Source organism: Rhinoderma darwinii, chromosome 2, assembly GCF_050947455.1.
Source record: "Rhinoderma darwinii isolate aRhiDar2 chromosome 2, aRhiDar2.hap1, whole genome shotgun sequence".
Lineage (NCBI taxonomy): Eukaryota > Metazoa > Chordata > Amphibia > Anura > Rhinodermatidae > Rhinoderma > Rhinoderma darwinii.
The window spans coordinates 186,117,242-186,261,420 of NC_134688.1; the positions used below are offsets into that span (position 1 = coordinate 186,117,242).

Genomic DNA, 144,179 nt, shown 5'->3' on the forward strand with positions numbered 1-144,179 from the left:
TTAACTTCACCATTCACATAAAAGTTTGCCTCATCACTGAACAAAATGTTCTGTGTAAACTGAGGGTCCTGTTCCAATTTTTGTTTTGCCCATTCTGCAAATTCAGTGCGCCGATCTGGGTCATCCTTGTTGAGATGCTGCAGCAGCTGGAATTTGTAAGGGTGCCATTTGTGAGTAGCTAATATCCGCCGAAGGGATGTTCGACTGATGCCACTCTCCAGTGACATGCGGCGAGTGCTACGCTGTGGGCTCTTGCTGAATGCAGCTAGGACAGCCACTGATGTTTCTTCATTAGTGACCGTTTTCATGCGTCCACATTTGGGCAAATCCAACACTGAACCAGTTTCACGAAACTTGGCAAGCAGTTTGCAAACTGTAGCATGGGAGATGGGTGGTCTCGTAGTGTGTCTTCCATTGAAATCTGCTGCAATGACCCGGGTACTGCGTTCACCAGACATCAACACAATTTCTATCCGCTCCTCACGTGTTAACCTCTGCGACATGTCAATGGCTGTAAACAAAGAGAAGCTTGTAAATAACTCATGAAAGAATAAAGTAACGTTAAAACCAAGCACACCATTGTTTTTCTTGTGAAATTCTCGATATGTTTGATGTGTCACATGACCCTCTTCCCATTGAAAAAACTAAAGTTGGATACAAAATGGCCGACTTCAAAATGGCCACCATGGTCAACACCCAGCTTGAAAAGTTTCCCCCCTCCCATATACTAATGTGCCACAAACAGGAAGTTAATATCACCAACCATTCCTATTTTATTTAGGTGTATCCATATAAATGGCCCACCCTGTATATAAATTTGGTATCACCACAATCGGAATGACCCACTGAATAAAGTTATTATGTTATTTATACCATACAGTAAATGGCATAAATCTAAGACGCAAAAAAGAGTGGCAAAATGAATTCCCATTACCCTCCAAAAAAGTTAATAAAAGTTAATCAATAAATTATATGTAACCCAAAACAGTGCTATTAAAAAATACTACTTATCACGCGAAAAAAACAAGATCTTATACAGCTATGTCGACGCAAAAATAAAAAAGTTAGAGCTCTTGGAATGCGATGATGGAAAAACGCAAAAAATAGCATGGTCATTAAGGTTTAAAATAGGCTAGTCATTAAGGGGTTAAATAGACAAAACTACAATCATAATGAAACCTGCAATTTCACTCTATGCTGTATTGCAATTCAGTTTTCCATAGACGTTCACTTGCGATGCACTACTATTAGTATTACGTAATACAACATTTTCATATATTATACTCTTGGAGAACCCATTTAAAAGGTGCTCGATTATGGCATGTACAGTATGTTAGGGTTAGTGCATGGGCAGAACTGCCAGCAGCTGCTATGAGGCTCAGGAGCGGAGTTGGGCCTAACTCCACTGTTAAAGGAGTGAGGGGTGAGGGATAGCTAGTGATATGTGTGCATGATGGAGACGTTGAAATATTTGAGTGCAGAGGTGAATATGAGTAGAGCACGGAGAGGAAAGAAGAAAAGGACACGGGATAGTGAAGACCATAATGTAACAACTGGCAGGGTGTGGACCCACTGGGCCACTCTGCTGTAACGAAGCAGCTGCTGATCAACAGAGTCAGTAATGATTTAGTACCTGGTAGGTCAGAAGTGGGTTTATGCCAGACATTTCATGGGAAAGCAGGCCTGTGCAGGATAATGACGTTTGACTAGGACACCGGACTGGAGTAGTGCAGTCGTCGCAGGCACTGGACTTGGCTAGGGTACCAAACACAGATGATGAAGTCATCTCGAACACTCGACTTAGGCACCAGAACTAGACACAGATACTGAATATAGGAAACGGGATTCAGGAATAGGATACAACTAAGGAACCATTTGCAAGACAAACATAGGAAAGACACAACATTGCTCAGGCACAGGAGTAGGGGGCAGGCCAGATTAAATACCCCAGGGTATACAGGGATAGAAGAAAAAATATATGAAGGAACTCCTCCAGCTCACCTTGTCACAGAAGGATATAAGAATCAGCAACACGGATCCTCGTGTCGGCACACGCAGAAGGTATGGCAGAAACAGGGAAGTTGGATCCAGCGTGTGCCGACACGAGGATCCGTGTTGCTGATTCTTATATCCTTCTGTGACAAGGTGAGCTGGAGGAGTTCCTTCATATATTTTTTCTTGTATTCTACTATCGGCTGAAGGTTTTCCTCTCGTGCATTTATCGTATTTAAATATTGGTAGGAGCCCTATATTCATACATTTGGGCATTTTTTTGATTACAAAGTAAACTCTATTCTCAGTACAGAGGTGAACCAAGAGTAATAATACCCACGATATTTTGGAACAAAGACATTCATTACGTATTATATACTAAAGGCTTTTTTCCATATTTTAACATTTTTTATACTGGTGTTCTTCTGAAATAATATCAATTTTTGGGCTTCTATGTTATATAGTTGAATGATGACAAATGAAACACAATATACCCGTGCTGCTTTGGCAGCCAAAGTTTTCGGTACAATGGATAATACCAAAGAAAACTGCTATGAAATGGAAGATCTTTTCCACACTTTGGAGAAATCTATGATTCATGAAACAAAGGTTTGGTGGGACCTCACAACCTTAAAAAACTATTGTGCAAAAAATATGATTCCAAGAGGATTACGTATGAAAAAAACACCTACTTTCAAATACTCGGAAACTTTCAGTACCGAATGGAACCAGATTCTTTCTGATTGTTCCATCAAATTAATGAAATTGATCATTTCACAAGAGGAACTCAAATTAATTGAACTCAAAAATGAAATTTCAACAACTAAAGATAAATTGAATAGTTTTGCCAGCTCACCCAACTATGTCACTTTGGAAACACGGACCTCCAACAGTATCGACAAAGTCGACAAGTCCATGGCGACAATCAAAAAAACCAAGTTTCAGAGAGATCTACGAGACTACGCTAACCAAGAAGTGTATAATTGGAGCAATAGAGGAAGAAATTACACTAAATTCAGACCGATTCTTAAACAACGAAAAAATTCAGGAAGATACAGTCAATACCAACATAGAGGCTACCGCCCTTGCATTCCTTCTCTCTGTACTCTGGACTGACCTACCTGTCACTTTATTTTTTCGTAGCCCCTGTGCTTCGATTTTTAACCGAGAACAATTAAACTTGGAAACTAGTTTTCCGTTTTACCTCTACCACACTCCTAGCGCTGGATCCAACTTCCCTGTTTCTGCTATACAGGGATAGGCTAGGGAAGCGGGGACCAGGAAGCAACACACGCCCGGGGAGGAGGCGGGAGATACTGGCGGCCGCCAAGGGAGGTAGGATGGCGGTGGTCGGCGGCCGTCATCATTGTTACACATAATAATCATGACCTATTTTCTAAACATATTTGTTTCTGATGGTGCTCTTGTTCTAATGGTGTGCTGGGGGCACCCATTCCTTGCCCATGGTTTATTGATATTATAAAATTAACACCTCACCATTGACATCCTCCATGACACAATGAAAAGCTTTCAGAGACATATCTGAAGGCCTTGTGCGATAAATAGGACATAAGGGCTGAATCCTCGGACGATGATAGCATCCTGGATTTAGTGATGTGATATCTCAGCATTGGCTTGTGTTATGCTCTGAATATCCAGTGTGATGACTTTAATGACAGTCGTTCCTTATGTATTATAAGAAGATAGTAATATGATGTGAATCTTAAATAACAGTCATAAATCAAATGAATTCTTTGCATGACACGAACATAAATGAGCCGCTGTGCAGAGCTTATCCTATAAATAAGGCTTTGTGCATGTATATTATACGGCTGGAAAACAAACAGAATAATTTATCTGCGAACCCTGCCATGCATAGTGTATATGTGAGGTTATTAAAATATTAAGTCATGTGACTCTTCCATAGGAAATACATTTCCCTGCTGTTTGGTCATTAACAATTCACTCTGCATGCATCTATAGCAATGACATTCTCACTTTCAGAACACAGAGACAACGGATTCTGGTGAGGTCACCTAATATAGCGTTGAGGAAAACTGCAGAAATAAGGTCCTGATATCTCTGTGTTTTGGTGTGTACTGTGTAGACATTGACGTGTGCATGTGGCAGCAGTATCATGGGTACTGACAGGTACGTACCCTAGGCAGATAACTCACATTGCAGTCTCCTCTACTGATGAGAGTATTGCTAGACAGCGGACAGCTACACGAAAAACTGCGAGATAATCACTTTCATTTATTTTCCTATTAAAATTGCATGTCTTCTTTCATGTCTGTTCAGAAATGGCTACCTAGGAAGCCGCCTACCTTGACTACCTGGCCCTGGTCAGTGTCGCAAAACAGATGACCTAGATCCACTGCTGCCGATACTACGAACCCAATAATGTGAACCCACCTTGAGTGAGTCAAGTGGCAAGTACTTAAATTACCAGGAAATTTCTATAGTGCCTTCATCTATGTTCAGTTGGGAACAGAAAAGCAGAGAATCCTGAGGCCATAGGAGCCTAGTCTACCGCAAAGTTCCCAACCAGTTGCTTAGGAGCTGCATGTGGTACTTGGGTCCCTGGTATGTGGCTCACATACTGGTAGCAACTATGCCCAGAGGTACCTGGTTGTACTACTGCAGATTGGCACCAGGGTAAGAACCCTATCTCTGGCAGTTCGCACCAGTCTAACAACTATATGGCTGGGTTCACACGACCTATTTTCAGACGTAAACGAGGCGTATTATGCCTCGTTTTATGTCTGAAAATAGGGCTACAATACGTCGGCAAACATCTGCCCATTCATTTGAATGGGTTTGCCGACGTACTGTGCAGACGACCGGTCATTTACGCGTCGTCGTTTGACAGCTGTCAAACGACGACGCGTGAAAATACAGCCTCGTCAAAAGAAGTGCAGGATACTTCTTTCAAATGTCATTTGAGCCGTTCTTCATTGAACTCAATGAAGCACAGCTCAAAATTTACGGCTGTCAGAGAAGCCTCGCAAAATGCGAGGAGGAGGAATTACGGCTGAAACGAGGCAGCTGTTTTCTCCTGAAAACAGTCTGTCATTTCAGCCGTAAAAGCCTCTCATCGTGTGCACATACCCTATCACTGCCATCTTTTCTTTTCTTCCTTTGTTCTTATTAATAACTAACTAATTCTTCCCCTGCAGTTCTGTTACATAGTGAAGTATTACCTCTAGACTCCAGTTACTAATCTCTAGTTCATACCTCCCAACAATCTGTCCCGGGCGGCCGGTGGCATGTCCAGGTTTAAGCTAGATTTGCATTCTTAGGAGGAAGATACAGTTGAATCCAATGGTGGAGTAGGAAGAGTGTCAGCCTTAGGCCTCCTGCACGCACACTTTTTGTTTTCTAGTAAAATGGTACATGAGTTTATGAAGTTTTTTGCTAATTGTGCGTCTTACAATTTTCCTTTTTTTAGATAGCATTTTCACAATGCAAATCAAGTGATTCAAGTATCATGAGATGCAAAGATTACTTTTTCAACACATGCTTGTTTTTATGAAAAAAAACACCAGAATAAGCATTAAAAAAAAAACAGAACACACATTGACACTTGCATTTATATCAAGAGTAAAAAATAACCTAGGGAGGTCTGTAGGACAAAAACGCCACTAAATGAAGCAAAAAAAACGACAAAGACTGGCTTGCTGCGAATTGCCAACAATTTTTACAAATAAACTGGAAAACCACAATAAATAATATAGACAATATGTGATACATGTCTATAGTTTAGAAAACTGATGTGAACACAGCAGCACTATGACCTATAAAATTATAATAAATACCATTACTATAAGGCTTCATGTACATCTGCATCGGAGATTTCTGTTAGGCTGGATTCACACGAGCATGTTCGGTCCATAGAGGACGGAACGTATTTCGGCCGCAAGTCCTGGACCGAACACACTGCAGGGAGCCGAGCTCCTAGCATCATAATTATGTATGACGCTAGAAGTCCCTGCCTCGCTGTCCCGTACTGTAATCATGTTTTCAGTACGGGACAGTAGTTCCACGGAGAGGCAGGGACTCCTAGCGTCGTACATAACTATGATGCTAGGAGCCCGGCTCCCTGCAGTGTGTTCGGCCCGGGACTCGAGGCCGAAATACGTTCCGTCCTTTACAGACCAAACATGCTCGTGTGAATCCAGCCTCAGGGGAACCCATGAACGGAAACCATAGGTTTCCGTTTGCATCACCATTGATTTCAATGGTGACAGATCCGTTGCAAATGGTTTCCGTTTGTCACCGTTGTGTAAGGCCCCATGCACACGACCGTAAAAATCCTCAGTTTTTGCGGACCGCAATTGCGGTCCGCAAAAACGGAGCCATTCACTTTCATTGAACACTGACACCTTTCCGTAGCACTACGGAAGGGTGTCAGTGCCGTGGAAATGTTCCGGGAATTATGGAACATGTCCGTTCTTTCGCATTTTGCGGGCCGTGCTCCCATACTTTGTATGGGACCATGGCCCGAAAATGCGGCTGTCAGTGAGCGGCCGGCCGTGCCCGCAATCGCGGGCCGTGATTGCGGGCACGGTCGTGTGCATGGGGCCTAAGGGTTCCGTTGTTGTGACGGATTAAATACCATAGTCGACTGTGCTATTCATTCTATCAAAACAACGGAACCCTTACACAACGGTGACAAACGGAAACGATTTGCAACAGATCTGTCACCATTGAAATCAATGGTGATGCAAACAGAAACCTATGGTTTCCGTTTGGTTTCTGTTCATGGGTTCCCCTGACGGAAAGCTCAGATGGAACCCATGAACGGAGCCTAACCTGAACGAGCTCATCCTGCTTGAATCACAGACGTATCAATATTTATTTATTTTTTATGGACACTGGAAAATGTCTCCTATTTTTACTGACTGTTTAGGAATTTATGATTGGTTTGCTACCCTGGCAAACCAACACAATAAAACAAAACTAAAAACAATAGGGATATGTTCCTACAGGCAGGATATGCTGCAGATTTTGTGCAACGGAAAATCTGCAGCATAACCTAAAAAAAAAAACGCAGGTTAATCAGTCACAGATATTCGCAGAAAATAATATTTTTTTTCTGCGCATATTGCAGCAAAAATGCATATTACTGTACAAACCACAACAAAGCTGAACTTTCGGATTTTAGTGCGGAATTTATGCTCCCCATTCAAATCTATTGCCCAAACGCGCAACATCTCTGCTCAGAATATGCAGCATTGCAGAAAGTTTTTGGCATGACTTTTATGCATTTGGTTTTCCTGCAGTGTGTGGCTAAGATTTACAGAATCTCAATCACTTTGCTGCTACTGTAAATGCTATGGAATTTTCACACAGAATTCCATTGGGGATAATCTGCAGCGTTTACTGTCTGAGGGAACATACCCTAAGAGCATATGCACAACAGCAGTAAAGTCAACAAAAAGGTTTCAATAAATAAGAGGGACGGAAGTGTGGGGAAAACCTCTGTAGGTAGCTGGGAAGAGGAAGTTGCACGGGTACAGGATACTTATTAGGCTATGTTCCCACACACAGGATACTCTGCAGAATTTCCGCAACGGAATATATTCAACGGAATCTTAAAAATACGCAGATAAACCTTGTCACCTAAATTCAAAGCAAATAGCGCATTTTTGCTGCGCATATTGCTGCGGAAATGCTGCCGTTTTCCTCAGCGGTTTTACCTGTGTTGGCATTGATTAGAGCAAACTATATGTGCACCTGCAGAGTTCCAACAGTTTTTACTGCTTTTACAATGAGTAAACGCTGTAAAACCAGCAGCAAACAAATCTGTTGCAGAATTTATGCTCCCCATTCAAGTCAAACATAGGCCAAACACGCAGCATCTCCGCACAGAACACGCAGCATAAATTAACATGCTGTGGAATTGAAAGTCGAACTGCAGAATACTGTCCGTATGACTTTTCTGTGTTGGTTTTTTTTCGCAGCGTGTGCCTGAGATTTTCTAAATCTCATTTACTTTGCTGCTACTGTAAATGCGCAAATTGCGTGTGAGGAGGAGGAGATTTTTTGCCGGAGCCCCTGTCTAGGAGTAGAATCCGCCCAGAGCATAGCCGACACTCTGGCCAGGGATTTCGCTCCAGGAGAAGCCCCTGATTTCACTATTCATATATGGACAGTGAAATCAGGGGCTCCTCTTGCAGCGGAATCCCCGGCCAGAACGTTGCTGATGCTATAGTCGGGGATTCCGCTACTGGAGGAGCCTCAGGCATCACTATCCATATATGGACAGTGACGTCAGGGGCTCCTCCTTGAGCAAAATCCCAGTCTAGAGCGTTACCGACGTTCTGGCCAGGGATTCTGCTTCTGGAGTATCCCCTGGCCTCACTATCTACTGTACACTACCGTTCAAAAGTTTAGGGTCACTTAGAAATCTCCTTATTTTTGAAAGAAAAGCACAGTTTTTTTCAATGAAGATAGCTTTAAATTAATCAGAAATACACTTTATACATTGTTAATGTGCTAAATGACTATTCTAGATGCAAACGTCTGGTTTTTAATGCAATATCTACATAGGTGTATAGAGGCCCATTTCCAGCAACCATCACTCCAGTGTTCTAATGGTACATTGTGTTTGCTAACTGTGTTAGAAGGCTAATGGATCATTAGAAAACACTTGAAAACCCTTGTGCAATTATGTTAGCACCGCTGTAAACAGTTTTGCTGTTTAGAGGAGCTATAAAACTGACCTTCCTTTGAGCTAGTTGAGAATCTGGAGCATTACATTTGTGGGTTCGATTAAACTCTCAAAATGGCTAGAAAAAGAGAGCTTTCATTTGAAACTCGAAAGTCTATTCTTGTTCGAAATTAATGCTATTCCATGCGAGAAATTGCCAAGAAACTGAAGATTTCCTACAACGGTGTGTACTACTCCCTTCAGAGGACAGCACAAACCGGCTCTAACCAGAGTAGAAAGAGAAGTGGGAGGCCCCGCTGCACAACTGAGCAACAAGACAAGTACATTAGAATCTCTAGTTTGAGAAATAGACGCCTCACAGGTCCTCAACTGGCAGCTTCATTAAATAGTACCCGCAAAACGCCAGTGTCAACGTCTACAGTGAAGAGGCGACTCCGGGATGCTGGCCTTCAGTGCAGAGTGGCAAAGAAAAAGCCATATCTGAGACTGGCTAATAAAAGCAAAAGATTAATATGGGCAAAAGCACACAGACATTGGAAAGAGGAAGATTGGAAAAAAGTGTTATGGACAGACGAATCGAAGTTTGAGGTGTTTGGATCACACAGAAGAACATTTGTGAGATGCAGAACAACTGAAAAGATGCTGGAAGAGTGCCTGACGCCATCTGTCAAGCATGGTGGAGGTAATGTGATGGTCTGGGGTTGATTTGGTGCTGGTAAAGTGGGAGATTTGTACAAGGTAAAAGGGATTTTGAATAAGGGAGGCTATCACTCCATTTTGCAACGCCATGCCATACCCTGTGGACAGCGCTTGATTGGAGCCAATTTCATCCTACAACAGGACAATGACTCAAAGCACACCTCCAAATTATGCAAGAACTATTTAGGGAAGAAGCAGGCAGTTGGTATTCTATCTGTAATGGAGTGGCCAGCGCAGTCACCAGATCTCAACCCCATAGAGCTGTTGTGGGAGCAGCTTGACCGTATGGTACGCAAGAAGTGCCTATCAAGCCAATCCAACTTGTGGGAGGGGCTTCTGGAAGCATGGGGTGAAATTTCTCCCGATTACCTCAGCAAATTAACAGCTAGAATGCCAAAGGTCTGCAATGCTGTAATTGCTGCAAATGGAGCATTCTTTGACGAAAGCAAAGTTTGAAGGAGAAAATTATTATTTCAAATAAAAATCATTATTTCTAACCTGGTCAATGTCTTGACTATATTTTCTAGTCATTTTGCAACTCATTTGATAAATATAAGTGTGAGTTTTCATGGAAAACACAAAATTGTCTGGGTGACCCAACGCTCTGGCTGGGGATTCCACTCCTAGAGAGAGCCCCAATGGCACTAGGTACAGGGAAGGGCGTGTAGCGCTATGTACAGAGAGGCAGTGTAGGGCTGTCTACAAGGGGGTGGTTTGTAGCACTACCTACAAGGGTGCCGTGTGGCACTATTTAAAGGGGGGCCGTGTGGCACTACCTACAGGGGGGGCCATGTGGCACTACCTACAGGGGGCCGTGTGGCACTACCTACAAGGGGGCCGTGTGGCACTACCTACAAGGGGGCCGTGTGGCACTACCTACAAGGGGGCCGTGTGGCACTACCTACAAGGGGGCCGTGTGGCACTACCTACAAGGAGGCCATGTGACACTACCTACAAGGGAGCCGTGTGCCACTACCTACAGGGAGCCGTGTGCCACTACCTACAATGTTATATCAAGTCCAGAGTCAACGCAGCCATATACCAGGAAATTTTAGAGCACTTCATGCTTCCCTCTGCTGACAAGCTTTATGGAGATGCAGATTTAATTTTCCAGCAGGACTTGGCACCTGCCCACACTGCCAAAAGTACCAATACCTGGTTTAATAACCACAGTATCAATGTGCTTGATTGGCCAGCAAACTCGCCTGACCTAAACCCCATAGAGAATCTATGGGGTATTGTCAAGAGGAAGATGAGACACCAGACCCAACAATGCAGACGAGCTGAAGGCCGCTATCAAAGCAACCTGGGCTTCCATAACACCTCAGCAGTGCCACAGGCTGATCGCCTCCATGCCACGCCGCATTGATGCAGTAATTCATGCAAAATGAGCCCCGACCATGTATTGAGTGCATATACTGTACATACTTTTCAGTAGGCCAACACTTCAGTATTAAAATTCATTTTTGGAATTGGGCTTATATAATATTAAAATTTTCTGAGATACAAAATTTTGGGTTTTCATTTATGATTAGCCATAATAATCAACATTAAAATAAAAAAATGCTGGAAATATATCACTCTGTGTGTAATGAATCTATATAATATATGAGTTTCACTTTTTGATTTGAATTACTGAAATACATTTTTGATGATATTCTAATTGCTTGAGAAGGACTAGTACATGAATACAGCTCTAATCTTTATTCAAAGATTGTGGTGGTGTGGCGTTTTTTAATGGGTTTCCGTTATGGTGTCTGTGATTTTCTGAGACAAAATAGTTCTGCATATTCCGTCCAGCAAACATGGCAGAATCTGCGATAGATCTCCTATCGGAGCCTCCAACGCAGATGTGAACTGAGCCTTAGGCCTAAGTCTACATTCACACAGCAGGGAAAAACAGCCATGTCACAGACGTTTTTCTTAATGGCCGTCACACAGACGTTTTCAGAACAATGTATATACACAGACTTTTTTTTAACCCGTGAATATTGGCCATCAAAAAATAGGACTTGACCTATTTTTGGCCATTTTTACGGCCAGACGGCTAGCATAGAATTCAATGGATCAGTTTTTAAACAGACATTTTTTAGGAATCAATCCTTGTGATGGCCGTTGAAAACTGATCCTGTTCAAGAGGACTTCCAGGGCACAGCGCTACTTTAAGTGCGGCCCCGGGGGAAGCCCTTGACGTCACTATCAAAATCCCCAGCCAGAGCATCGACAACACTCAGACCAGGGATTCTGTTCCTAGAGAGAGACCCTCACGCCACTGTACCTATATAGACAGTGATGTCAGGGGATCCTCCTGGTGCGGAATACCCGGGCAGAGCGTTGCTCCTGGAGGAGCCCCTGGCGTCGTAATCCATATATGGATAGTGACGTCAGGGGCTCCTCCTGGAGTGAAATCCCCGGCCAGAGCATTGCTGACACTCTGCTCAGGGACTCTGCTCCTGGAGGAGACCCTGGCATCACTATCCATATATGGACAGCGATGTCAGGGTATACTCCTAGAGCGGAATCTCCGGCCAGAGCATCGGCAACGCTCTGGCTGGGGATTCTGTTCCTAGAGGAAGTTTCCCCAATGGCACTATCTACAGGGGAGAGGGGGTGTAGCGCTATTTACAGGGTGGGATGTGTGTGTGACGCTACCTAAAAAGGGGAAAATGTGGCACATTCTACAGGGGACAGTGACGTCAGGGGCTCCTCCTGAAGCGAAATCCCCGGCCAGAGCATTGCCAATGCACTGGCTGGGTTTTTGGCTCCAGGAAAAACCCCTGACATCGCTATCCATGGGGGGGGGGGGTGTAACTATATGGGCATTATCTAAAAGGAACACTGTGGCGCTATCTACATGGCACTGTGGCACTATGTGGGCACTGGCACTTTATATATGGGCAATGTGGCACTATGTGGGCACTATCTACAGGGGCATTGTGCACTATCTACATGGGCACTGTAGTGTTTTAAGGGGGTTTGGACAAAAAAATCCTGACAAATGAAATCCAACTGTTTTTTTAACGGCCTTGAAAAACGGACAGCAAGCGGCCATTAAAAATGGACAGACTGACTGGAAACGGATGAAAATTTGGAGACACACTGATGCAAAATGGCATGAAAAACTCACAGTTGATCAGTTTTCAATGGCCTTTTTTTTCCACTGTTGTGTGAATGTAGGTTGTATTCATATTGCAAGAAAAAAAGTACATGTAAATACAGGCTAATGTTTGTCTACCCGCTTCCTTGATGTTATGCACCTGCTTGCAAAGGGTGTGGCTGAAATGGCTTTTGGCCATGTAATGTGATATGTAGCATATGAGGTAACTTATGGCAGCTATTTCTTTTATGCCACACACTGACCGAAACCTCCCAAAGGCAATTGTACCTGCTGTGATGTTCACACTATGGGATCACAGTAGGTTGCAGTGCAGTCAGTGGCGTAACTACCGCCGTAGCAGCCGTAGCGGCTGCTACGGGGCCCGCGGCATGAGGGGGCCCGTGTCATCCGCCGGCACGGGCCCCCACCATGGCCGGAGGCTCCGCTAGTTGCCGCTATGGCTGCTACAGCGCGACACCACTGAACACTACGGGCAGGGGCGTAGCTAAAGGCTCATGGGCCCCGATGCAAAAATTCTTACTGGGCCCCCCCCCCCCCGCAAGCTTCTCATGGCCGACGGTCCGCAGCTTTCAGCTGCATCGCTGGGTCTCCTAAGTGACCCAACAATGCAGCACTAGCAGCCGGGGCGTCACTAAGGCTGGGTTCACACACACTATTTACGGACGTAATTCGGGCGTTTTAGCATTGAATTACGTCCGAAAATGCGTCTCAAAAGCGTTGGCAAAAATCTGCCCATTCATTTGAATAGGTCTTACGATGTTCTGTGCGGACGGTCATTTTTTTTTACGCGCCGCTGTCAAAAGGCGGCGCGGCAAAGAAGTGCCTGTCACTTCTTCAGACGTAAATGGAGCCGTTTTCCATGGACTCCATAGAAAAACAGCTCCAATTACGTCCGTAATGGACACAGCGAAAGACGCCTGCACATGCCATTACGGTGCTGTTTTCTCCCGTAATTTCAGCCGTAATAGACGCTGCCGTGTGAACATACCCTCAGGGCTTAAAATGTCAGGGAAATAGCCCCAATACATATGTGTCCGCCCAAATAAAAGTGTGTATATGAGACAGCATAGCATATCTATAGCACTACGACCCTATAAACTATGGATAGGATTAGATACAGTGGCTCAGCAGACAGTATCACACATAATAGGATTAGATACAGTGGCTCAGAAGGCAGTATCACACAAGATACGATTAGATACAGGGCCCAGCAGACAGTATCACACATGATAGGATTAGATACACAGCTCAGCAGACAGTATCACACATGATGGGATTAGATACACGGCTCATCAGACAGTATCACACATGATGGGATTAGATACACAGCTCAGCAGACAGTATCACACATGATGGGATTAGATACACAGCTCAGCAGACCGTATCACACATGATGGGATTAGATACACAGCTCAGCAGACAGTATCACACATGATAGGATTAGATACACCAGCTCAGCACACAGTATCACACATGATAGGATCAGATACAGCAGCTCAGCAGACAGTTAATGAGGGTTGTGTTTTTTTATTTCAATAAATATTTTTTCTATGTGCTTGTATCTTTTTAAACTTTATTATCACCGCCTTAGTAATGGCCGCTGGCTGATTGAGAACCTCCATTACTAAGGCGGGGCTTAATGTTAGCCGGTGCAGAGGCTACACTAACCCCCATTATTACCCCGGTACCCACCGCCACCAGGGGTACTGGGAAGAGCCGGGTACGAACCAGTACCCGACCATCTGTAGTGACGGGCAGGCACCGGGGTGGCCGCAGGCTGGTAGTATTAGGCTGGGGAAGGCCAAAAACAGTGGCCCTCCCCACCCTTGTAATGCTGCCTGCTGCTGCTGTGTTGTATCTGGCTGGTTATGAAAATTGGGGGGGGGGGGGCCAGACATCGTTCTTTCCAATTATTTATTTTTTATTTATTTTTTTAAATGACGTGGGGCCCCCCCCCCATTTTTCATAACCAGCTAGATACAATAAAGCAGCAGCAGCCTAGCATCACCAGGGTAGGAAGGGCCACTGTTTTTGGCCTTTCCCCTCCTGATAATACCAGCCTGCGGCCACCCCAGTGGCCGACCATCACTACAGATGGTCAGGTACTGGATCGTACCCGGCTCTTCCCAGCACTCCTGGTGGCGGTGGGTACCGGGGTAATAAAGGGGGTTAGTGTTAGCCTCTGCATCGGCTAACACTAAGCCCCGCCTTAGCAATGGATGCTGTCAATCAGCCGGCGGCCATTACTAAGGCGGTAGTAATAAAGTAAAAAAAAAAACAAAGACATAGAAAAAATATTTTATTGAAATAAAAAAAAACCCCACACAGCCCTCATTAACCATTTTATTGATAATAAAAAAAAAAGCTGTCATCGAAGTAGTCCTGGCATCCGACGTAGTCCAACGACCGAACCTGTAAGAAAACACAAAAAATGATTAGTAACACATGTGTTAGGCTTAGATACAGGGCCCATGTGTGATACTGTCTGTGGGACCCTGTATCTAAGCCTACCACAACGTAGGCTTAGATACAGGGTCCAGCAGACAGTAATCTTATACAGTATAAGATTACTGTGTGCTGGGGCCCTGTATCTAAACCTACAGTCTGGTAGGCTTATATACAGGGCCCAGCAGACAGGATCACGCATGGGCCATGTATCTAAGCCTACCATGTGATTGGCTTAGATACAGGGCCCAGCAGACAGGATCACGCATTGGGCCATGTATCTAAGCCTACCATGTGATTGGCTTAGATACAGGGCCCAGCAGACAGTATCACACAATCCGGGGTCTGTGTCGGCAGCTGCATAGAAATGAATGGAGCGCCGGTCGCGCTTGTGCGCATGCGTGACCAGTGCTCCTTTCATTTTTATTGAGCTGCGCAGACGCCGGAAGTCAGAGGTTAGTCATGGAGAACTTCGGGGGACTTTCGGTCCCCCGTTCTCCATATCGCTGCCAGCGATCACACATGTATCCCCTGTCCTGTGGAGAGGGGATACATGTCTTTTGTAGGACACACTGTAGGTCGAATTTTTTGGATGGGGGGACGCTGTATGGAGTTCCCTACAAGGGGGGGGGGCTGTATGGCATTCTCTACAGGGGGGCACTATGGCGTTCTCTACAGGGGGGGCTGTATGGCGTTAGCGCCATACAGCCCCCTCTGTAGAGAACTCCATACAGCCCCCCTGTAGACAACGCCATACAGCCCCCACTGTAGATAACGCCATACAGCCCCCCCCTATAGATAACGCCATACACCCCCTGTAGATAACGCCATACACCCCCCTGTAGATAACGCCATACAGCCCCCCTGAAGATAACGCCATACAGCCCCCACTGTAGAGAACGCCATACAGCCCCCACTGTAGAGAACGCCATACAGACCCCTTTGTAGATAACGCCATACAGCCCCCTCTGTAGATATCTACAAAGGGGGCTGTATGACTTTATGTACAGGGGGATGTATGGCGTTATCTACAGGGGGGGCTGTATGGCGTTATCTACAGGGGGGGCTGTATGGCGTTATCTACAGGGGGGGCTGTATGGCGTTATCTACAGGGGGGCTGTATGGCGTTATCTACAGGGGGGCTGTATGGCGTTATCTACAGGGGGGCTGTAAAAAAGCCACTATCTACAAGGGGGGGGTTGTGTGACACCCAGGGGAGGGGGGCCCCAGTCAAAAGTTTGCTATGGGGCCCAGTCTTTCCTAGTTACGCCCCTGAGTGCAGTATTTTGCACAAGTAGTAACCTATAGCTGGTGCATGAAATCACGTGTACACGATGTTTAATGCAACCGTCATTTCATAATAACAAGAGGTTTGACTTTGCTGGATTTTGATGATCGTGAATATGGCTCAACAGATAAAAAATTGCAGCAATAATAATGGTGCAAAATATCTGTGTCGTACCCTGGCCTTAAAATTGTCAAACTAGTCAGAACAACTTGATACAAATTGCTTTTAGGTTTATGGTGCAAACATGAGCACAATTTTAATTTAAAGAGGCTCTGTCACCAGATTCTCAAACCCCTATCTCCTATTGCATGTGATCGGCGCTGCAATGTAGATAACAGTAACGTGTTTTTTTTTTAAAAAAACGTTCATTTTTGGCCAAGTTATGAGCTATTTTATATATATATGCAAATGAGCTTTGAAATGGACAACTGGGCGTTTTTTTTCGTTATGTCCAACTGGGCGTGTATTGTGTTTTTAACTGGGCGTGTTTACGTGTATGACACTGACCAATCAGTGACCAGTCAGCGTCATACACTCCTCTCCATTCATTTACACAGCAGCGATGTGCAGCCACATACACAGAGATTAACGTTAATCAAGTGTCCTGATAATGAATACACATGACCATCCAGCCTGGACGTCATGTGTATTCAGAATCCTGACACTTCTGACTCTTTTCTTTGAGATTTCCAGCAAGGGAAACTAAATCTCGTTTACCTCCGTAATCTCACGAGATTATGCGTGGCTTGCTGGAATCTCACAGAAAAGATTCAGAAGTGTCAGGATTCTGAATACACATGACGTCCCGGCTGGATGGTCATGTGTATTCATTATCAGGACACTTGATTAACGTTAATCTCTGTGTATGTGGCTGCACATCGCTGCTGTGTAAATGAATGAAGAGGAGTGTATGACGCTGACTGGTCACTGATTGGTCAGCGTCATACACGTAAACACGCCCCGTTAAAAACACAATACACGCCCAGTTGGACATAACGAAAAAAAAAACACCCAGTTGTCCATTTCAAACCTCATTTGCATATATATATATATATATATATAAAATAGCTAATTACTTGGCCAAAAATGAATGTTTTTAAAAAAAAACAACGTTACTGTTATCTACATTGCAGCGCCGATCACATGCAATAGGAGATAGGGATTTGAGAATCTGGTGACAGAGCCTCTTTAAGAACATCTCTCATCATTGACACTTGATTCAGATGTGCCAGATTTTGTTACAGAAATTTCTGAAAATCAGTTCTATTCATCTGAATGGAACTTGCAGGAATCCATGACCTGCTGCAGAAACAATCACATACAGATGAATGGAATTGATTTTTAGTCACAGCAATTTTCACAACAAAATCTGCAGCGTGTGAACCAACCTGCCATTTACACATTGCAGTTGAGTTGCGGTTATATCGCCTCCGAAAACTGCACGTAATTTGTAAGTAAGTTTTTTGATGCTGTTGCGTTTAACATTACCGCAACCATATCGAAAAATGCATCAAATAGTGGTAAAACCTTATGCGATTTTGAGATGTCTTTTTTTGATGCGATTATAACTGCACTTTAACCTCAACATGTGAATGGACCATTAGACCAGGATCACACATCTGCAGTTTTTTCTGCAATTTTTGCCATAGTTTATCTTTAGCCAAACATAGTAGTGGACACAAAAGAAAGGAAATGCATTAGTCTTGTCGTTGTACTCTTCCTTCCCCTTGGATCCACTTCTGGTTTTGGCTGAAAAAAAAACTGAGTAAAAAAAAAATGCATCAAAACTGCGTGTGTGAGCCTGGCCTTAGGGTATATTTACATGTGCAGGTTTTGATACATTTTTATCTTGATTTCATCTTGATGCAGTTATCAATGTGATTTTGTTGCATTTTTGGTAAAAAAAAAAAACTGAACTATTTTTCCTTTAATTTTTTTTAAATAAATATGTTATAAATTACAATATAATTGCATCACACCCTACAGAAACTTAAAATAACAAAAAATATATAAAACATCTACAATACCCTGTAATAGTCATTCTGCAGCCGTACCATGGTGGAGCAAGTTCATTTCTGCAGTTCCAAGATTTTTGGTGTGTCTAAAAATAAATGTAAAATCTGCTTTGGGGAAGTGATCTGCCCACAGCACCATCTCTTGGCAGGAAGCCACGCCACCTTTGTCCATTGTACTAATGAGGTTATTGCAGCAAAGTGGAAACCGAGGAACGTTCAGGAACTTGCAGTCATTAGCTTACTGATATGTGACAATTGTCTGTAAATGTGAAACGCATTTCTATTTCGTGTCATGTGACCTACACGTTCTTTCATTGTCAATCATTGTGAGGATTGTAGATAAACATTAATGAGAAATGAAGGAAGAGATCATACGTCTATATCCAGACACTACATAATCCTGCCACCTCCACACATCATACACCGGGCTCCTTTCCTGCCTTATATATCCGATTGTGGACACAGAGGTCAGTATAAGATGATAGACCTGTTCATATAAAAGCATGGAATCATGCATCTACTGTTGTAATCTCTACTGTGTTCTGCAACTATTAATTCAAATGTGTCTAGAAGTCTAAGGCCAGGTTCACACTGCTCTTTTGATGCAGCTTTGTTTGGTTTATTACTAAATGGATGAAACACATGCTTTTTTTTATGTTAAAAGTTTTAAAGTTAAAAAACACAGCATTTGTAATAAGTGTGAGGGAAAAGGACAAAACATTTTTTTTGTAGTCTTACTTTATTATGTAAATGGTAAAAAAAAAAAAAAAAACGGTAGCTTGCATGCAGTTCTTCCATACAGGTTAGGGTCTCATGCATACAGCTGTAATACGATTATGTACAGCCACCAAGTTGTATAGAGCTATAATATGGCGCCCATACAAGTGTTTGGGCCCTTACTGAACCTCTGTATGCCTCAAATTTTATATGAAGGCCCTCAAAACCTTTTTTCTGTCAGGTTTCCATATGAAAATAACGAGGGATGCTTCATCAAACTCTGTATGTATGAAGCTATAGATGCTAATCTCCCCTTTGAAGCTGTGGTGGGACTAAGGCCTTATTCAGGCAGATATATTGTACCAATGCTTAACAACTCATATTCCTGATGTAACAACCAGACCTCCACTATAGTGCTATAAACTTCGTTCAGAAGATCCGTGGGAGTCCAAGTGTATCATCCGAAACATCAACAATTGATCACATGTACAATACAGGAGTCTCAATGAGGTTTAGGCCTTAGTCTTATTCAGACGAGCATATTTCACGTCCATGGGCTCGCTGTTGAAATAACTGACAGCACACTGACCCATGCAATTCAATGGGACTATTCACACATGTGTGTTTTTTCACAGAGCATGTCTCCGTTGCGTGAAACTTACTGTATGTCCTATTCTGGTCTGTTTTTGCAGACCATGTTGCCCATTGAAGTCAATGGGTGCGTGAAAAACAGAGAACGCACAGGTTTTCCCATAATCAATATTTATCACCTATCCACGATTTGATAGAACCCAGCCTTAAAAGGTCTCTTTCACATGGCAGTATTCTGGTCAGTATTTTGCATCAATATTTGGAAGGCAAAACCAGGAACAGAAAGTATAATGGAAAGATTTGTACCCCTTCTGTATTTTGAACCCACTGCTGGTTTTGGCTTCTAAATACTGAAGCAAAATACTGCCATGTGGAAGAGACCTTAGGCACCCTTTTATGCAGTTTTTAAAACCACAACCAGGAGTGGATTCTGAAGGGAAGGAAAGTATATAGGAAAGCATCAACTTCACCTCTTTATTTTATTATTTGAATCGACTCCTGGATATGGCTTCAAAAACTGCAATAAAAAACTGCACCAAAACTGTACCATATAAATATACTGTGAGGGCATGGCCACACGTGGCGGATTTCCTCCGCAACTGTCCGCATCAATGCCGCACAGAATCTGCGTTGCAGATTCTGCGGCGGATCTGCCCAAAATGTGCAGTAAATTGATGCGGACTAGCTGCTGCGGACTGCGGGAAAAGTGCTTCCCTTCTCTTTATCAGTGCAGGATAGAGAGAAGGGACAGCACTTTCCCTAGTGAAAGTAAACAAATTTCATACTTACCGGTTGTTGTCTTGGTGACGCGTCCCTCTTTCGGCATCCAGCCCGACCTCCCTGGATGACGCGGCAGTCCATGTAACTGCTGCAGCCTGTGATTGGCTGCAGCCGGGAGTTCTCGGTAAGTATGAACTTCTATTTTTTTTACAGGTTGCTGTATATTGGGATCGGTAGTCACTGTCCAGGGTGCAGAAACAGTTACTGCCGATCGCTTAACTCTTTCAGCACCCTGGACAGTGACTATTTACTGATGTCTCCTAGCAGTTTTAATTACGGGAGCCCCATTGACTTCCTCAGTCTGGCTGTAGACCTAGAAATACATAGGTCCAGCCAGAATGAAGAAATGTCATGTCAAAAAAGCAAGACGCATCCGCAGCACACATAACATGTGCATGACAGCTGCGGACTTCATTGCGGAACTTAGAATCTCCATTGAAGTCAATGGAGAAATTCCGCCATGAGTCCGCAACCAGTCCGCCACAACTCCGCAACATCCCTTGCATGCTGCGAACACCAAATTCCTCACCGCAGCCTATGCTCCGCAGCGGAATTTTACGCATCGTCTAAACGAACACTTCTAAATAGAAGTGGAAGTCAATGGAGAAACGGCTCCGCTGCGGATTAACGCTGCGGAGTGTCCGCAGCGGAATTCAAGTGAAATTCCGCCACGTGTGAACCCAGCCTAAAGGTCCATTCACACGTTGCAGTTGCGGTGCGGATAGAACCGCATTGAAAAATTGCGGTAAAACTGCATGCAGTTTTCGGATGGGGTTTTAGCCGGACCGCAATACCGAAATAGACCCTTAGGCCGGGTTTCTACATTGTGTAAACGCTGCGGAATTTCCACAATGAAATTCTGTGCGGAAATTCCGCAGCATTTACAGTAGCAGCAAAGTGAATGGCCACGCTGCAACCAAAAAAAATGCAGCGTAAGCATTAATATATTGACCTGCGGTGCAGATTTTAAATCCGTAGCATATCAATTTATTCTGCATTTTCGTTGCCTTTCTGTTGCGGGTTTTCCACATTGATTTAGATGGTAATGCAAAAGCCACAACAGAAAGCCATGTGTTGTGACTTTTCGCAACTCAGGGAAAAAATAAAAATTCATATTTACCCAGAACTCTCTCCTTCCTGCAGTCCAGCCCCCTGGCATGATGTTGCATTCCATGTGACCGCTGCAGCGTCACACGGCCTGCAACGTCATCTTAGGAGGCCAGACTACGTGCAGAGAAGAGTGAGGGGGTAAGCATGTGTTCTTTTTTTCCCCAGCGGAAATCCCATTTGTTTTGCGTATCCGACCTGTGGGAACTCGACCTTAGACTTTTGGGAGATGAACCACGATCCCCGCACAGCTGATTGGATTCTGAGCTCCAGCACAGCACTTTTTACCTGGCATTTGTAGGGTTCATTTAGATGAGACTTTTTTCACTGTGCAGTGAAAAAAAAAAAAAACACATTAAAAAAATTGAGGAAAAAAAAAGCCTGTAGTTTTACCACAAATGGCCGCGGATTTTACCTGTGCGGTTTATAGAGGCAAAACACATTTATTTTACAAGTATCACCTGTAAAAAACACATAGGCAAAAACCACATCGTGTGCCGTTTTGCCACGATTTTTGATGCGTTTTTTAACGCATGCCCAATAAGTCTCATCTCCAGTAAATGCACACGTACAAACAGGCAAATGCTGAGCTTCAGGTAAACCATATACTGCTGTCTATTGGAAGTAATAGGCTGAGTTCCCATGCCGTGGTCAAAATGCGCTTCTTTGGTTGTGTGGTAAAAACGCATGAAAAATCGTAGCAAAAACGCACACGGTTTTACCACAAAATGCTGTGGTTTGTGATGCTGTTTTCACCAGTACTGTTTTTACAGATTAAATACACAAGTATTTTACAAGTTTCATCTGTTAAAACCGCACAGGCAAAAACCGCATGATAAATATATACAGTATGTATATAAATATATATTTTTTTTTTTGTGCCCTAACGTACCTGGTACTAATAGTTTCAGTATTTTTGCTGCAACAAGGGTGCAGTCAGTTCTGAACACCATCTTTGGCTAAAACTATTTCTACGGACTCATACAGTATGTACGAAAAACACAGGCATTGTTTTTTACACGCAATTTTTATATATAATGGCTTTCACCCACTAAAGACAGGGGAGTAAAAAAAAATTGGGCTCTGTAATGGATTTTATCAATACAGAACAATTACCACTAGGAGGTGCTCTAGGTTCAGTTATTGCACATAGAGGTTTGACTTGTAAACAGGAAAACTACGTTTGGCATATTCTCACATTACATGACGGGACATATAGACGGGTGAGTTACAAACTGTTGGATGAAAATATACAGAGGTATATGTGAATAAATATGTGAGCACAAGATGACTCCCCTATGTAGCATAGGAATCCTATGTTCTAGTCACAAAATTCCATAGTCAGATCTTCTATCTAAACACTGATAGTAAACAAGCTCATTGTATCTTGTGTAAAGGGGGTTTTACACTGGCCGTTCATATAACGCTCATTGCCGATAATTGCCCTGAGATGCGCTGCCGACGTGATGATAATGTATAGGGACGAGTGATCGGAGTAACGACCCCTCGTCCCTATCCATAACTCCGTGTGACAGGAGCAAGCGAGCGCCGATCCACGATGTCTGATCGGCTTTTGATGCATCGGCCGATTAACGGTGTAAAAGGCCCTTAAGGCTGGGACTAGGCATAGACTTCTGTTTTGTAGTGAGCGATAAATTCACTGTCCATAGAAATACATCAGACTAGAGATATTTATCTTACTACAAAAAAATCACTGTAATATCGCTGTCCATAGGAATACATCAGACTAGAGATATTTATCTCACTACAGAAAATCACTGTAATATCGTTGTCCAGGGGCGTAACTACCGCAGTAGCAGCTGCTACGGGAGCCCGCAGTGTCAGAGGGGCCTGGGCCGCCTGGCACATTATGTCCTGACGTCAGCATCCTGACGTATTTTAGCAGAGGCGTGGAGTTGGAAGGGAGCTGGAAGCCACTGACTTACAGGTAAATACAAGTGAATAGAGGATGTGCAGCATTCCTTAGTTTGTATGCAGCGCATCCTCCGTAGTCCTTGAACGATCTCCTCCCCTCTCTGCGCTGTGTACAACAACAGCCGAAGCTTCCTCCAGCGGTCGGGTCGGAGAAGGAGGAGGAGGCAGGCTCACGAGTCACAGCAGTCTTCGGGCCTGTTCACACGGAGTATTTTGACAAGCTTTTTGGAGCGGAAACCGCTCCGCAAAATTCGGCAAAAACCGGCCGAAAATGCCTCCCATTGATTTCAATGGGAGGCGGGGCGTTTTCTACTGCGAGCGGTAAAACCGCCTCACGGGAGAAAGAAGGAACATGCCCTATCTTCGCACGTTTACGACTCTGACCTCCCATTGACATCAATGGGAGGCAGAGAGAGCGTATTTCGCAGAGTTTTTTGCCTGTAGCACTCAATGGCCGCAGGCGTAAAATGCGGCGAAAATCGCGGGAAAACGACGTACAGGAAAGACAAAATCTGCCTCAAAATCCCAAATGGAATTTTGAGGCAGAATTTTCCTCCTGCAAAAAACTCTGTGTGAACACAGCCTTAAGAGATAAACAGCACGTCAGGACAAGAGGAAACTTTGTCTTTTCTGTGCTGTCCCTGTCCTTCCGTGATTTCTGCAGCTGGTTATCAGCTGCTTTTTTTATCTATGCTCCTCACCCTTTTCACGGGTGTCCTGAGGTGGGGGAAGTGTAAAAGGATCCCATCTGCGTACCTGGACTGCCTACACACACTACCGTTCAAAAGTTTGGGGTCACCCAGACAATTTTGTGTTTTCCATGAAAACTCACACTTATATTTATCAAATGAGTTGCAAAATGACTAGAAAATATAGTCAAGACATTGACAAGGTTAGAAATAATGATTTTTATTTGACATAATAATTTTCTCCTTCAAACTTTGCTTTCGTCAAATTACAGCATTGCAGACCTTTGGCATTCTAGCTGTTAATTTGCTGAGGCAATCAGGAGAAATTTCACCCCATGCTTCCAGAAGCCCCTCCCACAACTTGGATTGGCTTGATGGGCACTTCTTGCGTACCATACGGTCAAGCTGCTCCCACAACAGCTCTATGGGGTTGAGATCTGGTGACTGCGCTGGTCACTCCATTACAGATAGAATACCAGCTGCCTGCTTCTTCCCTAAATAGTTCTTGCATAATTTGGAGGTGTGCTTTGGGTCATTGTCCTGTTGTAGGATGAAATTGGCTCCAATCAAGCGCTGTCCACAGGGTATGGCATGGCGTTGCAAAATGGAGTGATAGCCTTCCTTATTCAAAATCCCTTTTACCTTGTACAAATCTCCCACTTTACCAGCACCAAATCAACCCCAGACCATCACATTACCTCCACCATGCTTGACAGATGGCGTCAGGCACTCTTCCAGCATCTTTTCAGTTGTTCTGCGTCTCACAAATGTTCTTCTGTGTGATCCAAACACCTCAAACTTCGATTCGTCTGTCCATAACACTTTTTTCCAATCTTCCTCTGTCCAATGTCTGTGTGCTTTTGCCCATATTAATCTTTTCCTTTTATTAGCCAGTCTCACATATGGCTTTTTCTTTGCCACTCTGCCCTGTAGGCCAGAATCCCGGAGTCGCCTCTTCACTGTAGACGTTGACACTGGCGTTTTGCGGGTACTATTTAATGAAGCTGTCAGTTGAGGACCTGTGAGGCGTCTATTTCTCAAACTAGAGACTCTAATGTACTTGTCTTGTTGCTCAGTTGTGCAGCGGGGCCTCCCACTTCTCTTTCTACTCTGGTTAGAGCCTGTTTATGCTGTCCTCTGAAGGGAGTAGTACACACCGTTGTAGGAAATCTTCAGTTTCTTGGCAATTTCTCGCATGGTTTAGCATTCATTTCTAAGAACAAGAATAGACTGTCGAGTTTCACATGAAAGCTCTCTTTTTCTAGCCATTTTGAGAATTTAATCAAACCCACAAATGTAATGCTCCAGATTCTCAACTAGCTCAAAGGAAGGTCAGTTTTATAGCTCCTCTAAACAGCAAAACTGTTTACAGCGGTGCTAACATAATTGCACAAGGGTTTTCAAGTGTTTTCTAATGATCCATTAGCCTTCTAACACAGTTAGCAAACACAATGTACCATTAGAACACTGGAGTGATGGTTGCTGGAAATGGGCCTCTATACACCTATGTAGATATTTAATTAAAAACCAGACGTTTGCAGCTAGAATAGTCATTTAGCACATTAACAATGTATAGAGTGTATTTCTGATTAATTTAATGTTATCTTCATTGAAAAAAACTGTGCTTTTCTTTCAAAAATAAGGAAATTTCTAAGTGACCCTAAACTTTTGAACGGTAGTATATATATTTGTGTGTGTGTGTGTATATATACATATATATGTGTGTGTGTGTGTGTGTGTGTGTGTGTGTGTGTGTGTGTGTGTGTGTGTGTGTGTGTATATATATGAATATATGTGTGTGTATATTTGTTATTTATAGATGTATAATACTGCAATTGTAACGAGAAATGTATATATATATTAATGCATTTTATTTTTTATGTTATTGTATTGTATATGCCCCAGCCCAGAAAAGATTAACGGGTACTTCCAATGTTACTATGTTCCTGGCATTCTTTAAATTTTATTTTTTTGGGCAGTTCCGGGAGTATTGCTGCAACCATTTGATGGTCAATATTGTAGATAAGCTTTAGGGCATGGCCAGACGTGGCGTATTTCTGTAGACACTGTCCGCATCAATGGCGCACATAATCTGCGTTGCAGATTCAGTTGCGACTTTGCCTAATTTGCAGTAATTAGCCGTTGCGTATTCAGGTGAAGAGTACATCCTGCTGTCTTTTAAAACATTTCATATCAGTCTGGCTATAGACCTCGAAACACATAGGTCCAGCCAGAATGAAGAAATATCCTGTTCGTAAAACCAATCCGCAACGTAACACACATAACATCTGTGGCTTTCATTGTGGAATTTTACATCTCCATTGAAGACAATCGAGAAATTCTGCAACAAGTCTGCAACAGCCAGTGTATGCTGCGGACACCAAATTCTGCACCGCAGCCTATGGTCCGCAGTGGAGTTTTCCGCCACGTCAGCACGAACCTAACTAAAAAGGTGTTGAAACCAATGGAGAAAATGTCCGCTGCGGATTTCCGCAGCGGAATTCCAGAGCAATTCCGCCACGTCTGGCCGTGCCCTTAGTGCGTCATACGGTTGCCTTGTTAACAGTGCTGCCCGATCTGCCAGCTGAATCTTCCATTGTCAGGTATAAACTTCTAGTGGGGGATGAGAACACCAGCAACATTGGAGGTACCCAGTCGCTTAACTACTGCGGTAGCAGCCATAGCGGCTGCTATGGGGCTCGCAACATGAGGGGGCCCGTGCCACCTGGCCCGACACATAACATTATGTGCTGGGCTGCGTGGCATGGGCCCCTCATTCCTGGTGGCGTCGCTAGCACCGGGCAGCCGGGGGCCCCTGGTGACTGCCACGTTAAATTGTATCCGCGTCCTTAGGACGAGGATACAATTGAACACTACTCCCTGCTCTGCCGTTTACTAGGCTACAGGCCATGTTAGGTCCACAGCCTATAAGGCACAGGGACAGGATCCCTGCGCAGGCCAGAGTGGTGACGTCATAATTAAGCCGGCCTATGCAAGGGTCCCGTCTCAGGCTGCTGAGAAGCTGAAAATTCGTCGCGGGAACAGGTCTGAGCATACGTTTTTTTTATTTGTTTGGGGTGGCACTATCTACAAGTGGGGGCTCCTTAGGCTATGCGGCACTATCTACAAGGGGGGCTGTGTGGCACTATCTACAGGGGTGTGTCGGGTGCTTTAAGTTTCGGGTCAGGTTTTTTCGGCTATTATGACTACAAAAGAACAGAATTACGTGAGAACAGATGTTATACAGTGATATATGACAGTGATTTTCTGTAATGAGATAAATATCTCTAGTCTGATGTATTCCTATGGACAGCCACAGGGGTGTAACTAGGAAAGACTGGGCTCCATAGCAAACTTTTGACTGGGTCCCCCTCCCCGCAACAAACACCCCCCCCCCCCCACCACACATCTTCCACCCCCGACAATGAACATTTATCAGTTTTTTGTGCAATGTAAAAATACAGCTAGGCCACTAGTGTACTCATACCTCCCTACCGTCCCGGATCCGGCGGGACAGTCCCGGTATCTCACCGCTGTCCCGCCGTCCCGGGCGGTCGGCAAAATGTCTCGCCGGGCGCTGCAGCTGTATCAAGACAGCTTATCACTGCTGACAGGCGCCCTGCATGCCAGACAACTGCAGCAGCGATCCAAAGAAGGCAGGAGTCTTGCGGTGTTGTTCTCACTAGGATTGATGCCGGCACAGGAGTGGACCTGTCCAGTCACCTAACCTGTCATCTGACCTCACCGGTCAGGTGACAGGTCAGGTGACTGGACTGGTCCACTCTCGGGCCGGCATCGACACCAGTGAGGCCGCCGCCGCCGCAAGACTCATGCCTTCTTCTGACGGTGAGTGAAAGCAGAGCGGAGAGTGGCAGCATTAGGGCTGACTACCTCTTATAAGGGGGTTGTGTTGCGCTACCTATAGGGAGCTATCTACAGGGGGGCTGTGTCTGGCACTATCTACAGGGGGGCTGTATCTGGATCTATCTACAGGGGGCAATGTGTGTAGCTATCTACAGGGGGGCTGTGTGGCGCTATGTACACGGGGGCTGTGTGGAGCATTCTACACGGGGGCTGTGTGCGGAGCTATCTACAGGGGGGATATGTGGGGAGCTATCTACAGGGGGGCTGTATCTGGAGCTATGTACAGGACAGCTGTGTGGAGCAATCTACAGGGGCTGTGTCTGGCGCTATGTACATGGGAGCTGTGTGTAGCGCTATCTACAGGGGGGCTGTGTGTAAAGCTATCTACAGGGGGCTGTGTATGGAGCTATGTACAGGGGGGCTGTGTCTGGTGATACATACAGGGGGCTATGTGGAGCTATCTGCAGGGGGGCCGTATCTGGAGCTATCTACAGGGGGGCTGTGTGTGGCGCTATGTACAGGGGGGCTGTGTGTGGCGCTATGTACAGAGGGGCTGTGTCTGGAGCTATGTAAAGGGGGGCTGTGTGTGGAGCTATGTACAGGGGGGATGTGTCTGGTGCTATGTACAGGGGGGCAGGGGGGTGGAGCAATCTACAGGGGGGCTGTGTGGAGCTATCTACAGGGGGCTGTATCTGGTGCTATCTACAGGGGGGCTGTGTGGCGCTATCTACAGGGGGGCTGTGTAGAGAAATCTACAGGGGGGCTGTGTAGAGAAATCTACAGGGGGGCTGTGTCTTGCGCTATCTACAGGGAGGCTGTGTCTTGCGCTATCTACAGGGGGGCTGTGTCTTGCGCTATCTACAGGGGGGCTGTGTCTTGCGCTATCTACAGGGGGGCTGTGTCTTACGCTATCTACAGGGGGGGCTGTGTCTTGTGCTATCTACAGGGGGGCTCTGGTGGATGATTTTTCCATTGACCGGTAGCAGAGTTACACAACTGGAAAAAAAAAATCCCCATCATGTAACTCTGCTAGTCATCAACCACAGGGTCTCCCTCTTGAATTTCATTGTTCTCAGCCTTTTGGTTTGTCCTGCAGCTGCTGCCACCGTGATGAGCAAATGTTATACCCAAGATAGAAAAAGCAACATAAAGACGATATAACTGGATCCATAATATCTGTGATATCCTGACAGTCTAGAGATCCGCAGTGAGAATGTGCACTTGTTATTTGCAGAAGGATCTGGCTGTGATTTGATGTGTTGATGCAGGATATTGGACGTGGCTTAAAATGTCCCTCTTTTCCAAATTCAAAAGTTGGGAGGTATGGTGTACTCTTATTAACCTTTAGTTACAGGGTTACAAAAATTGTAACAAACAGTTTAGCACTGATATTCCATAGGAATACATCAGACTAGAGATATTTATATCAAGACAGAAAATCACTGATATCGCTGTCCATAGGAACACATCAGACTAGAGATATTTATCTCACTACAGAAAATCACTGTGATAAATCACTGTCCATAGGAACACATCAGACAAGAGATATTTATCTCACTACAGAAAATCACTGATAAATAAATCACTGTCCATAGGAATACATCAGACTAGAGATATTTATCTCACTACAGAAAATCACTGTGATAAATCACTGTCCATAGGAACACATCAGACTAGAGATATTTATCTCACTACAGAAAATCACTGTGATAAATCACTGTCCATAGGAACACATCAGACAAGAGATATTTATCTCACTACAGAAAATCACTGATAAATAAATCACTGTCCATAGGAATACATCAGACTAGAGATATTTATCTCACTACAGAAAATCACTGTGATAAATCACTGTCCATAGGAACACATCAGACTAGAGATATTTATCTCACTACAGAAAATCACTGTGATAAATCACTGTCCATAGGAATACATCAGACAAGAGATATTTATCTCACTACAGAAAATCACTGTGATAAATCACTGTCCATAGGAACACATCAGACTAGAGATATTTATCTCACTACAGAAAATCACTGTGATAAATCGCTGTCCATAGGAATACATCAGACTAGAGATATTTATATCAAGACAGAAAATCACTGATATCGCTGTCCATAGGAACACATCAGACTAGAGATATTTATCTCACTACAGAAAATCACTGATATCGCTGTCCATAGGAATACATCAGACTAGAGATATTTATCTCATTACAGAAAATCACTGTCATATATCACTGTCCATAGGAATACATCAGACTAGAGATATTTATCTCACTACAGAAAATCACTGATATCGCTGTCCATAGGAACACATCAGACTAGAGATATTTATCTCCCTACAGAAAATCCCTGTGATAAATCACTGTCCATAGGAACACATCAGACTAGAGATATTTATATCAAGACAGAAAATCACTGATATCGCTGTCCATAGGAATACATCAGACTAGAGATATTTATCTCCCTACAGAAAATCACTGTGATAAATCACTGTCCATAGGAACACATCAGACTAGAGATATTTATATCAAGACAGAAAATCACTGATATCGCTGTCCATAGGAATACATCAGACTAGAGATATTTATCTCATTACAGAAAATCACTGTCATATATCACTGTCCATAGGAATACATCAGACTAGAGATATTTATCTCACTACAGAAAATCACTGATATCGCTGTCCATAGGAACACATCAGACTAGAGATATTTATCTCCCTACAGAAAATCCCTGTGATAAATCACTGTCCATAGGAACACATCAGACTAGAGATATTTATATCAAGACAGAAAATCACTGATATCGCTGTCCATAGGAATACATCAGACTAGAGATATTTATCTCACTACAGAAAATCACTGTGATAAATCACTGTCCATAGGAATACATCAGACTAGAGATATTTATCTCACTACAGTAAATCACTGTGATAAATCACTGTCCATAGGAATACATCAGACTAGAGATATTTATCTCACTACAGAAAATCACTGATAAATCACTGTCCATAGGAACACATCAGACTAGAGATATTTATCTCACTACAGAAAATCACTGATATCGCTGTCCATAGGAATACATCAGACTAGAGATATTTATCTCACTACAGAAAATCACTGTGATAAATCACTGTCCATAGGAATACATCAGACTAGAAATATTTATCTCACTACAGAAAATCACTGTGATAAATCGCTGTCCATAGGAACACATCAGACTAGAGATATTTATCTCACTACAGAAAATCACTGTGATAAATCACTGTCCATAGGAATACATCAGACTACAGATATTTATTTCACTACAGAAAATCACTGTGATAAATCGCTGTCCATAGGAATACATCAGACTAGAGATATTTATCTCACTACAGAAAATCACTGTGATAAATCACTGTCCATAGGAACACATCAGACTACAGATATTTATCTCACTACAGAAAATCACTGTGATAAATCGCTGTCCATAGGAATACATCAGACTAGAGATATTTATCTCACTACAGAAAATCACTGTGATAAATCACTGTCCATAGGAATACATCAGACTAGAGATATTTATCTCATTACAGAAAATCACTGTGATAAATCACTGTCCATAGGAATACATCAGACTAGAGATATTTATCTCACTACAGAAAATCACTGTGATAAATCGCTGTCCATAGGAATACATCAGACTAGAGATATTTATCTCACTACAGAAAATCACTGATAAATCACTGTCCATAGGAATACATCAGACTAGAGATATTTATCTCATTACAGAAAATCACTGTGATAAATCACTATCCATAGGAATACATCAGACTAGAGATATTTATCTCACTACAGAAAATCACTGTGATAAATCACTGTCCATAGGAATACATCAGACTAGAGATATTTATCTCACTACAAAAAAAAATCGCTGTGATAAATCGCTGTGATAAATTGATGTCCATAGGAATACATCAGACTAGAGATATTTATCTCACTACAAAAAAAAATCGCTGTGATAAATCGCTGTGATAAATTGATGTCCATAGGAAAACATTAAGCTTGGGCTATTTATCTCACTACAACAAAAATCAACTGTGATGTCATTTTGATAAATTGTTGTAGTTGTGGATAATTCAATGTCAAACAGTTGCTCCAGATTCATTCATATTCATTTTCTTAAGAAAAGTGTTCACAGAGAAGTGACGTATGGATGTCACTTTGCATGTGATGGCAAATGCTCTCTTCCATACAGGGATGTACCTAAAGGCTTATGGGCGCGGGTGCAAGAATTCAGCTTGGACCCCCTTACCTCTCCCTAACACCACTAAACCACCATGCGCACCTATGCCCAGCCGCCTTACCCAAAGCGCCTATGGATGCCCACACAGTATAATGTCCCCATAGCTGCCCCATACAGTATAATGCCCCCATAACTGCCCTCCACACAGTATAATGCCCCTATATCTGCCCCCACACTGTATAATTCTCCCCCACACAATATAATGCCCTCCATAGCTACCCCCACAGTATAATGCCTGCCATCGCTGCCCCCACACAGTATTATGCCCCCATAGTGCCTCCCCACAGAGTATAATGTCCTCCATAGCTGCCCCATACAGTATAATGACCCCCATAGCTGCCACCATATCAGCCCCCTGTGATAAACAGTATAATGCCCCATATCCACATCACAGAAAAACAATAAAATAATTACTCACCTATCCCTGTTCCCACGATGAGTGAAGGAGATCCTTCTCCTCCTTTGGCCTGTGCTTATGAGTGACTCAGCGCAGACAGGCGTGATGATATCACTACATCGCGCCTGTCCACGACGAGCTACTCACGGCTCACCGCATAGTGAATGATGGAGCAAGAAGACCTCAGCTCCTTGCTCCATCATTGATTTCAACTGTATCTGCATCCTTGGGGCGCATATACAGTTGGAACCGGAACATTGGTGAGTGGCTTGCGACCCCCCAGGAGGTAAAGACCCACAGTTTGTAATTTATTGTATTTGCGGTGGAGAGGGGGGCCTATCATTTAAAGCCCCCCCCCCCCCCTCTCCTCTTCACCGCAAACACAGACAGCACGATACAACACACATTGCGTTCCATTCCTGACTGGCCTCATGTCATGGTCACATGGTACTGAGTGTACCATGTGACCGTGACGTCTAAGGAGCCCTCATCCCTGCCCATCCATAAATAATACACTGAGTGTACCATGTGACCGTGACGTCTATGGAGCCCTTAGCCCTGCCCATCCATAACGAATATAAAATATATTTACTACATGGTTAGCGCTGTGTGGCAACAGGGGCCCTGTGCCCCCCCCCCCCAGGCTTAAGGGCCCCTTTAGCTACGCAACTGTTTCCATACAATATGAGGGAGTTTATATACAGTTTTTAGACTGAACTTGTACTACATCAGCTATAATATTTTCTCTTGAGTTTGCCCAAAACAAAATAGATTACATTCGCAATTTTTCTTGGTATTGCAATATTTTCTAACAATTCATTATTATCTAGGATAAATTTTAAGATTAGTTGTCATCTCTCCTCAAAGAGAACCTTTCACCTGCCCAAACATTTTCAGCTGAGTGCACCATGTAATCGGCAGGGCTGCCCAAATCCTGAGGCACTTTACACAATTTTCTTATCCTCCTCCGTTATTAAGATATTGGTGCCGTTATATTTGGTGATGTGATACTGTCCAATCAGCTACGGACAGTTTCAACAGCTGGAGAGAGGAGAGTGTGTGCACACGCACTCTCTCACTCTTCTCTCGGCAGGCAAGTACAAGGTTTTTACCCCTCCGATAAGTAATGATTGGTACCTTGGAGATAACATCTCGTAAGTCCGGATCAGCAGAGAAAATTGGCCAGTATCTATGTAATATATCCACTACCTGGGAGGAACATGCATCATATGTGCCAATACATCTGATGCTAGTTGAAGATTCCTTAGTTTTATTACTTTGACTACATAAAAGCTCCCTTCTATTAGTCGCTTTTTTTCCTGGCATAGGCCCTATGTTTGCTTTTTTTAAGGTATTCACGAGCCAGAAATGTGATAAAGACTATTACACGCTCGTTGAAAGGTATATTCATCTGAGCAATTTATTTTCGCTCTCAAATATTGCTAACTCCATTCTTGACCCCTTACAATCTGGTTTCCGCACTCTACACTCCACAGAAACTGCCCTTACTAAAGTCTCAAATGATCTCTTGGTGGCTAAATCGGACGGTAAATCCTCTCCTTATTCTTTTGGATCTCTCTGCAGCCTTTGACACTGTAGACCACAAACTCCTACTTAACATGCTCCACTCCATTGGCCTCAAGGACGCGGCTCTCTTTTGGTTTTCCTCCTATCTCTCTGACCGCTCGTTCAGTGTGTCATTTGCTGGTTCCACTTCTTCTCCTCTTCCCCTTGCTATCGGGGTTCCTCCGGGATCAGTCCTAGGTCCGCTGCTCTTTTCTCTCTACACAGCTCCTATTGGACAAACCATCAGCAGATTTGGCTTCCAGTACCATCTCTACGCTGATGACACCCAATTATATATCTCTTCCCGTGACATCACCCCTGCTCTAATACAGAACACCAGTGATTGTCTGTCCGCTGTCTCTAACATCATGTCCTCTCTCTATCTGAAACTGAATCTTTCTAAAACTGAGCTCCTTGTGTTCCCACCATCTACTGACCTCCCTAAACCTGATGTCTCCATCTCGGTGTGTGGCACTACCATCACTCCTAAGCAGCATGCCCGCTGTCTCTGGGTTATTTTTGACTCAGATCTTTCCTTTACTCCTCACATACAATCACTTTCACGCTCCTGTCATTTTCACCTCAAAAACATCTCCAGAATCCCCTCTTTTCTTACGGAGGAAACCGCCAAAACTCTCATTGTTGCTCTGATTCACTCTCGTCTTGACTACTGTAACTCATTACTAGTCGGTCTTCCCCTCACTAAACTCTCCCCTCTCCAATCTATCCTCAATGCAGCAGCCAGGCTCATCTTTATGACCAACCGCTACACCAACGCCTCTAATCTGTGCCAGTCACTGCACTGGTTGCCCATCCCCTTCCGAATAAAATTCAAACTTATTACTCTCACCCACAAAGCTCTCCACAGTGCTGCACCTCCTTACATCTCCTCCCTCATCTCTGTCTACCACCCTACTCGGGCTCTACGTTCTGCCAACGACCTTAGATTAAAATCCTCCACAATCCGAACTTCCCACTCCCGTCTCCAAGATTTCTCTCGTGCTGCACCCGTCCTCTGGAATGCGCTACCCCAGACAATCAGATTAATTCCCAATATCCAAAGTTTTAAACGTGCCCTGAAAACACATCTATTTAGACAGGCCTATAACATTCATTAATCTGACTTCTTTCCATGGCCCTCCTTTTAGATTAGTCATCAGAATAAGTTTCCCTCACACTCCTTCTCTTCATGTCCGTCATACACGGATACTGGCTGGTGACCGGCTCATGCAGCTTTATGTTACCACCCCATGTGTATAAAAATGGCCGGACCATTGTACAGAACAAACACTGTTACACTTTGTGTCTCCCTTATGTCCTCATAGATTGTAAGCTCTTGCGAGCAGGGTCCTCACTCTCCAGGTTTGAATTGTAAATGAACTTTGTCACTATGTAATGTCTGATATTGTTTGTTTCATGTCCCCTCTAAATTGTAAAGTGCTGCGTAATATGTTGGCGCTATATAAATAAAGATTATTATTATTATTATTAATTCCCCTCCTTAAAGCAGGCGGATGATGACTCTTCCAATGCAGAAAGCTATTTGTAGCAGTAGCCTTCCTAAAAATATCTGTATGGACACTGCCACCAGAATCCAAGGAGATCTTTAAGTCCCAAAAAAATGTATTTCATTATCGTGTATTTCATAAGTAAACCTCATACCTATAGTGTTATTATTAAGTATGGACATGAAGTCAAGAAAGAAACTCTTTTCTCCATCCCATAAAATCAAAGTATCGATGTACCGACCCCAAAATAAAATGTGACAAGTAAAGCAAAGTAGATCCTCGGTGAAGACAAGTGTATCTTCCCACCACACTAAAAATAAATTAGCATATGTGGGGGTACACACTGTCCCCATCGCCGTGCCTTTTAATTGATGGTAACACTTACCACCAAATGTGAAATAATTGTGTGTTACCAAAAACTCCAAAAGTGATTAAAAAAAACATATTAAGTGGATAATAAGCGTTCAAAAAATACTGAATTGCCTGAAGTCCTAAGTGGTGTTGAATATTAGTGTACAATGATTCCACATCGATACTAGCCACCATAGTGGTAGGAGTGACATTGATCTCATGAATTCGGGTGGCAGTGTCTTTAGTATCCCTCAGGAAGGAGGGCAATGTTGTCACAAAAGTGAAAGAATTTCATCTACATATGTGCTGATTCTTTGTGTCAGGTTATCATTCCGGAGACTATAGGTCTGCCAGGGACTGGGCGAGAGGTTTTATTAATTTTTTGGAGTGCATAACAGGTTACCAAGGTAGGATTAGGGTTATAAATCTGTTTGAAGCAAGGATGAACAACTTGATCACACAGGATAAATTCAGTCAACAAAACATGTAACTGAAGAAGAAAGTGATCAGTGGGATTTTTGTCCAAGATGGAATAAGTGGAGGTATCATTCAATAGTCTATTGACCATATCCGCATAACCGATGCGGTTCATAGCGACAATATTTCCCCCTTTATTCGAAGGTTTTAGGACCAATTTATCATTCTTACTTAACTCCTCTAGAGCTATCTGCTCCATTGGATTCAGGTTGCCAAAAACTCTGGATTTACTCGATTTCAATTGGCGTAGATCTGCGCTTACCATCTTGACAAAAATGACGATATTGCTATAATGAGAAAGGAGGAATATTTTTAGATTTGGGTCTCAACGTTGAAAAAGGGCTACTACAATTAGAGCCCTAAATTCATTCTCATCTAATAAATCCTCTAGACTCCTGAGGGCATTTAATTCTTCACGATTGATTTCATCAGGTCCTTGTATTCTCGCTTTATGATGTTTATGTAGGGCTAACTTTCTTGCGAAAAGATTAATATCCTTCGTCCAATTAAATTCATCGAAAGAAGGAATAGGTGTATAAGAGAGGTCTTTACGCAAAAGGTCCTCTTGGTGACTACTAAATTGGATAGAAGAAAGATTGACGATTTGCATTTATTTTTCTTCCACTAGAGAATTCTACGGGGGGTCCTATTTGTTGAGACCCCCACCGTATGCTGAGTGGCCCTAAAAAAGGGAAAGTAGTGGAAGTGACTGGAGTAATCAAAGGGGTAGATACCCCTCCAGATTGATTCCCATTAATCCCTACTAGATTCGGTTTAGCTGGTATGGATGCATTCAGTGAAGAGGGTATATTCAAAGATGATCAGGATGCTGAGGAGGAGATGGAAGAACAACTGCCATGATAGCGATTTGTATGACATGTTATGCAAGTTGTCACTTTAGAAGCTGCAGAAATTCTCTTTGGGGGATTATACCTACAGTTTCTGAATTTCCGTTTAGTCCCAGATCTAGTAGGGTCACAGAATGGTCTTTGTTCTTCAGTACCAGAGTAATCCGATTATGAAAAATAGGTGAATCTAGTTTCACGACTCAAAGTTTCACGATTAAAGATTGTACAACTTATATATGTGTACGCTTGACCTGTGTCAAAATCCCTTAGATCCCTTATATATTTGCGATGCTTTCTGTCTTTAACCCCTTCCCGCTGTGGCCACTTTTGACCTTCCTGACAGAGCCTCATTTTTCAAATCTGACATGTTTCACTTTATGTGCTAATAACTTCGGAATCCTTATACCTATCCAAGCGATTCTGAGTTTGATGTCTCGTGACACATTGGACTTTATGTTACTGGCAAAATTTGCCCGATACATTCAGTATTTAATTGTGAAAAACACCAAAATTAAGTGAAAAATTGCAAAAATTAGCATTTTTCTCAATTTAAATGTATCTGCTTGTAAGACAGGCAGTTATACCACACAAAAATGTTGCTAATTAACATCCCCCATATGTCTAATTTAGTTTGGCACCGTTTTTTGAACATCCTTTTATTTTCTAGGACGTTACAAGGCTTAGAACTTTAGCAGCAATTTCTCACATTTTCAAGAAAATTTCAAAAGGCTATTTTTACAGGGGCCAGTTCAGTTGTGAAGTGGCTTTGAGGTCCTTAGATATTAGAAACCCCCAATAAGTCACCCCATTTTAAAAACTGCACCCCTTAAAGTATTCTAAACAGCATTTAGAATATTTCTTAACCCTTTAGACATTTCGCAGGAATTAAGGCAAACTAGAGGTAAAATTTACAAAGTTCATTATTTTTTTCCAGAAATTCATTTTGAATCCATTTTTTTTTTTGTACCACAGAAGGTTTTACCAGAGAAATGCAACTCTGTATTTATTGTCCAGGTTTTGCAGTTTTAGGAAATATCCCACATGTGGCTCTAGTGTGCTACTGGACTCCGAAGCAAAGTAGCACCTAGTGGATTTTGGGCCTCCTTTTTATTAGAATATATTTTAGGTACCATGTCAGCTTTGAAGAGGTCTTGTGGAATTAATTCAGTGGAAACCCCCCAAAAGTGACCCCATTTTGGAAACTACACCCCTCGAGGAATTTATTTAGGGGTGTAGCAAGCATTTAGACCCACCAGTTTCTTTGCAAAAATTTTTGGAACTAGGCCATGAAAATGACAATCTACATTTTTTGCAAATAAAATGTAGGTTTAGCTAATTTTTTTTCATTTAAAAAAGAATTAAAGTAGAAAAAGCACCACAACATTTGTAGAGCAATTTCTCCCGAGTAAAACAATACCCCACATGTGGTAATAAACGGCTGTTTGGACACACGGCAGGGCTGAGAAGGGAAAGCGCGCCATTTGGCTCTTGGAGCTCAAATTTAGCAGGAATGGTTTGTGGTGGCCATGTCGCGTTTGCAAAGCCCCTGAGGGGACAAAACAGTGGAAACCCACAACAAGTGACCCCATTTTGGAAACTACACCCCTTGAGGAAATTATCTAGGGGTACAGTGAGCAGTTTGACCCCACAGGTGTTTTACAGAACTTATTGGAAGTAGGCCGTAAAAATGAAAATCTAAATTTTTTCAAAGAAAATGTAGGTTTAGCTTATTTTTTCTCATTTCCACAAGGACTGAAGGAGAAAAAGCACTGCAACATTTGTAAAGCAATTTCTCCCGAGTAAAACAATACCATGTCATAAATGTCTGTTTGGACACACGGTAAGGCTCAGAATGGAAGGAGCACCATTTGGATTTTGGAATGGTTTCTGGGCGCCATCTCACATTTGCTGAGCCCCTGTAGTACTAGTACAGTGGAAACACCCAAAAAGTGACTCCATTTGGGAAACTGCACCCCCTGAGGAATCATCTAGGGGTATAGAGAAAATTTTGATCCCAAAGGTTTTTTGCTGAATGAATTAGAATTAAGCCATGAAAATGAAAAATATTTTTTTTTTCAACAAGATGTAGTTTTAGATCAACATTTTTCATTTTTACAAGGAATAGAGAAGAAAAAGCACCCCAACATATAATTTCTCCCGAGTACGGTAACACCCAATATGTGGTTATAATCAGCGGTTTACATATATGGGAGCATTCAGAAGAAAAGGAGCGGTATTTATCTTTTGGAGCGTAGATTTAGCTGGAATGGTTTGCGGACAGCATGTTGCATTTGCAAAACCACTGATGTACCAAACAAAAGTGACCCCGTTTTAGAAACTACAGGAATTTATCAAGGGGTGTAGTGAGAATTTAGACTCCACAGGTGTTTTTCAGAAATTAATACGCAGTGGATGGTGCAAATTGAAAATTGCCCCTAGAGAATCTTACCCCATAAATTGTTAAGCGGGTTCTACTGGGTATGCTAATGCCTTGTGGACATAAATTGCTGTTTGGGCACACTGTAGGGCTAAGAAGGGAAAGACCGCCATTTTGAGCATGGATTTCGCTTGGTAGTAGTGCTGTTTGGGGTTTTGCTGGTATTTCAGTTTATAATGTGGTGGCATATGTAATCTGTGCGGAGTATATCAGGGTATATGTAATCTGTGCGGAGTACATCAGGGTATATGTAATCTGTGCGGAGTACATCAGGGTATATGTAATCTGTGCGGAGTATATCAGGGTATATGTAATCTGTGCGGAGTACATCAGGGCATAATAAGAGGGTATAATAATGGGGTAAATAATACAATTATCCATAGATGTGTGTTACGATGTGAAGCGATCCGTTATGCACAGGCCGGTGTCACACTGATAAACGGTTTTATTTCTTATCCCCCTTTTGTAGCGCTCTGCACCTTTTGGGGACTTGTTCGCCTTTGTAGTTTGGGAAATTTTGCTGGGAAAGTTTTGCGCTGGTATAATACGGGCACCCTCGCTTCCAGCGGATGTGCTATGTCCCTTCCCTTTCCTAGTTCCTAAACACTAGGGCCCTTAAACTGAAGGAATGTTCCCCTCCGGCCTGCGCATTGAGATGTTTTTTGATCACCGCATTACTAGTGCCATAACTTTTTTATTTTTCAGTTGATTGAGCAATGTTCGGGCTTGTTTTTTGCGAGACCGGCTGTAGATTTTATTGGTACCATTTTGGAACACATACGACTTTTTGATCACTTTTTATTTCATTTTTTGGTAAAGGAAATTACCAAAAACAAGCAATTCTGGAATAGTTTTTTATTCGTTTTTTTTTGGCATCCACAGTGCGCCCTAAATTACATGTTAACTTTATTCTGCGGGTCGATACGATTACGGCGATACCAAATTTATATAGTTTTTTTTATGTATTGCAGCTTTTGCACAATAAAATCACTTTTTTTTATAAAATCATTTGTTTTCTGTGTCGCCATATTCTAAGACCCATAACTTTTTTATTTTTGCATGGACAAAGCTGTGTCAGGGATTATTTTTTGTGGGATGGATTGTCGTTTTTCATGGTATTATTTTGGAGTAAATTTGACTTTTTGATCACTTTTTATATAATTTTTTGGAAGGAGATGTGACCTAAAAACAAAGATTCTGGTGTTGTTTTTTATGGGTTTTTTTTACGGCGTTCACCGTGCGGGATAAATTACATAACAGTTTTGTAGTGTGGGTCGTTACGGACGCAGCGATAGCAATTATGTATAGTTTTTTTAATTTTTACGTTTTTTTCCCATAATAAAAGACTTACTATGGGAAAAAAAAGCAGTTTCGCTTTTTTTTATTTATTTGAAACGTGTGTGTTTTTATTGCTTTACAACATTTTTATTAACTTTTTTTTACTTTCTTGACTTGTCCCACTAGGGCACTTGAGGGCCTGATGCCGCGATCGCTACTCTAATACACTGCACTACATACGTAGTGCAGCGTAATAGCGCTGTCAGTTATTCACTGACAGCAAGCCTATGAGGACTAAGCAGACTCGGACGCCATTATTTGGCCTACGATTGCCACAGCAACCCAGCGATTGCGGTGGGTTCCCGGTCGGGTTAAAACTCTATTGAGCGCAGCATCTGAGGGGTTAATCAGCCGGGGCGGAGAATAGCTCCGGTCCTGGCAGTTATAGGAGGGTGCAGGCTGTATAATACAGCTGTCACCCCGCGGTGATGGTGCCGGCTCTGCTTCTGAGCCCGCACCATCCTTGCGACGTAACTGTACTGCGGTTTGCGGGAACACCTTCGCGGCAGCGCCGTATATATATGGCAGATGTCGGGAAGGGGTTAATCTTGCTTTGGAGATTTTCTATATTGTTTTGCAATTCAGTTTCACAATTGTTGAAATTAGGCAGATTATTAAAGACCTGAATATATCCAATCTCTTTTTCTAATTGTTGGCTAACTTCAACAAAATCGCGTTTCTCAAACTCTAGTAGATCGCGAAGCATGCGTAAAGAGTTTTCAGTAAGCAGAGCTTCCCAACCATTGATGAAATCGCTATTGCTGCGATGAGAGTTGGGTGTGATATTGATATTTAACCCCTTGTATACAATTTTTTGTTGGATATAGGTCTCCAAACTATATATATATATATATATATATATATATATATATATATATATATATATATATATATATATATATATATATTATTTATATGTTTTTTGCAAATCTCTGAATGCTGTCTGGATATCAACTTGATGAAGGGGAATATTGTCAGTGGAAAAGACAAACGCTGCCTCCGCAGATAGATTATCAGTATTTCATTTCCGAGACCAAAAAAACTGCCATTATTATAAAGTGTCATTTAGACACAATGAATTCCAACAGTGGAATGTGGGGTCTACAGAAATTGGGTGATTAACCCACTATATATAACTGAAAAATTGTATTAGAGACCCTAATAGTTTGGGCACAAAACTAGAATAATGCAAAGAGAATCGCCAAAGGCAATAGCAGCCCGTTTTTTCCCCAACTACTTTTGACTGATAGAACTAGTTTAAATATATAAGATAACTTTATTGCTTAACAAAGGACCTACAACATAAATCTTAAAATTACAATGCGTGCTGGCAAGTAAGGTAAGTGCACTGACAATCCTATGTATAATTGAGATTATTTAAAAACCTGATTCAAGTGGTTTCTGCTAGGTGTCAGCTACTAAGTTATGAAATGTTCATTTGTATTTGCCAGCTAAGATAGCATTGAGCTAAAAGAATTGTTACAGCCCCCCACCCGACATGTTTCGCTACAGACGTAGCATCTTCAGCGGTTTAGGGGCTAATAATGGTGTGCTCCGAAAAATTACGCCTCTTTATAAGCTACCAATAGGGTGGAGGAATGTGTGTCAGTGTCCCTGGCCAATCTGAGCCATGAATAAGGAACGAGCCCTAGTCCCTACTTGATGGACATGCAAAGTGTCCAATAAGGGGCCGGCGCGATGTGGCCAATCAAAGGCGGACGCCTGCGCTTGCGCACTTGTGCATAAGGTCAGGGCCGGCCTTAAGTTGGATGGCGCCCTGTGCGGGGCTCTCTACTGCCGCCTTTTACAAACCAAAAATTAACCACATATATGGACACGTACATATATGCTGGTACAAATATGCTGCACATACATAAAGACATATTTAGACATGCAGGCAAATATATACACACACACACACACACACACACACACACATACATATACGTAAATATATAGACATACACATGCTATATATATATATATATATATATATATATATATATATATATATACAGTGAAGGAAATAAGTATTTGATCTAATAAAGTATTTGAAATAAGCATTTTCTTACTATTGCACCAACAGTTGTCTCCTTCTCACCCAGCGTCTTACTTATGGTTTTGTAGCCCATTCCAGCCTTGTGCAGGTCTATGATCTTGTCCCTGACATCCTTAGAAAGCTCTTTGGTCTTGCCCATGTTGTAGAGGTTAGAGTCAGACTGATTAATTGAGTCTGTGGACAGGAGTCTTTTATACAGGTGACCATTTAAGACAGCTCTCTTTAATGCAGGCACCAAGTTGATTTGGAGCGTGTAACTGGTCTGGAGGAGGCTGAACTCTTAGGGTATGTTCACACGGCCTATTTACGGACGTAATTCGGGCGTTTTTGCCCCGAATTACGTCTGAAAATAGCGCCTCAATAGCGCTGACAAACATCTGTCCATTGAAAGCAATGGGCAGACGTTTGTCTGTTCACACGAGGCGTATATTTACGCGCCGCTGTCAAATGACGGCGCGTAAATAGACGCCCGCGTAGAAGAAGTGACCTGTCACTTCTTTGGCCGTAATTGGAGCCGCTATTCATTGACTCCAATAAATAGCAGCGCTAATTACGGCCGTAATTGACGCGGCGTTCAAGCGCCTGCACATGCCGGTACGGCTGAAATTACGGGGATGTTTTCAGGCTGAAACATCCCCGTAATTTCAGCCGTTACGGACCCCCGCCGTGTGAACATACCCTTAGGCTGGGTTCACACGACCACATTAACGTCCGTAATGGACGGACGTATTTCGCCGGAAGTCCCGGACCGAACTCAGTGCAGGGAGCCGGGCTCCTAGCATCATAGTTATGTACGATGCTAGGAGTCCCTGCCTCTCCGTGGAACTACTGTCCCGTACTGAAAACATGATTACAGTACGGGACAGTTGTCCTGCAGAGAGGCAGGGACTCCTAGCATCGTACATAACTATGATGCTAGGAGCCCGACTCCCTGCACTGAGTTCGGTCCGGGACTTCCGGCCGAAATACGTCCGTCCATTACGGACGTTAATGTGGTCGTGTGAACCCAGCCTTAATGGTTGGTAGGGGATCAAATACTTATTTCTCTGTGCACAATGCAAATAAATATATATAATTTTGACTATGTGATTTTCTTTTTTTTTAATATATATAATCTATCTCTCACTGGTAAAATTAACCTAGCCTAAAAATTCTAGACTGTTCATGTCTTTGACAGTAGGCAAACTTACAAAATCAGCAAGGGATCAAATAGTTATTTCCTTCACTGTACATATATATATATATATATATATATATATATATATATATATAGACACAAGCACGTAAATACACAGACAGGAACATATACAAATACAGAAAAGGCACATATATACAAGCACAAAGACACATTCACATATAGACCATATATACCTACACAGGCACACATATACACAGTACAGATAATGTAGTAGATCTCACGTGCAGTTCTATGTAACACCATAGATAACTCAGTGATCACTCTCTGAGTACAGATAATGTAATAAATGTTACCTGCAGTCCTATGTAACATCACAGATAACACACAGTGATAATGTTCTGAGTACAGATAATGTAGTAGTGTTACCTGCAGTCCTATGTAACAGCATGGATAACACACAGTTATAACGTTCTGAATACAGATAATGTAGTAGATGTTACCTGCAGTCCTATGTAACACCACAGATAACACACAGTGATAACGTTCTGAGTACAGATAATGTAGTAGTGTTACCTGCAGTCATATGTAACAGCATAGATAACACTCAGTGATCACTCTCTGAGTACAGATAATGTAATAAATGTTACCTGCAGTCCTATGTAACATCACAGATAACACACAGTGATAATGTTCTGAGTACAGATAATGTAGTAGTGTTACCTGCAGTCCTATGTAACAGCATAGATAACACACAGTTATAACGTTCTGAATACAGATAATGTAGTAGATGTTACCTGCAGTCCTATGTAACACCACAGATAACACACAGTGATAACGTTCTGAGTACAGATAATGTAGTAGTGTTACCTGCAGTCATATGTAACAGCATAGATCACACACAGTGATAACGTTCTGAATACAGATAATGTAGTAGATGTTACCTGCAGTCCTATGTAACATCACAGATAACACACAGTGATAATGTTCTGAGTGCAGATAATGTAGCAGATTTCACCTGCAGTAGTGGCATAACTACCGCTGTAGCAGCCATAGCGGTTGCTACGGGGCCTGCGGCATGAGGGGGCCCATGCCTGGAGGCTCTGCTAGCAGCCGCTATGGCTGCTACAGCGGTAGCGACACCACATTCAATAGTATCTGCGTCCTTTGGATGCAGATACTATTGAACACTATGGCAGAGAAGGGAGGTATCTCCCTGCTCTGCCATAGGTTACTGTATACAGTGGCGTAGCTCTAGGGGACGCACCGGTCGCAATTGCGAACAGGATTCTAAACCTGGGGAGCCCGCAGGGCCCCCGTAGCCACACAGCACTCACAGCGTTTGTCCAGCTTCCTGAATGCTGGAGCAAGGAGATGACAGCTCCGTGCTCCAGCATTCTCTCTGCCGTGAGCGGCTTGGCGCAGGCAGGCGCGATGTAGTGACGTCATCGCCGGTCTGTGCCAAGTCACTCACAGCACAGACTGGAGGAGAAGGATCCTCCACCCGTCGTGGGAACGGGGATAGGTAAGTAATTATGTTATTATTTTTCTATTAGGCACTATGGGGCATTATACTGGGTAGGGAGGGGGGGCTGATATGGTGGCTGCTATAGGAACATTTTACTATATGGGGCGGCATTATACTCTATGGGGACATTATACTGTGGGGGCAGCTATGGGGGCATTATACTGTGGGGACAGCTATGGGGTGCATTATACTGTGGGGACCGTAATGGGGCATTATACAGTATGGAGCATTATACTGTGGGGACAGCTATGAATGGCATTATACTGTGGGGACAGCTATGGGGGCATTATACTGTATGGGGGCATTATACTGTGGGGACAGCTATGGATGTCATTATACTGTGGGGACAGCTATGGGGCATTATACTGTGGGGACAGCTATGGGGGGCATTATACTGTGGGGACAGCTATAGGGGGCATTATACTGTATGGGGCATTATACTGTGGCGGCAGCTATGGGGCAACAATGGGGGGCATTATAATGTGTAGGACAGCTATGGGGGCATTATACTGTATGGGGGGCATTATACCGTATAGGGGCATTATACTGTGGGGACAGCTATGGGGGTATTATACTGTGGAGGCAGCTATGGGAGGCATTATACTGTGTGGGGGCAGCTATGGGAGGCATTATACTGTGTGGGGGCAGCTATGGAAGGCATTATACTGTGTGGGGGCAGCTATGGGAGGCATTATACTGTGTGGGGGCAGCTATGGGAGGCATTATACTGTGTGGGGGCAGCTATGGAGAGCATTATACTGTGTGGGGGCAGTATGGTGGGAATAATACTGTGTGGGAGAAGCTATGGGGTATTATGCTGCATGGGAGCAGCTATGGGGCATTATGCTGTATGGGGTAATTTGTTTGGGCATTTTACTTCATGGGGCATCTGTGTCGGCATTATACTGTATGGGGGCATGATACTGTATGGTGGCAGCTATGGGGGGATTATACTGTGGGGGCTGAACCGGACGTGTATGAGTGAGGATTGGGTGGTATTAGAGGCGTGGCTTAAAAGAAAATAAACTTGCCGCTGCACGTCACATCGATTGTCCCTCTGATACTTGAAAGTATATCATAGGGGGAAGGCTGTATAGCACTGTATGGGGAGGCTTTGTACCACGGTCTACAGGGGGGGCTGTATAGCACTGTCTAAAGGGGGCTGTATAGCACTGTCTACAGGGGGGCTGTATAGCACTGTCTACAGGGGGGCTGTATAGCACTGTCTACAGGGGGGCTGTATAGCACTGTCTACAGGGGGGCTGTATAGCACTGTCTACAGGGGGGCTGTATAGCACTGTCTACAGGGGGGCTGTTTAGCACTGTCTACAGGGGGGCTGTATAGCACTGACTACAGGGGGGCTGTATAGCACTGTCTACAGGGGGGCACTATCTACAAGTCCAGGCTGTGTGTGGCACCCAGGGGAGGGGGCCCAGCCAAAAGCTCGCTATGCGGCCCTGTGTTCCCTAGTTACGCCCCTGACCTGCAGTCCTATGTAACACCACAGATAACATACAGTGACAACGCTCTGAGTACAGATAATGTAGTAGATGTTACCTGCAGTCTTATGTAACACCACAGATAACACACAGTGATAACTATAAAAAGTGTATTTCCAAGAATTCATTGCCATGAATTGGTTAAAGTTTTATAGATTACATATATGAAAATGTGGTGTTTCCCTTAAGGGGCAGCAGAGTATATAAGGAGCAGTCAAGTATATAAGGGACAGCAGAGAATATAAGGGGCAGCAGAGTATATAGGGGCAGCAGAGTATATAAGGGACAGCAGAATATATAGGGTACAGCAGGGTATATAGGAGACAGCAGGGTTTCTAAGGGCAGTAGGGTATATAAAGGACAGCAGTGTATATAGGGGACAGCAGAGTATAGAAGGGGCAGTAGTGTAAATAAGGGGCAGCAGAGTATATAAGGGGCAGCAGAGTATATAAGGGGCAGCAGAGTATATAAGGGGACAGCAGAATATATAAGGGGACAGCAGAGTATATAAGAGGACATCAGAATAGATAGGAAACAGCAGAGAATATACGGGCAGCAGATTATATGAGGGGCAGCAGGGTATATAGTGGGCAGCATAGATATCCTCATTTTATCTGATCTACTTTAATATTGAACACACATACTTACAAAGAGACATAAGGGTATGTTCACACGGCCTGTTTTCAGACGTAATTCGGGCGTTTTACGCCTCGAATTACGCCTGAAAAGACGGCTCCATTACGCCTGCAAACATCTGCCCATTGCTTGCAATGGGTTTTACGATGTTCTGTTCAGACGAGGTGTCATTTTACGCGTCGCTGTCAAAAGACGGCGCATAAAAAGACGCCCGCGTCAAAGAAGTGCATGTCACATCCTTGGACGTTTTTGGAGCCGTTTTTCATTTACTCCATTGAAAAACCGCTCCAATTACGTCCGTAATGGACGCCGAGAAAAACGCGAGTACTTGCAAAAACGTCTGAAATTCAGGAGCTGTTTTCGCCTGAAAACAGCTCCGTAATTTCAGTCGTAATTTGTTAAGACATGTGAACATACCCTAAACACACACACACACACACACACACACACACACAAACAGGAATATATACACATGCAAACACATAGACACTTACCGTCTCTCCTTGCTGACAAGATCACAGGCTTCTTGCAGAACGGGCTGTGGGCGGAGCTTCCTCTTCTCTTACTCCTCGGCTCCTGTTTGCTCCATGTGTGTAACAAGGAGCGGAGGACAGAGCAGAGCCCAGTGGCGCCCCCTACATGCTGGGAGTGTGCAGCACCCTGTGCACCCGCACAGGTCACACACCCCTAAGGTCGGCCCTGCATAAGGTACGTTCCGAGACGAAGTATTCGTTTATTCTCAGTGCGCATGTCACAGGACTTAGAAAAATTATTTAAAAAAATTACGGGTGGCCACACTGCGCATGCCCGAACAATTATAAATTAGGTACAGGCCGAGATTAAGTAGACATTCACTCTCAATGCGTATGTCACAGGACTTTTAAAAAGTTATGGGTGGCCACACAGTCGCTGGCACCTAGTAGAAACCACTTGAATCAGGTTTTTACCTAATCTCAATTATAGATAGGATAGTCAGTGCACTTACCTTACTTGCCAGCACGCATTGTAATTTTAAAATTTAAGTTGTAGGTCCTTTGTTAAGCAATAAAATTATCTTATATATTTAAACTAATTCTATCAGTCAAAAGTAGTTGGGAAAAAAACGGGCTCCTATTGCCTTTGGCAATCTACAGGGGTGACGGCGCTATCTGCAGGGGGAGTGGCGCTATCTACAGGGCGGTGGTGCTATCTACAGGGGGAATGGTGCTATCTGCAAGGAGGTGTGGTACTGTCTACAGGGGGGTGCTATATACAGGGGGTGTGGCACTATCTACATGGGCGCTGTGGCATTATATGGGCACTATGTACTGGGGACACTGGCGCTATCTACATGGGCACTGTGTGTGGCACTATGTGGGTAATATCTACAATGGGAACTGTGGCACTATGTGGGCACTGTGGCACTATTTGTGGGCACTGTGGCAGTATCTATAATCGGCACAATCTATGTGGGCACTGGCACTATCTACAGTGGGCAATGTGGCACTATCTACATGGGCACTGTGGTGTTTTCAGGTGGCTGGGACAAAAAAAACCCTAACGAATAAAATTCATCCATTTTTTTTAACGTCCATGAAAAACGGATGGCAAATGGCAGTGAAAATGGATTAAATTTTTGAGAGACATTGATGCAAAACAGCTATGAAAAACTGACAGTTGATTCGTTGTTAGCGGCCCTTTTTTTCACGTCGTGTGAATATAGCCTTATAGCCCTCTTTACTCTCCCCTCACAGCGATCCAGGGTGATGGAAGGAGAAGACGACTGTAGGTGCGTGCGTGTGTGTGTGTGTGTGTGTGTGTGTGTGTGTGTGTGTGTGTATATATATATATATATATGTGTATGTGTGTATATATATATATATATATCCAAATAATATTGTTCAATATATAAAAAATTGCAAAAAAGTATTTTTTTTCAAATTTTTTGTGACTTGCCTGCTCATAATGAAAATTAAAAACATGGAATTAAGCTAATCTAGAAAATAAAAGCCTCATAAATCTTGTAAAAAAACAAAGTAAAAATAGTTGTGATATTCAAAGCGGTTCCAAAGAACTAAAGAACTACAGATCTGAAATTGAAAATTTGACCTGGACACAGGTGTTAACTCTAATTTAATTTTTGGGGGAAGGGAAAGAAAAAACAATTCTGTCGTTGTTTTATCTTATGCCGTTCACCATGTTGTTTAAATGACGTGTTAACTTTATTGCTCGGGTCGCTCCAATCGTGGCAAGAGCATATATGTGTTTGTTTTCATAATTTTTTACACTTTACACTGACAAAATAAAAATACTTTTTATAGAAAAAATGTAACTCCGATTACAGCTGTTAGGCCGGGTTCCCACAGGTTGGATATGCACGACGTTGTGGTGCAGTTTTTTGTACGGAATTTCTGCTGCGGAAAAAAAACAACGTCGATACTTACCCCCTTCCTCTTTTCTGTGCGTAGTCCGGCCTCCTAAAATGATGTTGCAGACTACATAACGCTGCAGCCTGTCACATGTGATGAAACGCAATCCCAGGAGGCCGGAGTGCAGGAAGAAGGGGAGAGTTCTTGGTAAGTATGATTGTTAAAAAAATTTTTAGCTGAGTTGCGATTTTTTTTTTTGTCGGAATCCCTGTGATTCCACCGCAAAAGACGCAACACACTGCTTTCTGTTGCGAGTTTTGCATCCCCATTTAATTCAATGGGGAAAACCCGCAACAGAGAATCAACGAAAACGCGGCATAAATTGACATGCTTTGGATTTAAATTCTGCACCGCTTGTCCATTTATTAACTTTACGCTGCTTTTTTTTCCCCGCAGCGCAGGTATGAGACTTTCTAAATCTCATCCATTTTGCGGCTACTGTAAATGCTGCGGAATTTCTGCACACAATTCCGTTGCGGAATTTAGCAGGGCTTACGCTACATGGAAACCCGGCCTTAGAGCAGGAGCCCGGGTGTCATCAGACAGCCGAGCACCCGCTCTTCCCGGGAGTAGGACACCCGTACCGGGCTGATTGCAATACGCCATAAAAAGGCTTATGCATCGAAATAAGGCCACTTAGTGACCGCCGTGAAAAGCCACTCTTGTCCTTTGGCTGTGTGTGGTATCACAGCTCAGCGTCATTCAAATTACCCCTATACGCAGTTAGGCTTTATTCAGACGAACGGGAATTATGTCCGTGCAACGGACCTATATTAGTCTATGGGGCCGTGCGGACATGTGCGTGATTTTTACTCAGCGTGAGTGCGCTGAAAAAAAGTCACGCCATGTCCGTTCTTTTGTCGTTTTGCGCGAATCACGCACCCATTGAAGTCAATCGGTGCGTGAAAACCACTCATGCCGCACGGAAGCACTTCCGTGCGAACTGCGTGATTCGCGCAACAGCTGTCAAAAGGATGAATGTAAACAGAAAAGCACTACGTGCTTTTCTGTTTACAAACATCCAAATGGAGTGTCATAATGATGGCAGCTGTGCGAAAAGCTGTGCAAAAACGCCACGCTCGTGTGAATCCAGCCTTAGAAAAAGTATCCGCTGTGTCCAGAACCCTTTACTCCAGTTTTAGGGCATGCTCCCACGTGGTGTATTTGTTGCAGATTTTTTGGTCTGATTTCTGCTCTGAAAATTTGCAACAAACTACAGGACCATGAATAAGAATGGGGATTACAAAACCCCATTCACCCCCACACACAGCAGAAAAAAAAAATCTTTTGCATTTCTGCCACTGCTTACACTCAGGGTATGTGCACATGACCTCTTTTCAGACGCAATGGAGGTGTTTTACGCATCGGATTACGCCTGAAATTACGGATCCAATATGTCGGCAAACATCTGCCCATTTCTTGCAATGGGTCTTACGATGTTCTGTGCAGACGAGCTGTCATTTTACGCTTCGCTGTCAAAAGACGGCGTGTAAAATTACGGTCGCGTCAAAGAAGTGCAGGACACTTCTTGGGACGTAATTGGAGCCGTTTTTCATTGACTCCAATGAAAACCAGCTCCAATTACGTCCGTAAAAGATGCAGCGAAAAACGAGTGCACTTGTAAAAACGTCTGAAATTCAGGAGCTGTTTTCTCCTGAAAACAGCTCTGTAATTTCAGACGTATTTGGCGTTGCCGTGTGAACATACCATAAGGGCTCACAATCCAAATTCCCTATCTGTATGTTTTTGGAGTGAGGAAACCCATGCAAACACAGGGAGGACATATAAAATCCATGCAGATGTTGTCCACGGTCAATAGACATGCGCAATAGAGCCCTTAGGGTATGTTCACACGGCAACGCCAAATACATCTGAAATTACGGAGCTGTTTTCGCCTGAATTTCAGACGTTTTGACAAGTGTATGCGTTTTTCATGCACTTCTTTGAGGCGGGCGTCTTTTCACGCGCCGTCTTTTTACGCGCCGTCTTTTGACAGCGGCGCGTAAAATGACAGCTCATCTGCACAGAACATCGTAAAACCCGTTGCAAGCAATGGGCAGATGTTTGCCGACGTATTGGAGCCGTCTTTTCAGGCGTAATTCGAGGCGTAAAATGCCTCCATTACTCCTGAAAATTGGTCGTGTGCACATACCCTAATGAGGACAGTCAGTAATAACCTCTCTACAGCTCTGTGGAATATTTTTGCACTATATAAGTATGAAACCTGTGTGAACAAATCACAGTACAAGTTTCATTTTTCAAGAGCAGAATATGAAATGAAAGCTGCGCTGTGATTGGTTGCTATGGGCAACATAGAAAGTTTCTCTTTTACACAGGCTTCTGAATCCCCACTATACACAGTGAAAGAACTCCTTGCTCATCCTGTATTGTGATACTGTAAACTACTGAAAACGTGTAAGTGGTCGCGTAAATGGATAGTGAAAGGTAGATCGCTTTTCGATTTATAACTCCTAAGTGGCTTTGAGAAATGCAGGGCATAGTCTGCGGGAAATTGCTATCCTGGAGAAGGGTTCTCAAGGTGGCGTGCAATTTTTTCCACAAACAAGTGTACATAATCGACCACGACCTGGACAGCCCCGAGTGACCACAAAAGGAGGAAAAATTTATTAGAGTTTGTTTCAAATGGGACAGATTCAAAAGAGCTCGAGGAAACGAGGAAGGAAAGACAATGGCTTAAGGGGATGTGTTGCAGTCCGAAAACCATTGCTTTGGTCCATTAATACAAAGAAAAGGCTATTGTGGGCTAAAAAGCACAGGAGCTGGACCACTAGATAAATAGAAGTTTGAATGCGGAGTGTTTGGATCCAAGAGACGAAACTTCGTTCATCAACTTCTTTTAGTAAAGAAATTACTCTAAGGGTATGTTCACACGGCCTATTTTGGGCCGTTTTTCGATCCGTAAACGCCCTGAAAAATTGCTAAAAATACGTAGGCTGAACGCCTCCAAACATCTGCCCATTGATTTAAATGGGAAAAAATGTGTTTCCACAGTGCTTTTTTTCTGCGTCATTTGTAAAAACGGCGCGTTAAAAAACGTCCCGTGAAAAAAAAGAAGTGGATGTCTTTTCTTGAGCCATTTTTGGAGCAGTTTTTCATTGACTCAATAGAAAAACAACTCCAAAAATTGTCGTAAAAAAAATGCTAGTTGCTTAAAAAATGGCTGAAAATCAGGGGCTGTTTACCCTTGAAAACATCTCCGTATTTTCAGCCATTTTTTGTTAAGCATGTGAACATAGCCTAACACCTGCAAGTGATAAAAGTGTTCAAACCAGTAGAAAGACTAATTTCTGTGCAAAACAAATGTTTAACCTTCATCCTTAACCCTTTCAGGAAGCAGCCATTTTTAGGATTTTCATTTTCATTTTTTCCAGCATAAATTGACATGCTGCGGAATTAAATTCATGTCAGGTCAATTTATTAACGTTTACGCTGCGTTTTTTTCCCCGCAGCGTGGGCATGAGATTTTTTTAACGCCTTCTCACTCCTTGAGGTACTATTAGGTCATAGTAAGTGCATAGTCCGCGCTCCATGACCTAGTAGTATGTCAGCGGAGGATCAGCCATTTCAGCCGTCCTCCCGACATATACAGGAGCTTTGACAACTGCTGTCTCGTAGAGCAGTTGCCGTGGCTCCTTCAGCGGGGATCGATCACGGTGTCACCACTGATTAACCCCTTAGAAGCCGCGTTCAATAGCTATCGCTGCTTCTTAGAGGTTAAGCCACCATCGACGCTCCGCTACATAAAAGCGGGCGGCGATGAATGCTACGGCAACCGGAGGCCTAACAATGTCCTCAGGCTATGCCACCTACGAAAGCCTAGTGGGTCCTGACAAAGTCAGGACCCACTATGCTTTCTGTCAGCGACTACTGTAATACACTGCACTACGCATGTGGTGCAGTGTATTAGAATAGCGATCAGGGCCTTCTGCCCTCAGGTCACCTAGTGGGACAAAATAATAAAGTTAGAAAAAATGTTCTGTAAAAATAAAAGTTTTAGAGTAATAAAAAGTAAAAATCCCCCTTTTTCCCTTATCAGTCCTTTATTATTAAAAAATAAATAAAAATAAACTATACATAATTGGTATCGCCGCGTCTGTAACGGCCTGAACTACAAAAGTATTTAGTTATTTATCCCGATTTATTATTAATAATAACAAACCATAACAGAATCAAAATTTTTTGGTCACTTCACCACGCAAAAAAATGGAATAAAAAGTGATGTACCCAAAAATGGTACTGATCAAAACTATAGTTCGTTACGCAAAAAACAAGTCCTCACACGGCTTTCTTGATGGAAAAATAAAGTTATGGCTCTTCGAATATGGCAACTTCAAAAGTAAATGATTTTTATAAAAAGTATTATATTGTGCAAACGATAGCGCCATAAGACATAAAAAAAAGATAAACATATGGTATTACCACTAATCGTATATGTGAATATGTCATTTATAGCGCACGGTAAACGCTGTAAAAAAAAAAAAAAGGAATAAAAACAATAGTAGAATTGCTGTTTTTTAGTCACCACGCCTCGTAAAAAACAACCAAACGGAGTGTCATAATGATGGCGGCTGCGCGAAAAGCACGCAGCCGCGCATCATATGCTGATGCCACACGGAGCTGTTAAGTGCCTTTTGCACACGCAAAACGCCGCATTTTTTGCGTGCGCAAAACGCACACGCTCGTGTGAATCTGGCCTAAAGGGATTTCCACTGTACTGGTACCTCAGAAGCTCTGCAAATGCAACACAGCGCCCAGAAACCAATCCAGCATAATCTACATGCCAAATAGCGCTCCTGCCTTTCTGAGCTCTGCCGTTTGTCCAAACAGCAGTTTATGTCCACATATGGGGTATTGTCATAATCGGGAGAAATTTCTTTACATGTTTTGTGGTGCTTTTTCTCCTTTATTCCTTGTAAAAAATTTGTACCTTTTATCGGAAAAATTTGATTTTCAATTGCACAGCCAAATTCCACAAAATGCAGCAAAAAAACAGTGGGTTCTAAATGCCCACTTTACCCCTCGATAAGTTCCTTGAGGGGTGTAGTTTGCCAAATAGGGTCACTTTTGGGGGGTTTCCACTGTTTTGCCACCACAAGACCTCTTCAACCGGACATGGTGCCTATTAAAAAGGAGGCCTCAAAATCCACTAGTTGCTCCTTTGCTTTTGAAGCCTGTGTTTCAGTCCATTACCGCATTAGGGCCACATGTGGGATATTTCTAAAAACTGCAGAATCTGGGCAATAAGTATTGAGTTGTGATTCTCTGGTAAAACCTCTGTTTTACAGGAAAACAATGAATAAAAAGGATTTTCTGACAAAAAAAAGAAATTTGTAAATTTCAACTCTACTTTGCGTTAAATTCCTGTGAAACGCCCAAAGGGTTAAAAAACTTTCTAAATGCTGTTTTGAATACTTTGAGGGGTCTAGTTTCTAAAATGAGGTGTTTGATGGGGGTTTCTAATATATAGGCTCCTCAAAGCAACTTCAGAACTGAACTGGAACCTAAATAAAAAAAAAGTATTTTTACATTTTCTTCAAAATATGAGAAATTGCTGCTTATGTTCTAAGTCTTGTAACATTTTAGAAAAATAAAAGAATGTTCAAAAAATGATGCCAACATAAAGTAGACATATGGGAAATGTGAACTAGTTACAATTTTGTGTGGTATTACTATCTGTCTTACAAGCAGATACATTCAAATTCAGAAAAATGCAATTTTTTCAAACTTTTCTCTAAATTTTGCTATTTTTCACAAATAAACACTAAATATATCAACCAAATTTTACCACTAACATAAAGCCCAATGTGTCACGAGAAAACAATCTCAGAATCGATGGATAGGTATAAGCATTCCACAGTTATTACCACATAAAATGGCACATGTCAGATTTGAAAAATGGGTCTGAACCTAGGGCAAAAACTAGGCTGCGTCCTTAAGGGCTTAATCTCATCCACTTTGATGCTACTGTAAATGCTGCAGAATTTCCGCACAAAATTCAGTTGCGGAAATTTCGCAGCGTTTACGCTACGTGGGACCCGGCCTTAAGGTGACTGTGGGTAGGCTTACCTACTGGGCCCCTGTGCACCTGCACAGGTTGTACCAATGGTGTGTCCGCCCCTGCTGTGGTGTATATTTTTGTTTATATTTAGAGACTTAAAATCTCTCCTAACTTTGTGTTCACAGCTGAGGGTTTGTTTTACTCAATCAGTGCAGATAGTACAGATTTCTCACCCTGGTGTCAGGATAGGAGAGATTTTATGCTGCTGGGTTTAGTTTACAGAGGATTTCCTAGGCTGGATACATAGTGGCAGAGTTCCGCCATTAAATGTTTCTACTCACTGATGGCAAGAAGATATTACAAAGTTGCATAACTTTTCATTAGACAATCATTACACTTTATTTACCTAAACCGAACAACTGGTTTATATATTTGTAGATATTTTTATTATCACTTATCCAAAGCCAAAAACCTACTGTGTATTTCAAGGGATAAAAAAGCACATGATCTTCCTGACAAATAATGATACATGTAACAACAATTCTCGTCGAGCAAAGTTCCACCCTTGTTGACTTTAGCTGCGGGCAAAGTTTACAGAATGATTCATTTATTCTGTGAGATTGTATAAATGTAACATTCAGCTGTAATGCTTTGTGTGACGTAAAATAATCTGATATTGTCCTTGTTACAGGAATATGACCAAGAAACTGCTTCTAGTAGATGTGGACTGTGGTGTGGATGATGCTCAGGCTTTGATGATGGCCCTTGCAGCACCAGAAGTTGAGGTCCTAGGAATAACATGCTGTTTTGGGAACACAACCATTGATCATGTCTGTAGGAACGTCTTGCGGGTTCTTCAAGTGTGTAACAGAATGGAGGTAATAATGCATTCTGCTGGAATAAAACTTTTATTTTCCATTGAGAAATCACCAGACCGGATAGCGACCATTCAAAATATTCCATACATTTTTTTACTTGTGCTATAAAAATTTAAATATGAATTGTGATTGGTTGCCCTTCTGATGACTCTGGGCACCCAGCATAGAAACCCATCTCACAGGAGGTCTGTAACTGCAACCATTCATAATCCAGTAAAGCAAAGGCTTTACTATTGTCTAGTAGTTTTCCTTAGGGCATGACCACACATGGCGGAATTCCTCCGCAACTGTCCGCATCGATGCCGCACAGAATCTGCGTTGCAGATTCTGCAGCGGATCTGCACAAAATGTGCAGTACATTGATGCGGACTAGCTGCTGCAGACTGCGGGAAAAGTGCTTCCCTTCTCCCTATCAGTGCAGGATAGAGAGAAGGGACAGCACTTTCCCTAGTGAAAGGAAACGATTTTCATACTTACCGGCCGTTGTCTTGGTGACGCGTCCCTCTTTCGGCATCCAGCCCGACCTCCCTGGATGACGCGCCAGTCCATGTGACCGCTGCAGCCTGTGCTTTGCCTGTGATTGGCTGCAGCCGTCACTTACACTGAAACGTCATCCTGGGAGGCCGGACTGGAGACAGACGCAGGGAGTTCTCGGTAAGTATGAACTTATATGTTTTTTTACAGATACATGTAGATTGAGATCGGTAGTCACTGTCCCGGGTGCAGAAACAGTTACTGCCGATCGCGTAACTCTTTCAGCACCCTGGACAGTGACTATTTACAGACGTCTCCTAGCAACGCTCCCGTCATTACGGGAGCCCCATTGACTTCCTCAGTCTGGCTGTAGACCTAGAAATACATAGGTCCAGCCAGAATGAAGAAATGTCAAGTTAAAAAAGCAAGACGCATCCGCAGCACACATGACATGTGCATGACAGCTGCGGACTTCATTGCGGAACTTTGAATCTCCATTGAAGTCAATGGAGAAATTCCGCCATGAGTCCGCCACTGCTCCGCAACAGACAGAGCATGCTGCGGACACCAAATTCCGCTCCGCAGCCTATGCTCCGCAGCGGAATTGTACGCATCGTGTAAACGAACACTGCTAAATTAAAGTGAAAGTCAATGGAGAAACGGCTCCGCTGCGGATTAACGCTGCGGAGTGTCCGCAGCGGAATTTAAGTGAAATTCCGCTATGTGTGAACCCGCCCTTAGGCTGTGTTCACGTGGAGTTTTTTTACAGGAGAAAAATTCTGCCTCAAAATTCCGTTTGGGATTTTGAGGCAGATTTTGCCCTTCCTGCACGTCATTTGACGCAATTTTCATCGTGTTTTTCACTGTGTTTTTTGCCCGTGGCCATTGAGTGCTACGGGCAAAAAACTCTGAAAAATACGCTCTCTCTGCCTCCCATTGATGTCAATGGGAGTTCAGAGGCGTAAACGCGCGAATATAGGGCATGCCCCTTCTTTCTCCCGCAAGGCGGTTTTACTGCTCACGGGAGAAAACCGCCCCCGCCTCCCATTGAAATCAATGGGAGGCATTTTCGGCCGGTTTTTTAGAAGTTTTGCGGAGCGGTTTCCGCTCCAAAAAGCTTGTCAAAATACTCCGTGTGTGCTTACTGGCTTGAGATAATGGAAATACTGTTAAAATGTTAAAAATTCTCAAAATGTGCAACTTTTGTCTTCTCACTTTAAAAAAGAATACAGGCAAGAAAAGCTGTAAATACATTTTATCCTCATTTATTAAGGCTGTATTTAGACGAGCATTTCAAAACTCATCTGTATTTCATCAGGGAAAAACGGACGATTTTACATGCGACTCAGTATTGTGTCCGAGTGTGTTCCATGTGTCAGTTTTTAATGTCCGTGTAGCATCAATGACCATCAGTTTTTCACACCTGTCAAAAAAGCAGGTCTCTTTTTTTTCTACGTCGACTACCAGCCCATCAGTGGAAAAAAAGGACCGCTTTCAAATAGCATCAGTGTGCTGTCCGAGTTTTTCACAGACCCATTGACTTGAATGGGGACGTCTAAAGAGATAATCAAACCAAAATAGTGAATGCTGTGATTTTCTCGTCACAGAGCGATGTTCAATGCGGAAAATCAGACGTGTAAATAAGCCCATTGACTTAAACGTGTCAGTGTTCAGGCCGTATGCAATCCGTTTAACACTCGGACAGCACACAGATGTGAACATCACTGATCTAAATAGGGCCTTAAAGGGATTGTCCAGTTTCTATCTTTTTTTTTTATTATTTATTTGTAGAATATGAAATCATACAGTTTTCTAATATATACGTATTAGAAATTCTGCTCACATGCCTTTTTTTTTTATAGTACATGAGGCCTGTCACAGTGGAATGGTATAGCCCACAGATTATTCCTCTGTAATGCACCCACAGGCTTACTGAATATGACTAAACATGGCGTCAGTCATGTGACCACACACACACACACACACACACACACACATCTTGTGACCTCAAGCATTCAGCTAGCAACAGTGTTACATGACCTACATGTGTTGTGGCAATATAGCGTGGGCTAAGTGAAAAGGACTAATGGTGGAATAATGATGAACAACTACTTTACTATGCATGCATACCTCCCATCTTTTGAATTCGCAAAAGAGGGACATTTTTAAGCCATGCCCCTAACCACGACCAATATCCCGCATCAACACAACAAATCACGGCCAGATCCTTCTTAAAATAACAAGATCATATTCTCACTGCAGAGCTCTAGACTTACAAAAAATATGGATATCACCAATATTATGGATCAGGTTATATTGTCTTTATGGTACTTTTCCTAACTTGGGTATAACATTTGCTCATCACGGCAGCAGCTGCAGGACAAAGCAAAAGGCTGAGAACAATGAAAGTCAAGAGGGAGACCCTGTGGTTGATGACTTTTCAATTGACAGGTAGCAGAGTTACATGATGGGGATTTTTTTTTCCAGTTGTGTAACTCTGCTACAGGTCAATGGAAAAATCATCCACCAGAGCCCCCTTGTAGATCGCTCCACACACAGCCCCCTGTACATAGCGCCACATACAGCCCCCTGTAGATAACTCCACCAACAACCCCCCCCTGTAAATAATACCACACACAGCCCCCTGTACATAGCGCCACACACAGCCCCCCTGTAGATGGCTCCATACACAGCCCCCCCTGTAGATAGCGCCACACACAGCCCCCTGTAGATAGTGCCACACACATCCCCCTGTAGATAGCTCCACACACAGCCCCCTGTAGATAGCTCCACACACAGCCCCCCTGTAGATAGCGCCACACACAGCCACCCTGTAGATAGCGCCACACACAGCCTTACTGTAGATAGCGCCACACGCAGCCCCCCCTGTAGATAGCGCCACACGCAGCCCCCCCTGTAGATAGCGGCAAACACAGCCCCCCTGTAGATAGCGACACACACAGCCCCCCTGTAGATAGCGGCACACACAGCCCCCCTGTAGATAGCGGTACACACAGCCCCCCTGTAGATAGCTCCACACACAGCCCCCCTGTAGATAGCTCCACACACAGCCCCCCTGTAGATAGCTCCACACAGTCCCCCTGTAGATAGCGCCACACACAGTCCCCCTGTAGATAGCGCCACACACAGTCCCCCTGTAGATAGCGCCACACACAGTCCCCCTGTAGATAGCGCCACACACAGTCCCCCTGTAGATAGCACCACACACAGCCCCCTGTAGATAGCGCCACACACAGCCCCCCTGTAGATAGCTCCACACACAGCCCCCTGTAGATAGTGCCACGCACAGCCCCCCAGTAGATAGCTCCACACACAGCCCCCTGTAGATAGCACCACACACAGCCCCCCTGTAGATAGCGCAACACACAGCCCCCTTTTGTACATAGCGCCACACAACCCCCCTTCCCCCTTGTACATAGTGCCACACAACCCCCTTATACTTTGTGCCACAATGCCGCCAGAGTGGAGAACGATAGAGGTAACCTACTGCTGCCACTCTCCGCTCTGCTTTGACGTCACTCACCGTCAGAAGAAGGCAGGAGTCTTTCAGCGGCGTTCTCACGGGTGTTGATGCCGGCCCGGGAGTGGACCAGTCCAGTCATCTGACCTGTCACCTGGCCGGTGAGGTCAGATGACAGGTCAGGTGACTGGACTGGTCCACTCCCGGGCCGGCATCGATCCCAGTCAGAACACTGCATCAAGACTTCTGCCTTCTTCTGATGCTGATCGCTGCTGCAGTCATCTGGCATGCAGGGCGCCTGCCAGCAGCGATCATCTGTTTTGATACAGCTGCCGTGCCCAGCGGGACATTTTGCAGACTGCCTGGGACGGTGGGACATCGGTGAGAAACCGGGACTGTCCCGCCGGATCCGGGACGGTTGGGACCTATGTGAATGTATTTACTTTCTCCAGATGATGTATAAAATGGATGCCTGTCGCTAGGGGATGTTGTTCATAAAGTTAAATATTTAAAAAAAAACACACAGGAGACAGTGAGAAGAATGCAAGAGCTGCTCATACACAGACACTGACAGACATGATGAGATGCTGCGGGAGGTCAGGGGCTGCCTGGCAAATTTTAGCATGGGGGTCAAGTACATAGCACTGGCCCATGAGTAGCGGCCCATCCTTAACCTGTTTACCTCCACCTGCCGTATAAAGGTGGCAGAGTTAACTGGTCTTTAATCCGTTAGTGACCGCCAATACACCTTTTCACAGCGGCCACTAATGGGCTTTATTCTGATGCATACACCTATTCACGGCGCCGCATCAGAATAAATATACAGAGCAGGGAGCCGTTAAACCAGAGGTAGCTGAGGTCTGGGGGCATCCCTGCTCGAACGGGTAAGATCGATATCTGTATCGATCTCACCCGTTTAACCCCTCAGATGCAGCGCTCAATAGTGAGCGCCACATCTGAATTGTTTTGGAGAGAGGGAGGGAGTTCCCCCTCCCACCGACACCCGGTGATTAGATCGCCGAGTGTCTGTGTCTCCGATGGTAGCCGGGGCCTAATAAATGCCCCCAGGTCTGCCAGAGGCATGGCCTGCTACTACGTATACCAGAGGCATGGCCTAGCAGATGCCTGTCCGTTTTAAATGGACAGGTAGTAATACATAGCAATACAAAAGTATTGCAGTGTATTATAAAAGCGATCGGGTGATCGCATATTAAAGTCCCCGAGTGGGATTAGTAAAAAAAAAAGTTTAATAAAGTTAACAAAAAAAAATTTAGAAAAAAAAATGAAAACCTACATTTTCCCCTTACAAAATGCTTTATTATTTTAAAAAAAAACACAATAAAATAAAAAGGTTACACATATTTGGTATCGCTGCATCCGTATCCCCAACTATAGAGCTATTACATTATTTAACCCGCAAGGTGAACGCCGTAAAAAATAAAAAACAATGCAAAAATTGCTGTTTTCTTTGAATCCTGGCATAAAACAAATGTGATAAAAGTGATCAAAAAGTCGCATCTAATCCAATAAAAACTACAAGTCGTCCCGCAAAAAAACAGCCCTCATACAACTGCATCGGCGGAAAAATAAAAAGTTATGGCTCTTCTATGGAGACAGAAAAACAGAAAAACAAATAATTTTGAAAAAAAAAGGGTTTTTACTGTATAAAAGTAGTAAAACATACAAAATCTATACAAATTTGGTATCGTTGCAATCGTAACAACCCGCTGAATAACGCTATTATGTAATTTATACCACACGGTAAACGGCGTAGATTTAGGATGCAAAAAAGCGTGGCGAAATTTCAGATTTTTTCTATCCCCCCCCCCCCAAAAAGTTAATAAATTGTAATCAATAAATTATATGTACCCCAAAATGGTGCTATTAAAAAACTCAACTTGTCCCGCGAAAAACAAGACCTTATAGAGCTATGTCGACGCAAAAATAAAAAAGTTATAGCTGTTGGAATGCGATGATGGAAAAACGTAAAAAATAGCTTGGTCATTAAGGTTTAAAATAGGCTGGTCATTAAAGGGTTAACCCCTTCCCGACATTTGTCGTATGGATACGTCATGGAAAGCTAGTGCTTCCCGCATTTTGCCGTATCTATACGACAAATGGATGGCACCGGTGCCATCATCACCGGCTATCAGCGGTGTATTACAGATGACATCTGGCTGTAATGGTGGGAACTGAAATTAGCGTTGATCCCCACCATTAACCCCTTAAATGCAGCGGTCAAAAGCGATCACTGCATTTAAGGAGTTTGCAGCTCATCGGTACCCAGCAATGAAATTGCCAGGGTTCTGGTGGCTGCAATGGCAACCGGAGGCCTAATACTGGCCTCCCGGTCTGCCTAGCCCAGAAGCTGTTCAGGCCCCGCTCGGAGGCGAGGCCTGAAAGGCTTCCGTAGCCGATGGCAAGATGGCACCGGCTCATAAGTTGAGCCGGCATCATTAGCTGTGGATGTCAGCTGTATGTTACAGCTGACATCCACCTGTAATGGCAGGAACCGGAGCTAGCTCTGATCCCTGTCATTAACCCCTTAGATGCAGCGATCGAAAACGATTGCTGCATCTCAGAGGTTGCTAGCAGATCGGCAGCCCTGCCATGCAATCAGGGCTGCCGACTGCTGCTATGGCAACAGGAGGCCTAACAATGGCCTCCTGCTCTGCCATTACGGAAGCCGATCAGGCCCCGCCGGGAGGCGAAGCCCAATTGGCTTGCTGTCAGTGAATGACTGGCAGATCTAATACATTGCACTACATAGGTAGTGCAATGTATTATGGAAAAAAACAGACAGTTGGACCTTCAAGTCCGCTAGTAGGAAAAAAAGTGAAAAAAAGTATTAAAACATATAATAAAAGTTTCAAGTAATAAAATACAATTGCCCTTTTCCCTTATCAAGTCCTTTATTATTGAAAAAAATAAACCACACATATTTGGTATAGCCGCGACCACAACGGCCTGAACTATAAAAATATTATGTTATTTATTCCACGCGGTGAACGGCATAAAAATAAACTATACCAGAATTTCTGTTTTTTAGTCACTTTTCCCTACAAATATTGGAATAAAAAGTGATCAAAAAGTCGCACGTATCCAAAAATGGTACCTATAAAAACTATAACTCGTCTCGCAAAAAACAAGCCCTCATACAGCTCTGGCGACTATAAAATTAAAAAGTTATGGTTCTCAAAAATTGGCGACAAAAAAAAATGCATTCTTTTTACAAAAGTAATTTTATTGTGCAAAAAGTTGTAAAACATAAAAAAGTGCTATAAATTTGGTATCGCTGGAATCGTACTGACCCGCAGAATAAAGTTAACATGTAATTTATGACGCATGGTGAACGCTGTATATAAAAAAAAAACACGTGCTTTTCTGTTTACAAACATCCAACGGAGTGTCATAATGATGGCGGCTGCGCGAAAATCACGCAGCCGCACATCATACGCTGATGACGCACGGAGCTGTTAAGTGCCTTTTGCGCACGCAAAACGCAGCGTTTTTTTACGTGCGCAAAACGCACACGCTCGTGTAAACCCGGCCTTACACACATCTATGGATTATTTTATTGGTTTTTTACCCCATTATTATACCACCTGACTATGCCCCTGATGTATTTTGCCCACCTTACATGTACCCCAGCATTAGAAACTGAAATACCAGTAATTCTCCAAACAAAGCGACTACCAAGCAAAATCCACTCTCCAAAAGCCAAATGGCACTCCCTCCCCTCTAAACCCTACAGCGTGTCCAAACAGCAGTTTACTTCCACATATATGGCATCGCCATACCCGGGAAAAGCCTTTTAACAATTTTTGGGTTATGTGTCTCCGGTGGCATAAGCTGGGCACGACATATTTGCCACTGAAATGGCATATCTAGGGAAAAATTTACATTTTTACTTTGCACCATCCACAGCGCAATCATGGAAAAGACCTGTGGGGTGAAAATGCTCTCTAGACCCCTTAATAAATGCCTTGGGGGGGGGGTGCAATTTCCAAAATGGGGCCACTCAGGGGTTTCTTTTATTATTTTACATCCGAGCCTCGTGAACCAATACCTTGTAAATCGCCAAATTAGTCCTCAATTTTACACGGTACTCTTTCACTCCTGAGCCCAAATGTCCAGGCAAAAGATTAGGGCCACATGTAAGGTGTTTCTAAATCCGGGAAACACAGCATAATAAATAGAGAGCTGTCTTGTTATGGTGGCACAAGCTGGACACCACATATTGGCATATCTATGGAAAAAAAATCCCATTTTCACTCTGCAACATTGAGTGCACACTAATTTCTGCAAAACACCTGCGGGGTTAACATGCTAACTACACCGCTAGGTGAATACCTTGAGGGGTGTCGTTTCCAAAATTGGGTCAGTTCTGGGAGGTTTCCACTGTTTTGGTCCCACAGGGGCTTTGCAAATGCGACATAGCGACCAAAAACCAATCCAGCAAAATCTGCACTCGAAAAGGCAAATGGCGCACCTTCACTTCTGAGCCCTACTGTGTGCCCAAACAGCAGTTTATGACCAGATTTGGGGTATTGCCATACTCGGAAGAAATTGCTTTACAAATATTGGGGTTCTTTTTTTCCTTTATTTGTTGAGAAAATGTAACATTTTAAGCTAAAGCTATGTCTTATGATGAAAAGGGATTGTTTTTATTTTCACTGCCCAATTCTAATAAATTCTATGAAACACCTGTGAGGTCAAAATGCTCCCTACACCACTAGATGAATTCCTCAAGTGGTGTAGTTTCCAAAATGGCGTCACTTGTGGGGGTTTCCATTGTTTTGTCCCCTTAGGGGCTTTGCTAATTGGAAATGGCCTCAACAAATCATTCCTGCTAAATTTGAGCACCAAAAGCCAAATGGCGCTTTTTCCCTTCTAAGCCCTGTCGTGTGTCCAAACAGTCGTTTATGACCACATATGGGGTACGGTTTTACTCGGAAGAAATTGCTTTACAAATGTTGAGGTGCTTTTTCCCCTTTAGTCCTCGTGGAAATGAGAAAAAAATTAGTTAAACCTACATTTTCTTTGAAGAAATTAGATTTTAACCCCTTCCCGCTTTGGCCACTTTTGACCTTACTGACAGAACCTCATTTTTCGAATCTGACATGTTTCACTTTATGTGGTAATAACATTGGAATGCTTTTACATATTCAAGCGATTCTGAGATTGTTTTCTCGTGACACATTGGACTTTATGTTACTGGCAAAATTTGCTTGATACATTCAGTATTTAATGGTGAAAACCATCTAAATTTAGCTAAAATTGCAAAAATTAGAATTTTTCTAAATTCAAATGTATCTGCTTGTAAGACAGGCCGTTATACCATACAAAATTGTTGCTAAATAACATGCCCCATATATCTACTTTAGATTGGCATTGTTTTTATGAACATCCTTTTATTTTTTTACGACGTTACAAGACTTAGAACTTTAGCAGCAATTTCTCACATTTTCAAGAAAATTTCAAAAGGCTATTTTTACAGGGGCCATTTCAGTTGTGAAGTAGCTTTAAGGGCCTTATATATTAGAAACCCCCAATAAGTTACACCATTTTAAAAATGTCACCCCTCAAAGTATTCAAAACAGCATTTAGAAAGTTTCTTAACCCTTTCGACGTTTCACAGGAATTAAAGCAATGTAGAGGTGAAATTTACAAATTTCATTTTTTTTTGCAATGTTAAAAACTTTTGTGTCAAAAAAGACAAAAGTATAGTATGTATGCTACCTTTATTGGCTAACCATACATTTTTAATCAATGTTTTTTGTAACACAGAAAGTTTTACCAGAGAAATGCAACTCAATATTTATTGCCCAGGTTCTGCAGTTTTAGGAAATATCCCACATGTGGCCCTAACATGCTTATAGACTGAAGCACCGGCCTCAGAAGCAAAGGAGCACCTAGTGGATTTTGGGGCCTTCTTTTTATTAGAATATATTTTAGGCACCATGTCAGGTTTGAAGGGCTCTTGTGGCGCCAAAACAGTGGAAACCCCCCAAAAGTGACCCCATTTGGGAAACTACACCCCTCAAGGAAATTATCTAGGGGTATAGTGAGCATTTTGACCCCACAGGTTAATTGCAGAAATTATTGGAAGTAGGCCGTGAAAGTTAACCCGTTAGTCACCGCCAATACACCTTTTCACGGCGACCACTAATGGGCTTTATTCTGATGCATGTGCCTTTTCATGGCGCTGCATCAGAATAAATAAACAGAGCAGTGAGCCGTTAAATTTCAGTATCGATCTCACCCGTTTAAACCCCGAGATGCGGCGCCCAATAGCGAGCGCCTCATCTGAGTTGTTTTGGAGAGAGGGAGGGAGCTCCCTCTCTCATTGCACCGACACCCGGCAATAAGTTCGCCAGGTGTCGTATCTTCGATGGCAGCCGTGGGCCTAATAAAGGCCCCCAGGTCTGCCTGTAGTGAATGCCTGCTAGGTCATGCAAGAGGCATGGCCTAGCAGATGCCTGTCCGTTTTCAACAGACAGACAGTAATACACTGCAATACAAAAGTATAGCAATGTAGTTTAAAAAAAGTTAAATAAAGTAAATTTTTAAAAAGAAGCGGAAAAAAAATGAAAAACACACTTTTTCCCCTTACAAAATGCTTTATTATTAAAAAAAAACCTAAATAAAGTAAAAAAGTTACACATATTTGGTATCACCGCGTACGTAACGACCCCAACTATAAAGCTAATACATTATTTAACCCGCACGGTGAACGCCGTAAAAAATAAAATAAAAAAACAATGCAAAAATTGCTGTTTTCTGTGAATCCTGCCATAAAAATAATTTGATAAAAAATTATCAAAAAGTCGCATCAACTCCAAAATGGTACCAATAAAAATTACAAGTCGTTCCCCCAAATAAAAAGCCCTGATACAGCTGCATCGGCATAAAAAAGCTATGGCTCTTCAAATATGGAGACACAAAATCAAATAATTTGAAAAAAAAAAGTGTTTTTACTGTGTAAAAATAGTAAAACATTAAAAAATCGATACAAATTTGGTATTGTTGCAATCGTAACAACCCGCTAAATAAACTTATTGTGTTATTTATACCACACGGTAAACGGCGTAGATTTAGGACACAAAAAAGAGTGGCATAATTTGGTTTTTTTCTATTCCCCTCCAAAAAAAGTTTAATAAAAGTTAATCAATAACTTATATGTACCCCAAAATGGTGCTATTAAAAAAAATACAACTTGTCCCGCAAGAAAACAAAACCTTATACAGCTATGTCGACGCAAAAATAAAAAAGTTATAGCTCTTGGAATGCGACGATGGCAAAACGTAAAATATAGCTTGGTCATTAAGGTATAAAATAGGCTGGTCATTAAAGGGTTAAACAATACAACCGTAAAAATCCCAAATTATATTGACACAATAGAGACACATATGGTCACTACATAATACAAGCAGACAAACGCACATTCACTAAACTCAGCCATGCACACGTGCTCACATCCACTACCTAAATGTACTTTCGTATTATACACACACTCACTGTGTACATACGGGCACGCACACTACATACATACATCACATAGATACATTTTGGTGACAGATTCTCACCTCTTTCTTCCTAATGAAATTGGTGCACAGTAAATTGAAGTGCACTTTGCAGCCAATTGGAAATCCTGTTGTAGCAGCAGAAGGGAAGAGGTGAGGGGCAGGTCACTGAGGGTAATGTGGACGGGATCTATTCTGTAATTGAAGAGGTTTTCTATATTTATTTTTTTAAAGCTTGTTTTAACAGAAAATGAAACCAACAGAAACGTCAGAGACATCCACTAACGTTATTGATTCTTGGCTGTTCCACCACTGATGGTTCTCTGGGTCTCTGATGCATCTTTTTTCATAAGGCCCCATGTAAATATACGGCTAGGTGTCCGTCGGCCATATAAATTAATGGGTCCTTAATTACGGACCATATTTACAGTCCGTAATTATGGACGGCATCTACGGTCGTGTGCATGGGGCCTAACTTGGTGTCGTAGTGTATCGTCCATAAAATTGTCTGTCACATTACCACAGCGTGATGTGACATTGTTATGGACGACAGACATGACCCCAGATTATAAATTAAGAAGCATAAGGGATCCCAGGAAACCATCAGTAGTGGAACAGCCAAAAATGAGTAATGTAAGTCTATGGTATGTATTTCATACACAGGAATTATCAAAAAAGAAACCCAGAAAACCCTTTAATTATTGCTTTCTTCAGAGAATACGAATATCAAACCTGTTCTAACAAATGGAGTGTCGGGGACAGGGCTGCCATTACAAAATGTTGAGCCCATACTGGTCAATCATCAGGGCACTCATAAAATAGATTCTCATAAAATAGGGGGGCCCTGGGAGGTAGATCATCAACCCCCATCTCCCCTATACAGAATGCCCCACATTACCTGTTTATAGTGTCATAGCCCCTTGTATGGTGCCACACACATATCCCCCTGTAGATGGTGCCCCACATATCACCATGTAGATGGTGCCACACGCAGCCCCCTGTAGATGGTGCCACACGCAGCCTCCCTTGTAGATGGTGCCACACGCAGCCTCCCTTGTAAATGGTGCCACACACAGCCTCCCTTGTAGATGGTGCCACACACATCCTCCGTTGTAGACGGTACCCCACCTTTTTATTGTTATTCTAGCACTGTGTCAGAGATTGCAGATGCATTTGCGATCCCAACATGAAAACATCACTCTTGACGGCTGGATTTAACCCCTTCCAGCTTTGACCACTTTTGACCTTCCTGACAGAGCCTCATTTTTCAAATCTGACATGTTTCACTTTATGTGGTAATAACTTCGGAATGCTTTTACATATCCAAGATGGTTTGCAGAGGGGACAAAACAGTGGAAACCCCCCAGAAGTTACCCCATTTTGGAAACTTCTAGTAAATGTAGGTTTAACAATTTTTTTTTCATTTTTACAAGAAGTAAAGGAGAAAAAGCACCACAACATTTGTAAAGCAATTTCTTCCAAGTAAAACAATACCCCATATGCGGTCATAAACTGCTGTTTGGAGACCCGGTAGGGCTCAAAGGGAAGGAGTGCCATTTGGATTTTGGAATGGTTTCTGGTCGCCATGTCACATTTGCGGAGCCCCTGTAGTACTAGTTTAGTGGAAACACGCCAAAAGGTACTCCATTTGGGAAACGACACCCCTTGTGGAATCATCTAGGGGTATTTTGAACCCAAAGGCTTTTTGCTGAATTAATTAGAATTAAGCCGTGAAAATGAAAAATATTTTTTTTTCCAATAAGTTGTAGATTTAGATCAACATTTTTCATTTTCACAAGGAATAGAAAAGAAAAAGCACCCCAACATTTGTAAATCAATTCCCCAGAGTATGGTAACACCCCATATCTGGTCATAAACTGCTGTTTACATATATGGGGGGGGTTCAGACAAAAAAGGTGTGGTATTTGACTTTTGGAGCGTAGATTTTGCTGGAATGGTTTGCAGACGCCGTGTCGCATTCGCAAAACCCCGGATGTACCCAAAAAAAAGTGACCCCATTTTAGAAACTACACCCCTAAAGGAATTTATGAACGGGTGTAGTGAGAATTTAGACGACACTGGTGTTTTTCAGAAATTAATACGCAGTGGATGATGCAAAGTGAAAATGTTAATTTTTTTCACCGATCTGCCGTTTCACTGCACAATATGTTGTGGCCAGCTTGTGCCAATGGAGAATCTTACCCTATAAATTGTTGAGCGGGTTCTCCCGGGTATGGTAATGCCTTACTTGTGGACATAAACTGCTTTTTGGGCACACTGAAGGGCTAAGAAGGGAAGGAGCGCCATTTGGAGCATGGATTTTGCTTGGTAGTTGTTCTGTTTGGAGTATTACTGGTATTTCAATATATAATGTGGGGGCATATGTAATATGTGCGGAGTACAGCAGGGCATAATAAGAGGGTATAATAATGGGATAAATAATACAATTATCCATAGATATGTGGTACTCTGTGAAGCAATCCGTTACCCACAGGCCAGTGTCGCACTGATAAATGGTGTCCTTTCTTTTGCCCCTTTTCTAATACTCTGCACATTTTTGTGACTATTTTTCCTTTGTAGTTTGGAAAATTTTGCTGGGAAAGTGTTGGTATAATACGGGCACCCTCTCTTCTAGCAGATGTGCTATGTCCCTTCCCTTCCTAGTTCCTAAATACTATGGCCCTGAAAATGAAGGAATGTTCCCCTCCGGCCTGCACATCAGGATTTTTTTCATCACTGCATTGCTAATGCCGTAACTGATTTATTTTTCGGTTGATAGAGCTGTGTGCAGACTCGTTTTTTAGATTTTCGTTCTGTAGATTTTGGGACACATACGACTTTTTGATCACTTTTTATTTAATTTTTTGGAAGAGGAAATGACCAAAAACATGCAAATCTGGAATAGTTTTTTATTGGGATTTTTTTCAGCATTCATCGTGCGCCATAAATTACTTGTTAACTTTATTCTGGGGGTCGATAGGATTACGGCGATACCAAATTGACATAGTTTTTCATGTATTGCAGCTTTTACACAATAAAATCTCTTTTTTTTTTTAATAATTTGTTTTCTGTGTCGTCATATTCTTTGCGTGGGCAAAGCTGTGTGTCAGGGATTTTTTTTTGCTGGACGGGTTGTCATTTTTATTAGTACTATTTTGGAGTAAATGTGACTTTTTTATCACTTTTCATTCCATTTTTTGGGAGGCGATGTGACCTAACAGGGATTCTGGCGTTGTTTTTCTTTTTTTTACGGCGTTTGCCGTGCGAGATAAATTACATAAGTTTTATAGTTTGGGTCGTTACGTACACGGCGATACCAATTATGTATAGTTTTCTTTATTTTTTACGTTTTTTCCAATAATAAAAACCTTATTATAGAAAAAAAAAGGCAGTTTGTCTTTTTTTTTTTTTTGCTTGAAACTTGTTTTTTTTTACAATATTTTTATTAACTTTTTTTATTTGTCCCACCAGGGGACTTAAAGGCCTAAAGCCCTGATTGCTATTCTAATGCACTGCACTACATATGTAGTGCAGTGTATTAGAACTGTCCGTTATTCACTGACAGCAAGCTGATGTCGGCGTTTTGCGTGCGCAAAAGGCACTTTAACAGCTCCGTGTGTCATCCCCGTATGATGCGCGGCTGCGTGATTTTCGCGCAGCCGCCATCATTATGACACTCCGTTTGGATGTTTGTAAACAGAAAAACACGTGGTGCTTTTCTGTTTTCATTCATAGTTTGACAGCTGTTGCGCGAATCACGCGCGTCCCATGGAAGTGCTTCCGTGAGGCATGCGTGATTTTCACGCACCCATTGACTTCAATGGGTGCGTTATGAGCGAACAACGCACAAATATAGGACATGTCATGAGTTTTTTGCAAAGGACTCACGCTGCGCAAAAATCACAGACTGTCTGCACTGCCCCATAGACTAACATAGGATCGTACGCCACGCGTGAAAATCACGCGCGTTGCACGGACGTAAATCACGCTCGTGTAAATGAGCCCTAAATGTGAGGCACATGGAGGTTCAAAATTCATAATACCTCGTGCCTCACATTAACAAATGAAAGAACGCTGTTTTTATTTTATTTTGTAACAGCGTAAACATTATAAATGACGCTATGAATTTATTACGGTCGCAACGTACCGAATATGTGTATATTTTATGTATTGAGACTTATTTTAATGTTTATTGTAAAAAAAAAGTGTTGTTTTTTTTAAATTTAACATGACTTTTTTTTTTTTTTACTTTTTTTTTTTTTTACTTTAAGGTACTGGCATATCTATATGCCAGTACATTAGCCTGTGTACTGACAGTACACAGGCAGCTGCTGGAACATACCAACGTATGCCCTAACAACAGGAAATATGGTAAGACAGCCCGGGCGTCCTTCAATGGGATTCCCTGTGACACAATCCAAAGGGCATCCCCCTTCTCACTTACCCCTTGAATGCGGCGGTCAGCTTTTATTGCAGCATTCAGGGGAATAACGACTGAGATGAGAGATTTCTCTGATCTCCGCCACAGGGCTGCGGTTGTGTAATACAGCCATTGCCCCGCTCCTGACAAGTGTGTACACGCGGTCAGCATGAGGTAATGCGGCCGGCGCTTCACTAATGCAGACACTAAAGACAGAACATGGGAGTGTTTTGTGTGTCCGTCATGTTCAGTCTTCAGTGCCGGCAATCATCAGTGCAGCGCCGGCCACATCACATCATGCTGACCGCGCGCACACTTGTCAGGACTCAGGAGCGGGTCAATGGCTGTATTACACATGTATCACACAGCCGCAGCCCCGCTCTGACTAAATTCATGTGTTACAATGCTAAGCTGTGCGGCTGCACAGCTTAGTTTCGAATTACATGAAATAATGGTATTGAATTGTTTGAGGGTGCACGGTATCGAAACAGTATCGAAGTTTCGATGAATCATGCATCCCTAATACAGATGTGTCCACGTTTACTTTTTCTTGAATTGCGTTAAGTTATACAACTTGTCATGATGCCAATTTAACCCAATCTCACGCTATCCAGTAAAAAACATATACATTAGACGTATACTTTTTTTTTAACATGAGTCTATGGGTGAAGGATGGTTGATGGATGCCATTCGTTGCGCATAGACTCCCTTGTAAAAAAAAAAAAAAAAAAAAAAGTTATGTTTAACATATGCGTTTTTTATTCCACTGGATGGCTGTGACGTATACTTTTTTTTCCAACATGGAAGACTATAGGTAATGGAAAGCTGGCGGATGGCATCCATCGGAGGTATAAGATTTTTTTTTTTTTCATATTTTACATATCGCGTCCTATATCATGGGCGCGATATCATGTCTAATTTAGAGAGAAAGTAAGGGAGGACACATCTGTGAACTGTGAAATGGTGTTCGGAGGAGAATTGCAGAAAAAGTATAACAGGCATTTGGAAATGGGTTACAGAAATATTGGGTAGGAAAGGTTATACAGAATTGGAGAATAAATTGTAGAATTGTTATAGATTTAGAAAGACATTGAGAGTTTTCTGAATAAAATGGGTATGGACATCACGGGTTTGGAAGAACATTAACGTATATTATATTTAATGAATTATCAGATCCCAGTGTTTCGTGGTGCCTCTAATTCACTTTTGGGAGAAATCAATCAGGAGTATTCCCACTTTGGAGGTGATGGTTTGGGAGATGCAGAAGATCCCAACAGCCCGGGACTAGAATACTTACAGAAAGAAGATGCTGTGCATGCTCTCATAAGGATAATTAATCAGTACGAGGATCAAGTAAGATAATAATCCGTTTTTACATGTTACATGTATGCAAATCACCAAAGTACTGAAGAACATGAAAAGGGTTGTCCCATCTTTTTTTAATGGAAGACTGGCTAGTGATCAGCTGCAGTGGAAAGTGGTATTACATGGCTCCCTTTCAAATACGATCTAATAGATGGTGCGATGAGTCCTCCAGAGCAGGAGCAGCTCTTTAAAGTGGCTCTCGGCTCTAGCTTTTAGGGGGGTGCTGTGCAGGAGAGCCGATTAATCACATCCATATGCCTTAATAGGGCAAATGGACATTTGTAACCCTGATGTGACAACCCCTTAAAGGGAAGTAAGATACACCTAGGACGAGATTTAGGGGGGTGGCAAACTAAGCAACTGACCAGGGCCCTCATTTCCTATGGGGCCCTTAGGACAGAAACCCCTAAGAGCAAAATGAGTAGAGCAGAAAAACATTTTACTCCTGTCAGTTCAAGGTGTGTGGCAGAACATTAGTTTACCGAGTGCTCTCTACGGAAAACTATGCTTCTGGGTCTTCTGCTCTGCATCTGTATAATGGCGAGGCCTTATTTAGCTTGTTGACCAGGGTTCCATTCGCTACATAACCAGCTGTTTTCTTGAAAAATGGTGGGAGTGCTAAGTATAATCTTCTCACAATGTTTTGTGTTCTGCCAGCATTACTCCAAGGTAGTGCAAAGTTTTGTCCATTTAGATGGCGTAAAATGTGTAATAAATGAACCAATGTATCACATCTGTGATGAAATGGTTTAAAACATGTTGGGAAGGCCATCAAATATTCAGGTTTCACTGTCTTCAACACAAAAATGTTTAACTCATTGGACTGAACATTAGATCAATGTAGGTTAATCAGCTCAGTCAATAGTAGCCAATCTTTATCTACTCTCAGAATAAATTGTACTGTGTGCGACCAATGGTAATCCCAGGCATCACTATGTTCTGGCTGGTGAGGCCACAGTAGAGAAAGATTGAGAAGCCCGGCTTTAGTGTAATGGTCAGTTCACTCTGCATTTACAGTGTATTTTGAAGGTATAAATCAGTATTTCCTTCCTGATTGATGCCTCTGACGGATGCCCTATGTTAAATAAAATGTACCTCACGCTGTATATGTTTTTTTTGTGGGATACCATGGTGTGGGAGCTTTCCCATCGCATACTCTAAGTTGACATTGCACACACAGTGTAATTCAGCCTTATCAGGGCACTTATCGCTACATCATGGTATATCATTTTGCCTGCGTTAAGGGTAGCATGAACGTTCTGACAGGTTCCCTATAAAATCCTCAAAGCTCTGTGGTTGACATCATATGAATGTAATGCATTTTTTTTTTTCCCTTGTAACATATAAGATAAACTTGGTAGCATTGGGACCCTTGACTAATCTAGCCCTGGCAGTCAAAATGGATCCAAGTCTTCCAAAGAAGCTGAATAAACTGTACATAATGGGAGGAAATATAGAAGGTAATGGACTTCACTAACTAAACCAACTATGTAATACTCATCTTTAGTCATTGTTATAATGTGCTGAAAATTTAGGATAAATGTTGTTTATACTGGAAGTAATATTGCTGAAATTGCATTGAACATAATGTATCTGATATTTTCCTAAGTGAGGCTTCGTTCACATCTGCGTTGGGGTCCCGTTCTGACGTTCCATCGAAGCTTTAAATCAGAACGGGTCCCTGAACAGACACAAACGGAAACCAGGAGGTTTCCGTTTCCATCACCATTGATTTCAATGGTGACTGATCCGGTGCCCATGGTTTCCGTTTGTGTCTGTTGTGCACCGGACCCGTAGTTTTGCCGGAAGCAATAGCATAGTTAACTACGCTATTGCTTCCGGAAAAACGACAGGTCCGGTGCACAACAGACACAAACGGAAACCATGGGCACCGGATACGTCACCATTGAAATCAATGGTGATGGAAACGGAGACATCTGGTTTCAGTTCGTGCCAGTTTGTCTGTTCAGGGTCCCGTTCTGACGGAAAGCTCCGACGGAATGTCAGATAGGGACCCCAACACAGATGTGAACGAAGCCTGACAGATAAGGAAAATAATAATTAGCTGTGTCGTGTTTATAATATTATTTCCAAATATTTTTTTACCTCATCATAACCTCTCATATATGGATAAAATAACTAAAACACTACTCAAACATTAAGATTCTAAGGGCTTGTTCACATCACCATAGCCCTTCCGTTGAGCAGTTCCGTCGGAGGTCTCCGTCGGGTTAACCCCTCAATGGAAAGGCAAACTATTGACTGCGCTATTGATTCCGTCAAAACGACGGAACCCTGTCACACCGGTGACAGATGGAAACCATTAGCTAGGTTTCAGTTACCATTGAGTTCAATGGTGAGGGAAACGGAAGCTGAGGTTTCCGTTTGCCTTTCCTCTGAGGGGATAACTCGACGGAAACCTCAGACGGAACCCCTCAGCGGACACAGACGGTGATGTGAACACAGCCTAAGACCTTGTTCACATCAGCGTTGGGTTCCGTTAGACCTTTCCGTCGGAGGAATCCATGAACGCAAAGGCAAACAGAAACCATAGCTTCCGTTTCCATTACCATTGACTTCAATGGTAATGCTTCTGTTGCAAATGGTTACCGTCTGTTTCCATTCCATAAGGATTCAGTTTTTTTAGCGAAAATAGTGCAGCTGACTAAGCTATTGTTTCTGTGAAAAAAAACGGAAACCTTACAGAACAGAAACCAATTGCAATGGAAGCATTACCATTTAAATCAATGGTAATGCAAACGGAAGCTATGGTTTCCGTTTGCCTTTTTCCGTTGATGGGTTCCTCCGACGGAAATGTCTAACGGAACCTATGAATGGAACCCGACGCTGATGTGAACGAGGCCTAATTTTGGTATTTTATATTGTTTATAAACATTTAAAAAAAATAAAAGGCATCTGCATTAAAACTTGCTCTTCTACTGAAACACAGTATTAGACCTCATGCACATGGCTTTATTACAAATTCCTGTAGTTCTGATACTCAATAGAATGCCGATAGGCTGCTATGGACCCATACTCTACCTCGGTGTGCCTTCAATTTTTATATTTGTTTTTTGTTTTTAAATGTGGCATTGTCCATTACACTATGCTCCTAGAGGCACCGTACATGGCATGCAGTGTGCTTACGAGTCTGTTGTACAGTGTCAGTTTACATAGCACCCACAGTTGTATAGTGTAGTCGTAACAATTTTTATTTTAACATTTAAAAAAACAATTAAAGTGCTCCATTTCTTGTTTCAGGCAGAGGGAACAGAACAGCCTGTGCAGAATTTAACTTCTACCTGGATCCAGAAGCTGCTTATATTGTTACAAATGAATTTAGCTGTCCTATGTTTATTGCTGCTCTGGAGTTCATCCGTGAAAACTGCCTAACAACGGTATATATCATTTTGTTTAGCGGATTTTGCTCTAATGTTAATGCTGCCAGATAGCAGTGATTGTACGCGGTCATGATTTAACATGTCTTAGTAAAGCTGACAGTCATCACACACTCCGCATTGGTGAAAAGATGATGTCCTGCTGTCATAATTGGTAGAAGATTAAAGGGTCAGACGCTATCTATTCACCAACTATCTATATTTTCCAGCTAACAGTCACCTGTGACGAGCAGCTCAATTGGTATTCCATCTGGGTTTCTGAAGTTAGCGCTACAGTGTTTTTTTGTTATTTTTTATAATCTGTATTCATTAAACTCTCCAGTAAAAAAAAAAAAAAACATACAAAACTAAATACAGGAATTGTACAAACCAATAAATGGAGGCAATAAAGTGGGAGTGTGATGTCAGTCATTCAACCGTATAGTCCAAACCATTTTACTTATTTTTACACGGTCACAGTACAGTAGTAAGAAAACCAGTGATGGTGACCTAGGTGTCATATCTACAGTGATACCTCTCAAAAAAAACACCCCTTTGAGAAGACCAACCCTTCAGCCCCACCAGCCTTTCTGTGACAGATTTTCAGTTCCACCATTAGGGTTACTGGCCGTTTTCTTTGAGAGGACCACCCCCTCCTAGAATTTTGGGTGGTTGTCTCAAAGAGGTTTCACTGTATATATATTTTTAGACTATACTTCATATGATTAATGTATTAGAGGGGTGTAGGCGTGAGGGGATTGTGACATGGTTACTGAAAGGGGGTAGATACTGTAACTATTGAGAGGGGATGGGCTGGGGGGGACTTATGGCTGTGGCTACTCAGAGGGGGTGGGTGGGAGTTTTGCTTGGACTACTGACAGAGGGATGGGCAGGGGGGAGTGTAGCTGTGGCAACTAAAGACGTTAGAGAGGCTTTTTGTAATTACTAGGAAAGTGTGATGGGGGTTTGATGGACAATATTTAGGTTACTTCACACGGGGTGGTATTTGTGTGACAACTGCAACATGGCAAAATTGAAGCAGAAACAAATTTATTTACATGTGGTTTTGCCATGCTGCAGTAATGGTGCGACTGCTGCACCATTACTGCTTGTGCCCCTACTTATAGAGAGAGACCGGTCCCACAGAAAATATTTACTTTTAGATATGGGGGGGGGGGGGGGTGGTGGCACTGCTGTAACTAACAATGGCAGCTCTATTGTGACTAAACCTCAAGTGATGTGTAAGTCCAGGCTCGGTTACAGTCTGGATCATTCCATAAAAAGACTGGTCACGATCTTAAAGATAAAAAGCTTGTGATGTTACCATTGAAGAGCTTTATTTCTTGTACTTGTTTACTTCACTGAATAAAAAATACTGTATCAAGTAACTTATGTCCTGTCTTTTTAAATTAATGTCTTTCAGGAATATTTCAAAAACTGGTTAAACCAGGACACAGAGAAAGCCAGATTTATGAAGAAGATCAGCGCAAAATGGCCTCAGAAACACTATTTTGTCCCTTATGACTCTTACGCTATGGCTGCAGCAATCGAGGAGAATATTATCACTGAATATGTGAAATGTGCTGTGAGTGTGGAGCTTCATGGAAGATATGCCAGGGGGATGCTGGTCCTGGACACAGACGATAAGTGGAAGAAGGAGCATAAAGTTTTCCTGATGAAGAAATGTAATCTAGATAACTTTAAAAACCGACTATGGAATGCTCTTCTTTAGAAAGCAACAAGGGAACTATGAGAAAAGTAATAAAGCTTTCATTCAATTTACTTTCTTTTTTTTAAATATATATATATATATATATATATATATATATATATATATATATATATATATATATATATATATATATATATATATATACACACATACACACACACACACACACACACACACAACTCCTGCACACTCCAGGTGATATAAAAAGGTGGGGTCTATACACAGTATACAATGGAAAGATTTATTACTACTGTTTTAAACTTAGACACCTTAAGCCAGGCAGAGGATGCTCCAAAGCTATGATACAGCATGCAGCACTTTGATATATTTATATTTGACACATCTTGCTATACATATTTGACACTTTTCTCTTTCTTCTATCACCTCTTGATTAGCTTACTTTACACCAATATTTTGCATTTTTGGTGCACTTAGTCGCATTTGAGCCAGGCAAGGCATGTACGCCAGTTTTTGGGCATAAATTCAGCTAGAATTTTGATGCATTTAGTTTGGTAAATCCATCCCAAAGAATATTCATAAAACAGTTGAGTACCATTGTAAATACATTGCATTACTTATGTTGTATGGGTCCTGGCTTACAGCTTATAAGCAAGCTGCTGTAACCCACAGTGATTATCTATTATTACCAGAGGAATCTGCCAGTGTATTAGGCCCTATTCACATGACAGGGATTCGTGGCCGTGTGACAGCCGTTCAAAAAACCGCCGTCACACGGCCGCAGTAGGAACAATAGACCCCAAATGGGGCTATTCACACGACCGTCTTTTTTGAAGGCCCGGTAAACCGGGCCATCAAAAAATGGGACATGCCCTATTTTCGGCCGTTCTCCTCGCAGCCCGGCACCCATAGAAGTCTATGGGGCCGGGTAATACACGGCCATCACTCTAATGTGTTCCGTGTGATGGCTGTGTCTTCCGTCGTTCGCTCTCTCTCCTCCTCCTCCTAAAAAAGCGAAGTGCATGTGAGGAGGAGGAGTGTTTTGTTTTTTTTGCTCCCTGTAGGAGCGGAATCCCCAATCCCCGACCACAGCATTGCCAAAGCTGTATATGGACACAGTGACATCAGGGATTTCTGAATCGGAGTCCCCGGCGCTGTGGCCAGTGTTTCCGCTCCAGGAGAAGTCCCTGACTTCACTGTCCATATATGGACACAGTGACATCAGGGACTTCTGAAGCAGAATCCTCGGCGCTGTGGCTGGTGTTTCCGCTCCAGAAGTACCTGACTTCACTGTCCATATATGGACATTGAAGTCAGGGACTTCTCCTGGAACGGTGGCGCTATCTACAGAAAAGTAGGGGGGGGTGCCATCTATGGGGGGGGGGTGCTGTGCAGAACTACCAACAGGGGGCTGTGTAGCATTGCCTACGGGGGGGCTGTGTGGCATTACCTATGGGGGACTGTGTGGCACTACCTACAGGGGGCTGTGTGGCACTACCTACAGGGAGGCTGTGTGGCACTACCTACAGGGAGGCTGTGTGGCACTACCTACAGGGGGGCTGTGTGGCACTACCTACAGGGGGGCTGTGGCAGTATCTACAGAGGGCAGTGTGTGGCATTATTTACAGAGGGAAGTGTGTGGCAAAAAATGTACAAATGAAATTCATCTGTTTTTAAAATGGACAGGGAAAAAAACCGGATGCAAAACGGGTCAAAAGCGGCCTTTAAAAACGGAAACACAGCCCGGAACGGAAACAGAACGGATGCAAAACAGCCAAAAGAAAACGGACCAAAACGCCCGACGGACCCCGTCGTGTGAATAGAGCCTTATTCACACGACCGTGAAAAACTGCAGTTTTCAGAACGATGTTCTATGGGTGTATTCACACGGCCGGTTTTTTAACAGCCCGTAAATAATGGCCGTCAAAAAATCGGACATGTCCTGACAGCCCCCATAGAAGTCAATGGATCCATTTTGAAAGGTTGTCAATACATGTAACAACAGTAAAAAACTGATCTGTGACATGGGGATTGGCAAGGGAACTACTAGTTCCCTTGCTGGCTATCGGCGGCTCTGACACACTCACTGATGCAGCGCCGACCTCTTCAGGTGTGGTCTCTCGTCTTCACGTGTTCTGCGAAGGCAACGCGATGACGTCATTGCGCCGCCTTCGCAGATCCCATGAAGACGAGAGACCACACGTGAAGACGAGCTGCATCGTTGAGTATGTGTCATTGCGTCGCCTTCGCAAATCCCGTGAAGACGAGATACCTTACCTGAAGAAGAAAACGCTGCATCGGGGCTGTGTGGCATCATATGCAGTGGGGCTGTGTGGTATCATATGCAGGAGGGCTGTGTGGCATCATATACAGGGGGGCTGTGTGGCATCATATAGAGGGGTGCTGTGTGGCATCATATACAGGAGGGCTGTGTGGCATCATATACAGGGAGTTGTGTGGCATCATATACAGGGAGTTGTGTGGCATCATACACAGGGGGGCTGTGTAGCATCATATACAGGGGGGCTGTGTGGCATCATATACAGGGAGGTGTGTGGCATCATATACAGGGAGGCTGTGTGGTATCATATACAGGGAGGCTGTGTGGCATCTACAGGGAGGCTGTGTGGCATCATATACAGGGAGGTGTGTGGCATCATATACAGAGAGTTGTGTGGCATCATATACAGGGAGGTTTGTGGCACAGGGAGGCTGTAAATAGTGTCTAGGTGAACATGAGACCTTCCTTTGGGTGTTTTCAGGGGTTGGGACAAAAAAAAGCCTGACCAATGAAATTCATCAGTTTTTTTAACGCCCATGAATAACTGATGCAAAACGGATGTCAAACGGCCATTAAAAACGGACAGACGGCTAGAAATGGATGAACATTTAGAGACACACTAATGCAAAATGGGCATGAAAAACTGACAGTTGATCAGTTTTTAATGGACATTGTTTTTCATTGTCGTGTGAATATCGCACCATATCCATTCAGGCCACGAATAAGAACACAGCAGAGTCATTGACCGATGAAGCAACCTGTAAAATGATTCAAAGAAATTAAATTAACCTATCCATATTCTGGAGAATAGTCCTTCTATAAGCTCAATATAGGGGGATGAGAAAGAGGTTAGGCTCTGTTCACATCTGCGTTGGGGTTCTGTTCTGATGTTCCGTCTGAGGTTTCAGTCAGAACGGGACCCTGAGCAGACACAAACTGACACAGACGGAAACCAGAGCTTTCCGTTTGCATCACCATTGATTTCAATGGTGACTGAGCCGGCGCCCGTGGTTTCATTTTGTCTCTTTTGTGTAACCGGATCCGTCGTTTTGCCGGAAGCAATAGCGTAGTCGACTAGTGGTGGAAACGGAAACCTCTGGTTTCCGTCGGTGTCAGTTTGTGTCTGCTCAGGGTCCTATTCTGACGGAAACCGCCGACGAAACGTCAGAACGGGACCTCAACGCAGATGTGAACAGAGCCTTACACAGGCTAATATTTACTATACAATTCACAAATAATCATACTGTATCAAAAAACTGTCAATATTATAAACTCTGTCCAGTAAACATTGCCCCTGGAGGCTGCACCTAGCACTTCCCCCATCTCAAGAAAAATCTGCACCTACACAACCTCCACACAATGTGGTTTTTCAGTGTGGATTCCACACAGAAAATCCGCAGGAATTGACAATACAAAACATGCGGCTGGGGTTTCAAAAAATTCAATGCATATGGTGAAATCCACTCCAAAATCCTCATCAAAATCTGCATGCGTTACATACGGATTTTGGTGCGGATTTGTGAGGATAATAATCTGTGGCATGTGGTCTCTCTCTTAGTGATCACAAAGAGAAATGTTCAATTACAGCTACACAGTCCTATCAACTCCCTGCTTTAATCTCTATGATCAATGCAGGGAAGGCAAAAGAAGCTAAATTAACAATAATTCAGGCTACAAAACTGGAGCCTAAAAAAGTGAATAACCAACTGGACAACAGATATAAATAACATTTTCACTGCCCTAGACCACCAGGTATGTGGACATTAACCCTTTAAAAAAACAAAAAACTGTGTTAAGTTGTACAATTTGTCATGATACTAATTCAATACAATCTTTTTTTTAACATGGGAATCTGTGTGACGGATGTCATTAGTCAGAGATGGAATTTATTTAATTTTTTTACTTGTCTGTTTAACATCTCGCAGTAAGGGAGGATACACTTAGTGCGACACAGCCCCCCTTATAGATCGTGCCACACCCCCTTGTAGATAAAGCCACACAGCCCCCCCTTTGTAGATAGTGCCACACAGCCCCCAAACAAATAAAAAAACCTCGTACTCACCTTGCCCCGTTCCTGCTATGAACGGAGCAGCTCCAGAGCCTCCTCAGTAGCCTATGAGGCGGGATGCTTGCGTAGGCCGGCGTGCTCCATTGACGTCATTGTGCCGGTCTGAGCAGGTATCCTGTCCCAGCGCCTTCGTGAATGGCAGAGCAGGGAGCTAGCTCCTCGCTCTGCCATAGTATTCAATTGTGTCTGCGTCCTAAGGACGCAGATACAATGAAATGTGGCAGTCACCCGAGACCCCGAATTCCCGGTGCAAGCAACGACACCGGAATAAGAGGGCCCATGCTGCCCAAAACAGAACATTGGCTGGGTAGCACAAGCCCTCATGCTGCTGGTACGTAGTCAGTAGTTGCACTGCGGCAACCCTCCCTTTCTTCCCTCCTAGTTGCACCCGGGGCACATGCCCCGCCTACCTCCCCCAGCTATGCCGCTGGTGTAGGCCCCTCTCGTGTCACCAAAACAGCTCTGACCCATCGAGGCATGGACTCCACAAGACCTCTGAAGGTGTCCTGTAGTATCTGACACTAAGATGTTAGCAGCAGATCATTTAAGTCCTGTAAATTGCAAGGTGGGACCTCCATGGATTGCCCATTTTTCTGCTTCTAACACGTCAACTTCAAGAACGGATAGTTCACTTGTTGCCTAATATATATATATTTTTAGCAGATTGTACTGTAAGGTTAATGCTGCCAGATACCAGTGTTTGCAATAGAACAAACAGAAAAAAAGGAAGGAGCGCAAAGATACCAGCCACAATAATATTATCCTTTTTTATAAAGTAGTATGTTTTCCTAGCTTACTCTGAGTGGCAACTAAATTACCACCCACAAATAATTCAACGCAGACAGAAGTAAACTTCTTTTTCAGCCACTGCAATCCTGAAAGAATAAAAGAAAGGAGAACGAAAAATAAATGGATTATTGTACAGCATTGGTAACCAAGTTTTCTAGAAACAGAGATGAAAAAAATCCTTAGAAGGCATTGGCAAATACTCGAGTGATACTTTTTTGAAGGGGGAGACCCTTCAAATCCCGCAGATTATTTTTAAAAGATCTAGAACAATAAAAGATGTGGTGGCACCATCATATCCTAAATTAGGAGAACACTATAGCAATGTAAGGGGAAAAGGAATGGGGGTAATGAAAGGGTCATATAGATGTGGGCATAATAGACATAAGTGTTGCTCTGAAATAACGCATGAGACAAGAAATAGTGGGTCATGTGACTAAGGAACGATTAGAAATAAAGCAGTTTTTGAACTGCGACAGTGACTTTGTGATATACATGCTCGAATGTCCATGTGGCCTCCAGTATGTGGGTAGGATGACACTCACCCTAAGGGAAAGAATAAAAAAACACCGGTTTAATATAAACCATAGATATATGAAACACAGTGTTTCCAGGCATTTTGCTTGGGAGCACGGAGGGGATGCCTCTTTAATGAAGGTTACCCCTATAGAACAAATTGGTAAGTCACTGTCGTAGGTCAAAAAATGTGTGAGAAGGGAGATGTACTGGATTTTCAGATTGGAGTGCCTCTGCCCAAATGGGTTAGATGAAATGTTACAGAGGGTGACTTGAGAGAAGGACGACGGCATAGAAAATAGGTATGTCATTTCAGATATTATTATTTTGGAGTATAAGAAATTAGGGGAGGGTTTGATAGTTTATATAATTTTTAGGTAGTCCAAAGAGGGGTACTGATGCCCACCTTCAATTTCTAAATAATTGGGAATGAGTGAGGTCTCAGAGTATGGATGTTCTAAATGAAGATGGCGCAGTAGATACGAATGAGTAAGTATATGTGTGGTTATAGATGGTGCTCTCGGATATTGCAGTAAAGATAGAGCTGTTTCAGGTTACATTTCACTTCCTGCAGGTGGTGTGGTTGTGGAAAGGGCTTTTTTTTTTTTAGATTAGGTATCACTTCCGGTGTGAGAAGGGATATGTAGAAGTGGAGATAGTGGTGTTTGAGGTCATGTGTCACTTCCTGTAGGAGGTGTGGCTGTGGATAGGGTTCAAATTATGAGTCACTTCCGATGTGAGAAAGGACACATGGGAGCATAGATAGAGTGGTTTCAGGTTGTGTGTCACTTCCTGTGGGAGGAGCTAGATGTCAGAGGCTGAAATTGTGTTATAGAGAGGTTGTAACTTTACATCACTTCCGTGGTAGGGGAGGCGGGAATAAGGGGAAAGTGGGCATTTAAACATGCTAGTATATGACAGCTAATGATTCCCGATGAAAGGGGATGCCCCGATACACGTGGAACGGTTGACCATTTTATATTTGGTTTTATATTCAATGTTATTAAAATCACCTTTTTACTTCGGTTGATGATTCTGCCTGCTGCATTACTGAAAGAGTGACCAGGGCAGTGATATTTAAAGTGAACGAGGATCGGAGGGGAGCTAGGTGCCTGGCTCACCTCACACATGACTACGATTCCATTTGCATGCTTATTTGACTGCATTGCATTGAACTTCAATACAGTCGCTCTCCAAAGATTTTTTCTATATTTTTGCAAAGATACCAGTCTTTGTACGCTATCATTTAACATGTCTTAGTAATGTTGACGGTCATCACACAGTCCTTATTGGTGAAAAGATTATGTTTTGTGATCAAAATTGGTAAAAGATTAAAGGGCCAGATGCGGTCTTTTAACCAATTATCTATATTTTCTTGCTAGCATGACCCTTGGTAGGATCTACTGTAACGAGATAATCAATGTTAATTCAGTGTGTGGACTCCTGACCATCACACCTTTCCTTATCATCCGCGGCAGCACAATACAAATGGGTTAGTCATGCCTCCTGGCTACTAGGACAGTTGAAAAAAACACGAGTGGTTAATCAATTGATCATAGCTATGGTATATAGGAAGGGCTGAGCCACTAACCACTTGTGTTTCTTTCTTCTATCCTACAGGACACTGTGTTTTATTAGTTACAGGAATTATACCTTCTGCTTCCCGGCTTTTAAGCGTGCGCTTTATTTAGCCGAGGTTTATCACCTATCGATACTCTGAGGTTGGTTCTCTTATTTATCCTAGCGTGTTTAAGGCGTCTGCCCGCCCCGTAGGCCGATTTCTTGTGGCTCCGTCCTCCATGCTGCAACACGCGGTGTTCCTGCCTTAGCTCCTACGCCTGGCATTCGGCTCCATTTGGTGGTGGGAGTCTAGACTCCCTACGCTTCTATTGGCTATACGGGTTTGACGAGCAGCTAGCTCTATCCAATAACGTGAAGGCCGTTCTGAGCATGCACGAGATTCGTGAAGTCTCGCGTTACCTTCCTGGATAAAAGGGCACCAGTGTGAGATGCCACTGCAGCACATTGCCGGGCAGCCGCTCTTTAAAGCAGTTAAGGTAAGCGTTTTCTACCCTAGACCTCTGACTGATGCACTCTTTATATATAGAGCTTTTGTAAACCAGGATAGAATCCCTAAATGTTTACTATCTGTTTCTTTTAGTTGTCCAGCCTCTCTAGTGGTAAAAGAAAACGTAAAAGCAGACACAGGCGGGGGCGTGGCTTAGCTATGGAGCCGTGAGCACGCGTTCTGGGGGAGCTCCGCACCAGCAGCTGAATATCAGCAATTTATCCCGGGTAAACCCGGCAGGCGATGCCAGGAAAACGTAGGGGAACTTGCCCGGGAACCTCCCGGTCCGTACCTCGTTCCTTTGGCCGCTGCAAAAGCATGGATCGCTTCCTCTCCTCCTCACAAACGGCCGCGGACCCACGAGCAGCAATGGCTGACGCATTGCCGCCACATCCGGCCACAGACATGTCGGCTTCCCTTCCTCCTGCTCCCCTACTGAAGTCGGCACATGCTGGCACGACTGCCGATACTGTGCCTCCCTGCTGCAGCTCCCAGCATGCGGTAAGCTCTGTTTCTCCCCTCAACATGTCCTCAGCGGGTGAATCGCCCGCCATTTTACCACACACATGTGCCCCTGAAGTACAGGCTGGGCCATCTGGCTTACACGCTGACCTACAATTACTGAGGGAGATTATATAAGCCCTCCCCACCCGGCAGGACCTTGACACTCTGGTGACCAGGGTTGAGCAGGCACATCAGCAAGATATAACTGACTTGCGTCAGGAAGTGGACAGAATAGACTCTAGGGCTCTTACAACTGAACATACTGTGTCTGCTATTGACTCCAGAGTAACTGCTTTGGAAAGAGCTGCCACTGGCACCAGAACACATTTACAATCCTTAGCGCTTCAGTTGGATGATCAGGAGAACAGAGGACGCAGAAACAATGTGCGCCTGAAGGGCCTTCCAGACCTCGGCCAACGAGACGAGCTGGCGACTAGAGTTTCTACCATATTCAACAAGCTCACTAACTGACCGCCAGAAGCGACTTTCCTTTTGGACCGTATTCACAGAGTTACGCGCCCAGGTCCGCTCGATTTGTCTTCTCCTCGTGACGTACTATGTCGCCTACACTACTATACCGACAAAGATGCAATTATTCGGGGTGCTTGGTCACATGGTCCGGTATCAGTTGAAGGGAGTACGGTTACTATATACCCTGATGTCTCACCACGGACACTCTATATGAGACGGCTTCTACACCCTCTGCTTGAAAAGATCAAGTCTGCAGGCGCCACTTATAGATGGGGACACCCGTTCCATGTTGTCGTCAAGAACAACTCTGGCTTCTACCTTCTGCGCCACTCCTTGGGTCTTGAAGGCCTATTTCGTTTTCTTCAGATCGATCCTTTCCCAGTTCCGGACTGGTTAGCACTGGAAAGAATTGAACAACCTCAACGCCGTCGCCCCAACAGATCCAGCCAGTCTTTTCTCAGCAGGTCGATCCCGGGAGCACCACATCTTCCGCTAATCGACCTCTCCCGCCGGGTCCCGCCTGAGGCCTAAAAGAGGACATACACTCTGATATCCTTTTAGTTATTCTTTTTTTTTGCAAGGCCGCCTGCAGCATTGTCGTCTAAGGGACTCATTGTCGCCAAATGTTATTTTGTCCTATTAATGCCTTTCCCTGTTTCTAACAAGGTTCTCTTGCAGCTAAATGTTTTTGTTCAGCTTTTCCATAAGATACCCATGTCTCCTGTATAAATATAGTGGCTGCCGCAATTAGCTACCTAACCCTCTGGAAATGCGGGCTGATTGTACCGAATTAGTTTAAGTGTCAAATATAGACCGACATAAATATGGGTAGTGTCCGAGGATGATTATGGGGCGTGTTATCACCTGCAGCTCATGAGGCACCTAGCCTACTGTTACCTCCCTCATTCCCTCCCTTTCAGTGGATTGATATACTAGACAGCTGAATGCGCTATGGTATAGGGGGATTCTTATATGCTTACTCTAGCCCATATTTCTTTTTTTTAAGATACTGCATCTGCCAGGTATACACCTGCTACATGCCATTTTTCAGACCCGCATAACAGCTAGGAGGATGGATTTCTGTCTGATAAGTGGTTACGGCAGCCTTTAATACTTACCCGGATGGGTGCTGCAACGCTATATGTTGATCATAAGCGGTCACGGCTATTAGCACAGGATTTCTATTAACTTGCCTTGGTATATTAGAAACTGAGAGGTGGACGTCGGTTCTATAAATGTTTGTGCCTCCGTCGCCTCCCTCTAGGTAGGCGATGGAAGAAATGGTTTACTGTTTGATGACTATGTTTGCGGTCTGGGGCTCCCCCCCCCCCCCCGTAGTTTTCCAGGTCCCCACAAATCTAACAACCTTCCTTTACAGGTTTTTGTACCTTCTAGGAGTCGGCCTTTGGGCCTCTTTCTTGTGTATCGTCTCAGTCTCTTTCTTTCTTGTCCTTACCTGTCCTCCCTCCCTCTCCCCCCCCCTCTCCATCGCACCCCAGGGCAGACATGGCGCAACATACACAAACGGACTTGAGAATAGGCTCACTGAATGTCAAGGGCTTACACAGCCTGGAAAGCGATCCATACTTTTCAATCTGCTGAAAGGTAAGCATATACAGGTGATGTTCCTTCAAGAGACTCACCTATGCCAGCCAAAACCTTTCAAACTCTCTAACGCATGGTTCCCCAATGCATACCATAGTTTTTCGCCTGACACGAAGTCCAGGCGGACAAGTATTTTGATCTCCAGATCTCTCCCTTGGGAATTCAAGGGGTCTCGCAGTGATGAATTGGGACGGATGCTCTTGATCAAAGGAGCTATTGACTCTCAAGTATACACCTTTGCTTCATTTTATCTGCCCAACTCCGGTCAAGGCACAGCCCTTATTGGCTGGAGGAGTTTGGGGAGGGTACCATTGTTCTGGGAGGGGACTTCAATGTAGCGCTAGATCCCACTCTAGACACATCCGGTGGGTCTTCATCCTTCTCGATGGCACATCTTCGCCGCATTCTGAAATCCTTTCATGAACACCAATTAGTGGATACATGGCAGCTCCTACATCCAACAGATAGGGACTTTTCTTTTTATTCCGCAGTACACGACAAGTACTCCAGAATTGACCTTTTTTCGTCAAACATCACTCGCTACACTCTTTACGTTCTGCGGACATTGACTCGATCTCCTTTTCAGATCATGCTCTAGTCACCCTGATCCTCTCGTTACACTCCCCTCTTTACCGCCAATCTCAGTGGAAATTGAACCCAACGCTTCTTTCGGATTCAGTTGTTATTGCAGATATTCAGCGCTCCATAGCTGACTATTTTGCGACTAATGTCACTGAGACCACCAATCCTCGCATTATTTGGGAGGCTCATAAATGCGTGATCAGGGGTATGTTTATCAAACATGGAGCCCGCTTGAAGAGGGAACGGGCGGTGGCCACTGTCCGCTTGTTGTCCGAGATTGAGCTCCTTGAGATCTCACACAAACGTTCTCGTGACCCGGAATGTAGGATTGCCCTCCTCCGCAAAAGAGAGGAACTTCGTACCTTGCTGATGGCCCGAGCCAAAGCTACGCTCTCTAAATGTAAACGTCACTATTATGAGTATGGCAACAAAAGTAGCAAATCTTTGGCTAGAGCCTTGCGTATTCAACAAACCCAGAATTATATACCTTCTGTTGTATCCCCCTCACAAAAACGGGTCAGATTGCCGTTGGATATAGCTTCTGCATTCCGGGACTTCTACGCTGCTCTTTATAATACGGACTCCACTAATCCTTCTGTAGCATCCCGTGAATTCAGGTCTAATATCTCTACTTACATCGCAGACTCTGGTCTACCCGCCCTATCGGAAGAGAATATTACTAGCCTGGAAGAACCACTTACTACGCAAGAACTCTCATACGCTCTAAAACATTCCCGAATAGGCAAAATTTCTGATGGCACTAGGACCGCATTTCTTAACCTCCTTCAATTCCTACTCTGCCTCCTCCCCCATCCCTCCCGATGCTCTTAGGGCTCATATTGCGGTGATCCCCAAGCCTGGTAAAGACCCTACGCAATGTGCTAGCTACAGACCAATATCCCTCCTCAATACGGATATCAAACTGTTTGCCAAGATTTTGGCTGTTCGGCTTGCGCCACTGATTGGAGGTGTTGTACACACAGACCAGGCAGGGTTTATGGCAGGTAGAGAGGCACGTGATAATACAACTAGAGCCATCAATCTTATTCACAAGGCAAAAGTCTGTACCCCTAATGCTTTTATCTACGGACGCGGAAAAAGCGTTTGATAGAGTCAACTGGACCTTTATGGAAGAAACCCTTTCACGTCTTGGATCCCATATGATGGGTTGGATAATGTCCCTGTACTCATGCCCATCCGCTCGAGTTCGAGTCAATGGACTTCTTTCAGAGGAGTTTTCCATACACAATGGCACCAGACAGGGATGTCCCCTATCACCTTTGATCTTTGTACTGACACTGGAGCCCTTTCTCCGCCATATTCGTGCGAATCCGGATGTGATGGGACTAGAAACTAATATCTCAGCTAACAAGGTGGCTGCCTACGCGGACGATCTGCTTTTTTTCCTGACCAATCCAACCGCCTCCCTTCCTAATCTCATGCGGGAATTCCAGCGCTTTTCAAGTTTATCCAACTTTAAAATTAACTTTTCGAAATCAGAAGCTCTGAATGTTTCTCTCCCGCCCCACCTTACCGCGGCCCTGAAACAATCTTTCAGTTTTAAATGGACTCCGTCAGCTCTGAAATATCTTGGGGTTCACTTATCAGCAGATTTGAGAGATCTCTTTCAATTGAACTTTCCTCCACTCCTTGCTGAACTCAATGCGGACTGCGCCAGATGGTCCAAAGGCACCTTTACATGGATGGGTCGCTGTACCATCTTCAAAATGAATGCACTGCCCAGGCTACTATATCTATTTCAGACCCTTCCCATAGCTATCCCGACACAGTTCTTTAAAACGGTCAATTCTCTTCAGATTGCATTTGTTTGGAATGGTAAGACTCCGCGACTCTCCCGCACACTGTTGTGTCGATCCAGGACATCGGGAGGGCTAGCACTCCCTGACGTCCGCACTTATTACATTGCATCTCACCTTGCATGGGTAGTTGATTGGTGCAGACATGCGGCCTTTAAACCTTGGGTGATTCTGGAGCAGAGTTTCCACTCTATTCCATTATCGGTTCTCCCTTGGCTGCACCGTAGCCAACTCAAACACCTTCACCTTCATCCCACTATAGGCCCAACACTAGTGTGCTGCTCTCTCCCTTCGATAAGGTCATCTTGCTTGCCACTCCACTCCTCAATGTATCCGATACTGGGCAACCCATCCTTTCCCATTAGCATGATGGACCCAGTTTTCCGTACATGGCAGACCTCGGGATGGTTTCGTGCAGATCGGTTCTTGACGGACAACGAATGGCTCTCTATTACGGATCTAGCCCAGGTTCCTGATCTCCCCCCGTTGGGACATTGGCGATCTTTGCAACTACGACACTTTTTCGCCTCTATCTCAGCTCCTACGTCCTACCAAGTGGACAGGACCCCATTAGAGAACCTCTGTACTGGTTCAGAGTTGGCTAGACATACATTGTCCGCAATTTACAAAATCCTTATGGATCCCCCCGATTTGCCCACCCCTGCATACATTTCAAAATGGGAGGTGGATCTGGAAATTTCCTTCTCTCCCACACAAGGCCAGCGTATACTCCTTATGGCTCAAAAAACCTCAATCTGCTCACGATACCAAGAAGCAAGCTTCAAATTGCTCTCTCGCTGGTATAGGACCCCAGCCCGTCGACCTAGCATCTTCCCTACAGCGTCCCCTATGTGCTGGAGATGTGGGCAAGACATTGGTACCCTCCTTCACACCTTCTGGTCATGTCCCCTTCTTACCCCATTCTGGGAAGGCATAAAACGGGTGATAATTGAAGTCACAGATACAGATATAACACTGGATGCGGCCCTCTTCCTTCTTCATCACTGCGACATTCCAGCGAACAAATATAAACGCTCCCTGCTTCACTTTCTAGTGATGGCAGCACGTCATTGCATCCCACTGCGTTGGAAGGATCCATCTCCCCATGCTATCCCTCTGGGCTTCACAGGTTAACGACATTATGCATATGGAGGCCTTGACATCCGTTATTCACGACTCAAGCTCCAGGTTTTGTCAAACTTGGTCTCAATGGATAGTTTTTCAGGATTCAGACTCCTATAAAGACATTATACGAGAGCCACATTCCTCTAGTCAGCCGGACTAGCGCTTCTGCCTGTGGGATGTCGTGGAGGGTCCCCTCCTTCTCCTATCCTCTTTCATTTTCTTTCTTCGTCCTTTAATTTGGGAACTCAGTTCTAGCCCCACTTTGGAGGCTTGAGCTCCCCCTTTCTTCCTTCACTCAGAACAACTTCCCTATAAGGGATTGATAGTGATATCCAACGGTGTGTAATAATGTATTTATGCTGTGTGTACATTTACTGTTGGATTATGTACTTTAAATGTGCAATGCTTTGTTTTATGTACCCTGTATGTTATAAAATGGACCTCTTTGGTCAACAAAATAAAGAATTTTTAAAAAAAAGCAGACACAGGCAATGTGTTAAATGCCTACAGCTTTTACCTGATGATGTAGAGTCAGACTTATGCTTCAGCTGCACTCCTTCAGAGGATCCCTCCTTGGGCTCAGAAGTCAAAGAGTTTTTTTCATGGTTTAAAACCAATTTATCTCAAGCCTTCCAGGAAGTAACTTCTTCACATAAAAATAGAGGTTCTCAGAGAGTAACAATGAGAATTTCCTCTTCAGACGAGTCCCCTGGACCATCTGCCCCGAGGTCTGAGGGAGAATTATTATCTGAAGACTCAGATAGTTCTTCAGGAGAAAACGGCCATCTTTTTCATAAAGATAGGGTTAGTTCTCTGGTAAAGTTGGTAAAAAAAAAAAACGTAGAAACGGATGATCTCAGAGAGTTGAGTTCAAAGAAGGAGAGGCTCTTCTATTTTCCCAAAAAGAAAGCAAGGGTACTCCCTCACCACCCCATTCTTGATGATCTCTTAAAATCAGACTGGAAGAAACCAGAGAAAAGTGCAGATCCAGGGGCTAGGTTTAAATCTGGCTATTTATTAGATCCAAGTATATCTCAGGAATGGCAGGATCCTCCTAAAGTGGATTTAGTGGTTGCCCGCTTATCAATGAGATCTATTTTTACTTCTGACCAGTCATCACTTTTGAAGTATCAAATGGAACAGAAAGCAGATGCTCTCCTTAAAAAGTCTCTCCTCGGTTTGTAAAGCCTCCCTGGCTTCGGTCTCAGTTGCTAGAACCTTACGTGTTCTACTTAGTCAACTTACAAAAGACCTTAAAGAAGGGGTGCCTAGGGATGAAATTTTACAGTCTATTCCGGAGATGAAGTTAACCTCAGATTTCTTATGTGATTTCCCTACTGATACCCTTAAATTGGCATCTAAACACCTAGCCATCACCAACGTGACTAGGAGAGCACTCTGGCTGAAACAATGGTCGGGGGACATATCATCCAAAAATAATTTTTGCTCTCTCCCTTTTCAACCTTACGGATTGTTTAGGCCGCAACTAAATAAAAATTTAGAATCTCTAAGGATAAGGGTGTCTTTTTTCCTCAAGGTAAGAGAACCAAAACAGCGTAATTTTCACCCCCAAAGGAGATCTTCCCCAAAGTTCAGAAGGAACTATAGACCCTTTGAAAGGCAAAGAAGATTCCAATTTAAACCAGGATTCAGAGACCCTTGTTTCAGGAGGAAGAACGTCAATGATTCCTCCAAAAAACCTCAATTATGACGCCATAATTCAACCTCCTCAAGTGGGCGCAAGGCTTTCAAAATTCTCCAGAGTCTGGGAGAAGACTACTTCAGACTCTTTGGTGCTTTCCTGTGTCCAAAGAGGATATTCTCTGGAATTAATCTCTCCTCCAGACAGGTTTCTAAGGAATTCTCCAAAAGATCTAACGGTTCTCCACCTTTTTCAGGAATTCATCATGAAAAGAGTTCTAGAAGAGGTTCCTATTCATCAAAGAGGCCTGGGGGTATATTCAAGGGTTTTTACTGTTCTGAAGCCAGATAATTAGTGGAGGCTTATCATAGACCTTACCTATCTCAACAAATTTCTTCTAAAGACAAAATTCAAGATGGACTCCATAAAGTCAGTCATCAATATTTTACAGCAATGTTATCCAGGAGACATTCAACCATTAAGGCAGAATTTGGAAGGTTTTTGATGAATGGTGCCATCAAAGATCTATAGCCTCCATCTCTGTTCCCGTGATTTTACAGTTTCTCCAAGAGGGTTTCTCCAAAGGTTTAAAGCTTAACACCTTAAAATCTCATTTTTCAGGCATTATCTGAAGGTCTGTTCTTCAATCAGTCCCTAGTCCGTAGATTTTTCCTTGCAGTTAAGAATTTGAGGCCTCCAATTAGATCTCCTTTCCCTTCCTGGGATTTATCTATGGTCCTTAACCACCTTACAAGTCCACCCTTTGAACCTCTACCTGAGGTCCATTTTATCTCTCCTGGAAGACCTTACTTTTAGTCGCCATCTCTTCAGCGAAGAGGGTGTCAGAACTTCAAGCCCTATCATGTAGAGAACCGTATTTGAGAATTCTACCGCATAGCCTCATTATTGAACTGTGCCATACTTCTTACCAAAGGTCTCTTCTGATAGTAACATGAATCAGGAAATTCAGTTACCCACCTTTTTTCCAGATCCACAAAGTGAAGCAGGAAAGATTACATATTTTAGACGTAAAGAGAGCTGTTACTTACTACTTACCTAGAAAGAACACAGGAATTCAGGGATTCCGATGTGTTATTTATTCAATTCCAAGGCAAAAATAGAGGCATAAAGTCCAGTAAATCCTCACTGGCTAGATGGATTAAGGACACTATTTCCAATATGTTATTCCTCTGAAGGTCGCCCGCTTCCAGCAAACATCAGTGCTCACTCTACTCGTTCTACCGCTACCTCATGGGCAGAAAGGAATTATGTATGTTTTGTCCAGATTTGCAGAGCTGCAACATGGGCCTATTCATCAACGTTTGCAAACCACTATAGACTGGACATCCCTGCCTCTAGAGATGCAGCCTTTGGCAGACATGTGCTTGAAGCAGTTGTTTCATCCCCCGCTTAATATTGCTTCTCAAATCCCATTTGTATTGTGTTGCCAAGGATGATAAGGAAAGCGAAAATGGTCTTACCCGTAATTTTCCTTTCCTTGAATCCAAAGGCAGCACAACTTTCCCACCCTTTAGTTTATTGCTACATATCTACGCAAGCGGTTAGTGGATCAGCCGTTCCTATATACCCTATTTATGCTGGTTAAGTGTACTGATTAATTGATTAACCACTCATTTGTTTTTTTTCCTTCTGTCCTAGTAGCCAGGAGGCATGACTAATCCATTTGTATTGTGCTGCCGAGGATTCAAGGAAATTAAAATTACAGGTAAGAATTTTAGCTATGAATTTGTGGGACATTCCATTCTAAAACCATGGGTGTTGCTATGGAGTTGAGCCCCCTTTTGCAGTTGTAACATTCTCCACTCTTCTGGGAAAAATTTTCACAGGATTTTTTAAATTTTATTCACATTTGTACCCATTTAGCAAAAATGTAATTTATGAGGTCAGCCACTGATATTGGATGAGAAGGTCTTGCTTGCAATCGGCGTTCCAATTCATCCCACAGGTGTTTGATGGGGTTGAGATCATGGCTCTGTACAGGCCACTCAAGTTCCACCACGTTAAACTCCTCAAACCATGTCTTTATGGACTTCACTTTGTACAGTCATGTTGGAACAAAGAGCCTTCCCCAATCGGTTGACACAAAGTTGGACGCACACAATTGTCTAAAATGTTTTCGTATGCTATAGCATCAACATTGACCTTTACTGAAAATAAAGTGCCTAGCCCAAACATGATTCATGATTCCAGAGAACACGTTTCAACTGCTTCAGAGTCCAGCAGAAGATGGTTTACACGACTCCAGCCAACGCTTGGATATACACATGGTTGCATATCAAGTTTCTCAACCATAGAAACCCATTTTATGAAGCTGCTGATGCACAGTTCTTGTGTTGAGGTCACTTTAGAACTCTGCCATGAGTGATACAACAGAGAATAGGTGAAGAGACAAAATTTCACAGACTTTTAGCCATGGTGGAATCCTAGCACAGTGCCACGTTTAACGTCACTTCAGTACGACCTGTACTACTAGCAATGCTGGTCTATGGCGATTGCATGGCAGATTTTATGCAGCTCTTTGCAATAGGTGTACGTAAAACACCAGAACTCTATAATTAGGAGGTTTGTCCACATACAATATGAAACTACCACTCCCAGCGTACCAGGGCACGCTGAAGTTTAGAACAGCTAGACAGCCACAGATTGAACAACAATGGGTTTGCCGATAGTATACTCGCATGTACTGCAGTAAACGTCCTTAACCGGTTAAGGACTAGGCTGTTTTACAGCTAAATGACCAGAGCAAAATTTCACAATTTTGCTATGCGCTTCTTTAGATGACTATAACTCTGCAGGTGAATAAAGTTCATCTTTGAATTTTACAATCTTTTTAAAGGACAGATAGGGCTTTTCTTTTAGTGGCATTTGTCAGTATACATCATTTTTATTTTTTTCTCTAAAGCGGGCAAAATTTGAAAAAAAATGCAAGAATTTAGCGATTGCGTCAGTTTATGATAGCATTTTTCACACACAGTATAGACCACGGACAAAATACATCTCCTTTCACATTCTTCCACTTCTCCCGTGCATGGGGATACCAAATATGTGTGCTTTATTCACTGTGTGGGCATGTGCCAGGGCTTGACATAAAAGGAGGCCTTTTGGGTCCAGGAATTCTGCACTTGACTTCTGGGGGCCTAATGCTGCTGAAACATTAGAAACACCTCATAAATGACTTCATTCACACAAGTAGACCCCACAAGGTTTTCTTCAAGCGGTATATCATATTTTTTAGACAGTCCAGTTTTCTTCTGAAAGTTTTTTGAATAAGATGGAACAAAATAAAATGAGCAATTTTTTTGCAAATGCGTCAGTTTATGATAGCATTTTTCACACACAGTATAGACCACGGACAAAATTAATCTCCTTTCACATTCTTTCACTTCTCCCGTGCATGGGGATACCAAATATGTGTGCTTTATTTATCACATAGAGATGTAGGAGGGCGGACGATAGAAGAAGCTTATTTCACAAAACACCTTTTTTTTCAAAGTTGGTTTTACAAAACTCAACAGAGTTTCTATAACACTTCCAAAATATCTGCTTTTGAAGCAGAGATCCCAAAATATTAATCTAGGGGTATAATGGGAATTTATTTTTTGGGGTTTTCTAAAATAAGAAATGGCAGGTTTATGCAAATGGAGCTCACAAGCAGATGAACTTTAGAGAATATGCAAACATGACATCCACCCCCCACCCACCCATTCCCTCCCTCACCCTTGGAGTAAAATCAGGTGAAAAATAAAAATGTAATGTAGGGCAAATATATTTTCAACTAATTAACTAAAATCTAATAATTCAGAACAGTGTGGCATTTTTTTTTTTTTAAAACATGGGTCAATGCACAGGCCTTGTTGCGAGGGACAGAAATATCAGGACCCTTTGCGGTGTCCATCTTTTCTGCAGACGCTGCACTTTTTCTGGGGGTTGCTTCTAGTTGGTGTCGGGAGAATCCGTGGCATGAAGTGTCTTTCAGTCAGTCGCGTGACATCCTCAGACTGGGGGCATTCTCGGGTGTCCTGAACATCAAAAATGAGGTCTTCAATAATTTTTTCCTGGAAATCCAGGTATGTGTCTCTGCCTCTGTTTTTTTTGTAGAGCACAAATGAATTGTGGATTGCCACCTGTAGAAGATAAATGGCCACTTTCTTGTACCAGGTTTTTGTTTTGAGTTTTACTAAATAGGGCTGTAAAACCTGGTCGCTTAAATCCACCCCCCCCCCCATGTACTTGTTATATTCAGACACGCTCACTGGTTTGTGCTTGTCCGGTGTTGCCCCCCCCCCCCTTTCCCTCACTGCCACTGTTCCTGCGGTATGAATCGTGCTTAGTACATACACATCTTTGCGATCCCTGTACTTGACCGCCAGCAATTCCTCAGATGCATAAGCACAGGAGTCCCCCCTTTACCATGCGCTTCCCCACTAATTGCAGCAGAAAACTAATTCGGTTTTTGCACATGGTATCACATGCCCCAGTCCTTGCAGCATGCAAATGCCTAAACAGGGGCACACTCTAATAAAAATTGTCGCAGTACTGGTGGTACCCCTTGTGAAGCAGAGGCTGCATTATCTCCCACACGATCTTACTGCTGGTGGAAAGATCAGGGGGGCATCCAGGAACATTTATTATGCGGTCCCGCCCTTCATAAATCCTGAAGGCGGTGGTATATCCTGACCCACTTTCACACAATTTGTAGCGCTTAACGCCATATCTTGCCCTTTTGGAAGGTAGATATTGGGGAAAGCTAAGTCTTCCATGAAAGTTGAGGAGGGATTTGTCCACGCTTACATTCTGCTCAGGGGTGTAGAGTTGCAGAAATAAATTATTGAGGTTTGCATCGGTACTTGGGGGGGCCTGTGTATTGTCAGTGAAGTGGCGGAAACTCATTATTGTCTCATAACGAGACCTGGGCATTACTGCAGAATAAACTGGGGTGGCTTGGGCGGGTCTGGTTGACCACTATGATCTTATGAAGGTTCTTTTTGACAATACCCATATTTAGGATGAGCCCCAATTTTTATCTTTTTTTTAATTCCTGCAAATTGGTGGACGTCAAATCTCTGGCATGGGTATAGGAAGTTTTCTGCCTTATATACTGAGGGCCATATAAATTAGTTTCGTGGACAATTATATTTAGGAGGTCATCTGTAATAAATGGAAGTAATCCATTTGGACAAAATTTGTATTGTTCAGTTATGCCAGGAGTGGCAGTAAATCCGTGGATTCTATGCCCAAAAGATGAAGCAAGTGGCCATACAAGAGCCTGAACTGGAGGGACCAGGCAGTCCCATGCTATAGCGCTACTAGGCCCTGCGCTTTCATGTTCTGCAGTTTCAACTGCGTTAGGGATAACGTCCCCTGGAGATGAACCTGAAGTGGAACTATCATCACTGCGTACAACAGCTTCTATTTCCGATGCCATCTCTGATGCGGTCTCAGACTCTGACCACAGCATGGTGTATGCCTCCTCAGCGCTAAATAACTTCCTCGCCATAACGTCACTAACACGAACTAAACAAACAATTTTTTTTATTTTTTTATAAACACTAACTTCTCCCTCTCTCTTGTAACAGCGTGGGCACACACAGGGCTGTGCGCACACTATAGTTACATAGACACGCATGTGATCACTGTGATTGGTTGTCACAGCGATCACATGTACAGGGATCAAAAGATTGGCCCCTGACACTCTGCCCAGTGCCCATGGCTGTTAGCAACGCACGTGCACAGTCTCTGAAGTGCCGCCGTAATTAATCTATACGGCAGACTTCAGAGACCCTGACCGTTGGCCGTAAAAACACAGCCAGCGGTCGGGAACCTGTTAACAGTGCTAACCAGCGCATCAGTGATTTAATACAACAGCTGTGGGGGGGAAAAAAAATAAAATAACCCACAAATGTTTCCTTCCTCAGGGAATACAACGTGCCATCTTCATTATACACAATGCAATTGCTAGAATAATTTCCCAAGTGAATTCGTGCCTGTGATCATGACGACTGATGGCACCACTGTGTCTTGAATTTTCTGTGTAATAAAATATTGTCAATCCAAAAAATACATAGATTTACCAGAACAGAGTATTTTCCGGAGTATTTTCCGGTTACTAAATATCTTCTAGGCGGCTTCCTCTCCTTGCTGTGGGCTGCAGTTTGCACACTGCCTATGCCAAGAATGCTGCTGTACAATGCAGTCTACAGCCGTGCACCTTAGACACGTAACTGGGAGTCTCTCGTATCCTGCTTACAATTTGGAAGGTTTTATAGAACTAGGACTTCTGCTAGTTGTGTGTAACTACACCTAGGTGATGAATCGGCACGGCCTCATGGAACATGTAAGTTATTGCCTAATTTCTACAGTGAAGCTGGATTTTTCCTATCTGAAATGCAAGCTAGAAGTGGCATACGGTAAATGCAAGAAAGCTGTTAGAATGTGGGTTAGGTTAGTGGGTAATGGGTATCATTTATGGGGCTACCAGATTTTAATTTAAAAAGAAAAAATTGCTTCCAGCTCTGAGCACACGCATAACAAATACTCAAAAAACAGAAACCTTACTTCTCAAATCCCTAGTGCCTCAATAATTTGTGTCTGACTAACCCCTTGAGAATATACATAGTGGGTGTTTGTTGCGTCTCAGAGAGTGCTCCCTCAGGATACAATATTTTCAACATACAATGGTATTTCTGGGCCAATGTAAGGCTGCGTTCACATCTGGGTCAGGGCTCCGTTCCGACAAAGTTTTCTGTCGGAACGGAGCCCTGACGGACAGAAACAAGAGGTTTCCATTTCCATCACCATTGATTTCAATGGTGACTGATCCGGTGCCAATGCTTTCCGTTTGTCTCCGTTGTGCAGGGGTTCAGTCCTTTTGACGGAATCAATACCGTAGTAGACTACGCTATTCATTCCATCAAAACGACGGAACCCCTGCACAACGGAGACAAACGGAAACCATTGGCACCGAATCAGTCACCATTGAAATTAATGGTGATGGAAACGGAAACCTCTGGTTTCCGTTTGTATCAGTCAGGGCTCCGTTCCAACGGAAAGCTCTGTTGGAATGGAGCCCGGACGCAGATGTGAACGCAGCCTAACTTTAAACCACATTCAACATACAATGCCACAGACTGTTTGCAGCACGTGCAATTGGATGGAAGATTCAGCCAATCAGCATGTACATTGTTTGGGTAAAAGACCTGTTGTAATGCAGTGAATGCCTTATCGACAGTCTAGTAGCGCTACTTGTTCTGCACTACTAGATAGCAGTACAGAACATGTAGTACTGTACTGCTATGTACCTGTGCTAGGTCGAGCTGTTCCTTTAGACACCAGGTGAGAGCGGCTCCTTGTTATATTTCTGGTACACTGTGTATTGTACAGGACTCTGAAGTTCTGAAGTAGCTACTGTCATTATCGTAGAATGTGATTTACAGTCTCCAGCAGCTCTGGCTTTTATTTGTAAGGACCTGCTATGTCTTTATTAGTTATCTGCGTATTTTTATTTAATCTTAATTTTTTTATGTTGGGTTGACATTTTGGGGTTTTGGAATTACTAGGTTTGCCAGTGTTATGTCTCAATTTACAATGTTTTCAACCTACAATTGTCATCCCGGTACGAATAATACTGTAACTTGAGGGAGAACTGTATATTCTATTATACTGGCACTGTATAACATAACTCATACCTTATTATGATATGCATCTGAGTGACAACCTGATTTTGTTTACATTTACAAATAAAACATTTAACTTTTCCATATTTCGTAGCAGTTTTCAAGAAACTCATCCGGTCAAGAAACGGTTTAGAAGATCATACAGATGACCCTGCACCAGATGGACCATCCATACAGCCTAACTTGGCGTTCCTGACACTACACAGATATAAATGCATATTTGGATATAAAGAAGACTATGATATGAGCAATTCATAAGACAAATAGAGGTCCCCTAAACAGATATATCATATAAATGTGCTAATTTCTGACTAGGAGTAATAAATGGGCAAATATGTTGAGGAAATTCAGAAAGGTTTGTCAAGAAAGTTATAAATGTTAAGAAGTTTGGACTTCTATGTGTCTCTCATCTTCAAAATATTTCAAAGCATAAATTACAGCAGCCCATATAACAATGCCCTAGGCACCACCGTATATACATCTAAACGCAGGATTCTATTAACAATAAGTCATTTACATGGTTTGTGTGTGGACTTTAAAAAACAACTTCGTCCAAACCAGATAGTGGCTAACAACTACTAATGGCGGAAACTTTATTGCCTACATTTCCAAAGATACTGCAGGGTGTGTCTGCAACCATACATTTTACACACATCCATTTATTCACTGTTCTGCTTGTGTGTCAATCCTCACTGTAATTCTGGAATTGAGTCATAACTGATGTTAGGCCCTGTTCATATGGCAGAATTTTGTGCATCGGAATCGGCATGAAAACCGCTGGTAAGAGGCTTTCTATGGTCTTCAATGGGAAACCACTCCATTGTTTTTACGGAGCAGGAATCTTCAGCAGGCGGAATTGTAAACCACCTTGTGGAAAAAATAGTGACACGTCACTTCTTGACGCAGTTACGGCACAGTGTTCTGTAACCACAGGCAGATTAGCCCGATTTACAGTGCCTGTATTGAATGAGGAGAGCAAAGTGGCTGTAATGAAGGCCATCAACTCATTGGGGAAGACTCATGAAAACGATCTAACAGAAAAGCGGTCTTGCCCATACTAATCACTCACAGCACAGTTTTCATTTTTCAAGGGCGCTAGAAGAAATGAAAGCTATGATTTGATTGGTTGCTACAAGCAACCAAGTGTTTTTCAATAAGGCAGATTTTTATTCACCTCACACTTTGTACGAACCACAAAATAGGGGATAACATGCTGATCGAGGGGGGGGACAGGGACACTGGGACCAGCCAAACATTTCAGATCAGATGAATGGATGGCTTAAGTAAGCCAAAGCAGCTGTCTGTTTATGCTCAAAGGGGTTGTCTTTATGAGGCAACTCCATTAACCCCTTCCCGCAAATGGGCGTTACTGTACGTCCTTTTTAGCGGCTCGTTCCCGCAAATGGGCGTACAGTAACGTCCTGAGGATGAAGCAGGCACAGGAGCTGTGCGCGCTTCATCCTCAGCGGGTGTCGGCTGTAATATACAGCTGACATCCCGCTGCAACGGCGGCGATCACTGGTATGTCCGATTGCCGCCATTTAACCCCTCAAATGCCGCTGTCAATAGCGACAGCGGCATTTAAGTGATTAATACAGAGGGAGGGGGCTCCCTCTGTACCCCGTTGGCCCCCCGCGAAAAATCGCGGGTTTCTGATGTTTGCAATGGCAACCAGGAAGCCTAGCAATGGCTTCCTGGTTGCCAGGTACGGGAGCCTATTAGGTCCTGCCCGAGGCAGGACGTAATAGGCTCAACTGTCAGTTATAAAATGACAGTTATAATACACTGCACTACACAAGTAGTGCAGTGTATTGTACAGGGGATCAGAAGACCAGATCTTCCAGTCCCCTAGTATGTGTAAAATAAAAAGTAAAAAAAAAGGTTAAAAAAAGTTTTAGATAAATAAATAAAAGTTTTATGTAATAAAAACAATAATCATCTTGTGTCCCTGATCAAGTCCTTGATAATTAGAAAAAAAATGGAAAAAAAGACAAAAACTAGACATAATAGGTATCGCCGCGTTCGTATCTGCATGACCTATAAAAAATATTATTTATCCCGCACGGTGAACACCGTAAAAAAAATACAATAAAAAACAATGCCAGAATTTCCTTTTTTGGTCACATTGTTTCCAATAAAATGGAATAAAAAGTGATCAAAAAGCCGCATGTACCCAAACTTGGTACCAATAAAAACTACAGTGTGTCACGCAAAAAACAAGCCCTCACAAAGCTCAGTCGACATAAAAATAAAAAAGTTATGACTCTCAGGATATGGTGACACTAAAATATTTTATTTATAAAAAGGGTTTTTATTGTGTAAAAGTAGTAAAACATATAAAAACAATATAAATTTGGTATTGCCATAATCGTATCAAACCGCAGAATAAAGCAAACATGTTGTTTATGCAGCACAGAGAACGCCGTTAAAAATTGATTAAAAAAAAACAGCGAGAGAATTTGTTTTTTGGTCTCCAAAAAAATTGAATAAAAACTGATCACATTATCACATTTACCCCAAAATGATACTAATAAAAACGACAGCTCATCACATGAAAATCAAGCACTCACACAGCTCGTCAACGGAAAAATAAAAAGTAATGACTCTTGGAACGCAATAATGCAAAACGAAGACCCAGACTAATTTATATGTGCAGCAGTTCTTCACCTAAAACCCCACGTCATCATTTGCAGCCCCCATTTGTAGACCCTGTAAATGCAGCGGAATCTATGAAATTTTGGGGTCTGTGCTACATATGGGGCTAGTGAAGTCAAAGATTAGACAATGCTGGAGTGCAGATATTTTGTACAATACCACGGACACCCTTTAGAAGTGCGACTCCTACACCCAAAAATCCGGCCTGTGCATGAAGGATTGGTTGAAAGCGTACGTCACTATCCATGCATCATTCATTGTATTATTCATTCTCCCCATTATTACATCATCCTATTATGACCTGTTGCACTCCGCACAGCTTACATATACCCTGATGTACTCCACATAGCTTACATATACCCTGATGTACTCCGCACAGTTTACATATACCCTGATGTACTCCACATAGCTTACATATACCCTGATGTACTCTGCACAGCTTACATATACCCTGATGTACTCCGCCCAGTTTACATATATCCTGATGTACTCCGCACAGCTTACATATACCCTGATGTACCCCTCACATATTGCATATACCCTGATGTACTCCGCCCAGCTTACATATACCCTGATGCACTCCGCCCAGCTTAAATATACCCTGATACACTCCACCCAGCTAACATATACCCTGATGCACTCCGCCCAGGTTACATATGCCCCCATATTATAAGCTGAAACACCAGTAAAATACTAAACAAAACTACTACCAAGCAAAATCTGCGCTCCAAAAGCCAAATGGAGCTCCTTCTGGGCCTGGCAGTGTGCCCAAACAGCAGTTAATGACCACATATGGGGTATTACTGTACTCTGGAGAACCCCTTAACAATAATTTATGGGGTGTGTGTCTACGGTGGTACAAGCTGGGCACAACACATTGGGCACTGAAATAGCATATATGTGGAAAATGGCAATTTTAAATCTGCAACATCCACTGTGCACTAATTTCTACAAAACCTTTGGGGTTAAAATGCTCACTACACTTCTAGATGAATTCCTTGAGGGGTGTAGTTTCCCAAATGGGGTCACTTTTCGGGGGTTTTCACTGTACTGGTACCTCAGCGCAATGCAACATGGAGTAAAAAAGAAATTTTGTAAAATCTCCACTCCAAAAACGAAATTGCGCTTTTTCCCTTTAGACTCTTGCTGTATGTCCAAATAGCAGTTTACAACCACATATGGGGTACTTCCCTACTCAGGAGAAATTTTGTCACACATTTTGGGGTGTATTTTCTCCTGTATTGCTTGTGTAAATGAAAAATTATGTGCTACATCTATAGGTTATTGGAAAAAAAATAATTTTCATTTTCACGGCCCAATTCTAATAAAATCTATAAAACACCTGAGGGCTCAAAATGCTCACTACACCTCTAATTTAATTCTTTGATAGGTATAGTCTCCAAAATGGGATCACACCTAGGGAATTTCTACTATACTGGTACTTCAGGGGCTCTGCAAATGCGACATGACCCCCGGAAACCAATTCAGCAAAATCTGAGTTGCAAAATCCAAATGGTGCTCTGTCCCCTCTGAGCCCTGCCGTGGGTCCAAACAGCAGTTTATTACCAGATATGGGGTATTGCCGTAATCAGGAGAAATTGCTTTACAAATGTTGAGGTGCTTTTTCTCCTTTATTCCTTATAAAAATTAGAAAATTCTATGTTTTTTCAGAAAAAAAGTCTATTTTCATCTTCACAGACTAATTCTAATAAATTCAGCAAAAAACCTGTGGGGTAAAAATGCCAACTATACCACTAGAAAAATTCCTTGAGGGGCATAGTTTCCAAAATTGAGTCACTTTTGGGGGGTTTCCCCTGTTTAGGTCCCTCCAGGGCATTGCAAACACGACACGGCACCGAAAAATATTCCAGTAAAATCAGTGCTCCAAAATCCAAATGGCGCTCCTTCCCTTCTGAGCACTGCCGTGGGTCCAAGCAGCAGTTTATTACCACATGTGGGGTATTTCCGTAATCGGGAGAAGTAGCTTTACAAGTTTTGGGGTGCTTTTTCTCCTTTATTCCTTGCAAAAATTCGAAAATTCTAAGTTTTTCCACAATAAAAGTAGATTTTCATTTTCACAGACTAATTCGAATAAATTTAGCAGAAAATCTGTGGGGTCAAAATGCTAACTATACCCCTAGATAAATTCCCTGACGGGTGTAGTTTCAAAAATGGGGTCACTTTTGGGGGTTTCCACTGTTTTGGCACCACAAGACCTCTTCAAACCTGACATAGTGCCTAAATATATTCTAAAAAATGGAGGCCCCAAAATCCTCTAGGTGCTCCTTTGCTTCTGAGGCCTGTGTTTCAGTCCATTAGCGCACTAGGGCCACATGCGTGACATTTCTAAAAACTGCAGAATCTGGGCAATAAATATTGAGTTGCATTTCTCAGGTAAAACCTTCTGTGTTACAGAAAAAAAATGTATTACAAATGAATTTTGTAAAAAAAAATGAAATTTGTACATTTCACCTCTACTTTCCTTCAATTCCTGTGAAACGCCTAAAGGGTTGAAACACTTTCTGAATGCTGTTTTGAATACGTTGAGGGGTGAAGTTTTCAAAATGGGGTGCTTTATGGGGGTTTCTTATATATAAGGCCCTCAAAACCACTTCAGAACTGAACTCGTCCCTGAAAAAAGTAGCCTTTTGAAATGTTCTTAAAAATATGAGAAATTGCTGCTAAAGTTCTAAGCCTTGTAACGTCCTAGAAAAATAAAAGAATGTTCAAAAAACGATGCAAACATAAAGTAGACATATGGGAAATGTTAATTAGTAACTATTTTGTGTGGTATTACTATCTGTTTTACAAGCAGATACATTTAAAATTCGAAAAATCATAATTTCTTCAAATTTTCTCTAAATTTTGGTGTTTTTCACAAATATGTCACGAGAAAACAATCTCATAATCGCTTGGATAGGTAAAAGCATTCCAGAGTTATTACCACATAAAGTGACACGTCAGATTTGAAAAAATGGGTCTGGTCCTGAAGGCCAAAAATAGCTTGGTCTTGAAGGGGTTAATGTCACATTCAGTACATCCCTTCACATTACTGATCAATCTGACATGACCATATTATAGAAGATAAAAAAATTTTTTTGTACAATCCAGTGTTTGTATCCTTAAGAGGCTCTGTCACCACATTATAAGTGGCCTATCTTCTACATAATGTGATCGGCGCTGTAATCTAGATTACAGCAGTGTTTTTTATTTAGAAAAACGATCATTTTTGATAGTTATGACCTATATTAGCTTTATGCTAATGACTAATGGTCAAAAAGAAAAACACGCCCAGTTGTCCAAGTGGGCGTTGTGGAGAGAAGTGTATGACGCTGACCGATCAGTGACCAATCAGCGTCATACACTTCTCCCCATTCATTTACTCAGCACATAGTAATCTAGCTAGATCACTATGTGCAGCCACATACACACACATTAACGTTACTCAAGTGTCCTGACAGTGAATAGACATTACTACCAGCCAGGACGTGATGTCTATTCAGAATCCTGACACTTCGGTATCGTTTCGGTGAGATTTACAGCAAGGCAAGCATAATCTCGTTCTAAATGACAGTTTACAGCGCAGAGAAAAAAAATGTGCACCAACACTGACATCGAAAACTGATGACACACGGAACTGACGCAGGAAAAACTGCGGATGCAAAACGGACACGTTCATCTGAATCTAGCCCAAGTCTGCAAAAAAATAAAGTCATTAAATCAAAACACAAACCCAATTATTGAAAAAGTGCCTTTTTTTATTTAAATTACAACTTAAAGTTGTATGAACTGCTCAACAAATCCCGTTTTGCTCACAGGATTTTACAAGGAGCATGTAAAATTAACATTTTTTTAATATTTATTATTTTTAATTTTTTTAAAAAATGCATGACAAAGAACTGAAAGAAAAAGGGGAAAGCTCTGAGATGCTCAAAATGAGCATTAACAGTGCTCTGGGATGTATTTAATCTTTTGCTCATGAGTTAATACAAAAACAGCTTACATTTACTGTAAATGACTATTGCATTTATAGCGTGGATTGCTATGTATGCTTATACATCTACCTTTTATTAGAAACATAATACTTGGAGACGAAATGATCATCTAAAAGATCTTATCAGTCATTTCATGGCAAGGATATGTTTGAACAGAGGGCTGTTTTGTGGCACATGTGCAAAATAAATAAATGATGAAGTGGTGTCAATGTGTCCCCGTTCTATTCCCTAATGTACGGTTTTCCTGACATTCTCTTTATATGTCTGTCCAATTGTATGTTCTTCTATGAGAAGAATATGAAGAACATAATGAATGCTTTTAGGAATTAAAATAAATGCCGGGTTGGAAACGCTGTACAAGATTCTAATTTGGGGGTTTAAAAAATAAATAAAAAGCCAAGAACAGAAAAGGGGGAGACTATCTTCACAAAAATTGGCAGATTTTGAAGCAACACTCCTAATATCAGTTACATTTTAGGTTGGCAATCAGTTCTCAGGTGGGTAGTGGGAGTTAGACCATGGATCTGAACTTCTTCTTCCAATAGTTGGGCTCCATATTTTCCAAGGGTCGTAGGTTTGTCCAGGCAAGTTTTCAGAGCTATGGGAAGCCGAAGCTGATGTAGAGCTGGATGTGGGACATGTGCTTTCAGCTCCGATTAAATCAATTGCAGGTAGTGGGCTTGCTGGAGTGGTGTATGGAAGGGTGGTGCTCGGATTACTGGACCAAATGGAACTGCTGAACGGGATTGTTGTAGACCATAGGCTACTGGAATTTCCAAGAATGGACTGTAAAGAGACATTGAATCAAAAACAGTCAACCGATATGTTTTAGACATCAATTATAGTACTCGTATACTACTTATATGGACAGTAAATAAAATAATTTCCTGGAACCTAATAAAAAAATCTATTCTAGTGACAAAGTGTGATACAGATTTAGAACTAAGTTTCCAGATCTATTTCAATTATAAGAGACCTCCTAGAAGAAATGTATAAACCATTTTAATCTTACTTGTGCGCGGAGATCTGTTCGCTTAAAGTTACAGGACTAAAGTCTGAGCCTCCACTACTGTGAGATTCTGTCCTACTTTCTCCGAGATACATAGTTATCATGGAGACTTTGCTTTGCACCAAATCACTATCAACATGACCAAGTGTCTTCGTTATGACTATATCTGGGGACTCAATATATATGGTTACTTGAATTCACATAAGGTCTTCATGACAGCATTTCCGGCGGGTTTCCTTTAATAGCAATGACGTGCTAAATGTCAGTAATGCAATTTCAATAAATGCTTATTAGATTTCTAGCTCAATGGAAAAAAATAGAAGTCATCTAAAACTTGAGTTTTTTAACCTGTGTTACGTGTAAACCAGAGGGTACACCCTAAGTCACTAGGGGCAATTTACAATGTCCTCTTGCTAAGCTTTTATCAAACTAGTTACTACACTGTTCCAGGAAAGGGAAGAGAATTTGACAGAAGCTGCCGCCATCTCTCCGGGCTGTACGCAGGATTTATAAAGTGTACATAAGCCACCATCTGTGGAATGACAGGAACCTTGTGACTGAAACTGAAGTAGAGCTGCCGCATTAGATTAGTACACGTCATGTCAGGAGGCTGGCAGGACAAAAATAATGGACACTCCAGTGATGTGCTACACGATCTCCTGTCTGTATGAAATGATTTCATGCAATATCTAAAGAAAACTTCCCTGATGTGTTTACACAGTTTCTAGATTTTTTTTTTTCTATTGCTTTCATGTACTACCCAAGCCATATGAGGGAAATAATCCCCCCTCCCCCACTTTATTCTGATAATATTCATATTTTTGTTTGTTGTTTTTACAACATTCTCACTTTATGACATTACATTTGGAGATGGATTTACTGTAGCATCAGCAGCACTCAATGCAAACAAATAGATAGATTCAGCAGAACATTCAAAGTGTGTTAGGCCATGTCAGATGAAATACCATGAGTAATAATGATCGAGAAAGTCGGTGGGAGAAATATATTAAGACTGGCATTTCAAACGCCAGTCAAACTAATTTACATTGGCAGAAAATATATTAAGAGGTTCACACCTCTTAATATATTTGGTGCATGTTTGACTGTGTGTGGCAGAAATGCAAATCTACGCCTGCTATGAGAAGATGTCGCTGCAACGGAGGCCCCACCCCCTCGGCTTAAACTCGTCTTTTTCACACCAGTTACGCACAGTGGCAAGTAAAATACAGCAAATTTTAGCGCAACTGCGCTGTGCCCAAAATTGAGACTTTTTTGTACAAGAAAACTGGCATAAGCCTTTTGACATATTACCTCTACTACGTTTAACCCTTCATGTATCGGAGTATACCTGCAGAGAATACTGGGCTCCTTTCAGACTCCAGTAGACATGTATGCAGGTAAATACCTAATTTGTGCATTTACTCAGTGTTCTGTTTTGTATGGAGCTGAGATATAGCAATAGACTACCAAAGCCCTGAAGATGGAGTTACAGGGACTCACAGATGTAACATGGGTTGGAGATCCAGTGCTGGTAGGCCATGTAGTTACAGAGTCTGTAGCAGGAGTATCCCAGATTGAGGATGTGGATTCAAATTCTGTCCATTTCTTTTGAGACTCTTGGGCATATGTGTTTCGGGGAAAAGAAAGCTTGCTAAAAACTTCTGTGAAAAGGAGAGAAAAAAAAAGTATGAGAATGAGACGAGACAAGACAAGTGATACAGACCGTTTAAAAAAAACGTATTAATCAGATGAGAATGCTGTAAACAATTGATATAATGTCATGTATTCATATGTAATGTAGATATTCTGCAACATACCGTACATTACGACTGAGGTATCCAAAAGTATCTATGTACAGTAAATGACATTAGAATAAACATTTATACCAGCACGGACGCAAAATTATTATTTTTTACATTTGTATTTTTACTAGCTAATGAAAGCAATAAAAAGCACTACCTTTAACCCTTTAATGACCAGCCTATTTTAAACCTTAATGACCAAGCTATTTTTTAAGTTTTTCCATCGTCTCATTCCAAGAGCTATAACTTCTTTATTTTTGCGTCGACATAGCTGTATAAGGTCTTGTTTTTTGCAGGACAAGATGTATTTTTTAATAGCACCAATTTTGGGGGACATAGAATTTATTGATTAACAACTTTTTTTTGGGGGGAGAGGGGGGGGGGCAATAGAAAAAACCCCCAGAAATTGCACCACTTTTTTGTGTCCTAAATTTACGCCGTTTACCGTGTGGTATAAATAACACAATAACTTTATTCAGCGGGTTGTTATGATTACAACAATACCAAATTTTATAAATCTACACAGTAAAAACACTTTTTCAAAATTATTTGTTTGTGTGTCTCCATATTTGAAGAGCCATAACTTTTTCATTGTTCTGCAGATGCAGCTGTATTAGGGCTTTTTTTTTGCGGGACGACTTATTGTTATTGTTTTTATCGGTACCATTTTGAAGTAGATGCAACTTTTTTTTTTTTTAATTCTTTTATTTGTCATTTTGTTATTTTATATCACAAATCGTACAAAAGATACACAACATAGTGCGAAAATGGCAGTGAAAAAACATTCAACGGATCACAGGTCAGTTATCAGCCTCACATAAATGCATGGGGTCACCTGAGAGTACCATGTCGCTGAAACCAGTTATTTAGGAAATCTCCGATATGCACCCTGAACCCGCAGCCGTGCATGGTATGTCCTAAGTGCGCATAAGAGCATTAATAGAAGGAGAGAAGCATAGACAGGAAGAAGTAAAGGCAAAATAGTGAGGAAGGAAAGAAGAGAAAAATGGGGAGGGAGAGAACAAGAAGGGGGGGGGGGGAGCTGACCTGACATACCGGATCTAGACGGGAATTCACGAGGCCATGATGATTTTATATTCCTCGGTCATTTGGAAACGAATCCATTCACGCCATGTTTTTAGGAAGGAGGCATGAGTCCCCTTCATTGATGCCGTGAGGTCCTCCATTCTCATGATTTCCTGGATCTTGCCGAACCACATGCCCACCGTCGGAGGATAGGACTGTCTCCACAGTGCAGGAACACATGCCCTAGCAGCGTTTACCAGGTGTCGAACTACCGAACGTCTATACGAGGGCAGTGGGACCTCACACAAATGAAGCAGGAAGAGGCCCGGGGATCTCGGGAGAGGATAATCCGTGAACTTTGAGGAAATACGCCACACCTCGGACCAGAACCCAGTCAGGAGTGGGCAGTCCCAGAAAATATGCAGGATTGTACCCACATGGTCCCCAAATCTCCAGCATAGTGGCGAAGCCGCCGGGATCATTGCATGCAATCTGGAAGGCACCCTGTACCAACGGGACAGTATCTTAAACCCTGCCTCTTGAAATCTACTGGCCATGGAGGACTTATGCGTCATGGTGAACAGGCGTTCTTGTTGTTCAGGTGTAAATGTTTCGCCCAAATCCCTCTCCCAGCTGAGCAAGTACGGAGGTGGCGGCAAATTGGAGGGCGAGATCAATAACGCATAGATTCTGGACAAAGCATGTCGGATCGTGCCTGTGCCTATACACAGGAGTTCGAACGGGGAGCAGTCTCGTAGTTGCGCTGCAGGATGTACTAGGGACGCCAGGAAATGTCGTAGATGCGACTTTTTGATCACATTTTTTTAAGGCAGGATTCACAGAAAACCGCAATTTTCCATTGTTTTTTTATGGTATTCACCCGGCAGGTTAAATAATGTAATAGCTTTATAGTCGGGGTCGTTATGGACGCAGCGATACCAAATATGTGTACCTTTTTTTACTTCATTTTGTTTCTTTAATAATAAAGAATTTTGTAAGGGGAAAAGGTGGGTTTTTAATTTTTTTTTAAATTAACTTTATTAAACATTTTTTTTAAACTTTTTTACTAGTCCCACTAGGGGACTTTAATATGTGATCATCCGATCGCTTTTATAATACACTGCAATACTTCTGTATTGCAGTGTATTACTGCCTGTCTGTTTAAAACGGACAGGCATCTGCTAGGCCATGCCTCTGGCATGACCTAGCAGGCATTTTCTACAGGCAGACAAGGGGGCCTTTATTAGGAGACACAGACACTCAGCGATCTTATTTCTGGTGCGATGAGAGAGGGAGCTCCCTCCCTCTCTCCAAAACAACTCAGATGCGGCGCTTGCTATTGAGCGCCGCATCTGAGGGGTTGAGATCGATACAATAGTAGCCACGGTCAATAGCAACCACAGAATCTGAGCAGTTAGAGAGGGAGGCGAAGGTTGCCATGGCAGCCTAGAGGCATAATGAAGGCTTCTAAGTCTGCCATCTTTGCCCCTCTATTAAGCCATTAATAGGACGCTAAAAGCACAATACTCTTAATACATATTGTACTAGTGATCGCTTCTTTAAAGCCACTAGTGACTATAAAAAAAACATACAAATAAAAATGTAATGTTTAAACCCCCCCCTTTCCCCAAAGTAATGCTTACAATGAAAAAATAAGCATAATTGGTATTGCTGCGTCTGTAAAGGTCTGAACTATTCTAACATTGTTTATCCCACACGATGAAAGACAAAAAAAATATAAATAGAAAGACACCAGAATTGCGTTTTTTTTTGGTCATCTTGTCTTCCCCAAAAAAATGGGGTCTATTCATTTTCATTTTTTGTCTTCCCTTTGTCCCATGGTCTTAACTTCAACATGGTCTGGATGACCAATTTGGAGAGCCCATGGAATCTTAGGACCTCTGCCTCAACTGCCATGCTGTTAAAGACTACGTATGTACACCTTGAAAATATTTAAATTTTTTTCAATAAAAATGTCTGTTTTGTGCAACTATCTAAATAATTTATTAAAAATAATTTTTACTTTTAGAGATACAGCTGCTTTGAATCCTGTATACAGAGCGGCTGTATCGCGTGCTGAGACCTTAATCCGGTGACTGGTTCAGTGTCAGCGGGTCCACGCAGAAACCCCCAGTTGTCGATCACATCTAAGTTCTGAACTTAGATGTGATCAGTAACAGCTCGATCCTGCGTGTCAGACACACAGGACCCGCTGACACTGAACGCATCCATGCTGCTGACCTGACTGATACAGGTTTCAGCGCTAGATTCAGCTGCTCTCTATACAGGATACAAAGCAGCTGTGTCTCAAAATGTTGAAATAATTTTGAATAAAAAGTATATAGAAAGTTGCACCAATCACACGGATCTTTTATTTAAAAAAACAAAAAAAGACTATTTCAAAGAGTTTACATAGCCTTTAAACGCATCTGAGATAAACAGGGATGGAATGGGAGACCTTTGTAAAAGAAGGTCGAGACATTAGGTCAGTTGCCAGGGAGAGTCCGCCAAGAGGCTATTGAGGTATGTGTTCCATGCCCAGCTATGCTAGTCCGGGGCAAGGAGTATACCCGGAAGGCCTTCTGCCTTGACTCATTTCAGAGACAGAAGGGAAATTGGAGGGAAAGGTAGAGGAGAAAAAACAAACAAAAAAAAAACCTCATCCCATGGAGTGACAAGAGCGTCCACCATGACCGTACGCAGAGTCCAAGCTCTGGCCCCAAAGACTTGGTGATTTAGACGGGACACAAATAGGTCCACGTCTGGAGTCCCCCATCTTTGGAAGAAGAACTACAGATGGAGAGACCTCTCTTCCCTGTTGAGTCTGTCTTGACTGAGGAAATGCGTGGTCCATTTGTTCACTCCTGGCAAACGAGCCGCAGAAAAAGCTTGAAAATTATCCTTGGCCCAACGCAGGATCTGGGAGGACTCACTGAGTGATTCCAAGTGCCTCCCTGGTGATCCAGATAGCTGACCGCCATGAAATTATCAGTCTGAATCTGGATGGGATATCCCTGAAGAACGGGAGTGCAATAAGAGAGAACTAGGAAGATGGCCCTCATCTCCAGGTGGTTGATTTGCAAGGAGGCCTCTTCTTTCGACCACAGGCCCTGGACTGTGTGAAGACCGAATACTGGCCCCCAGCCTGTGAGGTTGGCATCCGTGGAGAGGACCAGCCACCTGAGAAGCAGGAAGGAACGACCCAGGAAGACCGCAAGGGACGATTCCCACTAAAGAAGATTTGAGCGGACCCATTGAGGCAGAATAATTGAATCCAAAGAAGAAGGGGAATTTGTCCCAATGAGAAACGATCGCCCGTTGGTAGTGGTATGTGTGGATCTAGGTATATGGAATGGTCTCAAACGCAGAGACAATTTTTTCGAACTCAGTCAGGCAAAATCAGATAGAGCTTGGGGCATTCCTGTGAATTAGTGCTACTCCAGATTGGATGTACCTGATCTTTTCAGCAGTAAGAAGCACCCTGGCTATTCTGGTGTTGAATATCATCATCCTATCATCTTCATCAGGAATTCCATGTTCTGGGACGGAGAAAGGGTACATTTCTGTTGGTTGACAATCCAACCAAACCTCTGCAAGGTGTCGAGATCCTGAAGCGGTCTTGTCGGGAGGGAGCTTTCGTCAAGAGGTCATTGAATTAGGGGATTATGGCAACTCCTCTAGCGTAAAGATGAGAGCTGCCATAACCTTGGTGAATAACCTGGGGGCAGTGGCAAGCCCAAAAAGAACGGCGACAAACTGCAAATGCTGTGTTCAGACAGTGAAGAAACCGCTGATGAGTCCTGGCAATAGGGATGTGGAAGGAGGCATTGCATATGTTGATAGATGACAGGAACTTGCCCCGTTCTATCGACGCAACAATTCCATCCGTAACTTGCGAATGCGCACAAAATAGTTCAGCTTCTCTACCCAGGATAGCTCTTAGGGAACGATCCTTTTTGAGGACTACAATGAGGTTTAAATAGACCTCAATAAGTGTTCCTAAATCTGGAACGACAACTCCAGGGTACTATCAAGTACGCTGACAACACCCCCCCCCCCCCCCTCACGAACCTAGGCATTGTCCATCTGAGTAGCCAAACTTCCTGGAAGGAGAGTAACTGTCCATGCGAACTGGCAGACCTTCACGCCTAAGTGTATTTGGTAGAGGCAGGTTTTGTGGTGCGGATGAGTGACTGCCAAAAAGGTTTGGGTTTTAAGCACGGCCTCCTGGTGTCGGAAAGGCAATAGGATTTCTTCTCTGCTCTCTGAAGTAATGAAAGGTGCGGAATCTTGGAATAATCTAGACAGGATTTAAAGGCAAGGATGATTCTGTGGTAGCAGGGAGCTCTTCGCCCAATTGCTTATACAAAAATTTTAACTAGGCGTTTTCCAAAGCGTTTACCCACAGACACTAAGCTTAAACAGATTAGCCTGGTGCCTGTGGGAGGTATATAGCCTGCATTGGAGAAGCCAACTTTTTATACCTAGTGTCAGCCTCCTAATGGCAGGGACCCTAAACCCTTGGTGCCGTGTCCCCAATGATATTAATGAGAAATGAAAAAAACTGCTGGGTCCTCAAGGGGTTAATAAATAAGCCAAAAATGTTTATTTAACATCCTACTAGAAATATGCTCTTGCAAGAAAATACTAATTGGCTGAAAATCTGTAACTACTCATCTACTTAAAACTCTGTTCACATTAGTTCTTTACCCTCAGTTTTTACTGCTCTTTGATGGCCATAATAATGCAGCATATTTCACTATTCTATACAGAAAAAAACACAAAAACAGAAAGCTGAGTTTTTAATTAAAGTCAATGGGCTTCATCATCCATCCTGTACAAGTGGAAGTTATGATGCCATAGAGAACAGTGCCTAATGCTGCTATGAATTTGAATTATTTTTGCCAAAATGAAATATATGTAGTATTCAGAGCCGTACTGGACATATTTATTAATGTTCATTTGCAGCATCCATGACACATTAAAAGAGCTGATGTTCTCACCTCCTGTTAAATTGAAGGAATTGCTTGGTCCAAAAGCAGAGAATGAATTGAGTGCAACATAATCAGGACTGTTGGGACTGCTGATGGGGCTCCACAAACCAGAACTAAATATGAAACAAATGTACAGTGAGCATTCTCACACAATCAAAGTCTAAAATCACATAATTTCATCAACAATGTGGTAGTCTGGATCACAAAAGATCTAGGATGATCCCGCTCTATGTGGAGAAAAGTGGGGTCATAAAATAACCCACAACTCCTGTAAAGCAAACAAACAAAACAAATCATCCTATGATTGCAGAAACCAAGTTATGACCCCTGGCTTCTTATGGCAACCACAGGACACTGAGCGGCTATTACTGAACTACAGTTATAAGCAGTGCCATCTCAACTATGATACAATTAATGGTTATGGACACCTTTTAATTACTATTGAAATGAATTTATTTGTGGATTAACACGTTTGTAATTTACTTTTATTTGAAAAAATACACTGCTTCGATTCTGCAGCTTCTATGTATCATAGTACATAGAAGCTGCAGAAAACCACTCCGAACCAAAATTAGTCAATGAGCTGCACTAGCCTTTAAGTGTAGACTGCTATAATATAAATCTACAACCAATTCCTTACCTATCAGAGTTATCACTGTCAACGGAAATAGTATGTGACATGCCGATGCTGTTAGACAGGTCACCTTTTACAACAGATGACTTTGATAATCCGCTGCCAACTGATTAGAAAAAAAAATAAACAAAGGGGGGGGGGGTAGAGAGAACAGTTTAGTGGAATTTCTATAAAATGTAATACAGTAGTGCTATTATATTGCATTATAAAAGGGATAGTGAAATAAAGATGATACCTGGGTTCTTGTCATATCCTGCAGCTACAGCAGCAAATGTGGGATTGCCATTCCTTCCCGGTAAAGACGAAGCTTTAGTCAGCTTAGGTTTGGTGACCATAGAATTCATTCTCAACTCACTAGAATAAAAGATCCTTTGTTACACACAGTGTTGTTTTTTGGTTTGTTTCATTTGTATTATTCTCCTTGAACACTGGTAAAGTTTAGGACTGCAGCTGTGGCAGATGCAGTCAACACACACCGATATTTATCACTAAAACCAACGAGGTCTCAGAACTGCCGACAGAGCGATAAAAACATTCGAAACATACCTTTTTTTTTCTCGGTCACACAAGTTTCCTGACTGAGAAACTGCCTTTGGATTCCCCCCTACATGGAGGTCACAGGTGCCACTCTGCTCTTAATGACCATTCTAGTGGCCAGTCAGGAGACTGCTAGAGCTGCCACTCAGAGCAAACGGGCAGGACTTGCAGCGCGCAGTGCAGGAGAACTTGCAGATCAAGCCCGGCCTTAGTGGCCCTCGCGTTCGACGCGCCGGGGTAACTAAGCTAAATTTTCTAGGTCATGTAACTTGCATGACCGAGACAAAGGTATGGTTACAATGCTCTCCCCTTTATTGATCTGTCAGCAGTTTTGAACCCTCAAAACGGCTGACAGGTTCCCCTTTAAGAAGCATGTTTTATGTTTAGAGGTTACTCCTAAACTATGCTACAATAGGTGCAGTAAATGTCCGGAGGGGCTGATGTGATAAACTGAATAACATGGGCTTACACATTTATTTTGTGTCCATTGGAGGCAATATTGCAGCAGTAGCACACAACCCTATGTTTACTACGCTGTTAATATGCTTAATACAGTAAAACAAAAATAAATAAAAAAAGAAAATTACTACAGGCAATATGATTGCTGCTGGATTTCCTCCCATCATACTTACTGATTGTTTGTGCTGTTGACAATGCTGCTGTAGCTGTTTCTGACCACATAGCCCAATGCTGGGGGTGGTGAAGGAGAGGTAGGAGCTGGTGAGGTTTGCCGTTGCTTTAAGAAGTCATCAGCATTGTGGGTCTGGACAGATAGTTTATAAAGGCTGTCTGCTGCTATAACATTGAAACAGAGATGTTACAAATAAAATAAACTGACATTCCCTCTTTTCTGATGAACATATTTATCCACCATACTTTAACATATTTTAGTTGATGCTTTTGATAAATGCCACATTGTAATATTACTCCACGCTATACTTATGTAAATATATAATAATAGTTATGACCTATTTTAGATTTATGCTAATGACTACAACTGAACGTTTTTTAGCCTTTGACCAAGCGGGCGTTGTAAAGAGAAGTGTATAACGCTGACCAATCAGCGTCATATACTTCTTTCCATTCATGCACTCAGCACAGTGATCTTGCTAGATCATGATGTGCTGTCCTTACTCACACATTAACGTTACTGAAATGTCTTGAGAGCGAATAGACATCGCTACCAGTCAGGACGCAATGTCTATTCATAGTCCCGTCACTTCGGTAACGTTTGTGTGTCACTTACTCACACAGCACATCGAGATCACGCTGTGCTGTCATTTACAGCGTGATCTCGCGAGATCACGCTTGCGGTCATTAAGTCCCACACAAACGTTACCGAAGTGTCGGGATTGTGAATAGACATTGCGCCCTGGCTGGTAGCGATGTCTAATCACTCTCAAGACACTTCAGTAATGTTAACGTGTGAGTGACAGCACATCATGATGTAGCAAGATCACTATATGCTGAATACATGAATGGAGATAAGTATATGACGCTGATTGGTCAGTGTTATACATTCCTATTTACAACGCCCACTTGGTGAAAAGCTAAACAACGCCCAGTTTGGCATTAAGAAAGTCATTAGCATAAATCTAAAATAGGTCATAACTCTGTCAAAATGTATCGTTTTTCTAAATAAAAAAAACGCTGCTGTAATCTACATTACAGCGCCGATCACATTATGTAGAGGAAAGGCACTTAGAGGCTGTCACCACATTAGAAGTAGTCTTTTTAAGGCTGGGTTCACACAGTTTTTTGCAGGCAGAAAATCTGCCTCAAAATTCCAAATTTTGCTCTGCTTGCACGCCGATTTTCGCCCACGGCCATTGAGCGCCGTGGGCAAAAAACGCCATGAAATACGCTTTCTCTTCCTCCCATTTTTTGTCAATGGGAGGTCAGAGACGTAAATGCCCAAAGATAGGGCATGGCACTTCTCATTCCTGCGAGCCGTTTTTTCGGCTCGCGGTAAAAAAAAAAAAACTCCTCCACCTCCCAATAAAATCAATTGGAGGCATTTTTGGCTGTTTTTTGGCACGTTTTCCGACTCTGTTTCTGCATCAAAAAACGTGTCAAAACGCTGTGTGAACTGACCCCAACAGTGTCAAGAAATCCAACATGCCTGATCCTCGTAACCCCCTCCCCACCTCAGCCACTTGGGGATAGCTGATATGGATGTTGGAATGGGGATAGCTGTAACGGGATGTTGACTCCCCAAATTTTTATCTAATGTGTATAGGCAGCTATAAATTTATTGAATCAGTATTCTGCATCTGGTCTCGTGACATTGTATCACAGTACTACACTAAACACAAGTGCTGGATTATCAGATGCCAGATTGCAGGAATTTCAGTGAGCATTTGTGTAATGGATGGAAAACCATGCATATACTGTATAAGAGTTAATGTCCTATGCAAACAGCAGCACACTGCACCAGAAACAAAAGGCAACGCTAGAGTTACGCCTCAAGCACACGAATGTGTGTGCCGGCCGGGTCCAGTCAGTGAGCCGTGGAAAGATAGGACATGTCCTATCTTTCCACGTATCCGAAAGTCGGGTCCGTGATTCACCCACTAAAGTGAATGGGTCTGTGAAAACTACCGGGTGGCACTCGGATGCCGTGAAAAACGGCCCGAGTGGCACTCTGTTGTGTGCAACTGGCATAACCGATAGCTGTGTGTCTGGGATAACAAAGGAGCATGCTCTATAAAGCAGACCCAAGCCATAGTGGGCACAGAACACCTCAATATGCATTTTAGTGGCAACCATAATAAATCCTGCTCTCTTCAAAGTACAAATGACATGCTAATCATTTATATTCCCATCATAAACCCGTATAGCGTCTTAAACAAAATATGCTGCGAATGCACATTTATGTTTGTGCTGTGAAAGCCCCTCTAGCACTACATTGCTTGATTTACTTGTAATAAACCTATTGAAATTGGCAATTGTACTGATAGAAATTATGGTGCAAGCTTCAAAGTGCAACATTATTTGTTTTATACCGCATTCAGATGAATGATGGAAAGCAAACATAATAATGAAACTCTACCTAATAACCCACTTGAAAGTTATGTGAACGTGATATCAACAACACTATGAAAGTGAAAATGGAGGACTTATGGTAGAGAGTGCAACATATTACATTTGGTATATATATATATATATATATATATATATATATATAGCGCACAACATCGGTGCATACTCACAGCTGCCTGATTTATGAATTGGCACAGAGTCCCACTCTGGAGGTGGGGAATCTTTCTCGCCTTCTGAGCTGCTGGTATTGCCTAGCTCCTGACTAGGAAGAAGTTTCGCCAGCATTGACTGCCTGTTCTCCATTAGCTTACTGTTGGGACCTGCACAAAACATTAACAAGCCATGCACTGTGAGACGTGCTCTACTCATTTCCAGACAAACCATAAAGCAGTTAGCAAGGAAAGACCAGAAGTCCGAGCATCTAAAAGGAAACCGGAAACATACCTCTTGTTTTCTGTAGATTTCTTGGTTTTGAACCATTCACTGAGGAGTGCTGCACAGAAATTTTTGAGAAATTTTTATGTTGTTTGTTTTCTAGGGGGGTGGTGTATGGCAATTCCAAAGAGCTTGAAATAAAATAAAAAAAAACTTCTTAGAAACCAGTATAATACAACATCATACTATATGCAACAATCCAACCATGTCCACAGTTTATTTGTTTCCATCCATAACAATTCAAGTAATGTAAAGAAAATCCATTAGGAAAGCTTGCCAAAGATTACTCTACATGTCGGATCATGTAAAGGGCTGGACAAAACAGACTAGTTAATATTTTATAGGAAATGTAGGTAATACACGGACCTTTTTGCTTGTTTGTTATAAACACAACTTTATGATGTGAATATAAACCTGATCTCTATTCTGCACCTTTATCCAATTCTCTGAATGTATGAAGCACTGTAAACAATGGACCTGTCTATTCTGGTTGCCATGGCTAAATCATGGATGTATACATGTCAAAATATATTCTCCTCTCGTCCAGGGGCGTAGCTAAAGGCTCATGGGCCCAGGTGCAAGAATTCAGCTTGGGCCCCCCTACCCCTTCCCAACACCAACAGGCCCTGTGCACGCCTATGCCCAGCTGCCTTGCCAGACAGACCCCATTAATGCTCCCACAGTATAATGCCTTCCATAGCTGCCCACCACAGTATAATGCCCCCCATAGCTACCTCCACACAGTATAATGCCCCCCCATAGCTGCCCCCACACAGTATAATGCCCCCCCATAGCTGCCCCCACACAGTATAATGCCCCCCCATAGTATAATACCCCCCGCATAGCTGCCACCACACAGTATAATGCCCCCAATAGCTGCCCCCACACAGTATTATGCCGCCCATAGCTGCCCACACACAGTATAATGCCCCCCCATAGCTGCCCCCACACAGTATAATGCCCCCCATAGCTGCCCCCACACAGGATAATGCCCCCCATAGTTGCCCACACAGTATAATGTCCCCCATAGCTGCCCACACAGTATAATGTCCCCCATAGCTGCCCACACAGTATAATGCCCCCCATAGCTGCCCACACAGTATAATGCCCCCCATAGCTGCCCACACAGTATAATGCCCCCCATAGCTGCCCACACAGTATAATGCCCCCCATAGCTGCCCACACAGTATAATGCCCCCCATAGCTGCCCACACAGTATAATGCCCCCCATAGCTGCCCACACAGTATAATGCCCCCCATAGCTGCCCACACAGTATAATGCCCCCCATAGCCGCCCACACAGTATAATGCCCCCCATAGCCGCCCACACAGTATAATGCCCCCCATAGCTGCCCACACAGTATAATGCCCCCACAGCGTATAATGCCCCCCCATAGCTGGCCCCCACACTGTATAATGCCCCCCATAGCTGCCCCCACATAGTATAATGCCCCCTCATAGCTGCCCGCACACAGTATAATGGGCCCCAAAGCTGCACACAGTATAATGGGCCCCAAAGCTGCCCACAGTATAATGCCCCCCATAGCTGCCCACACAGTATAATGCCCCCATAGCTGCCCGCACACAGTATAATGCCCCCCATAGCTGCCACATAAAGTATAATGCCCCCCATACAGTATAATGCCCCATAGCTGCCTCATACAGTATAATGCCCCCCATAGCTGCCCCATACAGTATAATGCCCCCCCATACAGTATAATGCCCCCCATAGCTACCCCATACAGTATAATGCCCCCCATAGCTTCCCCATACAGTATAATGCCCCCCATAGCTTCCCCATACAGTATAATGCCCCCCATAGCTTCCCCATACAGTATAATGCCCCCCATAGCTGCCCCATACAGTATAATGCCCCCCCCCGTAGCTGCCCCATACAGTAGAATGCCCCCATACAGTATAATGCTCCCCATAGCTGTCCCATACAGTATAATGCCCCCCATAGCTGAATCCACACAGTATAATGCCCCCCATAGCTGCCCACACAGTATAATGCCCCCCATAGCTGCCCACCACAGTATAATGCCCCCCATAGCTGCCCCCACACCGTATAATGCCCCCCATAGCTGCCCCCACACCGTATAATGCCCCCCATAGCTGCCCCCACACCGTATAATGCCCCCCCCATAGCTGGCCCCCACACCATATAATGCCCCCTCATAGCTGGCCCCCACACCGTATAATGCCCCCCATAGCTGCCCCCCACATAGTATAATTCCCCCACATAGCTGCCCGCACACAGTATAATGCCCCCCATAGCTGCCCAGAGTATAATGCCCCCCATAGCTGCCCACACAGTATAATGCCCCCCATAGCTGCCTCAAAGTATAATGCCCCCATAAACTATAATGCTCCCCTCGCTGCCACATACTGCATAATGCCCCCCATACAGTATAATGCCCCCATAGCTGCCCCATACAGTATAATGCCCCCAATAGCTGCCCCATACAGTATAATGCCCCCCATAGCTGCCCCATACAGTATAATGCCCCCCATACAGTATAATGCCCCCCATACAGTATAATGCCCCCCATAGCTGCCCCATACAGTATAATGCCCCCCATAGCTGCCCCATACAGTATAATGCCCCCCGTAGCTGCCCCATACAGTATAATGATGCCCCATACAGCATAATGCCCTCATAGCTGCCCCATACAGTATAATGCTCCCCATAGCTGCCCCATACAGTATAATGCCCCCCCGTAGCTGCCCCATACAGTATAATGATGCCCCATACAGCATAATGCCCTCATAGCTGCCCCATACAGTATAATGCTCCCCATAGCTGTCCCATACAGTATAATGCTCCCCATAGCTGTCCCATACAGTATAATGCCCCCATACAGTAGAATTCGCCCTCAGCAGCTACCATATGAGCCCCTCTCCTCCCATAAATTCACTGTATTGAATGATGTATATAATTGTGCTCCCACAATATAGAAAATTAGTAAATTCACTGAAGTGACAATTGAGTAAAATATACCTTTTATTATAGTAACTCGCTAAAAACAGGGGTAACACACCACTGTGAAAAAAGCCCCACCGTGTATATAAAAAAATGTATTAAACAATAAACACTGAGTAATTGAGATAAGTATATCTCAGTGTTTGTATAGATATTCACCGGTATCAGCATTTGACCTGGGCACAACAATAGTACGAGCCCCAAGAACACACCAGGGTCCGTGATCAAACACCGGAGTCTCCTAGTGCTGGGTCCACTACAATGCTACTGTCCCCTATGCAACAATCCCACATACAAAAACGACCCTACGCGTTTCAAATACTCATCCTCAGGGGTCTGTATCTTGGTCACACTGGCCTAATTACCAGCGATAAATATTCAGCAGCAGGTATTCTGCTGTGCATCACAGATGGATGCTCGCGTCGATTTCAGCGGCCTCCCCTCTCCTCCCATACCCAGTATAATGCCCCCATATGTACCTAATAGAAAAATAACAATTACTTACCTATTCCCGTTCCCACGACGGGTGGAGGATCCATCTCCTCCTCTGCACTGTGCTGAGTGACTCAGTGCAGACAGGCGTGATGACGTCACTACATCGCGCCTGCCTGCGCCGAGCCGCTCGCGACACAGTGAATGCATTGAACCCAAATGAATGTGTGTCATGAGAAAGCAGATTCAGTTGGAGGGGGGACGAGCGCTGTGTGGCAACGGGGGCCCTGTCGCAGTTGCGATCCCTATAGCTACGCCACTGCTCTCCTCTATACTAGACATACTAAAACACTATTGCATGAAGCTTAGAAAGAATAACAAACACATCCATTGCTTACAATGCTGGATCCATTAATAGAACTAGAAAACAGGGCAAAACGAAATAAGCTTTTTACTAGAAAGTGGCTCCTTTTTTATTTCATGACTGAACAGCTTAAGTTCCCTTTATGGGCGTTCTAGTCCTTTTCGTAACTAGTCAGGTGACTTATGAAGCCCTATCTAAGAGCAGCATATGATACAGGGAGAGTATCTCAGCTCTGTGATCTATAGGTTTATCTGATTTGAAGCAGGATTTCTGAGTAAATAGAGTAAGGCCTCATGCACACGACTGTGCATTACGGTCGGCATACTATCCGTAATTGCTGATAGTATAGGACACATTCTTTCCTATGGGCCAATGCACACGACCATGGATTCAACGGTCCGTGCATTGTCCAGGAGCCCGGTCCACAAAAATATAGGACAAGTCATGTTACGGGCCGGGCTCATTAGGCCTCATGCACACGACCGTAACTTTTATCCGCAATTACGGATCCGTAATTGAAGATAAAATACTGACCCATTCATTTCTATCGGCCACGGACATTTTCCCGTATATTTACGGGTGTGTCCGGGCTGTAGAAATGACCCGCAAAAAACAGGACCCGCTTTTTTACGGACCGTGCTCCTATACTTATTACTGTGAGCACGGTCCGCAAATGCAGAGACACTCTGTGGCGCATCCGTGCAGTATTTACTGGCTGTAAATACTGCATGGACATGCACGAGGCCTTAAAGTCAATGCACATCTAGTGTGTGCACGGTCCATGATTGCCGTGCATGAGGCCTAAATCCTGACAGGACTCCAGATAGAGACTGATAGTCCTGCTAACCCAGCCCACAAGGCTGATTGACAGCTTTCTTTGTACACACACTGATAAAGGGAAAGTGGGCAATTGCCTGTGTAGGCAGGAAACTCATTTTCTCTCTTCTAGGAGTCTTGTCAGGAGTAAAGCCGCTACTACACCTGCCGATTTAGCGAGCGCCGTTCAACGAGACATCGTTGATCGTACTCGTCTACTCCGGTCGCAAGGAGCTTTGTATGCGGATGAGCAGTCGTTACTCCGATCTATCGTCTCCATACATCATCATCATTTCGGCAACGCGTCTCCCTGTTTACACAGGGAGATGTGCTGCTGACATTAATATTTGACTTTTTTTAAATGATACGATCATTTGCTCTTTCCTCTGAAGATCGCTGCCCTTTTTACACAGGGCAATTATCAGCAAGGAGCGATCTATGAACGCTCGTCTGCCCAATAATTGCCGAGTGTAAAACCCCCTTAACTCTGCATTTTACGGCTTCAAATCATGTAACACGCTGTATTACGGAGCTCATTTTCTCTCCTTGTAGCAAATACTGCTCTCTGAAAAGAAATCATAAAATCACTTGATAGGTTCACTTTGAGAAAAAAAAAAAAGAATTGGATTTTTTTTTCTCACCTTGGTTTAACTTCTGTTACATTCTCCTTTTTGATGGTGTTAAGAACTTTCTTGCTCTTGTGATTTACTTTACCAATTTCATTTTCTATTTTATCAGTAATGGCTTGTTTTCCCTTCGATTTTTCAGTCTCCTGAACGAATAAAACACAATTATTGTATGATGACATAAGAGTTGCAGTAAAAATTCTACATTCCTCAAGTTACTATTGGACAGAAACCAAAAAATGGTAGGGAATGGCAATATACTGTATGCAAGTACCTGAACAGTACTCAGCTTTTTTTTTTTTTTTACGAGGGCCTGTTATTTGGGAGACCAGTAGAAGTTTTTATTGGCACCATTTTGGGGTACATATAATTTATTAACATTAAATAAAAAACTAAATTGGGGAATTTGAAAAAAACAAAAAGGGGTCGATTGCTGTGATACCATATATGTATTATTTTATGGTCTACTATTTTTACACAAAATATTTTTAATGAAAAAAATGGATGTCTTCGGCCCCGGCAGCCATGGTAACCCAATAGCATACAGCGATTTCGTCATGGGGGTGCCGATGGGCTGACATAGGGATCCCGCTAGTCAAATTCTTTAAACGCTGCAGTCACTATTGACCATAGCATCTAAGGAGTTTAACGGCCAGAACCAGAGGCTTCTACGATCAGAAAACAGACTGGCTACCACGGTGATCACGCGTGCTCACAGAATTAGGACAACCTATTATGTCCGCAAATAGGATAAAATAGAATGTCCAATTGTGTATAGGGCTTAATATTACATGCCAGTGCCACAGCCCTCTAGACAAAGAATAAGGCCCCATGCACGCGCCTGTAAAAATGGTCTAACTGTGGACCGTAATTACGGACCCATTCACTTCTATTGCCCACGGACACCTTCCCTTATATTTACGGGAAGGCGTCCGTCTTGTAGTCTGCAAGAGATAGGACATGTCATATCTTTTGCTTTTTATGGTCCGCGCTCCCATACTTTATAATTGGAGCACGGGTCGCAAATGCGAACGATTGTCTGCGGCCACCTGCAACGATTGCGTGCATGGGGCCTAACCAGTGGGATGAAAACCCTCAACACATCAATATACAAATTATAACAAAGTGATGCCAACCACGGCCAATAATACTGCTCAGATAATCCACACAAGCAATACATTTTCTGGACAGCGTGTTGTACCGTTATAATTAAATCTCCATTTCTTTGTAAATATTAGGTGACTTCGGATCATACCTCTTTAAGAAGTGGCTCCGTGTCAGGATTGGAAGTCTCAGTGGTGGTGGAAGAGCTGTCATCATCTGCAAGAGAGTCCTTCAGCTCATCTTCGTGTGTCTTGCCTTTTCCTCTTCTCTCTCTCTCTTCTGGTTTCTTTTGGAATTTAACTCTATGCTGAAGAGACCTCCCTTTCCCTAGGAGGTAAAAGGTAGAAAAAAGAAAACTCTCAATCCAGTATACGGTCTAAAAGTAGTCTCAATGTAGTAGCATTAAACTTCTATGAATTAAAGATCTGTACAGTCTTGTGCTCATAGAGTAAAACTAAAAGGAGAAAATATATTAAAATAGACAAGTATTTAGCAACTTGTCAGACTGTGGTACATTGGACCTAACAGAAGAAATTATTCACAAGGCCTAACTGGCAGAAATGCATGTCCATTTCTAAAGAGAACATAAACTTTGCTGTTTTCACAATTAAACCATGGGTAGACTAAAAACTAATAGGGTGTATGAAATAAAAAAAAAAGCTATGAACTTCCCCTCAGTCAGGGTGATCCTATACAGAACCTTATGGAGTATTTATGTGGGCTAGTCCAACTCCGACATGCTGTTAGAGTGGACTAGAGAAGTAATGCTAAAGAACAAGGTCTTGTTCCCTCAAGTCTTATTATTCTGTAAGGCTGGGTTCACACGACCATGTTACGTCCGTAATGGACGGAACGTATTTCGGCCGGAAGACCCGGACCGAACACAGTGCAGGGAGCCGGGCTCCTAGCATCATAGTTATGTACGACGCTAGGAGTCCCTGCCTCTCCGTGGAACTACTGTCCCGTACTGAAAACATGATTACAGTACGGGACAGTTGTCCTGCAGCGAGGCAGGGACTCCTAGCGCCGTACATAACTATGATGCTAGGAGCCCGGCTCCCTGCAATGTGTTCGGTCCGGGACTTGGGGTCGAAATACGTTCCGTCCATTACGGACGTAACATGGTCGTGTGAACCCAGCCTTAGGTGTCCATGGCCCCGGACGGGCAGAATAGAGTCATATGCTGTACTAATCTGTCTGGTATAAAGAAATAAAAAACTGGACAGTTAATGGTATCTACTACAAAATGGATCCATCAAGGGTCTTGTCAAAATGGAACCCATGATTCCAGTGTGAAACTCAGACATAACTAGACTGCAAAATATTTTTTCCGAAATTGTAATGCTAATTTTAGTTCTTGAAAATGACGACATATCGTGTTTCCAAATTAAACTGCCAATATATTTTTTGCTTACAGCTTAAACTAAAGCCTTTGACATTTAAAATACCAATAAAACAGGTTGTTGTTACCTTTACTTTTTGCTGCTGGAGATGGAGGTTGTTCTATAAACACATCTGATGGAGGGGGTTCAGAATTGTCAAAATCTTTATCCATTACTTCTATGAGATTAGTTATATCTGCATCATCCGAACTGTGCCTAGTATTACCACCACTGCCACTATTTCCAAAGTACTCTGGGTGAGAAGAGATAGAGGTCCCTGTTCGGGATATATCTGCGGTTTGCTCTGGCTGTGTCTGAGGCACGGTTGGTGGTTGTGTTGGCACAAGCTGCTCCTGTAAGCCTGGTCCTTGTGGTGGTGCAAGATTTAGTTTTATTCCTCGCATGCGCCTGGATAAAGATGAACTGTGAGAAGCAGCGCTAGAGTCTGTGGTCAAGGAGGAAGTTTTGCTAGATGGCTGTGTTGTAGACACTTGTACTGACGTTCTGCTAGATACACTGGAGTTTTTTGCTCTAACAGTTTCCACATCCGCTGCATTTCTGTGTACGCTGGATGTTGGGTAGCTCGGCTTGTGATTACTAGTGTTTTTTACGTTGGAATTCACACTATACAAGCCTCTGTTAGAGCCATTGTTTGAGTCACTTCCAGCAGAATTAAAGCTAAAACACAAAAAATGGAGTTAAGGATTTCACCATATTTTTTGTATGTGCCATTCATATATTTATATAAATTAATCATGTCCCCCCTTAGTCATCCTCTATGCCCCTTATTAGCTTTGTTGCTCTTTGTATTTTTTCCAAATCCAGGGCATCCTTTCTATGAACTGGAGCCCAGAACTGAACTGCATATTCTAGATGAGGCCTCACTAATGCTTTGTAAAGTGGTAATATTACATCCCTGTCCCGCGAGTCCATGCCTCTTTTAATACACGACAATATCTTGCTGGCCTTTGAAGCAGCTGATTGACATTGCATGCTGTTATTGAGTTTATGATTTACAAGTACACACAGATCCTTCTCAACAAGAGACTCCCCCAGTGTAGCTCCCCCTAGGACATATGATGCATGCAGGTTGTTCGTACCCAGCGGAATAACTTTACATTTATCAACATTAAACTTCATTTGCCAAGTGGACACCCAAACACTTAGTGTGTTCAAATCAGCCTGCAATTCACAAACATCTGCCATAGACTGAACAATACTACATAGCTTGGCGTCATCTGCAAAAATAGAAATAGTGCTATTAATCCCATCCTCTATATCATTAATAAATAAGTTGAATAATAGTGGCCCCAGCATGCGTATGAACAATTCAAGTTTGTGAAAAATTTGGACGAGGTTAGTCTTAATTATACATATATTGTTACAGAAACAACCAGAGGAGAAAGACCCGAGTATAAAAATAGGAGCGATTGCTGACACTCGCAGTATAGAGTAGTGGGTATCTGCATCACAGAATAATGGACTGTCGGCGCATCCCCTGTGACACAACCGGAAGCGAGGACCGGAACGCGTCGGGAATCCGAATGTGCGCTCCAGTGCCTGGAGCCGGATGTAGGGCGGTCCTCGCTTCCAGGTGTGTCACAGGGGATGCGCCGACAGTCATCACACTGCGCCATTTCTATTACGTGATAATACATAAGGGCAGCAATTTACAGAACATACACAACACATCCGCCCCTGAGGAAGCACCTTCTTGCGAAACGCGCGTTGGGGGTCTGTGCTGGAGCGAGCACTGAACACTGTCTTTACATCTATGGGTAAGCTATTGCCATCTGCTCTAAACACTATCTATGCATTAGCACTCTACTTTAATCATTGGTCTCTCATTCTTCTACCTTATTACTTGACGTACTATACTGTTGTATGGTTTACTAACGTCTTAATATGGGAACCTACCCTATTTGAGTTTATATATGACCATTATTCGGTGATGCAGATACCCACTACTCTATACTGCGAGCGTCAGTAATCGCTCCTATTTTTATACTAGGGTCTTGTCCTTCCATTAACTTTTAAACTTTGTTTTGTCATATGTGTTAATAAAATTATATCTTTTACATAATATTGGCTATAAGCTCTTCTTTCTTCTCTGTGGTTGTTCATATATTATGGAGCTGCCTTTGTGGTAAATTATTGGGGGACGCTTCTGTCTGGAACCGTGCCCAGCCCACAGTACTAATGCTCTTGGAGGGCACATATTGAATATATTGTTACAGGTAAGGAGATTAATAAGATATTACAATCTAGAGTTGTAAATAGCAGAGACTGGATGGCATAGAGATGTTAATCTAGAACCCAAAGGAAGTGATCAATAGTCACTCTACAAAGGAAGAGTTAACAGACTTAAAACACTGAGATGCAATAATAACTTACTTGCTTTCTGTTGATATGCCGACTATCCTTCTGAGATCAAAGGGTCGGCCCAAATGAAAAGGAGGATTTGATACCTCAAAAGAGAGTCGCCTTCTGAACGGCTCCCATATTCCTTGAGCTTCTAAGTAAGCTGTTCCAATAACCAAAAGAAACAGCAAACTGACGAGAAAAGAAAAAAAATCCCACAATTTTAATTAAAATGCACACAAAAATATTAAATGCAAAATATTTGCTGGAGTAAAGGACGGGGGGGGGGGGGGGGGGCTCATAGAAAACTGAAAAACCTCTCCTGCATTGTCTGCCCAACTCTCAGGATAGGAGCTCATGGACAGAAGGATGAGACAGGACAAATCTCTCAGTTCCCTCTGTGCCTCCTCCTCTTCCCCACATCTCAGTAGTTGCTCTGCTCAGATTCATTTAAATTCCCCTTTAAATAAAGCAATTCAACTACACCCTGAGAATAGCCTTTCCAATGTAAACCTAATAAACAGAATGGGAACGTAGAAGAAGTATGTTTAAAAATAATTCAGTGATAGCGAAGAGGTGAAGATTCCACTACGGTACCTCATAATTCCTGAGATAACTACATACAGTGCCAACTCCCAGTTGGGCCGTGGTAGCGCCTCTGCACAGGAGGCCAGCATGTGGTATGGAAGGGATGCATTTAGTACAAAAACAAATTCAGAGCCTCCTGCTGTAACAATCTTCAGTTCACGAATTACTCGTGAGGAGGTGAAATCTGGTGTAAACCTGGAGAAAAAGGAAAGAACAGTTTATGGTGTACCATCAGGGAGTGTCAATTAAACTACATACACATGAATAATATCGAATATATTCAGTGCTTTGACGTGTAATTTAGATATTATGGTTTTGAACAAAAATAAACCAAGAGAATACGCTAATTATATAAAAAAAATAAAATAAAATTCCCTACAAAAAAGGTGTTTGTCAGCAAGTTCACTGCCTTATCGGACAAAGTCTACATTGGCAATAAAAAAAAAAACAAAAAAAAAAAACAAAAATATAAAAGCGTTCCCACATTCACCTAGGAGAAAGCAATATCTGTCAAGCATAGAGGTCTCTTCAAGGCAGGCAGCCAATTCCACCACAGAAACAAGTAGGGAAGTTTCTGTCTGGGATCAAGTGTTTATTAAATAGGAGCTTCAATAATAGCTCTACCAGAGAAAGGAAATTCTGTCCTTGGCTGAAGTTGAACATCTATCCACTTCTCTGAATTTCTCCGCAGTTCTGCGGTTTGACTGCCCAGGAGAGGGAAACATGCTTAACAAGCCTGCCAGGTTTACAGGTCTCCGTAGGAACATCCAAACAAAGGAAAAAGTGATTATTAGTAAGGAACCTACTGACTAGTTCTCGTTATTCAGATTGAGATGAATGGAGTCAAAGGACAGATTACTAAAGTAAAAAAATAAGCACTAAATCATAAAGCAGGAATACATTCAATGCACAGTAAAGCCCTTTACTCATGATACCACCCCCCCAATCAATCATACTTGCTCCCTAACGTCTCATGTACATGACCGTTGTGCGACTCCGGCCATTTTTGACGGCATCCGAGTGGCACCCTATAGTCTTCACGGACCCATTCACTTTAGTGGGTGAATCGGCCGGCACACATGGTCGTGTGCATGAGGCGCAAGAGTTACACATCGTGTCTTATTTTTTTTTTAGTCAATGAACCAGTCGGTCGACCCTCAGATGCCATAGATACCGCAGGTAGCATTGACTTAGGCCTAATGCACACGAACGTAAAAACAGCCATAATTACTGGCCCATAGACTTTCGTTTGCTTATGGAAAGGTGCCCTGGCCGTTGAAAAATATAGAACATGTCCTATTTCAGGCCGTAATTACGGCACGGGCAGGCCCTTAGAAGTCTATGGGGCTCCCACAATTACGGGTGGCTACATGTGTGCACCCGTAAGTACGGGAGCATTGGTAGGCGACGTCAGGACATAGTCACTGTCCAGGGTGGTGAAAGAGTTAAACGATCAGTGCGGGACAGAGAGAAGGGGCTGCACTGATCGGCAGTAACTCTTTCAGCACCCTGGACAGTGAGTACCATGCACGGCGCTCACAATATAGATGTCTAAAGTTACTTCAAAACCGGTAATAAAAAAAAGTTAATCCTTACCCAGAACTCCCTGCTTCTTCCTCCAGTTTGGCCAGCCCATGTGACCGCTGCAGCCAATCACAGGATGCAGCGGTCACATGGACTGCCGCGTCATCCAGGGAGGTCAGACCATGTCAAAAGAGGGACGCGTCACCAAGACAACGGCCGGGGTACGTATGAATTTCTTTTACTTACAATCGATGCGTTCCACTCACGAAACTCTGCCTGAAAGGGCTGCTCCTTCACTCTATCCAGCACTGATAGAGAGAAGGTTGGCTGCCAATTAGTGCAGAGAAAATGGGTCCGTAAATACGGGTGGAATACTGGTCGAATACGTGTGACAAAGGACACGTATTTACGGGATGAAAAAAATACATTCATGTGCCTGGGGCCTAAGTGGATATACAGAAGAAAAATACAATGTTTTTTTTTAATGAGAAAAAAAAATAAGAAAATAGTCAAGGCCCCAATCACATCGCGTTTGTGCGATCCTCCAAGCGTATACGTTTTTAAAAACATTAAAAAAAGTATTGAAACGTATAGCTCGGCTTATACATAGCCTAGAACGGGTCAAACGTAGACCAAAATAGCATCCATTTGGTCTATGTTTGTCATGGTTTACGTTGGGATATGGTTTTTGAAAGTACTCAAAAGTATAGTCTGCTACGCTATTCTGTACTTCAAAAAACGTATATGCGACGTAAAGTATTTTTTAGCATTGTTCTCAATGGACAACGTATGCAAATGTAATGCTATAAGTTTGTATGTTCAGTTTAAAAAAAAAAAAAAAAAAAGCTTCAACTATCAACAACAGAGGTAAACAGAAAATGTTACACGTTTGTAGAAGTTTTCAATGGTCCACGTTTTTATAAAAAAGTATAAAAAAGTATACGCTCGGCGGATAGCACAAGCGCGATATGACAGGGGCCTAATTGGTATTGCTGCATCCGTAACGTCCCGTACTTTAAAATAAATTTGTTATTTATCCCGCTAGGTTAACGCCATGAAAATAAAATAGCTGTTTACTGTTCATCGCTACTCACCAAAACAGAAATAAAAAATAAAATAAAGTTATCAAGAAGTCACATGTACCCCAAAATGGTTCCAATGAAAACTAGATGTCATCCTGTAAAAAAAAAAAAACCCTCGTGCAGCTCAGTGGACAGAAAAAGTAAAGTTTGTTACTGGTCGTGGAATGCACACATAGAAAAAAGTCATTCTGTACAAAAAGCGTTTTTACTATTCAAAAGTAGTAAAGTATAACAAACTATATTAATTTGGTATTGCCGTACACAAAAATGGTTCCTATAAAAACTACAACTAGTTTTGCAAAGTACAAGATCTCATACAGCTACAATGAATAAAAAAATGGTGACATTTTCGGGAGGTTTTATTTTTTTTTCGATTTTAATTTGACTGTTCGGCGGTTAAGCCAATTTTAATGATTCCTTTATGCCATTTTAAAGCAGTTTGCCAACTTTAAGACAAGAAACACTACATTCTCTACCGGGGTCAAGCATGTTAATTCCCCTTTCAGGGTATTTTTATCTACTTACAGTGCAATCTTATAATTGCACATATACAATATTACTACATATAGCATATTATATGGTGAATTACTAATACATTTTTAGAAATTGCATAAAGTTGAAAAGGTAAACTAGAACATCCACTTGTCACATAAATGGAAGTTGCGCATATCTGCAAACTTTCTGAAGGAACTTGGTTTATGCTTTGCGCAAATTTTAGAACATGTCAAATGTTTTACTTACAATATGACAATTTCCTTAGAGGAATTGGGACCTAGTGCAAACTCCTGACAATTCAATATCTTGAATCCATAACCTTCACAGGAATACCCGCTGATTTCCATGCTTTTAACTATGACTTGAAGCTGCCCTGTATTCTCCACCTTGAATGTTCTCTTAAGAGTGAAGTTTGGCTCTCTGGGCTTTATTTCTGAATGAAAGGAAACGAGAGTTAAAGAACAATTCAAGTATGAAAGCCCAAGCGATCACATTTATAAAAAGGCAAAGCTGTGGAAAGTTTAGAAACACATATTAGGTCAACAATGTTCGACTTAAATCAATAAAGAAATGAAACAGCAATTCACACCTTGTGTATGCTTCAAGTGAAATTCATAGCAAGATCCATAGAACACCGCTGGTGAGAATAGATCAAGTATTAAGCAGCAACGTTCTGGGTGGATTACAACCTTTCATCAGGTTGCTTGTGAATCTGTGAAGGTACCTCTGTAGATCGTAAAAGGTCAAAATGCTTTTATTCTATGTTTTTTTATATATATATTTTTTTCTTCATTGAAGATTCATATTGAAGACATGAAAACTTTGAAGGAACACATGGAATTAAGTGGTAAACAAAATTTTTTTAAAAGCAGCAGAATTTGTTTTTTATTTTAGCATCTTCAAAGTGGCCCCCTTTTGCTTTGATGACAGCTTTGCACACTCTTGGCATTCTCTCATTCAGCGTCATGAGGTCAACTGGAATGGTTTTCAATCACCGACTATACCTTGTCAAGAGTTATTTTGTTGAATTCCTTGCGTTCATAATGTGTTTGAGAACTTCAGTTGTATTGTGCACTTCCATAGGGTGTTTAGCCCTATGCAACTACCGTTCTAATCCACATTATGGCAAGAGAAACGACAGCCCACCATTACTTTAAGACTTGGAGGTCAGTCAATCTGGAAAATTTCAAGAAAGTTCAAGGTGTCCTCAGGTGCAGTCATGAAAACCATGAAACGCTATGATGAAACTGGCTCTTACGAGGACCGCCCCCCAAAAAAAAGAAAACCAAGAGTTACCTCTGTTGCAGATGATAAGTTTGTTAGTTACCAGCGTTAAAATCGCAAAAACAACAGCACCTCATATTAGAGCCCACATAAATGCTTCACAGAGAAAGTACCAGACACATCTCAACACCAACTGTTCAGAGGAGACTGCGAGAATCAGGTCTTCATGGTGGAATTGCTTTAAAGAAGCTACTACTGAGGAAAATAAGAAGAGAATTTCTTGGTTCAAGAAGCAAGGAATGGACATTAGACCAATGGAAATCTGTACTTTGGTCTGATGGGTCAAACTGAGATTTTTGGATCCAAACGCCATATCTTTGTGAGACGCAGAAAAGGTGAGAGGATGGTTACTACACGTGTGGTTCCCACCATGCAGCATTGAGTAGGTAGGTGGTGTGATGGTGTTGGGGTTCTTTTCTAATGACACGGTTAGCGATTTATTCAAAATTCAAGGAATACAACCAGAATAGCTACCACAGCACTCTGCAACGACTTGCCATCCCATTTGGATTGCGCTTAGTGGAACCATCATTTTTTTTCAACAGCACAACGAGCCCAAACACACCTCCAGGCTACGTAAGGGCTATTTGACCAAGGAGGAGAGCGATTGAGTACTGCGTCAGATGACATGGCCTGCACAATCACCCAATCTTAACCCAATTGAAATGGTTTAGGAGGATTTTGATCACAAAGTGAAGGAAAAGCAGCCAACTCCTTCAAAACGGTTACAAACCATTCCAAAGGACTACTTCATGAAGCTGATTGAGGGAATGGCAAGAGCGTGCAAAGCGGTCATCAAAACAAAAGGGGGCTACTTTGAAGTATCTAAAAGATAAAACATTCTTGTTTAACACTTTTTTGTTTACTACTAAATGACCAAGCTATTTTTAACGTTTTTCCATCGTCTTATTTCAAGAGCTATAAATTTATTTCTGCTTCGGCATAGCTGTATAAGGACATATTTTTTGCGGGACAAGTTGTATTTTTAAATATAATTTATTCATTAACTTTTTTTGCGTCTTTAATTTACGCAGTTTACCGTGTAGTATAAATAACATAACTCAGCAGGTCGTTACGATTGTGACAATACCAAATTTATATAGTTTTATGTTTTACTACTTTTACACAGTAAAAACTGTTTTTTCAAAATGATGTGTTTGTGTCTCAATATTTGAAGAGCCATAACTTTATTTTTCCACCGATGCAGCTGTATGAGGGTTTTTTTTGGCGGGACGACTAGTAGTTTCTATCGGTACCATTTTGGAGTACATGTGACTTTTTGATCACTTTTTATAAAAAAAATTTGAAAGCAGGATGAACAGAAAACAGCAATTCTGGCATTGATTTTTATTTAATTTTTTGCAGCGTTCACCGAGCAGGTTAAATATCAGAATAGCGTTATAGTTGGGGTTGTTACGGACGCGGTGATACCAAATATGTGTAGGATTTCAACTTTTTTTTTCCCATAATAAAGCATTTTGTAAGGGGAAAAAGTGGGGTTTTCATTTTTTTCCCACTTATTTAATAACAACTTTATTAAACTATTTTTTTTTACTAGTCCCACTAGGGGACTTCATTATGCGATCATCCAATCGCTTTTATAATACACTGCAATACTTCTGTATTGCAGTGTATTACTGTCTGTCCATTTACAACGACAAGGCATCTGCTACGCCACGCCAGAGGCATGACATAGCAGGTATCCACTACAGGCAGACCTGGGGGGGCCTTTATTAAGCCCTCGGCTACCATAGAAGACACTGGCACCCTGCGATCTCATAGCAGGGTGCCAGTGGGGTGTGAGAGGGAGCTCCCTCCCTCTCACCAAAACCACTTAGATGCGGCGCTCACTATTGAGCGCCGCATCTAAGGGTTTATACGGCCTGCCGCAGTGAAGTGCTGCCCCAAGTTCTCAGCTAGCCGAGAACAGGGAGTTTTAACTACTCCCGGCGCCGCAGATTTATTTTGATGCAGCGCCGTGAAAAGGCGTATGCATCAGAATAAAGCCAGTTAGTGGCCGCCTTGAAAAGGCGTATTGGCGGTCAGTAATGGGTTAAGTGTTCTTTCATAGTTAGGTCTTCAATATGATTCTACAATGTAGTAAATAAAATCTTTAAAAGAAAAACCATGGAATGCAAAGGTGTACATACGTACAAAAAAGTTTAGGGTCACTTAGAAATCTCCTTATTTTTGAAAGAAAAGCAGTTTTTTTTCAATGAAGATAACATTAAATTAATCAGAAAGACACTCTATACATTGTTAATGTGCAAAATGACTATTCTAACTGCAACGGTCTGGTTTTTAATGCAATATCTACATAGGTGTATAGAGGCCCATTTCCAGCAACCATCACTCCAGTGCTCTAATGGTACATTGTGTTTGCTAACTGTGTTAGAAGGCTAATGCATGATTAGAAAACACTTGAAAACCCTTGTGCAATTATGTTAGCACCGCTGTAAACAATTTTGCTGTTTAGAGGAGCTATAAAACTGACCTTACTTTGAGCTAGTTGAGAATCTGGAGGGAAGAAGCAGGCAGCTGGTATTCTATCTGTAATGGAGTGGCCAGCGCAGTCACCAGATCTCAACCCCATAGAGCTGTTGTGGGAGCAGCTTGACCGTATGGCACGCAAGAAATTTCCCATCAAGCGAATCCAACTTGTGGGAGGGCCTTCTGGAAGCATGGGGTGAAATTTCTCCCGATTGCCTCAGCAAATTAACAGCTAGAATGCCAAAGGTCTGCAATGCTGTAATTGCTGCAAATGGAGCATTCTTTGACGAAAGCAAAGTTTGAAGGAGAAAATTATTATTTCAAACTTTGTCAATGTCTTGACTATATTTTCTAGTCATTTTGCAACTCATTTGATAAATATAAGTGTGAGTTTTCATGAATTGCGCCTCAGGTTGAGGAACCACAAGTCTAATATTAAAACTAAGAGGCAGGATTTGCCTGTGTCTAGACACTTTGTGGAGAAGGGACATGGTCTCTCACAATTGAGATTCAGAGTCATTGATGCTGTGCCTCAGTTGAGACGTGGTGGTGATAGAGGTTTGGCTCTCAAAAGAAAAGAGCTTGAGTGGATCTATAGGTTAGATCCTATGTCTCCCAAGGGATTGAATATAGAATATCCCTGTGGCCCACATATCTAATATAGTGAGGGGTCTGTTCTCCATGATCTTGGGGGTTATTTTTACGGCCGGCGTCCTTTCTGGTGTAGTTGGTGTTACCTTTGTATATACTATGGAAATAGGTCCTTTTGAGTCTAATTTTGACTCGATATTTAGATATGTATATTTTTTAACTCTATTCTTTATTGTACTGTGTTTGTCTTTACAAATATTGTTTGGTAATTTTTGTTTGTGTACTTATCTTTTTTTGTACTTTTAGATACACAGTATTTTGTCAAACAATGAAAGGTTATTGGAAGGCAGCGGAGGCCCATTCATCGGGATCATCAAATCAGCTTACAGTCATTCAAGTATAAGCCTCTATGTAATGTCCTGCGTGGTTTTTTGTGATGTTATTACTATGCGATGTGGCTGCTTTACATTATTCATTTGCAACCCATGCTACATAGATTAACAAAGTAAAAATTGAAAGATCTTCTTCTACACCGTTTGATTCTATATATAAAAGTAAAAAAAATAAAAAAAATTCTTTATTACACCAGCTTCAAACATGCAATCTAAACATATGGGATCCGATGGTTGCTATTGTCTGGACATCTTATCTGTCCGACATATTTTACATCCCTTGATGGGATGATGTTTATCTGTCCAATTGGGGTCCCTTTAGATGCTCCTAGTGTGACTATTATCACATCTGTGGACGGGGTCTATGATGTACCCGACGCTGATTGCCACTGTATGGCGATCACTATAGATGGTGTTTTTTGTGCTGCTCTGCATATTCCACCAATTTCGATGGTGGGTGCATTGCAGCACCAAACAAAGGGTGTGAACGATATGCAGGTATAGATATTATACACTGCAGTACTTTGTAATCTATTTAGCACTTTCGGATGATGCTGGCACCGGCGCATTGACACTGGAACGCAAGTTCCGTGTTCGCGCATGCGCAGTGTTAGCTGCTCGCTTTGATGCGTTCCACCGGACTTTACATCCGGTCTGGACGCCATCTTTGAGCATGCGCACTGGAGACGCGCGCGGAATTCACACGCTGGTTATGTGGACATTCCATACAGACTGTTTACTGTAAGTTTATTCAATTTACTTAACTTTCACCTGGATTTAATTGGCCCCTGCCTCCTTCCATATTACCCTAATGACACTTATTAACACTGTTTGTGATATTGTCACATGACTGTTGATATATATGTATCACTTTATATTACGTTTTTTTCCAAAAATTCAGAGATATTCACTTGCATACCAAAATCTATAATATTTTTGTATTGCACACATTTTTAATGGGTATTACATATTTAATGATGTGATTGTTAACTGATGTATGTTCCCTCTATTTATACTTGACACCATTGTTAGTTTGTGATGGCTTGAGAAAGGTTCCTGTTGAAACGAAACGTTGCTGTGTTTGAGGTGAATAAATCCACCCTGTTTTTCATCCGTCTTGAAGTCCTGGTGCCGACACACACACACACACACACACACACACACACACACACACACACACACACAAGTTCTCTAGACATCACAATTTAATAATAATAATTGTTATTCACGTCACATGTCAGTGGTTCTGTTCCTGTTATGTTGCATTAGAACCTTGAATTAATATTGATCTCTTTGGGGGTTTGTAGCATTTGATTTACACAACATACCTACAACTTAAGATGCAAAAATATGTTTTACTATAACACAAACCATAATTAATATAAAAAGCGGAGAACTTAATGTGTATAAGTAATCACCCCCTGAAGGTCAGAACTGGGAGCAATCTTTTGCTGCAATTACAGCTGTGAATCTTTTGGGGAGGTCTTTACTAGCTTATCACATCTAGACAATGGAATTTTTTCCCATTTTTCCAAGCAAAAGTGCTCCAACTCCACGGGTTGCGTTGTTGTACAAGTCATGTACAGTCTTCAAATCATGTCACAGATTCTCAATTGGATTGAGGTCTTGGTATTTGACTAGGACATTGACATTTGTTTCGACTTCCGGTTCCGGCGCTGGGGATGCAGGACGCGAGTGACTGAGCTCCCGCTCCCGTCCAGCCCGTTTGCTCGCAATAGTCGCTTCGGCGACGACAATCAGCGGTGAAGTCACCAGCCCTGCACACGGAAACATCACCGGTGGTGCCTGTATGGACAGGTACCTCCTCAGAAGCCAGCCAGGGAAGACTCAGCCGCAGCCGTGGTAAAGGGAGGTAAGATGGCGGCGCTTCCCGCCACTGCGACCCTGCTATACACACAGGAAGATGAGCTGCAGCACCATCAGTCCCAGCTTTCAAGCCCGACAGAACACATAATGTCCGCTCTTCCTGCAGCCATTGATTATGTAGCCCTGGCCCGTGAAGTAGCCAAACAGATAGCGCCAGACCTGCAAAAGGCGCTGGAAAAAACGGTGCAAGATTCCCTAAACCGCGTGCATGCGGAGCTGGCACAAGTCACTATCAGAGCTGATGAGTTAGAACAGCGTATGACGCTGCTGGAGGATGAAAATGAGCGTCTGCAATCCAAACTTAGAGGGGTGGCTGTCTGTTACTACGCAGTTGGGGGACAAGGTGGAGGATCTGGAAAACCGCTCCAGGAGGAGCAACCTGCGACTGGAGGGGCTGAAAGAAGCGGTGATATCTTCTGATTTGCAACGAGTGTGTGAGAGGACATTGCCAGAAGCTTTAGGTCTTCCCCGTCCCTGCCGGGTGGAGAGGGCGCACAGAGTGGGGCCGGACCCCAGAAACCCCCCAGCAACAGATGACCAGAGTTCGCTACGTCCCAGACAAGTAATCTTTAAGATGTTGGATTACAATGACAAGGTGGCACTCATGAAAGCATTCCGCAGCAGATCCCGTCCTTTGGAAATAATGGGCATGAAAGTGCTCCTTTTTGAAGATTTCTCGGCGGAGGTTGCAAAACGAAGGCGAGCTTTCAGCAAGATCTGCACCGCGCTGTTCCAAGCGAAAATACGCTTTAACCTGCAGTACCCAGCCATCTTCCGGGTGTTTCAAGAGAACGGGCGGAAGAAGGTTTTCACCACGCCACAGGAAGCGGAGGACGCACTTACGGAGCTTTGTAGGCACAGACCCCA

General features: G+C 42.7%; 2 protein-coding genes across 6 annotated transcripts in view; one reads left to right on the forward strand and one right to left on the reverse strand.

The window, feature by feature from the left end:
- The first annotated feature begins 18,601 nt into the window (after positions 1 to 18,601).
- On the forward strand, positions 18,602 to 79,715 carry LOC142740892 (uncharacterized). 4 transcript variants are annotated; one of them, XM_075850316.1, is made up of 6 exons: positions 18,602 to 18,700; positions 57,104 to 57,290; positions 74,365 to 74,544; positions 75,905 to 76,016; positions 77,818 to 77,954; positions 79,357 to 79,715. In XM_075850316.1, exons 2-6 carry the CDS (start codon positions 57,108 to 57,110, stop codon positions 79,663 to 79,665), a joined length of 921 nt encoding a protein of 306 aa, XP_075706431.1. In that variant the 5' UTR covers positions 18,602 to 18,700; positions 57,104 to 57,107; the 3' UTR covers positions 79,666 to 79,715. The 4 variants fall into 4 exon arrangements, with proteins under 4 accessions (XP_075706431.1, XP_075706428.1, XP_075706429.1 ...); XM_075850313.1 differs by lacking the exon at positions 18,602 to 18,700 and adding an exon at positions 22,579 to 22,651; XM_075850314.1 differs by lacking the exon at positions 18,602 to 18,700 and adding an exon at positions 23,157 to 23,376.
- A 29,459-nt stretch (positions 79,716 to 109,174) lies between these two features.
- The window catches only part of TMEM131 (transmembrane protein 131), a 218,173-nt gene continuing 183,168 nt past the window's right edge, over positions 109,175 to 144,179 (reverse strand). The window contains exons 28-41 of one of the 2 annotated variants that reach the window (XM_075852597.1): positions 136,915 to 137,101; positions 133,577 to 133,762; positions 133,013 to 133,171; positions 130,707 to 131,296; positions 129,388 to 129,563; positions 128,148 to 128,278; positions 122,921 to 123,042; positions 122,647 to 122,796; positions 120,067 to 120,226; positions 119,133 to 119,251; positions 118,904 to 119,003; positions 118,273 to 118,376; positions 111,942 to 112,102; positions 109,175 to 110,218 (exon numbers count right to left, since the gene is read on the reverse strand). In XM_075852597.1, the coding sequence (XP_075708712.1) occupies positions 109,919 to 110,218; positions 111,942 to 112,102; positions 118,273 to 118,376; positions 118,904 to 119,003; positions 119,133 to 119,251; positions 120,067 to 120,226; positions 122,647 to 122,796; positions 122,921 to 123,042; positions 128,148 to 128,278; positions 129,388 to 129,563; positions 130,707 to 131,296; positions 133,013 to 133,171; positions 133,577 to 133,762; positions 136,915 to 137,101 (2,645 nt within the window). In that variant the 3' untranslated portion in view covers positions 109,175 to 109,918. Of the gene's footprint in view, positions 110,219 to 111,941; positions 112,103 to 118,272; positions 118,377 to 118,903; positions 119,004 to 119,132; positions 119,252 to 120,066; positions 120,230 to 122,646; positions 122,797 to 122,920; positions 123,043 to 128,147; positions 128,279 to 129,387; positions 129,564 to 130,706; positions 131,297 to 133,012; positions 133,172 to 133,576; positions 133,763 to 136,914; positions 137,102 to 144,179 lie in introns of both variants that reach the window. The other variant, XM_075852596.1, reaches the window with a different exon arrangement.

What these genes read in the sequence shown, in the direction of transcription:
- LOC142740892 (XM_075850313.1), top strand. Translation starts at nt 22,632, where the DNA reads ATGACGGGACATATAGACGG. An exon ending in AATGGGAGGAAATATAGAAG is followed by an intron (nt 76,017 to 77,817) that starts GTAATGGACTTC and finishes TTCTTGTTTCAG; the next exon opens with GCAGAGGGAACAGAACAGCC. An exon ending in GTGAAAACTGCCTAACAACG is followed by an intron (nt 77,955 to 79,356) that starts GTATATATCATT and finishes AATGTCTTTCAG; the next exon opens with GAATATTTCAAAAACTGGTT.